Below are 142,824 nucleotides of genomic sequence, written 5' to 3' on the forward strand. Positions count from 1 at the left end.
TAATAAAGCATTAGGCCAGGTGCGGTGGCTCACAACTGTAATCCCAACACTTTGGGAGGCTGAGACGGGCAGATCACCTGAGGTCAGGAGTTCGAGACCAGTCTGACCAATATGATGAAACCCTGTCTCGACTAAAAATATGAAAAATTAGGCCGGGCGTGGTGGCAGGTGCCTGTAATTTCAGCTACTAGGGAGGCTGAGGTGGGAGAATCACTTGAACCCAGGAAGTGGAGGCTGCAGTGTGGTGAGATTGCACCATTGTGCTTCAGTCTGGGTGACAGAGACTGTCTAAAAAAAAAAAAAAAAATAGTAGGATGTCACACTTAGTAGGATGTTTCTAGGATCCACGAAAGATTCAAGGTGTCTCTCACTAGCTGGGTAATCTCTTCAATCTGGAAAACCTACTATGTCATGGGGTAGGAAAAGGGAATCTCTACTTAGGAGAAAACATAAAGATGGTTTTTGAGTGCATGAAGCCTGTTCACCTCCTTGTCCAGAGACTTTAGCTACCATTCAAATGTTCTTTGGGGCCTCAGCTCATGATTAATAAATCAAGTATTAGTTGAGCTTTCATCACATATCCGGGATCATGCCTTGTGTTGGGGCTGCAATGGAAAGCAAGAACTACAAGAGCAAGATCATGGTCATTAGGGCAGATCCAGGAAACCTTGTGGCTTTGACTCACCAGCATGCAATGGGACAAAAAAAAAAAAATCATCTCCTGCCCAATTTCATTAGCATTAAGTGGCCTCCTTTCTGAAGAGTGACAGCTGTTGGGAAACCCTTGGGGGGTAAGATATAAAATGCTCACCATCCACCAAGTCATTGCTTATTTACTTACTTAATATAATAAAATCAGGGAAAGATCCGTTAAGAAATAAACACTTCACGGCAGTGCTGTCAATGATGGTGAGATGATGGAAACAAGTTACTTGTCTAACAGTATGTGCTGAGAGCAAACGTGTATATATCTGCATTGACATGGTTTAGCTGTGTCCCCACCCAAATCCCATCTTGAATTGTACCTCCCATAATTCGCATGTGTCATGGGAGGGATGCAGTGGGAGGTAATTGAATCATGGGGTTGGGTTTTTCCTGCGCTGTTCTCATCATAGTGAATAAGTTTCCTGAGATCTGATGGTTTTATAAAGTGCAGTTCCCCTGCACATGCTCTCTTGCCTGTCACCATGTAAGATGTGCCTTTGCTCCTCCTTCAGCTTTCGCCATGATTATGAGGCCTCCCCACCGATATGGAACTGTGAGTCCATTAAACCTTCCATTAAACCTGTTTTTCTTTCTTTCTTTCTTTCTTTCTTTCTTTCTTTCTTTCTTTCTTTCTTTCTTTCTTTTTTTTTTTTTTTTTTTTTGAGATGACATCTCACTCTGTGGCCCAGGCTGGAGTGCAGTGGCACAATCTCTGCTCACTGCAACCTCTGCCTCCTTGGTTCAAGCGATTCTCCTGCCTCAGTCTCCTAAGTAGCTGAGATTACAGGTGTGTGCCACCATACCTGGCTGATTTTTGTGTTTTCAGTAGAAACAGAGTTTCGCCATTTTGGCCAGGCTGGTCTCGAACTCCTGACCTCAGGTGATCCACCCACCTCTGCCTCCCAAAGTGCTGGGATTACAGGTGTGAGCCACCACACCCAGTTTAAACTTCCTTTTCTTAATAAATTACCCAGTCTTAGGCATTTCTTCATAGCAGTATGAAAATGGACTAAAACACGCATACAGAATCTGAATACGTCCACATTTATAAGTACATTCTTAGTTGACCGGCAGAGATTCTAGTAACATCCTACTAAGTGCAATATCCTATTATTTCACCCTTATCCCTCCCAGGCTACAGCAGCCAGAGAGATCCTGTTCAAACCTATGTCTACTCCTGTCCCTCCTTGTTTCTTAGTTTACAGGCAGGGATCTATGTTCCCTCCATGTGCCCTCCCTCCCTCCTAGGGCAGGTTGCTGAGCTGAGTTCGATGTTGGTGTTTAATGATAAACAGGTTTCAGATAACACATCTGCACAGAGTGAACCGTAATTCAGGGCTCAGATGGACCACCTGAAATCTGATTCAGCTCTAGAGGAAAAATTGTCTGTGCTGGTTTTATGACATGACGTAGAGACAGACCCAAACAGGAAAGAAGGCACGTGACAATGGAGACAGATTGAAGCAGTGACGTGACAACACAGGCATTTTGTTCAACTTACCCTCATATCTTTGGCATCTAATATTTCCATACAGTAGGAACTCACCATGCTTTTTAATTTTTACTTATTATTATTTTTTTGAGACTGCGTCTCACTCTGTCTCCCAGGCTGAAGTGTAGTGGCATGATCTCAGCTCACTGCAACCTCCGCCTCCTGGGTTCAAGTGATCCTCATGCCTCAGCCTCCTGAGTAGCTGGGATTACAGGCATGCACCACCAGGCCCGGCTATTGTTTTGTGTTTTTAGTAGAGATGGAGTTTCACCATGCTGATCAGGCTGGTCTTGAACTGCTGACCTCAAGCGATCCTCCCACTTCAGCCTCCCAAAGTGCTGGGATTACAGGCATGAGTCCCCACTCCCGGCCTGTTCACCACGCTTTTGTCAAATGAATAAATACATGAGAAAATGAATTAGTGATGCATATAAAGGGTTCAATCTGAGTGCTTGACACACGGTGCTCAGTAAATGGTTCACATAATTATATGACCGGACCCTTGCCCAATTCTCCAGCACCATCTCTGCCAAGACTCCCTCGCTCTCCCAGGAAACTCAGCTGCAAATCCACCCTGGCACCTTGGAGGTGCTGGGTGAACTACCCTGGTTTTTCCTGGATCACTGTTCTCTCCATTCCTCTATGCCACACCCTTTGGAGGGTCCCTCGGTTCTTGGGAGGGCTTCTTGGGTTAGCTTTGCTGATGCTTCTCCATGTACCTCAGTTTACCCTACCATAGCTGATGTACACCGTCTCACTTAGTCCTGGCAATGACCTGTGTGAAAGGCATCGTTACCCCCAAATGAAGAAAAAGGCTTCCAGGAGCAGCCTTGCCCACAGCTTCCTGCCGCTAAGTGGGAGAGCTGGGAACTGAGCTTGGACCCTGGGACTCCAGAATCTACTTTGTAGATTCCCATCACATCCATGTTAACAACAAGCTTTAAAAAATCAAACAATCAGTGTTTGTGCTAGAATGCTGGGGTCACGGATTATTTTTTCTTCAAAATTGTAGAATTCTGTTAAAATAATCAATCTTGCCTTTAGAGTAGAAAAAAAAAAACATTTTTTGTAGGCTAAAGGAGATTGAAAGAATGCTTTTGTTCTCTGGGTGGTCTGGCAAAGAAGCAAAAACCTACATCACATGAAAATTGGTGAAAAATAAGAAATTCTTGGATGAGTGGGAAAAGGAAGGGTTTGTAAGGGTGACTGGATCAAGAAAAATGAAGGAGCATTAAATAATAATGACACCACTTCAACTCACTGATACTATGAACACATTGCAGCTAATGTATCATTTCACATGACTGAAGTCGCCACCACCTTCATCATCTCCATTGATCTCAGGGTCTACTCAACGAAGCATGCAGGACAAACAGCGCTTTCTTCCTTGTGTAGGAAACAAGTTACAGAAAATTAGCGATTTCTCCAAGGTCTTAGAGTGACTTGAGGGGACTGAATTAAGAATGAACCCAGGCCGGGCGCGGTGGCTCACGCCTGTAATCCCAGCACTTTGGGAGGCCGAGGCGGGCGGATCACAAGGTCAGGAGATCGAGACCATGGTGAAACCCCGTCTCTACTAAAAATACAAAAAATGAGCCGGGCGCGGTGGCGGGCGCCTGTAGTTCCAGCTACTCGGGAGGCTGAGGCAGGAGAATGGCGTGAACCCGGGAGGCGGAGCTTGCAGTGAGCCAGGATAGCGCCACTGCACTCCAGCTTGGGCGACAGAGCGAGACTCCGTCTCAAAAAAAAAAAAAAAAAAAAAAAGAATGAACCCAGGCCAGGCATAGTGACTCATGCCTGTAATCCCAGCACTTTGGGAGGCCTAGGTACGTGGATCACTTGAGCCCAGGAGTTCAAGACCAGCCTGGGCAACATAGGGAGACCCTGTCTCTACAAAAAGTAAACAAAATTAACTGGGTGTGGTTCTATGTGCCTGTAGTCCCAGCTACTCTGGAGGTTGAGGCATGAGAATTGCTTGAGCCCAGGAGGCGGAGATTGCAGTGAGCAGCTGAGATGGCACCATTTCACTCCAGCCTGGGTGACAGAGTGAGAACCTGTCCAAAAAAAAAAAGGAAGAATGGAATCTAGATCAAGAATGTGTGTTTTATTTTTTCTTACTCCCTTTCTTTAGCAGTTTTTTCTCCTGGCCAAAGTCTTTGAAGATGGCGGTGCCTAAATTTGGCAACTGTCTGGGGAGGGGCAGAGACAAGGGAAATGAGTATAATGTTTAAGTGAGGAACTGCATTATATACATCCTCACTTAAGAAGAGACGTCAGCTATGTGAGTTCTGCCACCAAAAATGAAAGAGTAACATAATTAGAAAAAAAAAAAAAAGGATGTTCTAGTCCATTCAACATGCCATCAACAAGCAAAGAGATCTGAGTGAGGTTCAGATGAAAGGCAGGGCTCTGTGCTCCCTCAACAGGTCCTCCCTCCCTCCTAGGGCAGATTGCTGAGCTGACTTCGATGCTGGTGTTTAACAATAAACAGATTTCAGATAACATGGCCTGCAGAGCAAGCTGTAATTCAGGGCTCCAGTGGACCACCTGAAATTTGATCCAGCTTTGGAGGAAAAATTGTCTGCGTTGGTTTTATTACATGACAGAGACAGAGCCAAACAGAAAAGAAGGCAGGTGATGACGGAGACAGAGATTGGAGCCATGGCGCTACCAGCTGAGGATCGTCAAGGGTGGCCGACTGCTCCAGAAGCTGGGACACAGGCCTGCAGCAGTGTCCTCCTCGGAACCTCCAGAGGGAGCGTGGCCCTGCCAACACCTGGGTTTTGGACTCTGACCTCCAGAGCTGTGAGAATACATTTGTGTTGCTTTAAGCCTTCCAGTTTGTGGTTGTTACAGCAGCCACAGGAAACAGCGACTAGGCTGGTTCTTTTCTGGGACATATGGGACTTCTCTTATGTGCAGTTGTGTCCCAAGGACTCCTGATGGCCTTGCTGAAACTTTTAGAAAACTGCCCTACAGTGAAAGCCTCTTCCTCCCAGCCCTCTGCCTTCCCGCTCTCCTCTGCAGGGGCCAGCCCCACAGCCTGCTAGACGATCTCCCATCTCTGCCCACCCCTCCTCTTTTCCACCTGGGCCTTTTCCTTCTTCCACCTCTTGGTCCCTGTTTCTCAAAGGACCAGGACTAACAAAGACATCCATATATCAGGTTTAACAGCTACCAAGATTTTGCAACGTTTGCTTCGTTGCTTCCTTTTTCCTTTCTGTTTTGTCCTCAGATATTTTAAAGCAAATCCCATACCTCATGTCATTTCATTCTCTACATATTTCAGTGCACGTCTCTTAAAACCAGGAGTATTTTCTTATATAAATCACAATTATCATGACCATACCTAACACATGTATTGGTAAATAGTTTCTTGGTATTTTCCAGGCCTCGTCTACGTACTCTAAATTGTCTCAAAAATGTCTTTTCATAGTACTTGATTTGACTCAGTTTTGAACTCTGTGTTTGGCAAATCCTTTCGATCCCAATCTTCCCCACTTATAAGTGACATGACATTAGGCAAGTCACTTGGCTTTTTTCCATTTTCCCCACCCTAAAACGGGGAAACCAATAGTATCTGCCTCACTGGGTTTTCCGAGAATTAAATGAGGTCATTCCTTCATTCATTCATTCAACAAATGTTTTGTGAGCAGCTGCCTAAAATGCCTGGAACTGTGCTAGGTCCTGTGAAAATATCAGAAAACAAGACCAAGTACCTGGCTTCATGGAGCTTATATTTTTTATTTTATTTTATTATTATCATTATTTTTTGAGACAGTTGCTCTGTTGCCCATACTGGAGTGGAGTGGTATGATCTTGGCTCATTGCAACCTCCACCCGCCAGGTTCAAGCAATCCTCCTGCCTCAGCCTCCTGACTAGCTGGGATTACAGGCACCTGCCACCACGTCCAGTGGATTTTTGTATTTTTTAGTAGAGACGGATGGTGTTTTGCCATGTTAACCAGGCTGGTCTCGAACTCCTGGGCTTAAGTGATCCATCTGCCTTAGCCTCCCCAAGTATTGGGATTACAGGCATGAGCCACCGCGCCTGGCCTGATGCTAGTGGAGGAGAAAGACAATAAACTCAAAAAATAAATATACCATAGAATGTCAGCTAGTTTCCCCAAATGTCAGCTACAAGTTTCCCCAAATTCTGATTTTTCTTTGAAAGAAAGTGTGTGAATGCTGTGGGAAAATAACCTGGATTGCAGGAGGGCACGGGGTGGGGCTCCCGTTATGGGCAAAGGAGTGAGGAGGGTCCTTTGGGAAGAGATGACCATGAACAGAAACCTGAGGGAGTGAAGGATTGAGCCTCCCTGGGGAAAAAATGTTCCGGGAAGACAGAGGGCACATTTAAAGTGGGTGCTTGCTGGCACGGGAGAGCTGGAGTTCTCAAATATCTTGGTCACTGATCTCTTTACATTCTTAAAAATTATTGTTGGCTGACCTCCTGTTGGCAAGGATAAAGAATTAAATGAAAAAAAAAAAAAAAAAAGGAGCCAGCGCAGTGATTCACGCCTGTCATTCCAGCACTTTGAGAGGCTGAGGTGGGAGGATCACTAGGTCAGGAGTTCAAGACCAGCCTGACCAACATGGTGAAACCTTGTCTCTACTAAAAATACAAAAATTAGCTGGGCGTGGTGGCACGCACCTGTAATCCCAGCTACTCAGGAGGCCGAGGCAGGAGAATAACTTGAACCCAGGAGGCGGAGGTTGCAGTGAGTCGAGACTGAGCCACTGCACTCCAGCCTGGGTGATAGAGTGAGACTCTGTCTCAAAAAAAAAAAAAAAGAAAAAATTATAGCTGTTTTTGTGAGTGAGTTGCATCTGTTGTGGTTGACCATATTAGAAGTAAAACTAAAACATCACAAAATAATAACAATTTATGTAAAATATAATACATTCATTAAATGTTGACATAAACAACATCATTTTAATGAAAAACAACTACACTCCAAAAAAAAAAAAAAACATTTTGGTGAGAGGAGTGGCATTATTTTGTATTTTTACAAATTTTTTAAAAGTCTGGGCCAGGAGCAGTGGCTCACACCTGTAATCCCAGCACTGTGGGAGACTGAGGGAAAAGGATTGCTTGAGCTCAGGAGTTTGAGACCAGCCTGGGATTACAAGCATTAGCCACTGTGCCTGGCCCCACTGTACTTGTACTTTGAATGGATCTTTTACTCATGTGCAATTTTATAACATCAGTCATTTGGAAAACATTGATTCACTGAGTTACACAGATCTTCCAAATGTTGAAGCATTCTATTCTTTTTTTTTTTTAATTACAGACATAAGGATGGCAACAATAGACACAAGGGACTACTAGAGGGGGAAGGGAGGGAGAGGGGCAAGGGTTGAACAACTAACAGTTGGGTACTATGCTCAGTACCTGGGTGGCGAGATCATTCCTACCCCAAACCTCAGCATCATGCAACATACCCAGGTAACAAATCTGCACATGTACCTCCTGAATCTAAAAGTTGACAAAAAGTTACATTTGTTACTATCACCACCAATCTGATCAGAAAAGTCTTTAAGAATTGGGTAGTGCCGGGCGCGATGGCTCATGCCTGTAATCCCAGCACTTTGTGAGGCCAAGGCGGGTGGATCACCTGAGGTCTGGAGTTTGAGACCAGCCTGGCCAACAGAGTAAAATGCTGTCTCTACTAAAAATAAAAAAATTAGCTGGGCATGGTGGAGCATGCCTGTAATCCCAGCTACTTGGGAGGCTGAGGCAGGAGAATCATTTGAACCCTGGAGGCGGAGGTTGCAGTGAGCTGATACCTTGCCACTGTACTCCAGCCTGGGCAACAGAGTGAAACTCTATCTCAAAAAAAAAATAAATAAAAATAAAAAAATAAAAGCATGAGGCAGCACACTCCAAGTGCTAGCTCCATTACTTCACCTCCTCCCAGCAACAGGCTTGTAGAACAAGTGGTGTTGCTTCCCCGACATAGTTTCCTATTGTTGCTGGAACAAATCACAAAATTTACTGGCTTAAATCAACACAAGTTTTTTGTTTTAAAGTTCTGTAGCTCAGAAGACTCACAGGGCTAAATCAAGGGGAAAGCAAGGCTATGTTCCTTCTGGAAGCTCTAGGAGAAAATGTTTGCCCTTTTCCAGCTCCTAGAGGCCACCCACATTCCTTGGCTCATGGCACCTCACTCCATTTTCAAAGTCAGCAGCGTGGTATCTTCAAATCTCTCCCTCTCTCTTTCTGCTTCTATTTTCACATCTCCTTGTGACCTGACTCTCTTGCCCCTCCTTCTTTCCCTCATAAGGACCCTGTGATTACATGGGACCCACCAGTCATGTCATAATTAGATTATTTCCCAGCATAATCCATCTCAAAGCCCGTAACATTATCACATCTGCAATGTTCCTTTTGCCATGCAAAGTAATATATTCACAGGTTCTGAGGTTGGAGCATGGACATCTTTGAGGGGAGGGGCATTATTCTGCCCATGACACCACCTCCTACAAAAGATTCACAGAAAATTTAGGTAACTTGCCCAGGTTCACACAGCCAGTGAGTGGGGAATTCCAGATTTGAACTTGGGCCTGTCTTGACTCCAGGTTTAGACCACTGTCCCTAGACTCATGGGAGATACCAGGTGTATTAGTCTGTTGTCACACTGCTAATAAGGACATACCCAAACTGGGTAATTTATAAAACAAAGAGGTTTAATTGACTCACAGTTCCACATGGCAGGGGAGGCCTCACAATCATGGCAGAAGGTGAATGAGGAGCAAAGTCACGTCTAATATGGCAGCAAGCAAGAGAGCTTGTGCAGGGGAACTCTCATTTGTAAAATCATTAGAGTCTGGGTGCGGTGGCTCATGCCTGTAATCCCAGCACTTTGGGAGGTTGACATGGGCAGATCACTTGAGGTCAGGAGTTCAAGACCAGCCTGGCCATCATGGTGAAACCCCCATCTCTACTAAAACTACAAAAATTAGCTGGGCGTGGTGTCACATGCCTGTAGTCCCAGCTACTCCAGAGGCTGAGGCAGGAGAATCACTTGAACCCAGGAGGCGGAGGTTGTGGTGAGCTGAGATCCCGCCACTGCACTCCAGCCTGGGTGACAGAGCAAGACTGTCTCAAAAAAACAAAAAACAACCAAACAAAAAAACCAACCAAACAAAAAAACCATACAGACACACACACAAACATTAGATTTAGTGAGACTTACTCACTACCACGAGAACAGCATGGGGAAAACCACACCAATGATTTGGTTATCTCCACCTGGCCCCACTCTTGACATGTGGGGATTATGACAATTCAAGGTGAGATTTGGGTGGGGACACAGCCAAAGTACATCACCAAGGTCTGCTAAGCACTGTAGGCTATAGTGCTTGTTCATATCTTCCTTTTAACATCTATTTCCTTATACTGAAGATACATGTTAATATCTATGTGAATTATTTGAAAATGAAGACTGTGATCTTTTTTATTTTATTTTTATTTACTTATTTATTTATTTTTTTGAGAAGTCTCGCTTTTGTCTCCCAGGCTGGAGTGCAATGGCATGATCTTGGCTCACTGCAACCTTCGCCTCCCAGGTTCAAGCAATTCTCCTGCCTCCGTCCCCCAAGTAGCTGGGATTACAGGTGCCTGCCACCATGCCCGGCTAATTTTTGTATTTTTAGCAGAGACGGGGTTTCACCATGTTGGCCAGGCTGGTCTCGAACTCTTGAGCTCAGGTGATCCACCCGCCTCAGCCTCCCAAAGTGCTGGGACTATAGGCATGAGCCACCGCGCCTGGCCTGGGATCTTTTGTTTATTATCACTTTTATTTGTTATTCAAGCAACTGTATGATAAAAATCAGACAAACAACTATATATATAGATATATATAAGATATATATATATTTTTATTTATATATATATTTTTTTCTTAGACAGAATTTCACTCTTGTTGCCCAGGCTGGAGTGCAATGATGGTATCATCTCGGCTCCCTGCAACCTCTGCCTCCCGGGTTCAAGTGATTCTTCTGCCTCAGCCTCCTGAGTAGCTAGGATTACAAGCACCTGCCACAACGCCTGACTAATTTTTGTAATTTTAGTAGAGACGGGGTTTCACCGTGTTGATGAGGCTGGTCTTGAACTCCTGACCTCAGGCGATCCACCCATCTCAGCCTCCCAAAGTGCTGAGATTACAGGTGTGAGCCACCACCCCCAGCCAGAGAGACAACCATAAATCACCCGTGAGTTTTCACGTCCCCCAGTTTCTATCCATGTGCAGATATCGCTTTTCCATGGTTAAAATCATAGCATAGACACTATATTGTATTGTTTTCCTCAACTTTTTGTTATAAAAATTTTCAAACATAGAGAAAAGCTGAAATATATAGCACTACTTAGAGCCTACAATTGTAAACATTTTGCCATATTTGCTGTCTCTCCCTGAATGTTTATGTGTGTATATGATTTTATCTTTTGTTGAACCATTAAACAATAGTTGGCCGGGCGCGGTGGCTCACGCCTGTAATCCCAGCACTTTGGGAGGCCGAGGCGGGCGGATCACAAGGTCAGGAGATCGAGACCACGGTGAAACCCCGTCTCTACTAAAAATACAAAAAATTAGCCGGGCGCAGTTGTGGGCGCCTGTAGTCCCAGCTACTCGGGAGGCTGAGGCAGGAGAATGGCGTGAACCCGGGAGGCGGAGCTTGCAGTGAGCCGAGATCGCGCCACTGCACTCCAGCCTGGGCGACAGAGCGAGACTCCGTCTCAAAAAAAAAAAAAAACAATAGTTTACAGGCATTATGGCCTTCACTCCTAAATTATTCAGAATGCATCACCTCACAATAAGGACATTCTCTCAAGGAGTGCAGTATCAATATTACACTATAAAATTACCAATAATTCACAAAGATCACCTATATCCAATCCATATTAAAATGTCTTCAATTGTCAACAAATAAACAGTAAAATCAGCTTAAAAGACATATCAGGATCGAAGCCAGATTGATTGGATCAATCACTACATTGGATCACTACAACCCGCCAATTTCTATATTTTTAGTACAGACGGGGTTTCATCATATTGGCCAGACTGGTCTCCAACTCTTCACTGTGATCCGCCCGCCTCGGCCTCCCAATGTGTGGGATTCCAGGCGTGAGCCACCGCGCCTGGCCCACTTATATGTTTCATGGCATCCCACTTATGAAGAGATCAGGCTCCCTATTTTATGTAACGTGGGAATGGATCTTCCTGTTAATCTCCTCTGCTTAGCGTAAGGTCTAGCAAGAGCAGACTCTCTGTAGGTGTTTGTTGAACAAATGAAAGCAATGATAGTGGTTATTAGTAACAATCCCAGTAGCCAATTTTTATTGACTGTTCTCTTGGCCAGTGTGCTCACATTAATCTAATTTGAACTTCACAGAAATCTTACGCTTGACGACATATTTGTGTTATTCACAGGTGAGGAGACCAACGCTTAGTGAAGTGAAGTCGCTTGTCTGAAATCACAGCTAGAAAAGGGGCCAAAACCCGAGGGTGGGCCCACTGGCTGGAAAACGGTGCAGTCAGGCAGGGGCGCCTGCTTCTCAATAATGAATGGACCAACGACCCCCAAGGCTGGTTTGCCGTGCACACGCACGCACGTGTGCAACACGTAGCACTTGCTGAGTGCTTGCTACTTGCCAGGCCTCATGTCAAGCACTTTGCGCGTGCTTTTATGCCCTACGTTTTGTTTCTGTTTTCCTTTTTTCCCCTAATGCCTAGCAAAAGGCGTGGCCCAGGCGCCCAGGCAGGACTTGGGGAGTGAATGAAGAGTGAACGAATGAATGAATGGGCGGCAATGGGATCTTCATAAACCTGACCCTCCTCGGAGATCTAATGCGAACACTGCCGAGGCCCGGGCCCAGGGACGCCGAGGGCGGCTCGTGGGCCCCCGGCCGACCAAAGGCCGCGGCTCCCGAGCTCCGGGGGCCCAGGTGCCAGTAGGTGAGGAGCCGGGGCCCGCCGGCGCCTCGGCGTTGCCACCTCCACCTGCCTGCTGCCTCCCCTTCCGGCTTCGCAGGCAGGACCCGGCGGGCTCTTAGAATGCAGCCGCCGGGCATCTTCCGCCCGAGGGTCGCGGGGCTCAGAGTCCGGCCGGTTCCAGGCGGGGCAGGGAAGGTCCGCGGCCCGGCAGACGCACGCCCACCTGTCGGCCGCGCAGGCGCAGCAGCACGCCGGCCTCCCCGCGCCCCGCGGCGCGCGGCCAGTGCGCAGGCGCGGCGGCCGATGCGAGTGTGTATGTGCGGGCGAGAAGATGGCGGCGGCGGGGGAAGCAGCGTGAGCAGCCGGAGGAACGCCGAGTCCCATTGAAACGGGCAGCCATGGCCCTCCACAGCCCGCAGGTAGCCGCCGGTCCGCGCCTTCGGCCGGAAGGGGCCCCAGCCCGGGGCGGGCGGACGCCGCAGCGGGCGGGCGCCCGCGCCCTGCCCGGAGCGAGCGTGTGGGAGTGGGGGAGGGCGCCGGGACACGCTGCCCGGGCCTAGGCCGGAGCCACCCGCCGCCTCCGCGCCCGTCGCGCCTTCGTCCCCCTGAGCCACCCAGGCCCCCTAGTCCCGGAGAGGCAGAGGGACGGGGGCTCCGGTCCCCGCCTGGGGAGGGCGTGGGGGGCGCCGAAGGGGTTAACCTCCCTGGGGCTGGACCGCGGGGCGAGCCCGGGGTGTGGAGTGGGGCCCTCCCCGCCGCGCCGGCCCAGGGAGGCGGCCCGGGGGCTCCGGGAGTCCCCTGGAGCGGCAGGAGCCCCAGAGCAGCTCAGGTTGCTGCCTCTACCCAGAGCGAGCCTCAAAGATTTAGGGGTGCCCTGTTGCCCCTTTGCCCCCAAAGCTTCCTTTTTCAGCTTGATTGATGACGCGGGGGCTGCTGATTTTCTGGTTTTTAGATGGAAGTCGCTGAGTAGCGGCGTTAGGCTACTGTTGCAAAGAAAACTCGAAATAAGTCGCAAGGACCGTACTTTCACTTGCATTTGAGTGACATCCCTTGCACGAATCCATCCCAGCCAGGCTGACACTAACGCACCCTGCTTGAACAGTATCTAAAGCTTAGGGGCCCTTTACAATAATCCCGTAGTGGAAAGAAAGAGCTCTTTTTGGGAGATGTGCGTGTAGAGTTAAGCTCTTATTCACCTCTCCCACCCCTTCTCCCACCCCATGTCTCCCCTCCGCCATTGTAATTATTCTGGACAAAAATCGGCGTGATGTTATTATTTGTCAGTCTTGCTTTAGACTGCTAATTTGTTGACATCTGGTCCCTATAAATTGTTGCACACTTTTTAATCATCTCGTTGTGTATTTGTATTAAATATGGGGAAATGAAACAAAGTAGCCATTCGGAAAACTGGTGGCGGGTAAAATCATAACCCTTCATAAGCAGTTGGGTTTTGTTGCCGTTCTGCAGATGAAGTCAATCTGACTAGACCTCTTTTGAAACATGATTTTCGTAACTATTGTAATGAATGCGTGTTGTGGAATCTAAAATGCGAAAACTTTTTTAAAAATTAGATGTTTACTACAAGCTTCAATTGTGTTAAATTAGCTGTAGTTTAGTTTGCATCAGAACTTCCCCCTTTAACGTTTTGTTCCTTTGTACATTTACTTTTGTAAGTAGTATAGGTCTTTGCACGAAAGAAGGCATCAGCAGTTGAATAGTTTTTACAAATGTATAACACAAAGATTTTAAGAGATTTGGTGTATTTAGCTTTGTTTAGACCTTTCTATTTTAAACAAACAAAGATTTGATATTTGCTTTTCCTCAACTTAAATACTAATTAGCCTATTTAAATTGATATGAACAAGTATAAGTCTCATTATGAATTAATGTGTAATATTCCTTGTGATTTTGACATGAAGAAAGCATCTTTAGGCATAACTCACTTCCTTTATTTAATAAGCATCAATCACAATTAAAGGTTGATTGAAATGTTAATTAATGGGGATGGATAATATGTAAACTTAATTGTAAATTCGTTGTCCCAGTATTTACATTTTATACAACAGTCTAAATCGTCGTTATATACATCTTTAGAAAATTGGAGTAGCAAAAGTTGGCGAACAGAAATGTTAGCAACACTTTGGGTTTATTCTTTTAAAGTATGATTTAAATGCTTTTAAGTTCTAGCGTGGAGAAAGTAGCAAAGGAAATAGTTTGATTTCTCATAATTTTCTTTTCTTTTTTTTTTTTTGAGATGGAATTTTGCTCTTGTTGCCTAGGCTGGAGTGCAGGGGCGCCATCTTGGCCCACTGCAACCTCTGCCTCCGAGGTTCAAGCGATTCTTCTGCCTCAGCCTACCAAGTAGCTGGGGTTACAGGCGCCCGCCACCACGCCCGGCTAATTTTTTGTATTTTTATTAGAGACGCGTTTCACCATGTTGATCAGGCTGGTCTCAAACTCCTGACCTCAGGTGATCCACCCGCCTCGGCCTCCCAAAGTGCTGGGATTATAGGTGTGAGCCACTGCCCCTGGCCGATTTCTAATAATTTTCAATAAAAAAAAATAGTAATGGAAACAAGTAATGGAATCATGTATGACAGGATTTAGTTACTGGTTCCTGCTCGAGTCATTCTGAGCGTTTTAATAAATTTGTTTTATTTGTTTGCCTACTGTTCTAAGAGTCTTGCAGCCTTAATGGCCATTCATTCATTCAGCAAATACTGATTGTTTATCAGGTGTTAAGCGCCATGATATGCATATTACTTGTTTCTGTTGGGAATAACAACTGCAAATTAAAGGTCTTATTTTAAATTTGACTTGTCCAGGGCGGGGCGCGGTGGCTCACACCTGTAATTCCAGCACTTTGGGAGGCTGAGGCGGGTGAATCACCTGAGTCTGAGCTGGAGACCAGCCTGACCAACATGGAGAAATCCTGTCTCTACTAAAAATACAAAATTAGCGGGGCATGGTGGCATGTGCCTATAATCCCAGCTACTCGGAGGCTGAGGGAGGAGAATCGCTTGAACCCGGAAGGTGGAGGTTGTAGTGAGCTGAGATTGCGCCATTGCACTGCAGCTTGGGCAACAAGAGCAAAACTCTGTCTCAAAAAAAAAAAAAATTGACTTGTTAAAGTTAAATTTGTCACTGAGAATAATGGTACGTGGAAAAAGTTACAATTTAAAAATGTTTACAGGTCAGCGCCGTGGTTCGTGCGTGTAATCCCAGCACTTTGGGAGGCCCAGGCGGGTGGATCACTTGAGGTCGGGAGTTTGAGACCAGTCTGACCAACATGGTGAAACCCCGTCTCTATGAAAAATACAAAAATTAGCCGAGTGTGGTGAAGCTCGCCTATAGTCCCAGCTACTTGGGAGGCTGGGGCAGGAGAATCACTTGAACCCAGGTGGCGGAGGTTGCAGTGAGCCGAGATCATGCCGCTGCACTCCAACCTGGGTGACGGAGCAAGACTCTGTCTCAAAAAAAAAAAAAAAAAGCATGAAACCCCAACTCAAAATAAATAATAAATTAAAAAGTTTTTAGGTTCATAACCCTATTTCCAGTTATTAGAAGGTGTTGGTTGATCCCTGTTACCTGTATTGAAGTGTAATAGTGAAGAATTTGGAAACATTTTGAGACCAGTGACTGTCAACATTTTAGCAAATACAAATGAACTTCAGCAGTTGAAGTGTAAGTCCAAGTGAACTCTTTGTCACCAAGGGCACCAATTAAATGATTTGCGGTAATTAATTTGAAGCTGTTAGTTTTGCCTTACACCTAAAAAAATATTTGTGATTATTGATGTCATTTATAGTGAAATCTCCACGATAATGCTTCCTACACCCAATTCGAATGTCATGCAGTTGGGTTCTGTCCTTGTCTGCATAGACTCACCCCAGTCTCTTTTTTTTCTTTTTACCTTGTGATAACAGGGCCCCCAAATTTTACATGATGGAAACTCTTGGTTTCCACCTCTAGCGTATGGCTGAATGTTACTGTATTTCTGAATATCTGTTTCTAGCTGACAGCTGGATTAGTGTTAGTTCTTGAAAGAGATAGATTTTTATTAGAGTCTCACGTAATGAGCAGCTGAAGTAAATACAATTATTTGAAATGTTGACAGGGCATTTGGAGATAACAGTTTTCCTTTTCTTAGTGACAGCAAGCTATTTGAACATGTCCTAAGAGTAGATGTTTTAAGTTTGTGAGCCAGTGGTCGCCTGAATGGTTTGTACAGATGATCTGAGCAGCCGCCCTGTACCAGGACCTCACCTTCATGCTCTTGAGCCCATCTCGTTGAGAGGGCAGTGCACTGAAATTCCGGTGAATACTAAGCGGGCCTACCACATTCTAAATTCCTCACTAAAGCAAAAGTTAGGACATGTATTCTAGTGTTCTGTTACGTGGAACTGATAGGATTTAAGCAGTGATTCACATAGGAAAACTTAAAGGAGAAAAGGATTACTAAGCTTAATGATTGCTGTTTAATGCCAAGCCTAAGCGGCACATTCATTGCGCTGTGCTCAGAATATAACATTCAAGTAATTGAGAAAAGTGGTATCATCTCCAGTTGAATTAGTTACATCAGGGTTTTTGTTTCTGTTTGTTTGTTTGTTTGTTTTTAAAGATATAATTTCAGACATGTCGGTACTTCCTGTTAATGGTTGCTGGTATTCAAGTGACACATTAAACGTGGTTGCTGAGGGCACTTCTTACGGATGATATACCAAAATATGAAACATAGTGGGAAGAGCTTGCTTTTGAATTTGTAATTAGGCTGTTACTTATCTATTTACTGCCACATATGCAAGAATCACCATCGCACAAAACAGATAAATCTGTTTACAATGGAATTTGCTGGCCTTGGGCCATTGGATTACTGTCATTTGTCACTTTAGTGCCACTTCAGCAGTGTAGATGTTCATTTCCAAAGACTTACATGTGCTTGGACTGCAGTTTTCCTGTTTATTGAAGTGTTCTCCCAAAAGGTCTTTCTGTGACCATTTCTGTCAATACAGGCTGGATGAAGAGTTAGTGTAGGAAAATAAAGGTAGCCCATGGGATTTGTGTATAGTATTTGTTTCAAGGACCAGAAAATGTAGAATTTATCGTAAACCTTGATATAGAATCTTCAGATCGTAGACTTTTTCTGAACTGGCTATTTTCTGGCTATTTGAAAGCTCCTGGGCCATGATCCCATTTTCATCAGATGACTTGAGAACCCGGAAGCTCTACCAGCACTGCCATTCTGCCCTGTCTTGAAACATCATGCCCTGGTTGCCCTCTCCTGGAATAGGGCGGGTAAGGTGTTGAGATAGAACTGTGGTTTGGGGCTATTAAAGCCTGAATTCCTCGACTTTCCCTTTTGGGCTCACATGAAAATTGTTAGGAGAGTGTACATGTGGAGTACGGGCCCAGCACCTGCCACCGTCTGCACTGTAATGATGGCTACTCCTAAGAGTCCTCAGTCTCCTCCAGGTTGGGCTTGTGTCTACAGCCTTATCGGTTGTCATTCTTCAGATCCATTCTCAGTTTATTTTTCTGGCATCAGCTGGAGGAACATCTCCTTAAGCCTGTACTGTATGGCTCAGGAGTCTCAAAACCAGTCCCTTTTGAAGTGAGAGCATCTGTGGTAACAAACTGAGGGTCCCCACTCTTGTGCCTTTTTTTTTTCTTTTTCTTTTTTTTTTTTGAGATGGAGTCTCACTCTCGCCCAGGCTGGAGTGCAGTGGCGTGATCTCATCTCACTGCAACCTCTGCCTCCCGTGTTCAAGCGATTCTCCTGCCTCAGCCTCCCGAGTAGCTGGGACTACAGGGGCCCGCCACCACGCCCAGCTAATTTTTTGTATTTTTAGTAGAGATGGGGTTTCACTGTGTTAGCCAGGATGGTCTCGATCTCCTGACCTCATGATCCGCCCGCCTCCCAAAGTGCTGGGATTAAAGGTGTGAGCCACCACGCCCAGCCACTCCTGTGCCTTTTGTACCTGGTTTTTACTTCTAGCTGACTCCTCCCTCCTTCCTTCCCTTTCTCTCTCTTCGTGATCTGATGGTGCTAGATTTTTGTTTCCCATTTGTCTTTGTTTTATGAAGATGGGCTCCTTTTCATTTGTGTGTATTGAGTACAGACATGTTATGCCCTTGGTTTTTTTTTTTTTGAGACAGTCTCACTCTCTTGCCCAGTCTGGAGTACAATGGTACGATCTCGGTTCACTACAACCTCTACCTCCCAGATTCAAGCGATTCTCCTGCCTCAGCCTCTTGAGTAGCTGGGATTACAGGCGCCTGCCACCGTGCCCAGCTAATTTTTTTGTATTTTTAGTAGAGATGGGGTTTCACCATGTTAGGCTGATCTCGAACTCCTGACCTCAGGTGATCCAGCTACCTCAGCCTCCCAAAGTGCTGGGATTACAGGCATGAGCTACCGCACCTGGCCCAGTTTTTGTATTTTTAGTAGACACAGGTTTCAACATGTTGGTCAGGCTGGTCTTGATCTCCTAACCTAGGGTGATCTGCCCCCCTTGGCCTCTCAAAGTGCTGGGATTACAGGTGTGAGCCACCTTGCCCAGCTAATTTTTTTTGTATTTTTAGTAGAGACGGGGTTTCACCATGGTGGTCAGGCTGGTGTTGAACTCCTGACCTCAGGTGATCCACCTACCTTGGCCTCCCAAGGTGCTGGGATTACAGGCGGGAGCCACTGCACCCAGCCTCCCTACTCATTCTTTGAAAAAACAATTTGTTGTTGTTTTGTAGAGACAGGGATTCCTGTGTTTCCCAGACTGGTCTCGAGCTCCTGGCCTCAAGGGATCCTCCTGCCTCAATTTACTAAAGTACTGGGATTATAGGTGTGAGCTACCACGCCCAGCCTCCCTGTTCATTCTGAAAGTATCAGTCTTTTTACTTTTGATAGGACATGTTGAAGTTTTGGTTAAAAGTAGAAGAGAATTTCAAAATGAAGTTCAATTCTAGAGGTTTTTGAGATTCCTGCCCAATATAAAAAACTTCTGGTACATTGAAACAATTTTTTAATACTTATTTTTTAGAGCAGTTTTAGGTTCACAGCAAAATTGAGAAGAAAGTACGGAGAGTTCCTATATACCCCTTCTCTTGATATCTTAAGTAATAATTTCCCTTAGATAGCTGCAAAGACTATATATATATTTATTTAAGACCTCACATAGGCCTTCTGGGTAGATGTGAGCATTGGACAAGGAGGAACATATTTATTACAAAATACTAAGTATTGCAGGAGTCATCACTTGAAGCCTATAAACTCTATGAACTGCATAGTTTAAAAAGTGCCGTAGCTTGTTTGAGCCTTTACAGCAACTCTGTCCTGTATTATTATAACCATTTTACAGATGAGTAAGATAAGACCCAGAGAGGTTGTGACTTGAGGTCACATGGCTGCTGGCCCTCAGGACCTTTTGAAAGCAGGTGTTTTGACTCCTGAATCCTTTGCTTTTTCTACTTTGCCAAACTGGTTTTCTGGAAGAGACTGATGAAGGCATAATCTTTCACATTGTGACTTCCCCTTAGTAGTTCCTCCATAAGCATTTACAGAATGAATGAATGAAATGTGTGTTTAAAAACTTTAATGTTACTAATTACAAAATCTGTTACTATAATGTGTTACTATCCACTAAATATTGTGTGTGGTACAATGAAGTTCTTTATTTTATTTTCTATTACAATGACATGCTATTTTTAAGACACGAAAACAGCACAGAAGTATTTAAAGTGAAAAGTAGAAGTCATTCCCTTCCTCTCTGATCCTTCATCGTCAGTTTGGTGTGTGTCTTCTATGCTTTTTTCCATTGGAGTATTTCTGTTCTGTCTAGTCACTGAACTGAGCTTTATTGAGCAAACCTTGTTTTCAAAATTATTGAAAACATCTACTGAAGTCAGTTTTCTTATTTTTACCTAATTTTGCCAGGGAATGAAGCAGATATTCAGGAGATTAAAGTGGCTTATCAGGATCCAGTATGCGGGGGATTGTGGAAGTGCTGTCAAAACTTATAACATGTTGTCCAAACAATTTTTTTTTTCTTAAGAAATATTTTAGGCCAGGTGCAGTGACTCACGCCTGTAATTCCAGCACTTTGGGAGGCTGAGGCAGGTGAATCACTCAAGCTCAGGAGTTTGGGACCAGCCTGGGCAACACAGCAAAACTCTTTCTCTACAAAAAATACAAAAATTAGCTGGGCATGGTGGTGCTCTTCTGTAGTCCCAGCTACTTGGGAGGTTGAGGTGGGAGGATCGCTTGAACCTGGGAGGTGCAGATTGTAGTGAGTTGAGATTGTGCCACTGCACTTCAGCTTGGGTGACAGAGCGAGACTCATGTCAAGAAAGAAAAGAAAAGAAATATTTTGAAGACTTCCACCCCCTTAATAGCAGTCATGCTGTCCGGTGTTCATATTGTAAAAAGAAGCCTGGGCTGGGCATGGTGGCTCACGCCTATAATCCCAGCACTTTGGGAGGCCGAGGCGGGTGGATCACCTGAGGTCAGGAGTTTGAGACCATCCTGGCCTACATGGTGAAACCCCATCTCTGCTAAAAATAAAAAAATTTAGTCAGGCATAGTGGTGGGCACCTATATTCCCAGCTGCTTGGGAGTCTGAGGCAGGAGAATAGCTTGAACCCGTAGGGGCAGAGGTTGCTGTGAGCTGAAATCACGCCACTTCACTCCAGCCTGGGTGAAAGAGTGAAACTCCATCTCAAAAAACAATAAAGGAGGTCTGATTCACATTCAGATTCTTGTCCATCCATTGCCTTTGCACTAGATTTATGAGGACAAACTTTTTATTAGTTGGAGATTGGTAAGTCACCTGCCCTAGGGAATAATGAGAAACCGGGTAATTAACCTGAATTTTTCTCCATCTTCTTCAAAATCATATTTTTGTCTTCTGTCACTTTGTTTCATCAGAGCACTGCAATGGCAAAAAACAAAACACTCCCCAGCTCAGGCCCACTCCTGAGAGAGAACCACATCGAACTACTTCTGACTTGTAATAAAATGCAAAATCAGGGCTTCCAAGTGTGGTTTACTGTTTTGTTTAGAATGAATTTGCAGAATATTAGACACTTTTTTTCAGAACCACATATGAAGGACTTTATATCTTTTGTGATTATTCAGAGATGTTGGTGGCCGGATGTTAGGAGTGTAGAGCTGAAGAGAGAATTCCTGTGCTTTACAGGTTCAGCGGGTAGCGAGGGAGAGAAGCAGGCTGATGACTGGGTGCATCCAGTTTTAGGGTGGTAATTCTTGTAACACAAATGTGAACAACATAGTCAAGAACATTCATTCATTCGTTTCTTCATTCATTCAGCAAATAGTTACTGAGTGGCCGCTGTGTACCAGGCACTGAGGAGGGAGTAATGAGCAAAAACAGGCATTGTTTCTCCCACCGAGGAGTTTATGGGTCCAGTGAGGAAGACAGTTTGTTAATCAGATAATCACAGTTAAATACATGACACTCCAAACTGAGAGATGTTTCCCAAAGGATGGGAACACGATCTGAAGTCAGAGAATGGTTCCCGTGGAAGTGATGCGTTAATAGCATGAGGCAGTGGGGACAGCATGTGCGGTGGACCTTCAGCTGGAGGGAATTTGGAGCACTGCAGAGAACTCAGCAAGAACCTATGTGTCTTGGGCACAGAGCTGGAGGGGAAGGACAGACGCACCATCCAGTTTTGCAGTCTTTGTTAGATGTTACTGTCTTTATCCTGAGAAAAGTGTGGAAGAGGGGATGGTACAACATTTTTTTTTGGAGACGGAGTCTCGCTCTGTCACCCAGGCTGGAGTGCGGTGGCGCGATCTTGGCTCACTGCAAGCTCCGCCTCCTGGGTTCACGCCATTCTCCTGCCTCAGCCTCCTGAGCAGCTGGGACTACAGTTGCCTGCCAACGTGCCGATAATTTTTTGTATTTTTAGTAGAGATGGGGTTTCACTGTGTTAGCCAGGATGGTCTCGATCTCCTGACCTCGTGATCCACCCGCCTCGGCCTTCCAAAGTGCTGGGATTACAGGTGTGAGCCACCGCGCCCGGCTGGGATGGTACAACATTTGACCATGGAACCTCATAATCAGATTGCCGTTTGGGATCATACTCTGCCCAGTGAAGAATGGACTCACGGGGTTGCAGTGGCAGTGAGGAGATCATTTAGAGCAGGGTCCTTGGACTTTTGACTCAGAACGTGCAATGGAGGTGGAGAGAAGTTGCATGACTCAGGAATTAGGTATAAGGTGTTTCGAAAAAGGAGGAGAGTGGGACTGAATGTCAGGCAAAGCTGGGAAGACGTCTCTTCTAGAATGGTGACATTTGAGCTGGAGTTTTCCAGGCAGAGAAGCACACGGACAAGGGCATGTGGAGGAGAATGTGCAGAGGAACAGGCTCAAAGCCTGCAGCCTGTTTGGGAAACAGAGAAATTTGTGGCTGAAGTGGTGTGTAGGGTGGAGTGGTTAGCCGGGAGTCTGGAGAGGAGAAGTAAAGAATTTGATAATCCAAGCTCAGGACTGAGTTAAGTTGGTAGCAACGCTCTGTGTTAAGATTGCTGGTTGAGGCCGGGTGCAAGGCTCACGCTTGTAATCCCAGCACTTTGGGAGACTGAAGTAGGTGGATCACTTGAGGTCAGGAGTTTGAGACCAGTCTGGCCAACATGGTGAAACCCCATCTCTACTAAAAATACAAAAACTAGCTGGGCATGGTGGCACATGTCTGTAATCCCAGCTACTGGAGAGGCTGAGGCAGGAGAATCACTTGAAGCCGGGAGGCAGAGGTTTCAGGGAGCCAGATTGTGCCACTGCACTATGTCCCGTGCAACAGAGCAAGACTCCATCTCAAAAAAAAAAAAAGAGTTTGCTGGGTTGAGATGATTGTGCAGGGGTCTTCCTGAGATGCTTTGAGAGTTGTCAGGGATTTGATTCTTTAGGCTCTCCTGCATAACTGGGACTCGACTCTCTGCTCACCTTGGCATCTTAAGCCTCATAACTTTGAGGGGAAAGAAGTAGGGCATTTCTTTTGGGGACTTCTGAGACAGATGAATGTAAGGCAGGTAGCCCTTCGGTGTCGTCAGTGATAATTGGATAGAGTAGGTAGGGAAGGTCGTTTAGGGGCGTATTCCGTTTATTTTGAGGGGGAGGCACCTTTAAACACAAACATCTGTCCCGATGATGTTTGTAGAAACTAAAGAAGATATTAAGAAAAACTTAGCTGACTTCTGTTACCTTATTTTAAATGTTTCCTTTAGTACTTTTGGCAGTAAACTTGAGAAATTTGGAATCATTGGGTTTAACAGTGTTTTTAGGTTTGTGATCCTTGAATGCCCTCTTCTAACACCAGAATCACCTGGCACCCTGGGTGCCACTCAAAGACACTGAGTAAGGATCCCTGTGAGCAGGTCCCCAGGCTGTCCCAGCCAGGCTCAGGTTGCAGATCCTCTGCATGGGTTTGTGTACAGCTTTTTTCGTTTTAACTTGTTGAGCACTTTCCCATGAATAGCAATAACGAAATCATATTTCGGACAAAGTGTTACATCTCCAGTCTAGGTTAGATGTGAACAACAACGAAGATACGGATTGTGCCTCTCACTCTGAGTGTGATACTAACTTATTTTAGTGCTGAGTGGAATTGTGGAACAATTCTGAGCAGATGAGAAACCTGACATTTTGCCACTTTGAAGATCTGTCATGTTGTGTCTTCAGAATGAGATTTCAGTTTGATTTGGCATTCGTTAAGTAAATAATTAATGCCTTTTAAACAAGCGTTTGCCCAGCACTTGCTCTGTGCCAGGGCCCGTGTTGGGATTTGTAAGTTGCAAAAAACATATGTTTTTAAAAATGTAAGTACAGATGTGTTCCCCAAAGCCTTAAGAGCTGCTCTGGCTGGTGCTCTGCACCCCACATCTTGAAATAGGACCCCTGTGGACAGCATGGGATCAGCACACTCCCCCACAGCTCAGTGTAACTGTGAGCACCTGATGTCCCAGAGAATTGGAACTGTCTAATTCATCCTGAAGCCTGTTGTCAGCGTCTCCGAGGATGTGTGCGTAGCAGTAAGCCAATTCGCCATCAGGAATTCCTGCTCTCTTTTGCTGTTGTTGGTCATGGATTTGTCAGGTGAGGAAATTCTAGTCTCTGGTTTTTCCCAAACTGGTGCTGAAATAATTACGCTTGGTTCTCTCTAGCTTCTTACCTCTTTGTTCTTCTGTGCCATAACGATGTAAGTTAGGTGCCAGCAGCACAAACTTTTCTTCCACCTGTAACTAGAGTTTTAGGCGGTGAGAAAGGGCTAGCTTTTTTTTTTTGTCTTAGATGGAGTCTTGTTCTGTCACCCAGGCAGTGGCAAGATCTCAGCTGACTGCAGTGTCTGCCTCCTGGGCTCAAGCGATTCTCTGCCTCAGCCTCCCGAGTAGCTGGGATTACAGGTGCACGTCACATGCCTGGCTGATTTTTGTATTTTTAGCAGAAGTGGAGTTTCACCGTGTTGGCCAGGCTGGTCTTGAACTCCTGACCTCAAGTGATCCACCTGCCACCGCATCCCGTGGCTTTTGCTTTTTAAGGTGGACAGAAACACCTTGCAGCTGTGCTTCTTTGCCCTTGCTGCTTTTGGGTGGAAACATAGACTTAAGTTAGCATATTCATCAGATGATCTCTTCTCTATGAGAAGGGAAACAAATTGCAGTATTGTGTGTGCACGGCAGGCTTTGAGGGCCCTTATACTTTGATTTTGTAGATGCCCTGTCCTTCCTCTGAAGGTGGTCAGCTGTGTAGAGAGGCCTGTGTGGGCCCTGTCCTGAGAGTAGCAGAAGGAAGGCATGGCTGTGTCTGTGGAGATTGTGCCTTATGCAGAGGCGAACACCACATGGATGAGCCGGAAGCAGCCGCCGGCCTGGCTGCTCTGTCGGTCAGGAAGGCTTTTTTGAGTCTGGTGTGGTCTGGCTCCCCCAGTGTCCCCACTGCCTAGCACAATGGGCACTCAGGTATTTGTCCAATTAATAGGTTAATTGACAGGGACCAGATGAAGAAAACAGAGAACAGCTGGTTGTCATTCACTGTTTTCAGGACTGCTTCTGGTTGTTTTGGGTGTTTCTGTAATAGTTCTAGGCATGAAGTTCAGGACCACAGCCTGCAAGACCACGAGGGACAGATTTGCCTTCTGTAGAAATAGTAATGAGAGCTGAAGAAGTGGTGGCTGCTTCCCGAAGTATCAGATTGATTGTCATTTCTGCATTTAGAATGCATGTGTGACCCCTAAGCTTCTCTTCAGGTTCTTCGGTGCTCTCTTTACCTCTATTGTGATCGTTTCTTGAATCCAGGTGACTGACTCGCACGTCACATATAAGTTATTTTGTTTTATTCCTTGGTCTCTTTCTCAACAAGTGTAGTCTGGAGATCATAGGACACTTAGCAATGCAGAGAGAATGCCTTCACCAGCGTTACTGGCAAGCGCTTGGCTGCGGGGGCTCTTTGGGCATGCTGGTGATCCTCGCAGGCCTGCTTAGAGCCAATGCAGCTGTCGCCCAAATCCAAGACCCGTGGAGCCGCCGAACTTTCCAGTACAGGGCCCAGTTATGTGTCACCGGTAAACATGGGAAGAGCTTTTCAGTTGGTTTGCTGCAGTTAGCTGATCTTTTCCCCCACCTTTGTGACTGTAGGTGTCTCAGCCAAAGCCATCGTTCACCCGCTAGTTATTGAGCTCAGCTGTGTGGCAGGCATTGTCTGTACAGAAATGGAGGGGAACACGTTGTCTCTCCCCGAGACCCTCTGTCTGTAGACAGGCTCGCCCCCTCTGTCCCTGTGGCTTGCTCCCCCACTTTCAGTGAGTCTCTGTGCCTGTGCCATCGTCTTAGGCCCACTTTACCCACCTGTAAAATCGCGCCCTCCTTCACACTTGTCCCCCTGTCTCCTTGCTCCCTCTCCAGAGCACTTCACACCTAATACCTCCATATCCGGTATCCTGACATACGTGTCTCAGGGTCACTCTCTTGTCCTCCCCCAGTGTAAGCTCCGTGAGGGCAGGGGTTTTTGTTTGCTTTGTTCACTGCTAGGGCCCCTAGTCCTAGAACGTGGTGAGTGCTTAGGAAATATTTATTAACAAACACATTCATGAAAGCATACCACATTGGACATATTCAGAAGCCCACGATCTAGTGTGGTCAAGAAGCTAGAGAATCAGCTGTTAGGTTCCAGAGTTAGAGAGGCGGTCACAGGAGAGTCCCCGGGGACACCTTGGCTCATGTTGGTGAGGAAAATAGTTCACAAAGATGAGCCTTTGGAACTGAGTTCTGTAATGTGCGCAGTCATCCAGGCCAGCAGGGGCCCAAGAGAACGGCGCCCAAAGCAGAAAGACGTGGTGTGTGCCTTGTCGCTGAAGTGCATTTGGGGTGTGGAGAGTTGTGGGGCTGCGGCGCTGGGGGTTGGCTGGGAAGGTGCATGGTGCGTCTTGTAGTCTCTGCTAGAGTCTTTTCGTCTGAAAAGTTCTGGGAGACTTGAAAGGCTTTTTCTGGGCACCAGAACAGTAAGGTTGAGTTGAGAGACAGCTCTGTGGTGGCCACATGCAGTTTGGAGGGTGAGGGGTGAGCACAGAGGCGGAGGTAGTTTGTTGCAGAGACCCAGTTGAGAAGTGTGGAAGGCCTGAATGGTGCCTAGAGGAGGGCAAGGCCTTAGGGTGGCCAGTGGCTGGCGGGAGGTGGGTGGCTGGCGGGAGCCAGCTCGTTGTGGGGTGTTCATGGTATAGTATTTTCCTTCTTAAAATGTGGAATGATACTTGTTTAGTAAGAAGTTTTTCCTACTTCTTCCTCTTTTTTAGAGATGGGGTCTGGGTCTATCATCCAGGCTGGAGTGAGTGGTCAGATCATAGCTCACCCACTGCAGCGTCCAACTCCCAGGCTCAGGCCATCCTCCCTCCTCAGCCACCCAAAACGCTGGGACTACAGACGTGAGCCACCATGCGTGGCTTTCCATTTCTTACATTGTGAATGTTTTTCCATTAAATATTTTCCTTTGCGATTGTTGCTTTATATCTCAAGAGCCTTAACTTAATTTTCAGCGTTGTTTTTTAAGGACTGCCGCGTATTCACAAGTTATAGTATATGCGTACTAAAAAATGGTAATGTTTGGCAGGTTTTTTTGGGTCCAGTTTTTAGTTGTTGTGAATTATCTTATTTTCTAGAGCAAATAAAGCACATTATTGTAACCTGAAATATGAACATCCCTAATTCATGGATTATTTTTGGGACAAAGGGAGAGGTATATTTTGCTAAGGGGTATTAAGGAGATATTTAAAACATGAATTTTTTTTAAATTTTAAAAGTAATATCAAAAACAAGTTCTACATATGAAATGTTTGAAAAATATTTTAAAAGATATGTTTATTATTGTTAGTGTTTTTTTTTTTTTTTTTTGAGACAGAGTCTTGCTCTGTCGCCCAGGCTGGAGTGCAGTGTGCAATCTTGGCTCACTGCAACCTCCACCTCTCGTGCTAAAGTGATTCTCTTGCCTCAACCTCCTGAGTAGCTGGGAGTACAGGCATGCACCACCACGCCCAGCTACTTTTTGTATTTTTTAGTAGAGATGGGGTTTCACCATATTGGTGAGTCTGGTCTCGATCTCCTGACCTCAAGTGATCCAGGATCGCCTGCCTCGGCCTCCCAAAGTGCTTGGATTACAGGCGTGAGCCACCACTCCCGGCCCATTTATAAAATATTTATCAATAAGCTGGCTTAAGTTTGGTGAAGGCCAACTATTTTAGCTACTGCTGTAGATATCCAGGAAGATAACCAAAGTATCCTTACCCTTGTGTATAATGGATAGCTAAGGCATAAGAAACAACTGGGCATATTACAAGATGTGTAATTAAGTGCTGAATTATGTGGTGCATGTGGCAGGTTCTTTTGTAGTAATTCAGAGAATGAAGATGGGTAATGAGCTAGTCTTGAGAAGGAATAGGGTCTCCGCCTCCCAAAGCACTGGGATTACAGGCATGAGCCAGTGAGCCCAGCTGGGTGATCTTACTGCTTTATATGAATTCTCTGGTCACTGCTGCCCAGCTATCCTTTTAGCTCCTTTTTTGCTTACCCTGTTCATGTGTTAGGGTGCCCTCCCTTTAAAAAAAAAAAAAAAAAAAAAAAAAAAAAAAAAAGTAGAGCTCAGCTTTCTAACTGGTTTACACCATAAACTAGAGATTTAGTGGCTCATATAACTAGAAATTCCAGAGGTAGATCAGGCTTCAAAGTTTAATTCAGCCATTCAGTTAGAGTTTTGAGGACCTGACTTCATTTTTTCACTTTGCATTTCTTCATCTTTTCATTCTGCATGTCAGTATTATCCCAGGGCTAGTTTCCCCCAAGATGGCGGAATGGCCACAGCAGTTGCAGGCTTCACATTTGGGCGCAGCCTCCGTCACACCAGCCTGACCAAGAGAGTGAGTGTGCATCCCAGAATTCTAGGCAGTGTCCTGAGCTTCATGCCCTTTGGGTCGTCCCTGAACCAGAGCACTGTGGCGAGGAGGGTGGCATGCCAGGCGGGGCTCCCATCTGGCCTGGGGGTGGGTGTGTGTTGATCTCTGAACTGGGTGACCACTCTCCCACAGGGTAGGAAGGGGAGCTGGCCAGTTCGCTTCTGTCCCACATGAGCGTAATGTCTCTCCCCCCTCTCCTTTTCCAGATATGCCAGTTCCTCCTGGACTCCTCAGACTGGAAGATTGTCTTTTCTCCCTGACAAATCATCTGTACTGTCTGATTGCATCTTACAGTCTTCTTTAAATATTATTGTTCCCTAACTGTTAATGTGTCTGTGCCGTGAGGTCAGCCCCAGGTTCCAATCCTGTTCCATTTTGTTTGTGAAATCTCAGGCAAGGTTGGTTTCTCTGAACTTTTAAAGTGTTTTTGTCTTCATCATTCAGCAAATCTTTATTAGGTTCTCAGTATTGTGCTTCAGTCGACGAAATACAGGCTGACACAAGGAGATAACAGTTCGTTCACAGAGACATAGGTAAATGAGAATTACTGTGAAATGTGAACAGTGCTTTGGCCAAAATAGGGTTTAGAAACACTTTTTGAGGAGGTGGATACCTGCGTTGAGCCTTGAAGGACAAGTAAGACTTCTTCCGCATAGGGGATGAGGGAGCTGCCTGCATGAAGGCTTACCAGCAGAGTAATGAATAAATGCAGAGTTACTGAGTTACTAGGATCTCAGGTGCACAACCTTCAGCAAGGTTGGTAGGCAGAGACACCCATTACACCAAGTTGAAGAGTTAAGATTCTACCTTTATATACACCTTACAATTAGAGGAGTGACCACATGTCCTGGTCTAAACTTATCCCAGCATAATTCATCATAATGATCCTTTCACTCTGAAATATGCCTCTAATTTGGATGATAAATGGTTACCCAACTTAAAATAGAAGTCCAGAGCCATAGCCATAGGGACAGTCACTGTGATAGCAGTGTGCTTGCTTCATAGTAGAGGCTTGGGATTACATAAGATAGAGCATAGCAGTGCTTCTCAAACTTGAAAGTCCATTGAAAATCAGCTGGCTTGTGAATATGCACATTTGGATTCAGTACACCTGGGGTGAGCCCTGAGCGCTGTCTGAGCTCCTGGGTAATTCCTAGGCTCCTGGCCTGGTGACCTCACTTTGAGTAGCAGGTAATATTGGGCTTTGGGAGCTTCAGAGGGTCTGTGAAGTTCTGAAATCATAGGCAGAAATGTGTGTACATGCATTCTTTAGGAGGTGGGCCTAATTCCCTTACATCAGTTTCTCAGGAGGTCTGCTGCCACCCAAAAAAGATTAGGAATCCCTTTTAGAAATTTTGTGCAGATTAAATGAAATATGTTGATTAAATAAATGTCTTTAACATTATCTGGAGCTCAATGAACATTAGTACACACTAGCTGTATGTCCTCCTTCCCTTCCCTGGCCCCAGTTCTTTGAAGGCAGGACACGTTGCTTAAACATCTTAAACTGCTTTTTAATGTCCTTTTTATGTCATTGGTGCTCAGTAAGTGTCGATTTAGCTTGGTGACCAGCTGTTCGATGACTGTGAGCCATTCTGTCAGCATTTGTGAGTCTCTTAGGTGCCAAGCATTTTACTAGGTAGATAGGAGGAGGCCACCACCTAGGTTATTGCAGATACCCAGGCATAGGTGGGGTCATCGGGGCCTGTGCTGGATAGTAACTGTAGAAATGAAGAGGAGATGAATCACTTAGTAATCTTCCTGAGTTGTGTGTGTTCAGGAAAGTGCTTCTACTGCTTTCGATTCATTGAGGTCCTGTTCTCTGGTTCTCAGTTGTATGTGATTTCAGTATGGATTAATTAATTGTAATGCTTAATTTAATACATTCAGTTGCTGTTCTTGCCAAATGCAGTTTTTCTGAACATTTTGATATTTTGTTGAGATGGTCCCAGAAATTTGGGATTCATGATCACCTTAGAGTATTTGTGATGGAAAGGGTATATAATTTCTGGTATTTTCAAAGTTTCTTACCTAAGAGATTGGGAGAACAATGATGAGAGAGAGAGTGGAAGATTAGTTGTCTTGTAGAGTTGTGGATGCTTCAGAGAACTTGACTACATTGAGAAGGGGAAATCTTGGATTGGAAGGTTATTTCTGAGAAAGTGGAGTGTTGGTAGTGAAAGTTAGATTTCAGAGAATTAAAAGAGCAAATGAGCGATGAGTTTAATTACAAAAGAAGCGTCTTTTGTTCAAAAGACATTTCTGAAGAGTTGCTTGTGAGTTTAATTTATTTTATTGAGACAGGATTGTACTCTGTGACCCAAGATAGAGTGCAGTGGTGCAATCATGGCTTACTGCAGCCTCAAAGTTATTGGCTCAAGGGATCCTCCCACCTCAGCCTCCTGAGGAGCTGGGACTGCAGGTGTGGGCCACTTTGTTTGGCAGGAGTTTAATTTTTTCTGTCATATTACTTCTACTTTAGTTGCATTATAGTTTTTCTTCTGGCTGGGTGCGGTGGCTCACGCCTGTAATCCCAGCACTTTGGGAGGCTGAGGCAGGTGGATTACCTGTCAGGAGTTCGAGACCAACCTGGCCAACATGGTGAAACCCCGTCTCTACTAAAAATACAAAAATTAGCCCAGGCATCGTGGCACATGCCTGTAATCCCAGCTACTCGGGAGGCTGAGGTAGGAGAATTGCTTGAATCTGGGAGGCAGAGGTTGCAGTGAACTGAGATTGCGCCACTGCACTCCAGCTTGGGCAACACAATGAGACTGTCTCACCAAAAAAAAAGAAAAAAAAGTTTTTCTTCTGACTTCTAGTTTTGTTGTTGTTGTTTTTGAGGAGTCTCTCTCTGTCACCCAGGCTGGAGTGCAGTGGCACAATCTTGGCTCACTGCAGCCTCCACCTCCTGGGTTCTAGTGATTTTCCTGCCTCAGCCTCCCAAGTACCTGAGATTATAGGCGCCCGCCACCACACCCGGCTAATTTTTGTATTTTAGTAGAGACAGGGTTTCGCTATGTAGGTCAAGCTGGTCTCAAACTCCTGATCTCAAATGATCCGCCCGCCTCGGCCTCCCAAAGTGCTGGGATTACAGGCATGAGCCACCGCGCCCAGCCAGTTTTGTTGTTGTTGTTGTTGTTGTTGTTGTTCTTTTTGCCTTTATTAAGTCGTTAATGATCACTAAACCCTTAAAAGCACTAAAAAAGTTCCCATTTTAAAGACATCTGTTCTGGATGTTGTTCATCAACTTTTTATAGTGAATAATTACCTCAAATTATTTTATAATTTCTTTTTTAATTGGGAGGCATGGCTGAATGGAGAAGTAGCTCTGCTCATCCTCCTGTTTTCTGCTTAGTGTCTCCCACCTTCTTAGTTGCCTGTAGTGATAGAGCTTTTTCTTGGATCACGGGAATGCACCTACACAGTGATTCTAAACTCCCGGCTGTAAAGTCGGAATCACACAGGAAGTGTTTAAAATGCTGAATGAGGCCTGGACTCCACCCTAGACCACTGAAACCAGAATTGTTGCAGGTATGGCCTGAGGATACTCTGAGTCTGAGGTGTGGCCAGGTTCGAGGACTGTTGTCTTAGGCCTTTGTCCAATGTGGTTTATGCTGCTCCCCTGCTAGGTGAGTACCACCACGGGTGGGTTATCTGCTTTTATGTGGAAAATAGAGTATAGGAAGCCGATTGGGTGGAAAACATTTCTTCCAGGGGATGCTGGTCTCATAAGGGGGACTTTGAAGTCTGGAGTTAACAGTTTTCTAATAAAAGATTTCAGACCATATCCATGAACTTAAATACATAATTAAAGAGTGGAATGCAAACTATTAGGATTTGTGCTGGTAAAGCAAGCTATACTTGCATAATTTAAATCTTTGGAGGGCATGTTTCGACAGATCATTAGGTGAAGGTTAAACTGAGAAAGTAAATAGTGGACTCCTTCCTTAGCTAGCATACCTCTTTTTGCGGTCTTTTATTTTCAGCAGATAGTAATTTTGCAGCTTTTTACTTCTTAAACCAAACCTTCTAAGTAACTTTGCTTTCCATTGACAACAAAGCAGCTCATTAAGGGGGGAGTTCTGTACTTTAATCTTAAAACTGGAAGGAGAGGAGTCTGTTTACCAGCTGATATAAGTACTTCTCATTAGGCAGTCCTCGATTTTCTAGGATATTTGAAGAGTCTGTTGACAGTGGCCAGCAAATCAGAGGAAAATCATTTCTGTAGTTAGGCTTCTTTTTTCATGGATGTCCTTTAAAACGAAGCTCTGCTGTAGCGATGTGCTTTCCTTCCTGGCAGGTGGCCTTCAGTAGCTGGCCTTTTGTTGGTCTGGTTCCAGCATATTTTATTAAGTGAAAAATCCTGTAGAACAGATGGCACTTACAAACTTCTGCCCATGTAGCATTCTGTTTAATGGAAACACTATAGATTTGCTTCATTGTTTTTGGCAGTAATTGTCTTTGTGTGGAGTTTGACTACATGGTCCGAGAAGCTCGGCAGTAATAAAGGTTGAGCCAGGCAAGAATAATCTGAAGTGATTGAGTAATAATGGGACAGAGGCTTCAGAGTGGAGCACAGTTACATTGAAAACAGATGCAGAATAAAAAGATGATGCACAATTTTTTTTTTTCTTTTTTTGAGACGGAGCCTTGCTCTGTCGCTGAGGCTGTAGTGCAGTGGCACGATCTCGGCTCACTGCAAGCTCCACCTCCCGGGTTCACGCCATTCTCCTGCCTCAACCTCAGTAGCTGGGACTACAGGGTTCTGCCACCACACTCAGCTAATTTTTTGTATTTTTTAATAGAAATGGGGTTTCACCGTGTTAGCCAGGATTGTCTCAATCTCCTGACCTCGTGATATACCCGCCTCGGCTTCCCAGAGTGCTGGGATTACAGGCTGATGATGGCCAATTTTTGTTTTTGTTTTTGTTTTTTGAGAAGGAATCTCGCTCTTTTGCCCAGGCTGGAGTGCAATGGCGCAGTCTTGGCTCACTGCAACCTCCGCCTCCTGCGTTCAAGCGATTCACCTGCCTCAGCTTCCCAAGTAGCTGGGATTACAGACACATGCCACCTTGCCCAGCTAATTTATTGTATTTTTAGTAGAGATGGAGTTTCACCGTGTTACCCAGGATGGTCTTGATCTCCTGACCTTGTGATCCTCCCACCTCGGCCTCCCAAAGTGCTGGGTTTACAGGTGTGAGCCACCACGCCCGGTGATGATGCACAGTTTTTAAGGTGGTGTTGTGTAGCACAGGGAAGTCTTTGGACCAAGGAATGTGAAACTAAAAATCCCAGCGTGTGGATGCCTACAAATTGAGTGTATTGAGGAATTCTTCTGTAAATGAGAGATTAACAAATAGAGTGTACTGAGGAATTCTTCTGTAAATGAAAGATTACAGCTGTGGCCCTTGGTCTTCAAGAGCTTTGATTATGGTACTGCTTCATCTTCCTTACATAGATTGTGCATAACAATTTTTAAAAAGTCAACCTTATTGAAGTGTAATTTAATACAATAAATGTATCCATTTTAAGTTTGCAGTTTGAGGTTTTTTGTATTTTTTTTAAGGCAAGGTTGGAGTGCAGTGGTGTGATCATAGCTCACTGCAGCCTTGACCTCCCAGGTTCAAGCCATCCTCCTGCGTCAGCCCTCCCAAGTAACTTGGGACTACAGGCATGTGCCACAAAGTCTGGCTGTTTTTTTTTTTTTTAAGAGATGGAGTCTTGCTCTGTTGCCAGGCTGGAGTGTAGTGGCGCGATCATGGCTCACTGCAACCTCTGCCTCCCAGGTTCAAGCAGTTCTGCTGCCTCAGCCTCCCGAGTAGCTGGAACTACAGGCACACACTGCCATGCCTGGCTAATTTTTTGTATTTTAGTAGAGACGGGGTTTCACCGTGTTGCCCAGGCTGGTCTCGAGCTCTTCTCAAGTGATCCTCTCACCTTGACCTCCCAAAATGCTGGAATTATGGGCGGGAGCCATCACGCCCAGCCCAGTTTGAGTTTTGGTAGACATATACAACAAAGTAGTAACTACCACGACAATCAAGATACAGAACATTTCCATTGCCCAGAAAGTTTCTTCATGCCCCTTTACCATGAATCCCCACCTTGTCCAGGCAACTAGTGGTCTGCTTCTGTCACTGTAGGCTAAGAAAGTTTGCCTTTTCTAGAATTATATTGATGCAAAATTACACAAACTGTCCTCTTTTGTTTGGTTTCTTTCACCTGACCCAACTTTTTAAATTTAGCCATGTTGAGTGTTGATTCCAGCCTTTTCAGTACTGGGTAGTATTCCTTTATGGATGTCCCACAGTGTGCTTGTCTCTTCACTTCTTGATAGACATTTTTGTTGTTCCCACTGTTTGAATCTGCTGTTCACATTCATGTAGAAGTGTCTGTGTGGACATAGGTTTTGATTTCTTGGGGGTAAAATGTGGTAAGCGTATATTCTATTTTATAAGAAACTGCAAGGCTTTTTCAAAGCAGCCATGCCATTTTCTATCTACACTAGCAGTGTGTGAGAACGCAGCTTCTCTGTCCTCACCAATATTTGACATTGTCAGTCTTCTTTTTTTAAGACAGAGTCTCACTCCGTCGCCCAGGCTGGAGTGCAGTGGTGTGATCTTGGCTCACTGAAACCTTTGCCTCCCAGGTTTAAGCAGTTCTGCCTCAGCCTCCCGAGTAACTGGGATTACAGGCGGACTCCATCATGCCCAGCTAATTTTTGTATTTTTAGTAGAGATGGAGTTTCACCATGTTGGCCAGTCTTGAATTCCCTACCTCAAGTGGTTCATCTGCCTTGGCCTCCCAAAATACTGGGATTACAGGCGTGAGCCACTGTGCCCGGCTCAGTCATCTTAACTTTATAGTACATCAATTTAAAAGATAATTTTTTGTCTGTAGGAACATGAGTTCCTGTCATTGACAGCAAAGTGAAACTGAGTACGAATACGTGGTTCTTATTGAAATGTACCTAGAAAGACAGTTTGAGCAGAAGGGAGGGGCCAAGAAATACAGGATGCATGCCTGCTTCACACTGGACGCAGGTGGTCTTATTTGAGGGTCAAAGACGGGGGATGGGGAATAAAAGTCAATTTTAAAAGGATTGACCTGCCCCAATACCTTCTGATCACATCCAAGGGTTTTTGTGGCCCTTTTTTCCCCCTTATAAACTTAAGATTATGAAAAGTGGTTTCTCTTTAGCTTGGGAAATGGATCACATGGTAGTTGTTAATGATTTTTCTCTAGGTCAAAATAGGTTTTCCTTTAAAGTGTTCTGTAAAGCTTAATTCACTTATCTTGAATACATGTTATATTTTAAAATATAAGTTTAAGTGTTATACTTTAAAAGTAAGTGTTATTTCTTGATTATATTTATTTGAAGATTATATTTGAGAATGAAAGATGTACTCCTCGCTGGAACATCTCTGGTGATAATAAAAACATGAGAATAAAAACCATTCAGAGTGGTCAAGTTAAGACTGTCAGCCCACTGACATCTGGGAAGTCGCAATGATTGCTATGTAGTATGGAGAAGTTATTCCTTGTCCTTAGAGCTTTTTATTTGTGTGGGTTTTTTCATCTTCCTCTTCCTGAATTCATTTGTTCAATAAAGCTGTTTGTGTACTGCATTAACTTCTGGCTAGACAAAGATGGAGCTAACTCGATTCTTGTACTTAAAAGAAATAAGCTTTATGGAGGTATAGCATATGTGCAGTGAATTTCACCCATTTAAAGTGTATATTTCCATGAGTTTTAACAGGCATATACATTTGTGTAATCACCTCCATAATCAAGATACCAGTTCTGTCATTCCCCAGAATGACATTGAGCCCCCTTGCAGCCTCTTCTTTTGTTCATCCTTGGCCCCAGCAAAGATAAAACTGCTGTTACAGTTTCTTTTTTGTTGGTTTCTTCTTCCATTTCTTTTTTTCTTAAGGTCGGCACCAAGGTGATTGTAATGAATATGAAAGTAGGTAGAATCTTGAACTTGTGCTAGGGCTATCCCAGATAAAGTTGACTGAATTTACTCCCTAATTTATCTGCTCTGTTTCATACAATAGCAATTTTACACAGCAGGTTATTCAATAATGAGGGCTGTCTATATTACCTTGGTGTTTAGTACTAGTTAAGAGCAAAGCGAGTTAAAATTTAACGGCCTTTTTGTAATACAGTTCTATTATAGACACAGGACTGGAAAGTTGGTAAAAGTGGGTTTCTGTTAAGTGAATCATGTTTTCTAATTTGGCGATTCCATCTGAATTCAATCTAAAATTTCTGAATGAAATTTTAGCTCGGAATCTCCATGAAAACACTTAATATACAGCCAACCTGTTGAAAACCATACTTTGAAAGGTAAAATGATTACTTTTTGATAGCACTTTAATAGTAGAAATAGAATATACAGACAGGCAGAGAAGTAGACACTCAGTTGCAGTACTTTGACGTTTGAATTTCAAGGAAAGAGGTTGCCTGTGAGGGTGACTTTCTGATAGTTTGTCTGCTCTGTTCCCTTCTCAGGACCTCTCTGCCCCGAGAAAGTAAAGCAGAATTTTGCTGTAGCCCTGTTAGTGGGGGAACAAAACTTCTCTTCCTCCCTCTTCCTTTGTCGGCTTCTGCCATTTGTGGCACTTAGTGCAGCTTGCAGTTGGCTTGCACTGTAATAAAACTGTAAATGTCACCCTGCCCAGACCCCTGTGTGTGTTGTATTCAAAGTTTTACTCTCATAGTCTTGCATAGTTCCCGTGTGGATAGTTGATGCTCAGTGCATGTTGTTAAATCAGTGAAATTCCTGCTGTGCATTCACTATTTGATGACAGTGTCATCTCCAGATGTCCTCAGAACCACCCACACCACCTTCTGAAGTTGAAAGTACACAGTGATTGTTCAGTAGATATCAGCTAGCACCCATTACTTACTGGGCTTTGATTCGTAAAGCCTAGTAAAGAAATGAAAATTTTTCTTTTGATACAAGTACTGACCTTTCTTTAAAACTTTATTTTATTGAGATATAATTCACATGCTGTGGAATTTCTGTATTTCAGTATGCATATCAGTGGTTTTTAGTATATTCACAGAGTTGTGTACGCAGCTCACACCGTAGTCAATTTTAGCACGTTTCATCATCCCTAAAAGAAAGCTCATGTTCATTAGCAACCCCGCCTCCCGCTCCCCCATTCTCTTCTCCCAGCCCTTGGCAACCATGATCTTTCTGTGTCTGGTAATTTGCCTATTCTGGGCATTTCATATGAATGGAAGAAACAATTTATGGCTCTTTGTGTCTGGCTTTAACTTAATATAATGTTTTCAAAGTCATCCTGTTGTAGCATGCATTATTAGTCTGATGACTTTTTCTTTTTTTTGAGATAGAGTTTTGCTCTTTACCCAGGCTGGTGTGCAAATGGCACGATTTCCACTCACTGCAACCTCTGCCTCCTGGGTTCAAGCAATTCTCCTGCCTCAGCCTCCCGAGTAGCTGAGATTAGAGGTGCCTGCCACCACGCCCAGCTAATTTTTTTTTGTATTTTTAGTAGAGACAGGGTTTCACCATGTTGGCCAGTCTGTTCTCTAACTCCTGACCTCAGGTGATCCAGCTGCCTCAGCCCCGCAAAGTGCTGGGATTACAGGTGTGAGCCACCGTGCTGATGACATTTTCTTTTTTTTTTTTTTTTTTTTTTTTTTTTTTTTTTGAGACGGAGTCTGGCAGTCTGGCTCTGTCGCCCAGGCTGGAGTGCAGTGGCCGGATCTCAGCTCACTGCAAGCCCCGCCCCCCGGGTTCATGCCATTCTCCTGCCTCAGCCTCCCGAGTAGCTGGGAGTACAGGCGCCCGCCACCTCGCCCGGCTAATTTTTTTTTTTTTGTATTTTAGTAGAGACGGGGTTTCACCGTGTTAGCCAGGATGGTCTCGACTCGATCTCCTGACCTCGTGATCCGCCCGTCTCGGCCTCCCAAAGTGCTGGGATTACAGGCTTGAGCCACCGCGCCTGGCCGCTGATGACATTTTCAAACCTGTGTTTCTTAATCCTTTTTAGATCCAAGAGATCCTTTTGGGGATGGGAAGAGTTTTAGAGGTTGTCTGGTCCAACATGCCTTCATTTTATAGTTGAGATTAAGGCTTTAATCACTCAAAACAGTCCATTGCTCTTTTCATGTTTCCCCAAAATCAGCTTATTTGGATGAGGAGAAGAGAGAGAAGACTTTATACTTCTCAGCTTCTTGTGTATTTTACTGTGACCTGGTTATACCGTTTGCCCCTGTGAGGCTTAGCTGTGCATCTGTGAATGGGAGATTGTTCTTGGAGATTGGTCATAGTTGTCCACCTGCCTCGGAAACTGCAAAGTACAAATGCAGCAGCAAAGTATTTATGTTCTTACCTCAGGGCTGATCTCCTATTTCCATCAGTCCTTTTGAAGGCAGAGAATGTTAATGTGGAGTAACCTACATATTTATTCAAATTTCCAGAGATGAGACTTTCAGAATACTGTGCTGCAGCGCCCCCTAGTGCCATGCTGTGCTGATAGTCCCCAGTGTCTCCCGAAGCCGAAAGTGGTGTTTCCGGCAGTTCCCACAGGAGAGCTGTAGCCTGAAGGTTGTGCAAGTGAACATTAGATGTCTTTCCTCCTTCTCACCTTCCTTGGGCTGAGATAGAGGAATGTATCTTTATTTCTGAGGGCAAGGTCTTTGTTTTTCCTTTAGCGGGAACACTGGATTTTCCCACTTTGTCTAAACCTTTGCCCAGGGTTTCTAAACTCAGGCCCTCTGAGGGCCGTGGTGGCCTCCACACCCCTCCAGAAGGTAAACTGAACCAACTCAGCCAACAGGCTGTGCTCCAGGAAGTAAGGTGTCTTTTGTTCCCATCCCTACTGTGCTGTGGGCTTGCACCCCTTTTCTTGAAGTGTTTCTTGTATATTTTTTTCCCACATCCTCTTGAGAAAGGATCAGAAAGTAAAGATGTGAACAGCGAGAGTTTTGAAAGCCTGGGATGGAGGCCGGGTGGGATATGAGGGGAAACGGTGGAGGGGAATAGCTGCTAGAGCTCACAGTCTTACTTCCCCTAAAAAGGGGAAGAAATGCCTAAAGCCCTTGTAGTTTGCTCCCCCGAATCGCAGGCATTTCTGTACCGTCCTGCCCCTGGTCATTTCCTATGCAACCTCAGGACGCGGTGGTTACTGCTTTCTGGTTCCTCCTTTTGACCCCAGTGTTGTGACTCTGGCGGGGTTGCTGAAACCTTAGGTGACTTTGCAGTCTTTCCTTAATGTATTTGGTGTAGCTGTGGGAAGGGCAGAGTTAGTTGCTGCAGTGTCACATTTTCTGTAGTGTGGCATGGCTGACAGGGCCTCCAGTTACCTGCTTTTATTTTAGTTTTATGACAGCTACCAATATGTCCCAGGCTCTGCACTTTCTTTGAAATTACAAGAAAGAATAACTTATTCCTGCTTTTTAGTCTCCCATGTGAACTGAATTGTTCTGTATTTTATATGCCTCTCTTATGGGCAAAACTAATTCATGTCATCAGTGGCATTTCCTTCTCCACTAGATTGTAAACCCTGTGAAGTCAGACACTGAGTTATTTTCATCTTTATTTTACCCAAACACCTACAGTTTTTCCCGCTCATGTAACAGCCTTTGAAATAAGTTAATCTTCCGGAGGAGAGAAAACACTAAACAGTCAAACATAAGGAGAGGGTAAAGGTTTTCCTCATAACCTCACAATTTTCAGTGTTAGCTTTAAAAAAAAAAAACAACTCTTTATTTGGAAAGTTTCAAACTTGAAGAGTTGTGGGAAGAAAAGTAGTACAAAGAACCCCCAGATAGTCCTTTACCCAGATCCACCTGTTGTTAAGATTAAACCCGTTTGCTTAATCATTTGTGTGTGCTCAAGTTCTCTGTCTCTGCACATACACACTCATACTGATACACAAGCTTGCAGACACACAGACATGGGCTAACACATGCAAATATACAGACATACAATCTTTTTCTGAACTCTTTGAGATTTGAGGGAAGATTACATACACCCTAGCCCCTTCCTCCTAAATTCTTGAATGTGTATTTCCTAAGAATAGGCATATTCTCTTAAATAACCACAGTAAAACGTGACCAGTTTCACAAATTTACATTGATGCAATACTTTTTTCTAACCTACTGTCCGTATTCTAATTTTGGGAGTTGACCATGTTAACGTCCTTTCTAGAATTTTCCCTTCTATCACAGGATACAGTCTAGGGTCCGGAAATTCATTTAGTTGTCGTGTCTCTAGCTTTTTGTAGTCTGGAAGTTTCCCACAACCTTTCAGGGTATTGACTTCTTTCATCAGCATTTCTTCTCCCCTCTTTTGGTAACATTCCTCATTTTACCAAACACCTAAAATAACTTTTGATTGGAAATTAGGAAGGCTTTTGGAGAAGGAGATGGTGAAACCAGAACATTTTCGTAGCAATTGGCTGTACTGAATTTCTGTAATAAACTTTTTGGTGTCACAAACATGCCTTGCTTCAACATTTAGTCAGATGTCATTTTAGTTAAATAATTGTCACTCACTGGTATTTGCTATAAATATATAGAATAAATTGCATAAATAATTGAAATATATTGAGTAAATATTTGGCCTTTTTTCCTTTTTTTTTTCTCGCTGTCGCCCAGGCTGGTGTGATCTTGGCTTACTGCAACCTGTGCCTCTTGGGTTCAAGCGATTCCCCTGCCTCAGCCTCCTGAGTAGCTGGGACTACAAGCATGTGCCACCACGGCTGGCTAATTTTTTGTATTTTTAGTAGAGAGGGGGTTTCACCGTGTTGGTCAGGATAGTCTCGATCTCCTGATCTCGTGATCTGCCCACCTCGGCCTCCCAAAGTGCTGGGATTACAGGCGTGAGCCACTGTGCCCGGCCTCCTTTTGTAGTTTTATCAAAATTATAATTTATGTCCACTCACTGGTATTTGCTATTGAATAAATATTTGGCCATTTTTCCTTTTGTAATTTTATCAGCATATCAAAAAATTAGCTTTTTTCCTCCCAATAAAGTTGTTATATTCTATTTTATAAGCAACACCTTTTTTCTTTTTTTTGAGACAGAGTCTTCCTCTGTCATTCAGGCTAGAGTGTAGTGGCACGATCTTGGCTCATTGCAACCTCCGCCTTCCAGGTTCATGTAATTCTTCTGCATCAGCCTCCCAAGTAGCTGGGATTACAGGTACCCGCCACCATGCCCGGCTAATTTTTGTATTTTTAGTAGAGGGGGGGTTTCACCATTTTGGCTAGGCTGGTCTTGAACTCCTCAAGTCAAGTGATCTGCTCGCCTCGGCTTCCGGAAGTGATGAGATTACAAGCGTGAGCCCCCGTGTCTGGCCAAGCAACACTTTGTCTTCTGGAATAGTGTTGACAATAAATGCTGCTTCCATTGTACGGCTTTGACTGATGCGTAAGATTTTGTTAAATACGAAAATGTCTTAACCTTCACATATATATGGATTATTTTATCATTCATAATCCGTGTTTGAATGGTTACCATGCCAGCTTACTTTGCTTAGAAAGAAATACTGATCATTTTTCAAAATGTGCATTGCAATTCTAAGAAATTCCGTTTTATTCTTAGGATTCCCCTAGCTTGTAATATCAATGACTTGTCTTTTACTGACATTTGATAGTTCACTCCCCAAGTAGGGGATTCCTTTATGTGTAGTTATTGGGTTGTATCAGAATTCCTGCTTGAGTATAAGTTATATATGTATTGGCACATAGGAAAAAGATACATGTCGTTTATCTGCTATGAGCATATGGGGAATACTCATTGTACAGGAGATGGAAATTCTAACCAAGGTTCCCCGGGATGCTGAAGGCCTTGCAGAGATGCTCTTAAACCCGTGGCACGGACTTCTTAGCAAGTTCCTTTGTTCTTTCAGTACCAAATCGAAAGGACAGGTTTTCAATATTGGTGTAGTGTAACTGCTCACTTTTAAGAGCTCATGCATTTAAGGATTAAAATAGGATTCACGTGTATTTTGATGGAGTCGTTTATTGAGCTGTGTGAGCCAGTGTTAAGGAAATCAAGCTGGAGTTCAGAACAGCTGTGGCTAGCCATTTGTCAGGTGTTAAATGATAGTTTAGGGTTGCATCATTGGTAGTCAGCAGTTACTTGCGGTGTAGTTTTTGGGTGACACATTTTCATCAAGTCCTAACCTGTTGTCAATGAGATCTTGAAACTAACATGCTTATGAAATTATGTCTGTGTAAAATGGGTGTGTTTGAAGAGTTGTAAGGTGCTGTTGTTTGTGTTTACTTTTTATGATTAATGTTTTGAATAAAGTATACAGTTCAAAAAAAAAACCTCCAAAAGACATGCTAGGAAATCCCCTCCACTCCTGTCTGCGTCCACTCAGCGCTCCTGCCCCGGAGGTGAAGGGTCCCATTTCTTCTTGTTGATCTTTCCAGTGTCTCTTGATGCAGACACAAATTCTATATTATTAACAAACACAAATATGTTATTAATAGCAATACAAATAAATATTCTATTTTCCTACCTTTTTTACACTGAGAGTGTTTTCTTCTTTTAATAGTATTTTGAAAATCTCTCGGTGTCTATACCTAAAGTTCTTCCTCATTTTCCCCCAGTTAATTTTGTAATTAGGTTGAAGGTACATATCTGTGGAGAAATTATTGACATGAAGTTATAATAAAAACACACTTAAAATCTGTAACAAATTTTCTCAGGGACTTTAAAAATAAAGACTTAAGTAAAACTAATACATTTGAAAATAATAGGAGAAAAAAAATTCACTGAACCCTTTCTGAGCATTCCAGCTCATGTCTTGAGGGTGTTTGCTGCTGACTCATGCTGAGCCGCTTGCTGTCTGCATTTGAAACAGGAAGTGTGTGTTAGTGGCTTGGAATCCTGTTTTCTCCTCCTCTCCTCCTTTGCTGCCAAGATTTTTATCAATTCATTTGGATTTTTAGTTTTCTTACTGGATTGACCAGATCTAAAGACTTTAGACTGTATATGAACTCAAATAAGAAAATGTCCTTAGAAGTATGATTTGAATAAACATGAAATGTTTATTATTTTCCATTGTCTAGGAAGAAAACCTTCGTAAAGAAAATACCTAATAATCCTGCAGAACATTCTGATTTCTTATCCTTAGGTATCTTCCCCACATTCTGAAGTAAAAAACCTTTTTTATTAGTCATAAGATAAAATGGATAACTTTTAAGATAGCATTTCTACTTTTTTTTTTTTTTTTTTTTTTTTTTTTGAGGCAGAGTTTCTGTCGCCAGGCTGGAGTGCAGTGGCTCGATCTTGGCTTGCTGTAACCTACGCCTCCTGGGTTCAAGTGATTCTCCTGCCTCAGCCTCCTGAGTAGCTGGGATTACAGGCTCACGCCACCATGCCTGGCTAATTTTTTGTATTTTTGCTGGAGACAGGGTTTCACCATGTTAGCCAGGACAGTCTTGAACTCCTGACCTCACCATCCACCTGCCTCGGCCTCCCAAAGTTCTGGTATTACAGGCGTGAGCCACCGCGCCTGGCCTCTACTTTTTTTGTTTTTTAACTGCTCGTTGCAGAGCAGGACTACCCCCCATAGGCAATGTACACTGAGTAGCCTCGTTTCTACTATTGATATTAAACAAAACAGCATGATTCTAGTTTATTTATTCTTAATATTTGCATTAAACTTCACAGCTGCCATATGTTTCTTGGATTTTACTTCTATTTCTCAAATTCATTTTCTGGAATTCTTAAGCAGTTTTCTTCCCTCCCCACAAGAAAAAGGTGTATGTGACAGAAAATGTTCTTTCTCTTCTGCACTTGAAAAGTAATTTATAGAATTCTATGAAAAAATACTTGGGCATTCTAGGAACAAAATCCTTTTTTCTCGGAACTTTCAAAATGTTGCCCCATTGCCTTATATAGATAGCCTTGTTAATTTTGCTATTAAGACATTCTGTCGAGTTTTTTAATTTAGTGATTTAAAATTAGTAATCTAATTTCCGTGAATACTTGCATGATCTCTGATAGCTCCTTTTTTTGTGTGATAGTCTGTGCTAATTTTTTCTGCTTCCTTTTAGCCTATAGAATTTTCCCTTCCATTGCTTTGAGGGTTTCTTAGTGAGATTCATATCGTCTTTTCCCAGTGTTGGTGACGAGAAGAAGGTGTAACCTTTGAGTGACAGTATTTCAGAAGATCATTTCTGAACCATTTTGAGGCTCTGTTTATTTTCACTACTACCGTCAGTAATTTCTTTGTAGACTTTTGCAAGTATGTGTAAATATTATATGAAAATTTTTTTGTTCTTAATGTATATTTATAGTTTTGGTAGATGTTGTCAAAGAGCTCTCCAGAAATGTTTCCCCTGTGCATTCTTACGAGTAGGGTATTGCATTTAGTGGCCATTTATTCACATTTACAATAATAATGAGTGTTACTCATTTATGTAATATTTAGTTACTGGTTATTTTTGAATCACTTGGCTTGTAAATTTCCCTGCAAGTTACTAGACTGTTTAGTTCCATTAGAACAGAGGAACCATACTCTGCTTACCATTTTTATACCCAGTACTGATAATACGTGGGCATTTAGTAGGTTCTAAATAATTATTGATTAAATGAATGAATCAGTGCTTCTCCATTGTGGAAATCTAGTCATGCTAAATCTTCTCAGTGACTTCTTTTTTTTTTTTTTGAGATGCGAGTCTGGCTCTGTCGCCCAGGCTGGAGTGCGGTGGCACGATCTCAGCTCACTGCAACCTCCGCCTTCCGAGTTCAAGCGATTCTCCTTTCTCAGCCTCTGGAGCAGCAGGGACTACAGGTGCATGCCACCATGCCCGGCTAATTTTTGTATTTTTAGTAAAGATGGGAGTTTCACCATGTTGACCAGGCTGGTCTCGAATTCCTGACCCTAAGTGATTCGCCCATGTCAGCCTCCCGGAGTGCTGGGATTACAGGCGTGAGCTCCTGCGCCAGGCCTCAATGATTTGTTTCTTGGAGCTCCATGGAGAATATGAACTGGTAGGCACTTGCCAGACTCACATCCATGCAGTTTAACCACTTCGTTTTCCAGAAAGTCACATTCTGAATTCTGTGACATCAGGGCTTGCAACAAGGGCTTTGTCTGTCTGATAATACGTGTATCTGTGTGTCCTGTGGAAATGCATTTTTAAACTAAAAAGTTATATAGATATTTTTAAAGATCATTAATCAGGATCATTAACATTTTCCTTTTTTGGATTTCCTTGTCTTCCCATTTGAACCACGTTTTCTGCTTTTCTTTAGTATGTTTGGCAGAGAAAACGGAAATGGAGGTAGTGGCATGAGTCAGCAGAAAGGTAAATGGAACAACTGGCAGTATTTGTGAACCAATAAAACTCTCCTGCAAGCAGGACTCGACAAGTTTGGCATACAAAATTGACTTGTTTCAAAATAAGCTTTTTCAGTTTCATAGTGTTCTTGGACAATTTGTAGGAAAGGTTCAGAAGTATTTCTTTCATATAAACAACCTAGAACTCTTGAGTTGCAGATCCTCTGTTTAATTGAGAAAGGATCTTGGGGGTTATGGCCCAAATATTGCATAGGATTGTTAAAATATGTAGCATTTTTTCTGAAAGTATATAATTTGTATATTTTATGTGATCAGTGACTCTCTTGTTTTTTTCAGTATATTTTTGGAGATTTTAGCCCTGATGAATTCAATCAGTTCTTTGTGACTCCTCGATCTTCAGTTGAGGTAAGACAAAACTGTGTTTCAGTGAGTACATGGGTAGAGACAATTAATAGTTATGTTTCTATTTTAATTTTTTAAATAACGAATTCCAATGTAGAGAAAAATATGGAGACTAATATGAGAAATACCTCAACCTACCAGCTAGATTTGGCTGACATTTGATTGGGCATTTTGCTGTATTTACTTTATTAGAGTTTGAAAAGCAAATAAAGCATGACAGATGCAATTGAAGCCTCCTTTGGACCTCTCTCCCATCGCTCCCCAGAAGTAACTACTCTGCTGAAGTTGGGAAATATTGGTCCTGACTGGTTTTCACCTTTTATCATATACGTGTATATCACCATAATCAATTGTAGTGTTTTATGTGCTTTAAAATGTTACATAAATGGTATACTGTGTTCATCATTTTGTCGTTTAGTTTAAGCTAACGTTGTATTCTTTATGCTGCGAAATGTGTTCTTGTTCTTTGATTTGCGTTGCTCAGTACCACTTATTGAACACACGGCAATTTGCTTACGTATTTTCCTGTCGAGGGCCATTTAGGTCTCTAGTTCAGCTGTTAAAGATATTGCAGTCAATGTATTTTACCATGTCTCCTTGTGCCCCTCTGTGGGCTCCTCCGGGACATAGACCTGGGAATGGAATTACTGGGTTTGTGGACTGAGCCTCTTTAGTTTTACTAGAGACTGTTAGTTTGCTATCTAGGATTTTAACAGTCTGCATTCCTATCATCAGTGCATGGGAGTTTTCTTGTTCGTATTAAAAAAAAAACTTGCTAACTCTTGGTGTTGGTATATTTAAAATTTTTGTGAATCTGATGTGTAGTAAATGGATTCTCATTGTTTTAATCTACATCTCCCAGATTACAGACAGCTGGGCACTATTTCATTATCTTCACATGTCTACTGGCAATACGGATGTCCTCTTCTGTGAATTACTTGATTTTATATCCCTTGTCCATATTTTTAAATCAAGTAGCTTGTCTTTTTCTTACTGATTTTAGGATTAATCTTTGGTTTTACAAGCATCTGTTCCTAGCATGAGGGCTTTAAGCTTCACATGTTAGGCACCTTTTTGGGGTTGGATTTTTTTGTTTTGTTTTGTTTTGGTTTTTTTGCTGGATAAGAGGAGTACACTTTTAACTTTAATGTCAACTGAATTGATTTTTTTCCCTTATAGTTTGTGGATTTTTAGTTTTAAAAATATCTTTAGGAAATTCTTCCCATCCTTGAGATAATGAAGACATTTGTCTGTTTTCTTCGAAAAGTTTTCAGGTTTTGTTTTCACGCTTCAGTGAGTATCGAGCACTGAACTCTGCATACATGTGAGGTGGCATCGAACTCCCTGTCCCTGTGGCCCTGGCAGGTGCCTCCGCACCATTCATTGGGAACTCAGCGCTTAGCTGTCCCGTCAGCCCTGTTGGGCAGCGCATCTCCCCTGGTTCCCAGTGTGCCGTTCTGTGGGCCTGTTGCTTATCTCTATATAAACACACATTTTATTTTATTTTTTTATTTCTATTTTTTTTCTTTCTTTCGAGACAGGGTCTCACTCTGCCCAGGCTGGAGTGCAGAGTGCTGGTGCAATCACAATTCAGTGCAGCCTTGACCCCCGCCCTGCCTCAGGGGGGTCCTCACACTTCGGTCCCTGAGTAGCTGGGACTACAGGTGTGTGCCACCAGACACGGGTCATTTGTGTGTGTGTGTGTGTGGTTTCGCATTTTTTCCCACATCACACTGATGTAACCATACATTTTAGTTGCTACTGGTTTTCTCAAGTGTGTGCGCATGTGGATGGGTGTGTGTCTCTTTGCAAGTGAGTAGACAAAACTTGAGTTTTCATGGGATAGGAGAGTGAAAAGTGCACCGTATTTCAGGTCTGGAGGCCTGGGGTCGCTTCAGCTCTGCCACTTCCACAGGCTTGGAGGGCTTGGGCACGTTCTTTCCTTTCAGGCCTCCCGTTTTTTTCTCTCTCTTTTGTTTTTTAAATTGAAAAAATGCAGAATGCTTATTCACATCACGGAAATGTTGGGAAATCAGCTAATGTATGGTCCGATAGCTAGTGAGTAACAGATGTTAGTAGAAATGGATGAAAAGGGCACAGATGGTAAGTTATGCCAAACCTTTTATTCGCAGTAGACATGACTGTGTCTCATGAAGATGAGTTTGAGCTTCAGAACTCGTAGTGTGTCTGGGCTTATTTGGACTTTTCTGTTTTTCTTATTTTTGAGCATACAGTGAAATTTGGAGGGGTATGAAAAGAGTTTATGAAAATCACAGTAACCTGAGAAAGGGAAATGCAGACTAACATAATTGGATTGAGTTACTTTTCCCAATCTTCAGGAGTCTGAATTATAATAGCACATAATTACACAGGAACTCACTTTCCTGGGGCTGCATGTGGTTGGGCCTGTGGGTATGTGAGTGGCGAGGGCGTGTCAGTTGGACCTGTGGGTTTGTGAGTGGCAAGGGCGTGTCACTTGGATCTGTGTGTGTGAGTGGCGAGGGCGTGTCACTTGGATCTGTGGGTGTGTGAGTGGCGAGGGCGTGTCACTTGGATCTGTGGGTGTGTGAGTGGCGAGGGCGTGTCACTTGGATCTGTGGGTGTGTGAGTGGCAAGGGCGTGTCACTTGGATCTGTGGGTGTGTGAGTGGCGAGGGCGTGTCACTTGGATCTGTGGGTGTGAGTGGCGAGGGCGTGTCACTTGGATCTGTGGGTGTGAGTGGCGAGGGCGTGTCACTTGGATCTGTGGGTGTGTGAGTGGTGAGGGCGTGTCACTTGGATCTGTGGGTGTGTGAGTGGCGAGGGCGTGTCACTTGGATCTGTGGGTGTGAGTGGTGAGGGCGTGTCACTTGGGCCTGTGGGTGTGTGAATGGTGAGGGCGTGTCACTTCCACAGCACGGTTTGGCCTTTTATCTCTCAGGTAACATAATTGCTGCCCAGACATGCAGTGTTACTACCATGTGGCCATGGCATAAGTTACAATCTAGCCGAATTCTTCATATGCTTTTTCTCGGCTATTAGGAGCTTGATCAAACATTGTTTTCTCTACGTGGGACCATGAATTGAAAAACCAAATTAAGCCGGGCGCGGTGGCTCAAGCCTGTAATCCCAGCACTTTGGGAGGCCGAGACGGGCGGATCACGAGGTCAGGAGATCGAGACCATCCTGGTTAACATAGGTGAAACCCCGTCTCTACTAAAAATACAAAAAACTAGCCGGGCGAAGTGGCGGGTGCCTGTAGTCCCAGCTACTCGGGAGGCTGAGGCAGGAGAATGGCGTGAACCCGAGAGGAGGAGCTTGCAGTGAGCTGAGATCCGGCCACTGCACTCCAGCCTGGGTGACAGAGCAAGACTCCGTCTCAAAAAAAAAAAAAAAAAAAAAAAAGAAAAAAGAAAAACCAAATTAAGAAATGTGGGGTGTTAAAATGAAAGTGCGTTCTGCCTTCCTGCAGAAGCGCCACTCCTGCCCACGGAGGGCTGCTTTGTCTTTTAGTTTGCTTGCTTGGCAGCTTGCCACCGACAAGATAAGGTGGCTAGTAATTCAGTGGAATCAGGAGAAGCAAATTCAGGTGAAAGGTAGCTGGTATCTTTTCTAGAGCTGGGCTCTAGTGATTTAAAAATGGTTTTCTCCAGTGGAAAAAATGCAGTCAACTTATTTAATAAGCATATTTAAACCTCAGTCATAATCCTGTTATTTATGTTCAGAAAGAGGACATGCTCACCGTTCTTTACAGTTTCCAGAATCTCAGTTTTGGAAGTAGCACACACCCCAACCACGGCTGAGTAAATAAGCTCGCGATGGCGTAGTGTTGGCAGTGGGCAGTGTGTGTGGTGTGGGCGTGTGTAGAGAGTAGAGACAGTTCTTAATTTGGTGTCTTAATGGGATTTTAAAGGAGGGCTTTGTGGTTCAGGAGAGTCTTTGGGACGGAAAGCAGAACACACAGGTAGCCCCAGAGGGAGACTTCAGAACATGACCTTCCTAGCCACAGGCCCAAGTATCCTTTTCACAAGGCTGCAGCGCTGTTTTCAGACTGCGTGTTAACATGACTATTCATAGATTTCAGACTGTGTTAACATAACTATTCATAGATGACAGGTTTTCCGCTTGCTCGTTTTGCATTTGTGTAGGGAATTTTATGTCTTTGCTTTGATTTTTGAACTTTGTATTCTTACAAATAGTTACATAGTTAACGAATGAACTTCGAACCATCCTTGCACTTTTCTTCTGTTGTGTATTTAGATATCCAGTTACCACAGACTAAGGGCATCTCATGTGTGAGGGAGGTTTGTTGAAAGAAAGGTGCTTTGTGCCTGTAGAGTAAAACACACACATTTCTACAGTGCCACAACCCACCTGGCATTCCTGCAGGTGCACTTTTTTATCAGCTTAGCAAATCAAAGTAAGTGTGTTGAGCACGCTTACAGAAGGTGGCAGTGTCATCCGGAGTTTGATGGTGGTCGTCTCACCGGATCCCTGTCATCCGGAGTTTGATGGTGGTCATCTCACCGGATCCCTGCAGTGCCTTTTACTAGCAGTGTCGCCCGACTTCCTCATCTGTCAGAGGGCCACAATAACAGGACCTCCTCCCCAGAGTTGTTGAGGAGGAGCAGGGTGTGTGCCACCTGGTGTCACTGGTACAGCGTCTCCGCCTCAGTCAGCGCCACCTGGCATCACTGGCCCCACCTCTCCACTTGCTTGTCCTCAACATCGTCTTTTTTTCCCGATTGCTGGGGTTTTCTTCTGCGTGTTGTGGGAGTGGCTGGGAGTTGAGTGAGTGTGCACACCCCGTGGTTGAATGTTGAGGAAGGGGCAGCCGGAAGATGGGTGAGCAGGGTTCCCACAGCTCTCTGCCTTGCACTGGCGTTTGAAGTGGATGGGTGAAGAGGTCCCTTCTCCAAATTGTGCGTCTTCCCGGCCTGCTGCACTTTCGGATCTGCAGGTTTTCTTCAGCATTCTGTCTTCCCTGAGCAGAACAGAATACCGTGAGTGTGAAGAGAACATTGATACGATAGTGATAGAACTGTTTTGACTCCGGCAAAGATGGTTTCTTGATGTTACCATGATTTTGTGTAGAGAGTGTGATTCAGAACACTTTTCATGCCTCAAAATAATACAGCTTTCTGTCACCAGGGGGCATCCTAATGTCATTAACAGAAAAAGAGGGCATTCTGTGTGTCATTTCCAAACTGTCTTTTGTGACCACAGAGGGTTTTGAACGAGATTGGAGGCTTCCTGAGACACACATGGCAGCTGTGTCCACTGCCCATATAGACCCACCTTTCTCCTCCAGGTGCCTGCCGGCATCAATGCTGGTGTGTGGAATGATCTTTACATTGCGGGTGCCAAGACTAGTGTAGCCCTCAGCACACAGAATGCTTTCTCCTCGGTGTCAATGTGATGAGTACTATGTTGCCCCCTGGTGGTGGAGATAAGTGCAGCTGCCAACTCCTGAAGGCTTCTTTGGAATTGCCCTGTGTTTTCCTGTTTGTCATAATTCTCTGGGAAGAGAACTTACTGGGTTACTTGCAGAGAGAAGCTTTTATTGCTGTGATTATTGAATTGGTGTGCTGAGATTTCATGGGAGAAATCGGCTGAGGAAGCCAATCAAGCAGCAGCTCTCATACGGTATTGGGCATGAGACTTACCCAGGAGCCTCTGAACTTTGTGGCCCTACGGCCATTCCTGCACTGGCCATTGTACTGCAGTGAACAGACTTTGGGAAGTGCTGCACCAGAATATCTTTTTGTCCTTTTGTTCTGCCCTCAGGTAGCAGTTTGTCTCTGCTTACCTTACCCCTTTTCTTCCTAAACTTTTTTTTTTTTTTTTTTTTGAGACAGAGTCTTGCTCTGTTGCCCAGGCTAGAGTGCAGTGGCGTGATCTCGGCTCCCTGCAACCTCCATCCCCCAGGTTCAAATGATTCTCCTGCCTTAACTTCCCAAGTAGCTGGGATTACAGGTGCCTGCCACCACGCCCAACTGATTTTTTGTATTTTTAGTAGAGATGGGGTTTTACCATATTGGCTAGACTGGTCTTGAACTCCTGACCTCAAGTGATTCACCCACCTTAGCCTCCCTAAGTGCTGGGATTACAGGCATGAGCCACCATGCCTGGCCCCTTCCTAAACTTTATTACACCCAGTGTGTCCATTGGAAGCATTTCCAACTCTTCAATAAATGTTATGGAATAGCTAGGAAGAAGAAAAATTTAAGTTGTTTTTGGGATACCTTTTCAGCTTTTTACAAAGAGATCAGACAGTTCCCATTCTGCTTTCTGTTTTCCAAACAAGGAATGTGACTTCTTGCTGTTAATTTCGTTAATTAAGGCACAGTGTTAAAAAGGGAGCCGCAGTCACCAGGCTTTTTGTTTTTAGTGGGCTTTCCACTGCTCTCCGACTGTGGACCTGGTCCCAGCCTCTGCTGACTGTGTTGCAATGTAGTGATCATGAATAAGAGGTGCAGTCAGGAAGACCCATCTTCACTAGTGCGTGAACAAGTGTCTGTGGTCTGAATGGTCAGTCATTAACATCCTGTGGAAAGAAGGATGTATCATAAGCATTTTATTGTAGCTGATTTACATGTCCATTGGAGTTCATTTTTATTCCCTTTGGCTTCATTTTTGGATCTGTTTAATGGTGATAAATATTTGAAAGTATTTCTGTTGCTTTTTTTTCCTTAAATGAAGATGATTTAGATTGCACTGACTCTTCATGTATGTTATTCTGCTAAAAGTAATGGCATGCAAAGTTGTATGGATAAAGAGTTTTAATGAATTGTTGCCTTAATTAAATGTTATGTGTTGGTTTTAACATTTTGTTGAATTAAAATTTGTTTTCTGATTCCTTGTGCAGCTTCCTCCGTACAGTGGAACAGTTCTTTGTGGCACACAGGCTGTGGATAAACTACCTGATGGTAAGCTAGTTCTCTCCTTATTTCCCTGAAGGGAATTTTGGCCATATGTGCTGGGTGGGCAGGCTACCTGTAAACATTGTTTTCCCATTTGAATAAACATTTCTTTGCAGCTTGAACTTTTTGCTGTAAACTGTAATGTATTTAATTGCTGAATCACTTTGACTAGTGAATTAGTTTTAAAGTGTATCCTGTGCTTCGGAGTGCCAGCCGTTTAGTTTAGGAAATGGTTGTTGAGTAATTTTTTTCCTAACAGTTCTGAGTGCAGCAGGGACGTTACTCTTCATCAGCACATGCCCGGGTTGAAGGAGCTTTGTTTAGGTCTTGTTGCTAAGCAGCCTGCTGGCTCCAGCGCCGGCTAGCTTCTGAGCCTGTGTTCTTTGTAAACTAAAGGGCAGCTTGCATCTATTGTTCTTGGAGTTTACATTCATGTCCTGGTCTGTTGCTGACTCTTGGGAACTCAGGTCACCTCTTTACCTCCTGGTCTGTTACATTTTTGGGTCTCCATCACAGACACTGAGCTGATTATCAGAGATGGTGCTTATGGAGATGCAGTGATTTTGTATTGCTTAAGTACCCAGTGTTTTAATACCAACAAGGTCATTTAATTATTGCAGGCTGCCCTTGCACAGTTCAAACCTGTCTGGATCGTTTTTCAATCTGAATCACTTTAAAGGCCCTTGCTGGCCTCCAGGAAACTGATGCCAAACTTTTTCTTTGAGAGTTAGGGGTTCGGATTCCCTGTTTAGTTAGCATGGTCAGACTTATGAAAGGGGTTTTAGTTACAGTTTAGGCCTCAGTATAAACCTTGAAAAGACTAACCAAATGTTTTATCTCTGGTAACATCAGGGAGTGATTATATCTAACATGTTAGATTTGTAAGAAATGTGAGAGACTGTAAGGGAAAGAGCAGATCTAACAATAGCTTAGCACAAGTAATAAAATAAATGAAGCTCAAGGGACCCGAAAGCCGGGCTGCTCAGCCTCCTGAGCCACCTTTTAATCGGCTGATGTCAGCCTCTCAGGCATCTGAGTCAGTGGGACTTCCTGTCACTGTGTGCTTTGAACGTAGTGAGCACGCTGCTTGTGTTGATCCAGTGCTTACAAATGCGCCATAATTTTCCCATGCACATCACTTCTTTGAGTTCACCCTCCTCCCTGTGCCGTAGGCACCACCAGCTCCCCCAGCCTCCGGAGTTCTGCTTCCCGCTCTCTCCTTCCAGCCTGCCTGCCCTTTTCGGTGACTGCTTCTTGGCCCTTTTTCTCCATTTTTTGCTCTCTCCCCTCTAAGTCCTGCTTTTTTTCTGCCAGAAGCATGACTGGAATCTTGCCACCAGCTTGCATAGTTAGTGACAGGCCTGCTTTTCTCTGCAGCCTTTTCTGGGTCTCTTGTGTTTCCATGACATTAGTTTCTCTTCCAGTGTCTATTCGACTGTACAGAGCCTGTGGGTACTGTCATGGACCTGCCTCCCTTTCCAGACTGCTCAGCTGCTGATGGCAGGGTCCATTTCTCTCTGTCTGTCACTGTGCCTGTAGTATCTGGAATGTTGTAAGCCCTCAGTACATTTGTTGGATGAATGGTTTGGGATACTTTATTCTGCTCCCTTCTGCCACCTCTAGCTGCAGCAAGCCCTTTGCAGAGGCACCTCATCGTGGTTTCCCTTTTACACCTCGGCCTTTTCTATTTTTGTGTTTTTAAATTTTTTTATATTTTAATTTTTGTAGGTACATAGTAGGTATGTATATGTATGAGATACATGAGATACTTTCATACAGGCATATGACAAGTATTAATTACATCAAGGTGAATGGGTGTCCTTCACCTTAAGCACTGCCTGTTTTAGATGTTCGTAAAGCCTGAGATACCACTCCTTCACCCCGCCCTTACCAATTCAGTGATCCATCAAGTTCCACTGACCTCTCTAGTTTCTGATGGAAGTTGATCACTGTTTCCTGCATCCAGAAGAATCCTTTTTCTAGAGCTATTCACAGCCTTCTCTCCCCTCCCTCCATGTTTTCATTCTCAGTTGTTTGTATTTGTCTCCCTAATAAATGTGAATTCTCTGAGAAGGGCCCTTGTGTTACTAATCTCTGTATATTTCCCTCCTTCACCCTCTGCCTTGTAGTCCAGACCACTCTACTGCAAGTAGTGCAGTGAGCAGCCTTGGAGAAACGCTGTGTTAGGATTCATGGTTTTATGACCCTCTGCTTGCATTACCTGAGTGTTGAGTTTCCATCTTCCTAATGTGTTGATTGGGTTGTTGAAGCCAAACATGCAGGCCTTCCTGCACTTCATCTGCCTGGCAGATTGGGCTCCGAACTCTCTGCCATGCGTCCATTGTGAGTGTTCCTTGATAAGAGGAACTGTGCTGGCTAGGAATCCGCCTTCTAGTGAGATGATCAAACATGGTATTGAGTAAATGTTTGATACTAACTGTAACATACTGAAATAGTTCTGTTCACATTACATCACGTTCCAGAATGTTTTATGTTCTGATAAGATTGAGAATTGAGATGTGGACAGCACATCTGTGTCTTAGAAACAATCAGTCTTGCGTAAGCAGAATGACAACACATTCTAGTTTCGAATGTGATTTCACAGCCTTCAAAGGGCAGGCTCCACGAGGAGTGTTCTTCCCCAGGCACACCTGTTTCAATCCAGGGAGTCTTGAGAGCCCCAGAACATCTGGGAGTAGGGGATGCCTGGAACCAAAATGGACAGTCAACCCCTAGGTATGATAGTAAATTCAGTTCCCCTGGATAATTCTTTTCAAAGTAAGGAAACAAAATTTAAATAGTAGCCAAAGGAATTAGATGGTCATGACTTTATACGTAAACTTGCTGTTAGGTGTAATCGTCATCAGTGTTCTTTTCCAGGAACTTGCTGTTGTTGGGGCAGGATTGTGCTGCCACCACCCCCACCCCCCACAGTGGGGGGCTGTGATTCCAAAGCATACAAAGATTCAGGAGACCTCAGGAGGCTGTTTCGCTCCAGCCTCCTGCCCACTCACTTGCACGTAACTGGCCCTTCTCAGGGTCTGTATTTTTTCTTCTACAAAAAGACTTCTAGGGGGTCCTTCCAAGGTAAAATAAATTCATTTCTCTGCAGTAGAACACCGTTCTTTGGGTATTAGTTTCTTTTCTTGAGATACATGCCTTGAAAAAAAAATTGGCCCCTTAATGCTAGCCTGGAAGAAATCTTTAGCTATGCATTAAAGATGAAATAGAAGGCATGTGTCCTTCCCTTAACTTCAAAATGTGTAACTTTTTATCAAATACAAGGTGACATCGATGCTTGATGTCTGTTGAAAGACAAAATTGATTCTAAAACTTAACCTAATTTCAGAGATGTAAACTGTAAAAATACATCTGTCTTAGCATGAGTGAAATATGTGGATTGTGGTTACCTGGGAAGGAAGTATTGAAGGCTTCCCAAGAGATATTGAAAAGTTCACAATTCTAACTTTTTCTTTTGGTATTTTCGGAAGGCTTTACCACCCATGGAGTTAATCCAGTGTGGCTTTATTTAGAGGACATTCGCGTGTGTTCGTGTCAGGGCCACTTTTCAGACTTAATGGAAGGTTACCAGTGGAGGAGACCAAGAGATGAAGAATTCAAAAGAGTGCTCTGAAGTGCGCCTTTATATATACGATTCTCTCCTGTTGTTGTTGTTGAATCTTTTTTTGGCATCTTTTTTTGTTTCTAAATTTATACTTTCTAATTTCTCCCATCCAGAATATATAGGGTTCTTTGCGTAGTTCATGTTTTTGGAATTAATCAAATCACGTTAACTAGAGAAGCTGATTTAACCATGTTTTAAGTCCTTAAGTTAGTTGTCATGATCCTTTAAAATTTAAATTGTCCAAAATACATATTCCTTTATCTTAGGCATAAGGCAGCTATAAGAAAGTCAGATTCCATTGAGGGATATTTTTAAACTGGCAGAATATTACTTGCTTTTTATTACAAATGTATTTTAATTTCTACTTTCTGAAAGCCTTCCTTAGCTAGGAAGATAAGTACAGGCTTCTGCTTTTCATATCCCCAAATTAAATAATTTTATGGTTTCATTTTCAGCAAATTGTTCCACATAAGTAAAGGACGTAATAGGTTTGTTGATTAGGAAGAGAATTTAAGGTTTTCATTTTCAAAGAGAAAGTGAGTGATTACTGGTACTTAGAGTTTGTAGAACTGTATTCTTAACTAATAGTTTGTTTTCTAAACAGGACAAGAATATCAGAGAATTGAGTTTGGTGTCAATGAAGTCATCGAACCCAGTGACACTTTGCCGAGAACCCCCAGCTACAGTATTTCAAGCACACTGAACCCTCAGGCCCCTGAATTTATTCTCGGTTGTACAACTTCCAAAACAACCCCTGATGGTATCACTAAAGAAGCAAACTATGGCTCCATCGACTGCCAGTACCCAGGCTCTGCCCTCGCTTTGGATGGAAGTTCTAATGTGGAGGCGGAAGTTTTGGAAAATGATGGTGTCTCAGGTGGTCTTGGACAAAGGGAGCGTAAAAAGAAGAAAAAGCGGCCACCTGGATATTACAGCTATTTGAAAGATGGCGGTGATGATAGTATTTCCACAGAAGCCCTGGTCAATGGCCATGCCAGTTCAGCAGTCCCGAACAGTGTCAGTGCAGAGGATGCAGAATTTATGGGTGACATGCCCCCGTCAGTTACGCCCAGGACTTGTAACAGCCCCCAGAACTCCACAGACTCTGTCAGTGACACTGTGCCTGACAGTCCTTTCCCCGGAGCACTCAGCAGTGACACCAGGACTGCAGGGCAGCCAGAGGGGAGCCCCGGGGCTGATTTTGGTCAGTCCTGCTTCCCTGCAGAGGCTGGCAGAGACACCCTGTCAAGGACAGCTGGGGCTCAGCCCTGCGTTGGTACCGATACTACTGAAAACCTTGGAGTTGCTAATGGACAAATACTTGAATCCTCGGGTGAGGGCACAGCTACCAATGGGGTGGAGTTGCACACCACGGAAAGCATAGACTTGGACCCAACCAAACCCGAGAATGCATCACCTCCGGCTGACGGCACAGGCTCTGCATCAGGCACCCTTCCTGTCAGCCAGCCCAAGTCCTGGGCCAGTCTCTTTCACGATTCTAAGCCCTCTTCCTCCTCGCCGATGGCCTATGTGGAAACTAAGTATTCCCCTCCCGCCATATCTCCCCTGGTTTCTGAAAAGCAGGTTGAAGTCAAAGAAGGGCTTGTTCCAGTTTCAGAGGATCCCGTAGCCATAAAGATTGCAGGTATAGTTGAAAAGATACAAATCTAGAGTGAAGATGGGAACAGACCTCATCAACTGGTCTTATAGACTGTGGTGTTAGAGTGTTACCCATAACAATGGTAGATTACCTGTGTGTTAATAGCAGTGTCTGAAGAATGCCAATGTCTTAAATGTTCTCTAGAAGTAAGACAATATAGAAACAAATGGGAGGAGAGGGTTGTCAAAACTTTAAGTTAAGTGAAAGATCCATGCCTGTTAGTTCTTTTCTGTTGACAAGTTACATTTCCATTTCTTGCCTTTTGTTCAAGTAATTCTGCTCCACGGTGTGAATGTATAATGGACTTTTTCTGTGATATACCTTTGGTGTGATAATCCTGATTTGTACTCACTGTGTGCTCCTTCCTTTTTATATTTCTTAAGATATAAGAAAGCATTTTGTGAAATAACATGTTTTTGTTTTTATGCCTATTTTGCATTGAGTAAATGGATTTTATTCAGAATTTTGATAAATCAACGTCAGCTCTTGAAAGGAAGAGAATAATGTTAAGAGTTCAGCCCAAAGTTAATATTTTATTTTGAAGTGCTAAGGCTCCAAGGTAGAAACAATTACGATAAAAATGGAAAGCTGCATAATTCACAGGTTGTTTTTAAAAAGTTACAGTAGGAAGTCAGAAATGCAGCACGGTATGAAAGAGGTATGTGTGCTCACACAGCCACATGTTGCGTAACGATGGATGTGTGCTCTGAGATGTGCATGTTAACATCAGAGAGTACTACACAAATACAGATGGTAGAGCCTTCGGCTAGTGGTGCAGCCTATTGCTCCGTGTCCAGCATGTCACTACTGAGTACTGTAGGCAGTTGTAACACAGTGCTAAGTATTTGTGTGCCTGAACACATTTAGACATAGAAAAGATACAGTACAGATAGGGTATAAAAGATGAAAAATGCTTCACCTGTACAGAGCACTCATCATGAATGGAGCTTGCAAGACTGGAGTGACTCTGGGTGAGTGAGTCGGTGATGAGTGCTGAGTGAATGTGAAGGCCTAGGACAGTACTGAACAAAGCCGAGCTTTATAAACACCGTACACTTAGGCTGTACTACGTTGATTTACACATTTTTCCTCAATAAGAAATAAACCTTAGCTTACTGTAACCTTTTTACTGTTTATTTTACTTTTAAATTAAAAATTCTAAACTTTTTGACTCATGAGAACACTTAGCTTGAAACACTGTACAGCTATACAAAAATATTTTCTTCCTTTTTATTCTTATTCTATAAGCTTTTTTCTATTAAAATTAGTTTTTAACTTTTTAAACTTAAAAACTAAGACACAAACATCAGCCTGGGCCTGAACAGGGTCAGGGGCATCAAGACGTCACTAGGCAACAGGGCATTTTCAGCTCCATTAGAATCTTGTGGGACCATCATCTGTGCAGTCCATCGTTGACCGAAACATTGTTACGCTGCCCATGGCTGTACCTGCCTAAGAAGCAGAAGCTCGGTCATCAGGTTGGATTCTACTAAGCTTGGTAGCCGGATCTTCAGATTCTTACCCTAGCAGCCAAGTTAAAATAAGCTGTTTCGTTTAGGCTCTCTGTAATACTTTCTGATGTGACCTTTTGGAACACTTGACAACCATTTTTTTTTTTTTTTTTTTTTGAGATGGAGTCTCGCTCTGTCACCCAGGCTGGAGTACAGTGGCCGGATCTCAGCTCACTGCAAGCTCCGCCTCCCGGGTTTACGCCATTCTCCTGCCTCAGCCTCCTGAGTAGCTGGGACTGCAGGTGCCCGCCACCTTGCCCAGCTAGTTTTTTTTGTATTTTTTAGTACAGACGGGGTTTCACCGTGTTAGCCAGGATGGTCTTGATCTCCTGACCTTGTGATCCGCCCATCTCGGCCTCCCAAAGTGCTGGGATTACAGGCTTGATCCACCGCGCCCGGCCTGACAACCTTCATTACCAGGATGTAGCAGCAAGCTGCCAAATGCACACCCTTCTGTGGAGGGTCAGAATTGTGTAAAAAATAAAACACATTCTTTGGATGGCAGTAGGATGATAGCAAGCAATGTATACATTTTTTTAAGAGTATTTTATTCCTTATACAAAATACGTTATCTCAGGTACTCTTGTTGCTCTGAAGTTCTCTTAAAATGAAGAAATAATAGGCCATACATCGTTATTTTGGGCTTTATATATGTTTTTTAAAGCCAGGTGATTTTTTTTTTTTTTTTTTTTTTGAGATGCGGCCTCTCTCTGTTGCTCAGGCTATAGTGCAAGAGGCTCAATCTTGGCTCACTACAACTCCGCCTCCTGGGTGCAAGTGATTCTCCTGCTTCGGCCTCCCAAGTAGCTGGGATTACAGGCACATGCCACAACGTCCAGCTATATTTTTTTTTTTGGATTTTTAGTAGAAATGGCGTTTCACCGTGCTGACCAGGCTGGCTTCAAACTCCTGACCTCAAATGATCTGCTTGCCTCAGCCTCCCAAAGTGTTGGGATTCCAGGCGTGAGCCACTGCACTCAGGCCAGGCAGTTTCTTTAACACAGCTTTCAGGATGTATTTATTGCAAGGACTGATATTGTAAGATAGATTGTGTAAGCCTTTTGTATAGATTACTAAGTTAAAAGTTTATTTTTAACCTATAATGAGAAATACACAGTGGGGTGCTCTTAAAAATGCATTCTAAGTTCTAAGTCATGAGCATTATTTTTTTTTTTGAGAGGGGGTCTCACTCGGTCACCCAGGCTGGAGTGCAGTGGTGTAATCTCAATTCACTGCAACCTTCTCTTCCTGAGTTCAGGCAATTCTTCTGCCTCAGCCTCCCAAGTAGCTGGGACTATAGGCGCCCGCCACCACGCCCAGCTAGCTTTTGTATTTTTAGTAGAGACGGGGTTTCACCACGTTGGCCAGGCTGGTCCCGAACTCCTGACCTCAAGTGATCCTTCCACCTCCGCCTCTCAAAGTGCTGAAATTTCAGACGTGAGCCACTGCGCCCAGCCGAGAACATTATAGTTTTGTTTCTAAAATAGCTCCACAAAGGAAAACCTCCCATCCTAGGGAGGTTTTCTCAATCTGTATTTAAAATAAGAAAGGAAAGCTTCATTTTAAATGTTTTAAAACATTCTGCTTAGTCATATGACTTTAAATATAGTTTGATAAATAGTTATGTTCTGTTTATGTTAAAGTCTAGTTGAAGTAGCTTTGTCAAACACTGAAGAGCCTCTTAATGACTAGTAGAGGAAAGCCTTGCCACACACAGTCCACGTAATTATTTTTGTATGGACATAGTGTAAACCCCTCCCCAACAGATTATTTTTTTAATCCTATTTTGGTTAGATCAGTTATGAAGATGTTTTAATTTTCTGAGTGAAAGTGGAGCTTCTTTAAAAGTACGTAATTCTTTTCAGCCTGTTTGTTGAGCCTTCGATATGCAGCATGTAATTGCTGACAGTTTCAGGATTCTCGTAAAATATAGAGCAGTAGAGTCACATTAAATAACTCTTGGGATCATATAGGGCTTAGGGAGAATGGCATTGTTTGAACTTTTTGTTGTTGTTTTATTCTCCTACTTAGGGATTTACTTTATAAAAGTACCAAAATATACTCAATTTGTTACAAGTCAGAGATCCACTACCACAAATTCCCTTTAGTGGGCATACTTTTTTTTTTTTTTTTTTGAGATGGAGTCTCGCTCTGTCCTCCAGGCTGGAGTGCAGTGGCACTATCTCGGCTCACTGCAAGCTCCGCCCCCCGGGTTCACACCATTCTCCTGTCTCAGCCTCCTGAGTGGCTGGGACTACAGGCGCCTGCCACCACGCCTGGCTAAATTTTTTTTTTTTTTTTTTTGTATTTTTAGTAGAGACGAGATTTCACCGAGTTAGCCAGGATGGTCTCCATCTCCTGACCTTGTGATCCGCCCGCTTTGGCTTCCCAAAGTGCTGGGATTACAGGCGTGAGCCACTGCGCCCGGCCTAGTGGGCATACTTTATTTAAGTGTAGGCCCACTTATTTTAAGCAGCGTTTAACTGAGTGAAAGTCTAGTTTCATTAAAAGATCTCTTGATGTTAGTTATAATAGAATTTGACTTGCATTAGTATCTGTTTCTACTGAGACAGTGGTATTTGTGTTACTAACTTTTGGGAAAGAGGGAGTGGGGAATGATTTAGACATTAAATGTATTCCTTTCTGCCAGGCATGATAGTGTGGAGATTGAGGCTTGAGGATTGCTTGAGCCTAGGAGTTTGAGGCCAGCCTGGGCAACATACTGAGACCCCCGTCTCTTAAAAAAAAAAAAAATTTTATACACAAAATGCTTAGAGTAATTTGTGTATTTTTTGTCTCAAGTTTGTTTCAAATACCCACATTTCTGGACTATTTCCCCTATTGTTAAGCCTGCTTAATAAATGCCAACTAGTTTTTATGCTATCAGAAGTGAAATTAAGAAGGCAGATCGACTAAAAGAAAAAGAATCACATGTAAGGCATTTGGAAGTGAAATACATTAAACTCTTGATTACTCTTAAACTATCCACTTCAATGGGTTCTACTTGGATCTTCTTGGTGGCAAGGCCATCTCCTGGGTGTAGGTTATGTGTCAACATTTTCTTCCATTGGCTGTTTTTTAAGTGTAAACTGTTCTTTAAGAGGAGAAGGACACGCCAGGGGAAAGCAAGTGAACTGAACACTCAGTGACTTCCTTTAGCCTCAAGGGAAGGATGAATCTAAACACAAAAGACCAGTCCTGCGGAGGGTTGGAGAGGGATCTGTGTTTCAGTGACTGGTGTGAAAGGAGATGATTGCCGTTTTTCAGTAGGAGTCAACAAAAGGAAACTTGAAAGTCTTAATACAGCCTGGCATAGTGGCTCACGCCTGTAATCCCAGCACTTTGGGGAGGCTGAGGTGGGCAGATCACTTGAGGCCGGGAGTTCAAGACCAGCCTGGCCAACATAGCGAAATCCCGTCTTTACTAAAAATATAAAAATTAGATGGTTGTGGTGGCTCGTGGCTGTAATCCCAGCTACTGAGGAGCCTGAGGAGGGAGAATAGCTTGAACCCGGGAGTTGGAGGTTGCAGTGAGCCGAGATTGTACCGCTGCACTCCAGCCTGGGCAACAGAGTGAGACTGTCTCAAGAAAACCCCAAAACCTAATAGCTTGTGTTTGAAAGTAGTTGCAAAACGTGACACCCTTGTTTTAAGAGTGAGTATGGCGGACACATGGGGAGCGCCTTTGCTGCTGCTTCCCTCATTAGCACAGATACTTTGGAATTGCCCGAACATGTGATGTTTGAAATTGAACATATGCTTTTAGTGAAGGTTGTACTTTTCCTGGGTCTTTACTAAGGAACATTCCTCATATACTAGACTGAATGGTATCAGATGCTTTCACATCACAAGTAGAGCAATTTTGTATTTGATGTTTTGCTTTCAAATATATGCAACAGTGTATTTCGTTTTAACAGAATATAAATAATGGTGGGTAAGGAGAGTGGCCAACTGCTCGATAAAATAAGTTAAAATTCCAGTGACAGAGAACTAGAAAAACTGAACTCTTGAACAGCTCTGAAAACATTGCGTTGAAGTATCTAGCAATGTCATTTATTATGAATTGTTAGTCAAAACCTGTTTATATGATTTTGCACAGTGGTTTTATACCTAAAAGGTATTGGATCAAGAAAGTAAGTTATTACAATTTGGGTCTTCTGGAATGAATTACCCTATCCGTGTTTATTTAAGTATAAATGAAAATACAGTTATGTGCTGCTTTAATGATGTTTCAGTCAACAACAGACCGCATGTACGACGGTGGTCCCATAAGATTATAATGGAGCTAAACAATTTCTAGTGACCAGTGAGTTGTGTTACAGTTGCCTACGATATTCAGTACACAACATCCTGTACGGGTTTGTAGCTTAGGAGCAATAGGCTCTAGCATATAGCCTAGGTGTGTAGTTGGCTATACCGTTTAGGCGTTTGATCCCACAATGATAAAATTGCCTAATGCCACATTTCTCAGAACATATTCCCATCATTAAGCATGGCTGTGTATCCTAAAACTGATCTTTATTTTGGCAGTTTATAAATCACGCATATACTTTCACCCCCTCCTTGGGGGAAATTGTTTCTCAGATATTTTGCATTCCTCTTCAAACTCGGAAGTACACAGGCAGGGGTCATGCGTCATGATCTAAGTTAAAAAGGCATGGCATCCGTTTACAGGGATCCACCCTTGTGGATTGAGAGTTTAGTCCACATCTGATTCGATGTTTGTATCCTCACATTTATTATACATCTTTCCACTTCAGAAACATAAGTTGATCTGCAGCCAATGGTTAGTGGTACATTTTGGTCACTTTGCTGCCCTCCATCTGGTTAGGTGACCAAGATAGTGTGTGTTCTTCCAAATTGATGAAGAAAAGCACTTGGAGAATGTTCTGGACAGTTAGGAAGATGACAGAAAAGCAGGTCAACAACACCAGAATGTCGATTATGGACCAGTTATTGAGCCCTAAGAATCAGAGTTCTGCACCTTGCGTTTTCATGGATTTTTTGATGGCAACATGACCTCCAAGTCCTAACTTTAGGAAAACAGAATTTGATGTATAAAATATGTGTAAAAATAATCATAGCTTATAATGACATAAAAGTTTACGATGCTGGTATTGCCTTTGAGTTGATAAACAATTTCAGTGGGCTGATTTGTGGCAGCCCTTGTGAGCTACCATCTACCATGTATGTCTTAAAATTAAAAAAAAAAAAAAAGACTGTTAAGCAACTCTGTTTTTCTGTATGTCAGCAGATTTCATAAGAGTGAAATTTCAGTTCAGCCTTTTAATGTGAGTTATTACAAAAGTGAACTACGGGTTTCAATTTCGTGTCTTCTATGAGTCATTCTAGCATTTTGTGCCTTTTCACACACACTGTTCTAGGCAGCCCCACTGACTGCTGTGACAAAGATGGGTTTGGGAGGCCATCTTCCTAAAGTTGCTGTCTGAACAGCTAAGTAGTAAATTATATCAACCATGATGAATTGAAAAGAAGGCTTCTGGGGAAAGTTTGTTATTACAGCCGACTTCTGATTATATGCCCTAAAAGAAGGTAAAATAGATACACCAATGGCAATGACTTGGGAATGCAGGTCAGACTTAAAGTTTCAACCTAGAAATTCCCTGCCCTCTATCCTTGGTGGCCCGCCTTCCTCGTTTTGATTCTTTTAGCCTCCATAATTAGAGTGTGTATTGGACTTTAGGCTAGGAATAAAATAGTAAATGAAAATGTTGATGTTGAAAGAGGAATTTAATTAAGTGGAGCGAAGAGTGATATTAGACATTTGAAAGTGGTATTAGTTCTGGCTTGTCCATAAGACCTGACGTTTGAATGATAACAGTAGGATTCATTCACTTGAACATAATTCAGCCCAGTCTTAGGAGGAATTAGAACTGCTTTTGCCCCCCTGTTCTTTCACTGCGAGGGAGAAGAGGAACTCGTGAACTTCGTAAAGCGTTAGTGTCTCCTCCAGTTTATGGTTATTGAAATGAGTCAGGATGGAAGGCTTGATGTACATGTGATATGTTACAAAACTGGACCTTAACTGTTTCTTGAGTGTTTGGATCTTAAGAGAATACCTTTGACAATAAGTATTTAATCTTCATTTCTTACAATCATTCCTCTTAAAATGGAGCTTTATTTAAATTTTTTTTTTTTTTTTTTCTGTCACTCAGGCTGGAGTGCTGTGGCGTGATCATAGCTCACTGCAGCCTTGAACTCCTGGGCACAGGTGGTCTTCCTGCCCCAGCTTCCTGAGTAGCTGGGACTACAGGCAGACACCACCATGTCCAGCTAATTAAAAAAATTTTTTTTGTAGCAACAGAGTCTCACTGTGTTGTCCAGGCTGGTCTTGGAATTCCTGGACTCAAGTGATCTTCCTGCCACAGCCTCCCAAAGTGTTGTGATTACAGGCATGAGCTGCCACACCAGGCCTGAAATAGAACTTTGTTAATACATCTTTAATATGTCAAAATGTTTAAAACTTGTCAAGATTTTAAGGAAGTTGGGCTAACATTTCCTCTTGAGATGCTGAAAGTTGTTGGTTTTCTCAAACGCTTACATAAATTAATTTGCTTTTCCCTTCTCCTTCCACCTCTATTAGCTCTTTATTTCCTAGGGGGGATTCTGACGTCTGTAATGAGCTGACCGTCATACCGGGAGTGGTCTGCTCATGTATTTACACGCGTGCTCGTCTTTGCCATAGCTGAGCACGGTGCAGCTCCTTATCTGTTCCGGGTGAGGAGTGATCTGCCGCAGGCTGCAAAATGAATGAAGTGGCAGAGGAGTGTGAACCCCGTCTTCCTGGTTTGTGTGCCTGGGCCCTTGCCCTTTACTGTGCGTCTTCTCAGGAGCTGTCATTTAGACTTTCTGGACCAGGAGCTAAATGACCTTTAAAGTCTGTTGAGTCATTTCTAACAAATATGAATGGAGTCATTTGCCATAACCAACAACTTTAATCTCCAGATGTTTAATTCATCCTGTATTACTGTCTAATGAGAACTTACTCTATGCCACGCACTGTCTAGTTGGAGTAATGATTGGCCTTGCCTTCAGGGTAGTCTGAGGCATAAGATCAGAAAGGAATAGATGGCAGCTGTTTGTAGAGAGAAGTGATTGTTGGCAGAGGGGTGTTGAGGGGAGAAAGCAAGGAGGGGAGGCCTCATGCAGCTAGTAGGGATGGCAGTAACAGGCTGAGGACACAGAAGGCCATCAAGTCTTGTTACCTTAGATGGGGCAGACTTTGTTGAGCAACACACCACTAATGTCAGGTAGGCGGTGATGAGGTCGGCTACCATGGAGACAGTGTGGAGAATCTTGAGTGCCTTCTGTCGGTCTTACTCTGAGATTAGGATGTAGGATCATTATAAGAGACCAATAACAGAATGATATGGTATTTTAGTTTATGAAAGACTTGCCACTAGATAAAATTTTTCTAGAATAACGGAATAATCATTAAGAAAAATCTAGGTTGTTCAGTGTGTCTTCTGTATTTTCCAAGTCTGTAAAAGTTTGTTCTACGTTTAACAACATTGTACCAGAATGGCCTTTCAAAGACTGTCAAAGGCTTGAAGAAAAGCTGGTGGAGAACATTCCCTAGTACATCTCCTGAGGGTCCATTTGTTCTGCTGTTTCGGAGATGGTGCTCATTGACTTTTGTAGGTGTGTGTCTGAAATGTTGCTCCTTGCAGTTACTGAACAAACCACTGGGTGATGCTAGAAGACTTGATTTTAATACTGTGGAAGAAAAACCGTGAAACTGCTTTTTAACCTGCCTGCGCCTCAAAATAAGCAAACTGGAAGCTGGCGTCGATTTAAGGGAATGGTTGAGGTAGAAACTAAAGGTTTCTGTCTGACCAGTTCACACTGTTTCACAAATAAATGCTGGAAAAAAGTCGGTTTATAGTTTATTTATATATCCTCTGATTGCATGGAGATTGAATGGTCAAGCTTCCATGCCATACAGATTATTCTGGGCACGTAACTCAGTTAAGAACATGAAAGGAGGCCAGGCACAGTGGCTCACACCTGTAATCCCACTACTTTGGGAGTCCAAGGCGGGCAGATTGCTTGAGGCCAGGAGTTCAAGACCAGTCTGGTCAACGTGGCAAAAACCCTGTCTCTCGACTTTGTCTCAAAAAAAAAAAAAAAAAGCTATGTTTTCAGACAGAGCTTAGTGCAGCCAGTTCTTGATTGCTCTGCACCTGCTTTCCTTTTAAGAGTGAAGTTAGCCTCCACTCTTAAAGCATGTTTTTGAGTCTGTTCGAACGGGTCAACAAGGAAGGGAAGTTTCAGGCAGATCTTGTATGCCTGGCCCTGGTGGCTTCCTTCATTTCCTTCCAGTATCAGTGCTAAACAGGAATGAATGTCTTCAAGCCCTGTCTCACCCACCTCTGGCATCTTCACCCTGACTCTGCCCTAGAAGACCTTTCCTCCCATATCGTCAAGAAAACCAAAGTTGCTGTTTCACTCATTCTCCTACCCAGAAACTTTGCTGCTGCATCTTCCTGGATCCCTAGCTCCTTGCGCCCCATGATCCTGTCTCCTTCCTCAGCCCAGCTTCTGACTGAGCAGCCTCCATTTGCTGTCTTCACTCCTACACGCTGCCCCTGCATGCTTCTCGCTTTTCTACCCTTCCAGCCCTGTACTCTGGGGACCTGTGCGTATGTTTGTGTAATTATCAATCTGTTGAACCAGGGAGATTGAGGCTGCAGTGAGCCATGATCTCGCCACTGCACGCCAGTCTGAGTAACAGAGCAAGATCCTGTCTCTAAAATAATAATTATGGTTGGGTGTGGTAGCACACATCTGTAGTCCCAGCTACTTGGGAGGCTGAGGCACAAGAATTGCTTGAGACCCAGAGGCGGAGGTTGGAGTGAGCCAGGATGGTGCCACTGCACTCCAGCCTGGGCGACAGAGTGAGACTGTTTCAAAAAAAAAAAAAAAAATCAGTCACTTGCTGGTCTTTGGATATAAATATACCATTTACTGGTGTCATCTGGGTACCTTTTACCAACATCTCTAAAACTGAACTCATCACTACATGAAACAAAAAATAACCTGCTCATCCTGTTGTATTCCTGCTCTAGCTGGATAGCACCGCTGCCCCAGCCAGTGAGAACCTTCTAGTATCTCTCTTCTTCCTCAGCTTCCATTTGGTGTCTTCAGCCCCTGACCTTTCTTTTTTTTTTTTTTTTTTTTTTTTGAGACGGAGTCTCGCTGTGTCTCCCAGGCTGGAGTGCAGTGGCGCGATCTCGGCTCACTGCAAGCTCCGCCCCCTGGGTTCACGCCATTCTCCTGCCTCAGCCTCCCAAGTAGCTGGGACTACAGGCGCCCGCTACCACGCCCGGCTAATTTTTTTGTATTTTTAGTAGAGACGGGGTTTCACCGTGTTAGCCAGGATAGTCTCGATCTCCTGACCTCGTGATCCACCCGCCTCGGCCTCCCAAAGTGCTGGGATTACAGGCTTGAGCCACCGCGCCCGGCCCGGCCCCTGACCTTTCTAGAGTTTCTGCAGCCCTTGGATTCGGCTAAGCATCCTTCCCCAATCCCCCAACACCCCTTCAGCTTAGCCTGTACAGTGTGTGTTTGGAGCCAGGGACATCACAGTTTGTCCCTTCACTGGTCTGCGAGCTCGCCTAGGGCAGGACCATCTCGCATTCATCTCTGTTCCTTGCTTACCTGGTGCCCACGCCATAGCTCACGCCTGTAATCCAAGCACTTTGGGAGGCCAAGGCAGGTGAATCACTTGAGCTCAGGAGTTCCAGGACCAGCCTGGCCAACATGGTGAAACCCTGTCTCTCCTAAAGATACAAAAATTAGCCGGGCGTAGTGGTGCACATCTGTAATCCCAGCTACACTGGAGGCTGAGGCAGGAGAATCACTTGAACCCAGGACACAGAGGTCGCAGTGAGCCGAGATCGCACCACTGCACTCCATCCTGGGTGACAGAGCAAGACTCGTCTCAAAAAAACAAAGGTTTCTATGTTAGAAAGATAGCAGGTTTTGAGTCTTAAGGTTAGGTTAAAAAAAAATGTCATTTGATAAAAAAATACTATGGCGAAGACTTGTTGGAATCATGCTGGAGTTTCTATTTGAGACACTATGCCTTTACGTCATTGATGGTTATTTGAAAATGCACATTTTTAACACTGCGATTATATTAGTAGCTGTTCTGTGGCACACACTAGAAATGATAGACTGTTATGATGATATGGTTTAAAGACAAATGTAAAAATCCACTGTAAATAGATTTTAAGCCTGTGGGGAAAAGTAAGTATCTGAAACCTTGGAATAAAAGGGATTGTTAAGTGAAGCCTCTTATATATTGAGGAAAGGGCTCAACCTCTTAAGTCAGGTAGACCCAGGTTCACAGGTCATTTCAGCTGTTATGTGACTTCAGTTTTCTCATGCGTAAAATGGGGGTGGTAGCTGTCTCTGATAGTAGGGTTGTTATGATAATTATGAATAATATACACAAAGCTTCTAGCACAGTGTCCCCCACATGACAGGCGCTGTCTCTGCTGGGTGTCATCACATGCAGGCTTGGGGTTCAGTTAGTAACTGATCCATTATTCATTTATTTCAAGGCCCAGTTCTGTATTCCATATTAAGAGAGAGAGGAGCTTTGCACACTTAGTCTAACTGAACACATTCCACAGAATCTGTAATGTTTTCCTTTCTACAGAAGAAGAGCTATGCAGAAATGATGCCCTACGCTTCTTCAGTTAGAAGGAAGAGGACATTTACTCTCATAGGAAGGAAGGAATGAGAGGGGGTGTGTGTGTGTGTGTGTGTGTGTGTGTGTGTGTGTGTGTGTGGAATTTTGCAAATTAATTTCTTCATTTGATCAGTGCTTGAAGTCTGGGATCTGCCAGTACAATGTAGTTTAGAAAAGAAAGCTTATTTTTGAGCCATGTCTTACGTGGATGCTAGTATCAAATGTATGCCATTTTGGTTTTTCTTTCCTATATACAATTCGTTTATTTATTGTACTTTATTTTTAAATGAATTTTTTATTTTTGTTGGTACATAGTAGGTATATCTATTTGTGGGTTCTATGATTAGTGTACAATTTAAAAGTAAAAGAGACAGTGTGGATTGGCTACAGATTATGGAGTTGAGGCCCTGGCTATGCTACCTGGCTCCTGTGTGATCACAGGTAAGTTAGTTAGTCTTTGGGAGCCTCAGTTTCTTTTTTGGTGAAAGGGGCAAGGTGGTGGTACTCCTAGATTACTAAGGATTAAGTCCAGCCAATTAACATTTGTAAATTGTAAAGAACGTGCTAAGTGTGGAAGGGTTTATAAATTGTAGCCATCACCATTAGAAGATTCATAGTGGGACAGGGGGAGACCTTGTTTTAAAGCATTTCTGATGGTTAATTCTATAAAGATGTCATTCGCAGCTGTTTTAATACAGAAAAAGAGTGATGTCCACTCAGGGTGAACCCGAGGCTAAGCAGCGTGTTTGTGAATGGAATAAGGGAATTACAGTGTATAAAACAGTTGCTAAATTGGATTTCTAGTGGACAGTTTAATTCGTAGGAGACTGTTGTCTCTGAAAGGAATATCTTGACTCCCTGAACAGCCAGTGAACATGCGCAGTGATGTGTAGGGTCAGCATTAGATGCTGGCGATGCAGAGAGGACCGAGACACGGGTTCTGCCCAGACATCTTTCTGTCTAGTGTCTGAGACACCTTGCTGCTAATGAGACACACCTGGCTAACAGTGTTTAAGGAAAAAAGGCTGTATCTCTCAAATCTATTCTCTAATAATGTTACTGTGTTCACATTTTTTTGTTTCTCATTAAAATAGGTAGTTCTTGTGTTCCCTAATTCTGTTCCCCCCAGGAAGATTAAATGTTGCTGTTTGAGGGAAAAGATTAATTTCAGAAAAGTTTTAATTAAATAGTGTACTTGATGTTGAACTGAATGAAGCCTTAACAGTATGCATTTTCTTTGGATGTGTGCTTTATTGAAGGGATTTTAAATGCTCTCCCAGAGTAGAGCATATGAAATGATTTGAATATTCTTCACTAGATGTTGTTGATTTCTGAAATATGCTTCTTCCCTCTTTCAGAGTTACTGGAGAATGTAACCCTAATCCATAAACCAGTGTCGTTGCAACCCCGCGGGCTGATCAATAAAGGGAACTGGTGCTACATTAATGCTGTATCCTTCCTGGACGCCGTCCGCAAGGCCAGCGTGTTGCAGCTCTCCCTCCTTTGGGTGCATGGGACTTAGTTCAGCCTCCGTGGGCCATCTAGCCCTACATTTGAATCCCCAAGCCTGGTTTATTATGACTCGGTCCGCCTACCTTGCTTATAAACAGCGTTATTCCTGGCCGCAGTCCGTCTCCCTCTAAAAGAGAGGATCTGTTGGCATATGAATGAGGGCTGCAGACAAGCTGACTCTCATTCGAGTGGTTACAGATCATAGGGCAGAGCAGCCACTTACAACTGGAAATTTGGTTTTAACTCATTGAACTATCTTGGATAAGTCAAGTTCTTGAATACAAACGATTGACTGCTTCGTAGATCCTCATATGGACATCACAGGAAAGTTACCCTAGTAATGATTTGGTTTATTCCTTTTTGTGGTGACGTGTCTAAGTAGTTCAATGTCCTTAGCTTACTTAGGTTTTCAGAGATGTTCTTGTGCTCAACGTGCCTTTAGGAAATGTGGTGTGTCTGTTTCATTCCTTTACGCTTCCTTACTGCCACTATGTAGACACTGCAGGCACTGGTTGCTTGCCCGCCGATGTACCACCTGATGAAGTTCATTCCTCTGTATTCCAAAGTGCAAAGGCCTTGTACGTCAACACCCATGATAGACAGCTTGTAAGTAAGGTGGTGAAAGATGTGTTATGTGGTGGGGTTTTTTCCCCTCTGATAATTAGAATTGAAATAGTTTAGTAAAGCTCTTGATGTCCTGCCAGTGAGTCCTATAATTCTGTCTTTTATAAAAATAGATTGTTCGTGATTTTATATGGAAGTTAACCAGAAATGGAATTGCAGCATTATTTGTGTTCTTTAGATTCAGTAGAAAATATTTTTAGTGTTTACCAGCATATATCACTTAAAATAGACCAAAAATGCATATAGAAAAGACTTGAGTTCACTAGCTATTACAGCATTGGTTACCTAAAATCTACTATACTCGTATAGCTGATATTCTACTTAGCCATCAAAGGTCTTTAGTGAAAGTATATATATACTGTTTAAAACTGCACTATTTAATGTTTTTTCCCCATGTTTAGTGTTCGGCTAATGAATGAGTTTACTAATATGCCAGTACCTCCAAAACCCCGACAAGGTTAGTAAAAATGAGTTTTGTTGATGCTCTTACATATTGGGAGTTATGGAGACAGATGACTTAAATTTGGTAAATTCATTCATGGTGGGAAGAAAATGTCTGTACACCTGTGCCATTCTCAGCATTCAGCCGGGTGGGGGGTGGGGGATTTTGATGATGTTGCTTTTTTCATCATTTGTGACTTCATTGTCGTTAGGAAAACCTGTGTCCTGTTTCCATTGCAGCTCTTGGAGATAAAATCGTGAGGGACATTCGCCCGGGAGCTGCCTTTGAGCCCACATATATTTACAGACTCCTGACAGTTAACAAGTCAAGCCTGTCTGAAAAGGTTTGAGACTTCCTCTCATGTCGCTAGGATCAAGTGTTACCTTTTTTTCCAGTATTTGTGTGGTAACTGTTGCTTATTCGATATTTGCCCTCTGTCTCCAGCGCTGTAAGTAGATGTAGGTTTATAATAGAGTCCATTGCTTGGATGAATTGAAGAGTGGCCTTGCTCATACTCTTCATCATCTGACCTTGCTCAGATAACTTTTATGGCGCACCAAGCACTGCTGTCAGTACTTTACGTATATTAACTTAGTTGACTCTGTGAATAAAGTATGATTATAGTCTCCTTGTTACAATTAAGAGAAGTGAATCCACTGTCTGAAGTCATATAGCTAATGTGCATGGCAGAACCCAGCTTTCAAGACAGCTCTCTTAACCACTGCACTATATGCCACTGGGGTAGAGTGGAGTGCATTGGGCCTGGAATGATGGCAGTATTCAGAAGAGCTTATGTCTTCATCATACTTATACGCTTTAGTAGCTCTTTGATGTACTTGATTCCTTTACCTAAATTTTTTTTTAAATCATGTATTTTGTTACTACAGGCATGGGACCAAGGGGCCAGGGCGCCCTTATAAAAGGCCCTGGGGCTGTTGAGAGTGAATTGAGCCACCCTTAGCACAGTTTACTGTAGCATTTCTTTCCTCCCAGACTGAGTTGGTGATGACTCAGTACAAGCAGTTGAAATGATGCTTAGAGAGATGTATTCAGAGAGAAAACGCCATTTAAGTCAAGTTTACTTGAAGCTTCCTTGCTTTGAAGAAGAGTAAATGTCGAGGGCATCGCAGCAGGATACCACCAGGGGCAGCATAGATTTTTAAGCTCTTTAAATGCTTATAATGCAGCTTTTGGTATTGGCTTGGAATTATTTCCCAAGTAATGGGAACATGGTATTAGGGATGCAGAAATGGAATAAAGTGTGCCCTCTGCCCTCAGTGAGGGAATGAGATAAATGAATAGTCAACAAGAGAAGTACAGAGATACAGAGGTGCCTTAGAATCCAGATGGGGCCACCTAGCTCAGGTGGAGGCAAAATAAAGTGGGTGCTCAGGAAGCCCTCTAGGATCATACACAGAGAGAATGCTGTGAACAAAAGCATCTTTTAAAGGTGACATTAATATGGGATGTGTTGGGCTCCCCAAGACCACCCTGAGGTTTGGGTGATTCACAGGAAGAACTCAGAAAATGCAGAAGCTGGTACACCTGTGGCTATGGTTTATGACAACAAAAGCATGCAAAGCAGAGTCAGGAAGGGAAAGGACAGATGAGGCAGGGCCTAAAGGAAACCTCCAGACTCCTCTCCCAGTGCAGCCAGAAGGCTGCGCCTAACTACTCCAGCACGAGGCTGTGAGCACACATGTGAAATGCCGCCTCCCAAGGAAGCTCATTACAGACTCCGGGTCCAGAGTTTTTACTGAGGGCTGGTCCCATAGGTACCATCTGCCTAGCTGGAACCAAAAGTCCAAACTCCCAAAACAAAAGCAAAAGTGTTAGCAGAAAGCACATTGCTTGCACAAACAGGTTTAGGCAGAATCCCATATCAGTTATTGGACTGATGGGGAGCTTGCTGAAAACCACGTTCCCAGACACCAGCCAACGTTGCAAGCAGGCCTTTCCAAGGGGAGCCACCCAGGCCTGCTGTGAAAAGTCTTCAGCACACTTTGGTTGTGCCAATTTTTGCCCTTTGCTGCACATGTGCAGAGCATGCACTCACGTGAACAGCTGCTGTCCACATCTACTATTTGGAGAGGGCAAGTAAACTTCAATGCAGTAGATGCTTCAGACAGAACAATTTGCAGGGCCTTGGAACAGGCAGTTGTGCTGTGAAGAATGAAATATGAACTGATGATAAGTAACAGAATCAAACACTCCTGATGTGGGATTATTAAACTCTTGGGTGACTCATCTGTGAATGATTTTGCTGATGTATGTGTAAAACAGCTAACGCTTTAAATCAGTGGAGTTTTTCCACATATAGTTTGAGTTCTTTCCCATGTAGTTGTTCATCATCAAAGACAGAAGCAGACATAGGGCTGCTTAGTTCACTGCTTGAGTGGTAACAGTAGTTGAACAGTGAACTGGCCCTAGACATCTAGTTCTTCGTCTTCTATTTTGTTTACCCAAGACAGAATTTTTTTTTTTTTAGTAACTTTTTTGTGATAAAGTCAATGTGGCAGGGTGTGGTGGCTCATGTCTGTAATCCCAGCACTTTGGGAGGCCAAGGCAGGCAGGTCGCCTGAGGTCAGGAGTTGGAGACTAGCCTGGCCGACATGACGAAACCCCGTCTCTACTAAAAATACGACGATTAGCCAGGTATGGTGGCACACACGTGTAGTCCCAGCTACTCGGGAGGCTGAGACAGGAGAATCGCTTGAACCCGGGAGCTGGAGGTTGCACTGAGCCAAGGTTGCACCACTGCACTCCAGCCTCGGTGACAGAGTGAGACTTTTTCTCCAAAAAAAAAAAAAAGTAATGTATATTTATTGAAGAAAATTTCGAAAATATAGAAAAGTATAAATAATAAAAATCCCCATTTAGAGATATGTGTTTAATCTGTTTCTCCTTTTCTTCCCACTCTTGGGATTTCAGCTATGCAAGGAAAACCCACGTCATCATGTCATTGTTTGGAAATACTTTACATCTTCCATTTCAGAGGAGGCATGATTGGACTTTGCAAGTACTGTATGTCCTGCAGGCCTTGGACAGTGATCGGTTCACACTAAAGTGATTATATTTGACCTTTTCAGGGTCGACAAGAAGATGCTGAGGAATACTTAGGCTTCATTCTAAATGGACTTCATGAGGAAATGTTGAACCTAAAGAAGCTTCTCTCACCAAATAATGAAAGTAGGTTATGGTCCACTTGCCCCGCAGAGTTGTGCAAGAGTTCGCTGTAAACAAGCGTTGCATGCTCATATGTTATGTTGCTTCCCTGCCCCTCAGTTGTTTTCCCTTCAAATAGCATTTATTCCTTACGAAAACTTACACTATCGAGAAGGTTATATTTAGGTAAATTACAGTTTATCCCGAACTTCTGCCATCTTCCTTCAACTTTTAATTAGGAAAATGATCAAGCATATAGAAAAGCTGAAAGAATCGTTTGATGAATACCTTTATAATTGCTGAGTGTAGTTTTAAGCATATTTTCTGATGCTGTACACACACTGTATATATATGTACTATATCTGTCCTATCTATCCGTCCATATATACATACATACGCATACATTTTCCCTGAATGATTCAAAGTTAAGTTGCAGCTAACAGTCTAGTTCATCCCAGGTGCTAAAGCATCCCCTGAGAATCCACTCCTGCATAACCACAGTCCCTTATCTAACTGAGAAAACCAACTGTAATGACATGGTAATATCGACTTTGCAGAGCATCTTCACATTTCTCCAGTCAATCCCAGGAGTGTCTTTTCTAGGAGTTTATGTAAGCAAGGATCCGGTGGTGGTGCACCTGTTGGCGATTGGTTGCTGTGGATCCAGCGGCGTTGTGCCTGTTGCGATTGGTTGCCGTGGATCCAGCGGCGTTGCGCCTGTTGCGATTGGTTGCCGTGGATCCAGCGGCGTTGCGCCTGTTGTGATTGGTTGCCGTGGATCCAGCGGCGTTGCGCCTGTTGTGATTGGTTGCCGTGGATCCAGCGGCGTTGCGCCTGTTGTGATTGGTTGCCGTGGATCCAGCGGCGTTGCGCCTGTATGATTGGTTGCCGTGGCTCTTAACGTAGAACACACCCTGATTTCATTTTCAAAGCTATAGTTGACAGATCTGTGCCTTTTTATTTTTTGCTATTCTTATTGTAAATAGTAGTCTAAGTAGATGCTCTCCTTTTCAGAACTTACGATTTCCAATGGCCCCAAAAACCACTCAGTCACTGAAGAAGAGCAGGAAGAACAAGGTGAAGGAAGCGAGGACGAGTGGGAGCAAGTGGGCCCCCGGAACAAGACTTCCGTCACCCGCCAGGCGGATTTTGTTCAGACTCCAATCACCGGCATTTTTGGTGGACACATCAGGTTTGTGCTTTTCTAGAATAACTTAATATTTGCCTTTTCCGGGGTTTCGCCACGTTAGTGAAGGGGGGAAGGTGTGAGGCTTGTCTTGAGACTTCTTGGACATGATGTTTTGCATCTTGCTCCCCTGCCTGCTCTTCTCTTGCACTTCCTGATGCCTCCCGAGTCAGCCCCCACGGCCCATTCTCTGCCTGCTGGCGCATGTCTGCAAAGGACAGGGAGCTCCTCACTTCTGCTCCGTCAAGTTCAGCTGCTCATTGCTAGGGAGTAAGAGAAAAGCCAGCTAATTGGCCTTACGCCGTGGCTCTTGCCTGTAATCCCAGCACTTTGGGAGGCCAAGGAGGGTGGATCACCTGAGGTCAGAAGTTCGAGGCAAGCTTGACCAACATGGTGAAACCCCGTCTCTACTAAAATACAAAAATCAACCAGGTATGGTGATGGGCACCTGTAATCCCAGCTACTCGGGAGGCTGAGGCAGGAGAATCGCTTGAACCCAGGAGACAGAGGTTGCAGTGAGCCCAGATTGTGCCATTGCACTCCAGCATGGGTGACACAGTGAGACTCTGTCTCAAGAAAAAAATAAAGATATAGGAGAATATCATCATGACTTGGGGGTAGGCAAAGGTTTCATAAGTTAGGTCATAAAAAAGTAATAACCATAAGAGAAAAAAATATATATATATTTATTAGACTTCATCAACATTTAAAACTTGCAACATTAAAACCGCCTCCAGTAGGCAGAGGTTGCAGTGAGCCAAGATTACACCACTGCACTCCAGCCTGGGTGACAAAGCGAGACTGTGTCAAAAAAAAAACAAAAACAAAAAAACCCAGCTAGTCAAACCATGTGTTTTGGTAAGAGCAGAAATTAATGTATCTGGAGGAATTTCATTTATTTATGTTAATAAATTGTGTATATTTAAAGTATACACAAGATATTACGAAATAGAGATAGTAAAATAGTTGCTAGAGTGAAGCAGATAAACATATTCCCCATCACAGTTACCCTTGTGTGTGTGTGCACATGGCAGGAGCAGCTGTTTACCCATTTCACAAAAGTCCCAAATACGGTGCACTATGAGGAGCTCTTGTCCGATGTTCCACATCAGATCTCTAGGCCTGTTCACCTGTGTCGCTACCACTTGGTGTCCTTCGACCTACATCTCCCATTCCCACTCCCCACCCCTAGGAACCACTGTTTTCCCTATCTCTGTAGTTTTGTCTTTTTTTTTTTTTTTTTTTTAAGATTCCATGTATAAGTGAGACCATGCAATATTTTTCTTTCTGTGTCTGGTTTATTTAACTTAGTATAACTTAGTATAACATTCCCCAGGTTCATTCGTGTTGGCGGCAAATGGCAGGGCCTTTTTTACAGCTGAATAGTATTCCCTTGTATATATAATAGTATTCCCTTGTATATATATACACCAGTTTCTTTATCCATTGGCCCATCCACAGACAGTTGTTTCCCTTTTCGGCTGTTGTGAACTGATTGGAACCGGGTGAGCTAGAGAGTGAAGGGAGTCTGAAGGGACCCCTTTCTATTCTGGTGCTCTGTGGGGTGTCCACGGCAGCTGTGTGGTCAGTTGTCGCCTGGGAAACGCCTAGCCCCGACCACTGCCTATGGTTCCTTGGGACATGTGGTGTTGGCAGGGAGGCACCAAGGTCCAGGTTAGTGTGCAGCAGTGAGGGGCGGCTGTGCCTTTTGCTCCTTCAGCCCAGCAGCCTGGTTTAGGATTGTGGGAACACCCCCTTGGGATGGGAGAGAAGGATGAAGGGACAGCTCAAATGGAGGCATCAGGAACATGGTTTTTGTGCAGAGGTCGGGTATCAGAATTTCAAGGCCGCAGAGGGTCAGCATACTCAAAGATCCCAAATTTGTCTAAGAGTAACCAGTGGAAAATACCAGCGTCCACTTTGGAGGACTTGCTGGCTCAGATCGAATGGCTCTGTCATGGCTGCTAGCTACATCCTCTGAGGGTTCTCTGTGTTGAAATTGGTTGTTGATGTTTCTTTTTGAAAAATAGTAAAGCAAAGATAAGGAATTCTTACAACATAGGAACTTCTTTTCAGCCATTATGAAGCATGATTCTTTATTCACACCAATTGAAAGATTTTCTTCTAAAACTCAGCCTCTTCGGATGTTTTTCAGCTTCCCCAGGAAGACCTTTCTTCCCCGGTGCCACCTTTGCTAAGACACAGGACCACTGAGTCAAGAGGGCTTCTTGTTGATTTCTCTACCAGCTCTCACGAGAGCTTTCCCCACTACTGTATCCCTCTCTGGAACCAGGGGAACTGTTGTCACTGAAGTCTTCATACTGTAAAGGAGCATGGAGATGCCTAATTAAACCCTGGACAGAAAAGCTTTTAGCGAGCTCTTCACCACATCTGTTCTGGAAAGCCTGAGTACCTGTCCACACCCATTTTATTCCGTTTAGAAACTAGGTCACTGAGACTGCAGAAATAGAAGCCCTTGTTGAACCCCTGGCATGTTCCCTTGCTGAGGCTAAATGAGAGATGGGCCGAACACACAATTTTTACTCAGAAAAACTTAGAAAAAGAAAAAAAAAATGAAGTGAAAAACCAGCTAAGAAAACAAGGTCAAATTGGCACCCTTCTTGGAAGGATGGCAGCCTTTTTTCCTGGAATGTTAACTTGTTTTTTATTCTACACACCCTACTCCCCTTCTTCTTTTTGTAAGACATTTTTATAGGAGGAAAATGCCATTAACAATCCTCTGTTTACCTTGGGATTTCCTCTGTTTTATTAGAACAGGCTATGATACTTGGAGAAAATGGAAAGCATCGGCATTTTGAGGCCGTGGCAGGGTAGCTGCGTTTGTGAACTGGTGCAGTAAATAACAGTGTGGAGAGGAGGTGAAAGAATTTGGAAAATGAAATATGTTTTCTTCCAGAGCACTGGCGCTGGGAACATTTATCAACTGGTAGATTTAGTTGTTAGAAATACTAAGGAGGTGCTATTCAGCAGAATTATTTTTAAATTGAGTATATTTTTGGCTTTTCTCTGTGGTCTTTTGAAAGTGATACTGAATAATCTTATTTTCAGTGTTTATTCCTCTTGGTTAATCTTAAGGGAAAGTGGCAAGGAGTGGTCTCTTAATTTTTTTGTTTTTGCTTTCAATTCTTAGGTCTGTGGTTTACCAGCAGAGTTCAAAAGAATCTGCCACTTTGCAGCCATTTTTCACGTTGCAGTTGGATATCCAGTCTGACAAGATACGCACAGTCCAGGATGCCCTGGAGAGCTTGGTGGCAAGAGAATCTGTCCAAGGTTATACCACAAAAACCAAACAAGAGGTATGTTCACACTTGATTTTGAACCTTTCTACTGAGGTGCTCTGGTTTGGTGGAAAGAACACAGCATTAGGAATGAGGGGAAATGGATCTGAGTTTCGCCTCTCAAATCAGTTGCTTAACCGTTTTGTACTGAAAGTTTTTATGCTTTTACAATGAAATGGTTGAAACATGATCCCAAGGGCCTCTTTTAGCTCCAAATCATATTACACAAGGTAATGATCTCCTTTTGGATTGTTTATCTTGAGCTACATTTAATTTTCTGGCAATCTAATCATATCACAACATCAATACTACCTCTGACAGAGGCCGAGTAGCTTATTTATGTTCATGATACCGTAGGGTACAACTTTCATTAGATTAGTTAGGATGTCAAAGAGATTCCAAACACATCTGTTTTGCATTTGATTGTAGATCTTCCAGGTCATTGTAAAAATAATATAGTCATTGTTCTGATGCTTGTTACTTTGATTTGATCTGGAAAAGGTAAGATCCTGAGTCTTTCAGTCTTCATGAATTTAAGACTATCAGATCATAGCTTGGTGGAGTCCTTGTCAACTCAGTCAGGCGAGACAGATAACATTCTGCCCTGTGAGAGCTGATTAGTTCCTGGCTATCTAGATGTGCCGGCTTATGACTGTTTTCTACTCTGCCGCAGAGAGTGTCTTCTCTGTTATGTATCTTAGGTTGTGGCAGTGAATTCATAAAAATGCACTGGGGAGATGAATGCAGGCTGATAATTATGGACAATCCATAGCATTCCTGCAAAGCGATATTTGAATAATGAGCAGTGGATGGCAGCTACAAGGTAAAATAAGATGCCTCAGCGTAGAAGACTTGTCATCACATTGTATGAATGGGATGGATCTATCCTTGGCTTATCTTGCGTGCTCTGAGTCAAAAAGAGCAAAGTAGGACATCGGGACCCTTAGCACCTCAGGGGTGTCCTGCTGTGGACTGGTCCACCCAGGCTCTGGGGGAGAACTGTAGAAGTTACGCTTAATCTTCTGCCGTATTTGCAGACTTGCATCTCGTGGGCGATTTTGTTTAAAAAATAGAAGCCGTAGGAGCCCGAGGCAGAAATTTGGTAGTTGACTTCAGTGAATGAGCTAAGAAGAGTCTGGCAGTGGACCTCGTGGAAGAGAGAGAGGGAAAAAGTGGTATTTGTGTTGGGGAGGTTGGTTGGGTGGTTCAGTTGTGCATTGAGTCTGGATGACTGTCGGCTAGGCTCTCTTCTGTGGCAGCTGCAACTCCAGAGATGGCTCCCTGGCCCTGGCTGCTGTTCCACTCTGCTTACGCTGTTTCTTGAGCCAACTATGGGAGTCTTTGGCCACCCACGCTGTTGGGGAGGTGGTCAGCCTTTCTGTGGGCTACCTAGGGAAGACCCTTTTGTAATGTGTCTATTTTTCTCTTTTGCTTCTGCTGCAATTACAGTTTGACTTTGCTGGGGTGGGCTGGTAGGGGTGGTGGTGTGAGGGCAGGGATTGAGGCATAGGCAGTTGTCAGCCTGTTGTTAGATGGTAGTGAAGAAAGAATGGTTTGTCCTAAATAGCAGGTTTGAAGAAAGGCTTCAAGAAAGACGGTGGGCCAGGTGTGGTGGCTCATGCCCATAGTCCTAGCACTTTAGGAGGCTGAGGCAGGAGGATTGCCTGAGCCCAGCAGTTTGAGGCTACGGTGAGCTATGATCGCACCACTGCAGTCTAGCCTGTGCGATAGTGAAACCTTGTCTCTAAAACTTAAAAATAAATAAAAATAAAGGAAAGCTGGCATTTTGGTGGACTCCTGAAGATAAAAAAAGAATGCTGCTAGCTGTTCTGGCTGCACGGTTGTTGTAGTGTGTCATCAGATGAGATCAGGACCACTCTGAACAACAGATGTTCGAGGAAGGTTTTGGACAGCCTGTATGGAAGTATCTGTAAGGAGCACATTACGTATTTTCTTGAATGTGATTTTTTTTTAAGTTTTTAAAATACCAACTTTATTATGTTTTAGATTAGAAGTGTTTTTCTGTGGGAACATGTGAAGGTTTTGGGGAAAATAGGATTATATGAAATATTTGCTGTATAGAAAATGTCTGCCTTTGTTGAGTGATTAGAAATTAAGCCTCAGTTTGTCTGGAAACCCAAAATACACATTTAATAATTTTGGATTAACCATTTAGTGAATCAACTGAGAGTGTTAACGTGAAAATCACAGATCAGTAAGCACTGAAAAGCATCCTAGAGATAATTCAGCCCTGCTCTCTTAATTCACAAGTGAGGAGACTAGGTCTTACAGTCCCCATCTCTGCTTATAACTGTTGAGCTGTGTTCACACCCTTCATTCACTCAGAAGTGCTTGTTGGCTATGGAGACACTAGAACATAAAGATGCATGGGAATGTGGAGCTGTGCGAGGTGGTTTTTGCTCCTATGACCTTAGTCTAGGTGGGAAGACAGGCATGGAAGGGTCTGGAAGGTTAATAAACCCAACCAGTGATGACTTATGAGCTTGCCTAATACCCTTGAAAATGCTTTCAACTAGATGTGAATCTAGTTCTCTGACAGTTTTTTAATTGTGTTATATATGCTGATATCTTTTGTATTGTTATTTTTAAATTACTCACACAAAAAGTATTCTCCAGGCCAGACACAGTGGCTCACGCCTGTAATCCCAGCACTTTGGGAGGCTGAGGCAGGCAGATCACGAAGTCAAGAGATCGAGACCATCCTGGCCAACATGTTGAAACCCCATCTCTACTAAAAATACAAAAAGTGACTGGGCATGGTGGTGTGCACCTGTAGTCCCAGCTACTCAGGAGGCTGAGGCAGGAGAATCACTTGAGCCTGGGAGATGGAGGTTGCAGTGAGCTGAGATCACACCACTGCACTCCAGCCTGGGTGACAGAGTGAGACTCCATCTCAAAAAAAAAAGTATTATCCAAATGAATATGGGAAGCATCAAAAAGTTTGTAAGTACAGAGAATGATAGATAAAGGGATTAAGTGTTATTTGTAAAGATGCATCTTAATAACAACCTGACTTTATTTAAAAGCAGCATTCATTAGACCTGTGAAAGTACTTCAGGAACAGATTAAATTAATAAAACTCATTATTAGAATAAATAGCTTTAAAGGTTATTTAAAACATCTGATTGGCCTGGAATCCCAGCACTTTGGGAGACTGAGGCGAGCAGATTGCTTAAGTCCAGGAGTTCAAGACCAGCTGGGCTCATGGCTGTAGTCCCAGCCAGTCGGGAGGCTGAGGTGGGAGAATCACCTGAGCCCAGGAAGTCAAGGCCGCAGTGAGTGGTCATCATGCCACTGCACTCTAGCATGGGCAACCAGAGTGAAATCCTGTCTCAAAAAACAAAAACAAAAACAAACCCGTCTAGTTGAAAAAACATACTGGTAGCAGTTTTATCAGTACTATCAGAGTTATTTTAAAATGGGTCAATACTAGGCCGAGCTTGGTGGCTCAGGCCTGTAATCTCAGCACTTTGGGAGGCTGAGGTGTGTGGATCACCTGAAGTCAGGAGTTCAAGACCAGCCTTGACAACATGGTGAAGCCCCTTCTTTACTAAAAATACAAAAATTAGCCAGATGTGGTGGTGGAAGCCTATAATCCCAGCTGCTCAGGAGGCTGAGGCAGGAGAATCGCTTGAACTCGGGAGACGGAGATTGCAGTGAGCCGAGATTGCACCACTGCACTCCAGCCTGGGTGATAGCGTGAGAACTCCCTCCCAAAACAAAAGGTGGAGGAGTCAGCACATAAATAAGGTGGTACTAAGTTAGCTTTTTAATTCTTATGCTAATTCGTCGGTAATGCCACAGAGTAAAGTTCTTAAGAGTTTACAGCTGGACTTCGGGGACCCAAGAGACTCTCTGCAGTTGTGCTTACAGGAATGTGTGCATTTCTCTTCCTTTTCTTTTTTCTTTTTTCTTTTTCTCTGAGACAAGGTCTCATGGTGTTGCCCAGGCTGGAGTACAGTGGCGCAAACTCAGCTCACTGCAACCTCCACTTCTCAAGCGATTCTCTTGCCTCTGCTACCCAAGTAGCTGGGGTTACAGGCGCCCACCACCACGCCTGGCTAATTTTGTATTTTTAGTAGAGACGGGGTTTCACCATGTTGACCAGGCTGGTCTCGAACTCCTGACCTCAGGTGATCTGCGTGTCTCAGCCTCCCAAAGTGCTGGGATTAATAGGCGTGAGCCACTGCACCTGGCCATGTGCATTTTCTTAAGAGGAGCATTGGTAGTCTCAGAGCTTCTGCGAGGCAGGAAGAGCCATGACGCCCTGCCAGAGAACTGTCAGGCCTCAGCCCTCAGAGGACATCTTTGAGCGGAAGGTGGATGTGTTGTCAGCTGTTGCAAGTAAGACAGGGACGGTGTGTCCTGGTGTGCTTTGTGTCTTAGGTTGAGATAAGTCGAAGAGTGACTCTGGAAAAACTCCCTCCTGTCCTCGTGCTACACCTGAAACGATTCGTTTATGAGAAGACTGGTGGGTGCCAGAAGCTTATCAAAAATATTGAATATCCTGTGGACTTGGAAATTAGTAAAGGTAATGCACACATGAGGTCGGGAGTGTTCGTGGTGATACACTCCTGCAAATCAGTAGCTCAACCCTGTAGCATTTCTTTATGATGCCAAGAGTGAGGACATTCTCTTGCTGGACTTGGACTTGTTTTAAGTTTCTTAACTTGTAATAGACCTTAATACTAAAATTCTCATTAAAATGGCCTGTTAAAAACAGAGGCAAAAATAACTAAACTTTATAATCTTACTAGATTAGAAAAATAGGAGCTTTTGTCTATCAAAAAGAACATCACTTTTCTGTGAACGTTTCAGGGATGAATGGTGCATAATTTGCCTTCCACTGAGTGTTAACAGCTGTGTTGACTAGCCCGGTTAGGTGGCTTTTTAGTGAAGTAAGAATGATTTCTCATAGGCGGTGAGAGTCCCTTCTAACCTCTAGTTGTGGCGCACAAGTAGGACATGTGGCACTTACCAGCCTCAAGTCTCTGTCAGGTCATGGGCTCAGCACTTTTTGGAAGCAGTTTTAAAGAGCCCCGGGTTAAAGGCATCTTGGTAAAAGCACAGCTTCAAGAAGACTTTTCTTGAAAGCTTCAGAATTTGTGAAAATGTATAGTACAACACTGAGGCTTGATTGGGACTGTGATTAGCTAGAGAGGATTCTCAGAATATCGAGGTATCTGGGAAGCAGAAAAGAGGACACTGGACCTCCCTCCTGGGTCTTGTAGAGGAACAAACCTGAACCGAGAAGCCCTCTTCCCCTTCCTCCCCCGGCACAGCAACCCCACCTCACACCTCCTTCCATGTAGATGATCCAGGAACTGTGGGCATGGCTGGTTTCTAGCCGGCTTCCTCTCTACCCGAGGGGAGCCCTATACCTTCCCTTGAAGACTCAGACACTGTCTCTCCCAGGCCTCTACACAAGAGCTGTGCTCCCTGCTGACGGGCTTGGCTGCTGTGCTGGGTTTAGTGTCCATTGCTCCTCTCACACTTCCAGCTGCTTTATCACTCATCAGCGGATTGCTTTGTAATCCCATTTGAGGACCAGCAAGAGGAAGAAAGATGCCAGTGAGAATCATGTAACAGATCCTCCTCCCCATTTTATTCTAGTCCATCTGGAAACCTAGAATGCTGGCTGAGTCAAAGAAGGCATCCTCGACCTCTGCTCCTGCATCTTCACTCGCCTCCAGATCAGCTGTCTGAGCTGACTTGGATATTTTTCTACAGTGATTTTACTTTTATATCTTTTCTTGCTTGCTGTATTTTTATATCAGCTGCTGCCTCTAATACGTTATCAAAGTATGACATAAATGGGTGCTGGGCGCAGTGGCTCACGCCTGTAATCTCAGCACTTTGGGAGGCCGAGGCAGGCGGATCACCTGAGGTCAGGAGTTCAAGACCAGCCTGACCAATGTGGTGAAACCCTGTCTCTTCTAGAAACACAAAAATTAGCCTGGCATGGTGGCGGGCGCCTGTAATCCCAGCTACTTGGGAGGCTGAGGCAGGAAAATCGCTTTAACCCGGGAAGCAGAGGTTGCAGTGAACTGAGATCATGCCACTGCACTCCAGCCTGAGCAGCAGAGCAAGATTCCATCTCAAAAAAAAAAAAAATTACAGAAATGGGGACAAGAGGATCTCACTTAGGTCATTGGGTAGGCAGTAGAGAAGGAACCACTGATGGCTGCCTCGAACAGCGCACCATCGATGGACTCTTTTGTCCATGTAAGTGGTACTTCTGCATGCAGTAAGAGCAGGGAGTTCGCACCTCGTAGTAGCTGGTAGACTGGTTCCTATTTGGAGAAATCGTGTTGCTGTTCTTTAATTGAAGTTTTTTTGTTTGTTTTTTGTTTTTCTTCAAGACGGAGTCTTGCTCTGTCACCCAGACTGGAGTGCAGTGGCGTGATCTCAGCTCGCTGCAGTGTCCGCCTCCCATGTTCAGGTGATTCTCCTGCCTCAGCCTCCTGAGTAGCTGAGACAACAGCCACGCGCCACCACACCTGGCTAATTTTTTTTGTATTTTTAGTAGAGATGGGGTTTCACTCTGTTAGCCAGGATGGCCTCGATCTCCTGACCTCGTGATCTGCCCGCCTCAGCCTCCCAAAGTGCTGGGATTACAGGCGTAAGCCACCGTGCCCAGCCTATAATTGAAGTTTTATGATCTGACTCATGTAAAATATTTTAATTATTGGATGTTTCATAACTGTTTTGTTTTTAAGTCAGCAGCGTTTTTCTTTTCCATTTTGTGGAGCACCTGCTTTTAAGGGGCCTCCTGCAGGAGCATCACAGCCTCGACCATTGCTCCTGTTTCTTCAGAGGCTGGCTGCGCATTTTGTGTCCTGCTGCATCACATGGCTCATCTTCCTCATGAGTCAATTTTTATGCAACTAAAGGGATGAAGTGTTGTTTTGTTCCTGGTCTGACAGGCGGTTTCCTTGCTGGGGAGAATGTTGTTAGCCATTTTTTGCTGCTGTTACCCTGAGCCTTTCTAAAAGTGCTTCAAGCCATTGATATTTTGTTTTCCAGAACTGCTTTCTCCAGGGGTTAAAAATAAGAATTTTAAATGCCACAGAACCTATCGGCTGTTTGCAGGTGAGTAAACTTGTACAACATTACTTCTTCAGTAAAACACTGATGAAAGGGATTATATGTGGGCACAATTTTGCTGAAACACAATTTAGCATAGCGACCAGATGCTCTACTTAGGTATCCTGTGGCCTTGTGAGTCAGGGAGTCGTATGAGAGTTTTACCTGAAACTCTGCGTAGATGACGGATTATCATCTTGGCCCTGAGGAGAGATAGCAGAAGACCTTGCTCAAAGTGAACATTTCTGTCTTTGAGTCAGAGGAGGGAGTTTCAGGCTCCCAGGCTGGCTGTTTGAGAATGTGACCTCTCCCTGCTGCGCTTGTGGCGCCTGTGGGTGGCAGTGCTGTGGAGTTTCCACGACACCTGGTCTCCCGGCCAGGTTAGGCGAGCGCGCCCCCAGCCAGTGATCCCTGCGTCCTCCTCCATAGATATTGTTAGGGCCGCTTGAGAGGGTGGGCCCAATTACACAAGCCCCTCGGCGGCCAGGCCCCCCAGTCGCTCATGAGAAATCTCCCAAGAGGGCGAATGGCACCCCCTGTTCCCTCATGGGTGGGCTTTGAGACCTCTTCTGTCTCCTGGCTTAGGCTCCCTGCAGTATCAGTTTTTCTTCCACACCTTCCCTTTCCATTCTGTCTTCCCTTCTATCCTCCTCTCTCTTTTATAGCCTCGTTTTTTATTTTATTTTTTATTTTTATTTTTATTTTTATTTTTTTTTGAGACGGAGTCTGGCTCTGTCGCCCGGGCTGGAGTGCAGTGGCCGGATCTCAGCTCACTGCAAGCTCCGCCCCCCGGGTTCACGCCATTCTCCTGCCTCAGCCTCCCGAGTAGCTGGGACTACAGGCGCCCGCCGCCTCGCCCGGCTAGTTTTTTGTATTTTTTAGTAGAGACGGGGTTTCACCGTGTTCGCCAGGATGGTCTCGATCTCCTGACCTAGTGATCCACCCGTCTCGGCCTCCCAAAGTGCTGGGATTACAGGCTTGAGCCACCGCGCCCGGCCTAGCCTTGTTTTTTATGCCTCTGAGTCTTTGCCTCTTTGGATCGTTGCTGTTTGCGCACTTCCGTTGGCTTCCCAGGCTGATTACATGTTTCTGGCTTCTGTGTCTTTCCTCCTCTGGTGTGGCCTTTGGTGAGCTGTTTGTATCGTAACATAACACTGCCATTTATTGACCTTCACACATGTATGGAACCTCTTCCCAAGCTATCATTCTTTTATTCCTTACATGTGTCCTCGAAGATGGAAGGTGGGATCCCCATTTTATAAAAAAATCAACCAGAACTCAAGGAAAAAACTCACCACTCTGGCCTGCAGTGGCAGAGCGGGCTTCAAGCTCCTTTCTGCCTCAGCTCACACCCAGTGTTTTAGGAAGTTCGGCCAGGGGTGAGGGCCCCAGGGGTGAGGGCCGGGGGTGAGGGGCCCAGGGGTGAGGGGCCCAGGGGTGGGGGGCCAGGGGTGGGGGGCCAGGGGTGAGGGCCGGGGGTGAGGGGCCCAGGGGTGAGGGGCCCAGGGGTGGGGGGCCAGGGGTGGGGGGCCAGGGGTGAGGGCCGGGGGTGAGGGGCCCAGGGGTGAGGGGCCCAGGGGTGAGGGCCCCAGGGGTGAGGGCCCCAGGGGTGAGGGCCCCAGGGGTGGGGGCCAGGGGTGAGGGCCCCAGGGGTGGGGGCCGGGGGTGAGGGCCCCAGGGGTGGGGGCCGGGGGTGAGGGCCCCAGGGGTGAGGGGCCCAGGGGTGAGGGCCCCAGGGGGTGAGGGGCCCATGGGTGAGGGCCCCAGGGGTAAGGGGCCTGGGGTCGGGGCCAGGGGTGAGGGCCCAGTGGGTGAGGGGGCCAGGGGTGAGGGCCGCAGGGGTGAGGGCCCAGTGGGTGAGGCTCAGAGCCACACTAGAAGGGGCCAGGCTTCTCTCTCTTTCTCTCACTATTCACTCTTCCTTTTGACTCTCTTTCCTTTTCTCCCCTGATCACAATTCCTCCTCAACTTGCTGGGTCTCAGACAGGATGGCCATGGGCACCACGCGCTCCTGGGTGTCTCCAGCCCTGTCCGTCCGCTGCCTGGAATGGAAAGTCTGAGTCCTCAGACTCTGCAGCCAGCCAGTATCCAGCCTGGCTCCCTCGAGTCTGGCACCCAGGTCCCAGTGGGTGGCCAGCAGTTTCTCTGCCTTCTCCCTGCACCTCTTCCCCTGGGGGCTCTTGTGGGGAACATCACTGGGCAGGGGCAGGGGCTAGGGATTGCTCGTCTCCTGGTCAGGGCCCCAGTGTGAGCACACACACCTTGCTCCCCCACTCTGCAACCTGCCATGCCCCAGGACCCCAGGACCTCAGGACCTGGGCCTGGGTTGCTCTCCCCTGCCATCCTGAATCCTCAACCCCAACCCATTCTTTTTTGAGATGCAGTTTCACTCCGCTGCCCAGGCTGGAATGCAGTGGCACAATCTCCATTCATTGTAACCTCCGCCTCCCGGATTCAAGTGATTCCTGTGCCTCAGCCTCCCCAGTAGCCGGATTACACCACATCCAAGCCAGTTTTTGTATTTTGAATAAAGACGGGGTTTTGCTGTTGGCCAGGCTGGAAGCATATTCTGATCTTGGAAATGAGGTCACTGGACTGGTTAGAATTACCTATAGAATGAGCAGAGGAACACTTTTTAAGAACTGCTATGATGGTGGCGCCCAGGAGAAGCAATCTCACACACAGACTTTTCAGCCGGTTCTCAGCGCTCCTGTCCGGCGGGCTTGCAGGTGTGAGTGACACATGGCTTAGCCCAGGCTAGTTATCTGGGCTGCTGCTTACGAAACTAGAATGGTGACATGCAGTCCCCCCTTGAAATTTTAGAATGGAGATGTCTTGTGGGAAAGACAAATTAGTAAAACCCCCAAGTCCTGCAAATTCTACTGACAGTTGCTTTGAAACAAAACTCTTAGCCCAGTCAGTTCGGTCTGTGAGGTGAAGATCCAGGACGGAAGTCTCAAAGTGAACTTGGGATCTGGGGGACGTGCTGCTGTCATGAGTGCTTCCTGCCCTTTCACAGGATGGCTGTGACTTGTGCAGTACGGGATGAAGCTGTGCCCTTGGATTGACTCTGTCGCTGGCTTTCCACTGTATAGGCCCCACAGTCTTGCTATCCCTGTGCTATTCCGTGTCTTCCGGGGTCCCTGCACAGAGGATTTCTTTGTGCAGAGCCCAGGAGTCTGACTGGTGGCCTCAGTCGTAAGCACTGTCCTCTAGCCAGCCAAGGTCCCTGGCCCAGAGAGGACTCAGGCCTCCTGCCGTCATTTAGCCCCTCCACGTGACAGCTGCAACTAGGACCTGGTGATGTTTGACCTTGTTTTAGTGCTGAAATTTCCTAGCAGCGAAGTCTTACGCCTCTCCTGGTTCCTGTTCTTTTGTGCCACTGATGGCGGACGCAGCTTAGCAGGCTTCCCTGTCATTCCTCCTGAAATGCCGCCGGACTGCCGCCTTCCCCAGGCTGATGTCTGCTGCTGGCCAGGCAGACCTCAGCCCCTCTGCTCCATAGAAGTGGAGGATGTGGCTGTCTTTTAATGTTTTCATGACATCTTCTAACGGATTTTTTTTTAGGCCTTTGACTAAGGCTTCTTGGTTATAGGATCTTTTTTTAAAGTAAATAGCAAGTTGTGTGTGTGTGTTCTGTTAAAACATTATTATAGAAAAATGGAAAAATTTTTTAAAGGTAAATGCGTAACTACCAGCACTATCTCCACAGTGCCCCACCACAGCTCCACGCCCAAGCGACCGTGATTAGCAGTCCCAGTGTCCCTCCTGCCGTGTGGGCCCGCACAGGGAGATTGTGTCTCATGTCGTTGGGATAAATGGGCCACGGAAGGCCTAAGGACCTTGTTTTCTCATTTAATATACCACAAGTATATTCCTGCATCACCATTCTTAATCTATTCCATGAAAAAATAAATCGTGTTATTTTAATATAATTTACTCCTCAGTCATTTCTTCTAGTGGCCATTAAGGTTTTCCATTTTTTCACTGTTATAAATGACATCATAATCTCTGTCCAAGATTCAGATAATCTCTTCGGGACAGTCTAGAATTAGATCAGCCGGATCCAAGGGCATGAACCAGGTCTCTAAGTCTGTACAGCTGATGGCTGTGTAGGAGTGTCTTTGTGAGGTGTGGGACATTTTAAATATGTCGTTAATACGTGTACGTGCACACATGTGTATCTGTCTGACTTACCCTTACCTTGCAGTTACAGAAAAGTTTTTCTGATGGATTGCTTGCATGTTTGAATTGAAATAGCATCGGTTTGTGTGATGACGTGTCTCTGTCCCACCTGCTTTGGAGAGGGGCTTCACACATAAGATGCATCCCTGGAGGGAAGTCGGCAGAGACCTGTGGTGATGTGTGTGCAGTGCTGTTCTCACTCTGCCGCCTGCTGGGCTCTCTTGCAGTGGTCTACCATCACGGCAACAGTGCGACGGGCGGCCATTACACTACAGACGTCTTCCAGATCGGTCTGAATGGCTGGCTGCGCATCGATGACCAGACAGTCAAGGTGATCAGCCAGTACCAGGTGGTGAAACCAACTGCTGAACGCACAGCCTACCTCCTGTATTACCGCCGAGTGGACCTGCTCTAAACCCTCTGTGCGCTGTGTGTGCGCCCAGTGCCCGCCTCGTAGGACGCCACCTCACACTCACTTCCCGCCTCTCTTTAGTGGCTCTTTAGAGAGAAACTCTGTCTCCCTTTGCAAAAGTGGGCTAGAATGAAAAGGAGATGCCTTGGGGTTCGTGCACAACATAGTTTCTGTTGACTCTAACTTCCAAATCAAAATCACTTGGTTGAAACAGACTGTCGCTTGATTTTAGAAAATCCACAAAAACCCATATTTCTGAAATAATGCTGATTCCTGAGATAAGAAAGCGGATTTGATCCCCAGTCTCATTGCTTAGTAGAATAAATCCTGCACCAGCAACAACACTTGTAAATTTGTGAAAATGAATTTTATCTTTCCTTAAAAAAGAAATTTTTTAATCCATCACACTTTTCTTCCCTACCCTTTAGTTTTTGATAAATGATAAAAATGAGCCAGTTATCAAAGAAGAACTAGTTCTTACTTCAAAAGAAAAATAAACATAAAAAATAAGTTGCTGGTTCCTAACAGGAAAAATTTTAATAATTGTGTGGAGAGAAACTGCTTACATACACATTGCAGATCAAATATTTGGAGTTAAAATGTTAGTCTACATAGATGGGTGATTGTAACTTTATTGCCATTAAAAGATTTCAAATCGCATTCATGCTTCTGTGTACACATAATGAAAACTGGGCAAATAATGAAGATCTCTCCTTCAGTCTGCTCTGTTTAATTCTGCTGTCTGCTCTTCTCTGATGCTGCGTCCCTAATTGTACACAGTTTAGTGATATCTAGGAGTATAAAGTTGTCGCCCATCAATAAAAATCACAAAGTTGGTTTAAAGGTGTGCGTGTTTCTTTGTATGCGAATGCCTTTTCGGGTAACTGGAATTCACGGGGGCACGAGTTTGCCTCCAGAATTAAAACCCACCCTTCAGTCAGCTCGACGTGTTTGTGGAAGCTGAACCACCACTCAGGTTATGTTTGTTTAGTGTTTTCAAATGGATTAAGTAGTGATTTGGGTAAATGAGTTTTGACTCTTCGATTGGCAGAAAGGAGGAGGTTTTTCCCCTTCCCCTCCTCATCCCTTGTATCTATAGCCCGGCATTTTCAGTATCACCGAAATAGTTGCTGTAGATGAAGGCTAAACCTTCTTCAATTGAGTGCCACTGGGGTGGCTTAGCGATGCCTCCAGACGCCACCCTCAGTAGTGGGAAGGAAGCCTGAGACGCAAGACATGGAGAGAGGGACGTCATGTGAGAGGGTGCCTGTGCTCCGGCTTCTGGCCCTGTGTGGGTGATTGATTGTAGTGTCCTGAGATCTACAGAGAAGGGGTTTTAATGTGGTCGGAGCCTTTCAAGTTCTTCCTCTTACCATCTGGTGTTTTTAATTGTAGCCTGGTGCCACCCTGGGTGCAGAGATTCCTAAACTTACTGTACAAGTGTCTGTCTAACCTACTTACACTTTGTAATTCTCTTTTGATTTGCTTGGCTGAATTATAAGTCATATTGAGAGGTGAAGCCAGCTGGACTTCTGGGTCCAGCGGGACTTGAAGAACTTTTCTGTCTTACAAGAGGATTATAAAACGCACCAATCAGCACTCTGTAGCTAGGATTGTAAAACGCACCAGTCAGCGCTCTGTAACTAGCAATAGGTTTGTAAAATGCACCAATCAGCACTCTAGCTAGCAAGAGATTTGTAAAATGCACCAATCGTGCTGTGTAAAACGTACCAATCAGCAGGAGTCTAAAAGTAGCCAATCGCGGGGAGGATTGAAAAAAGGGCACTCTGATAGGACAAAAACAGAACATGAGAGGGGACAAGGGAATAAAAGCTGGCCACCCCAGCAACCGTTTGGGTTCCCTTCCGTGCTGTGGAAGCTTCGTTCTTTTGCTCTTCACAATAAATCTTTAACTGCTGCTCACTCTTTGGGTCCGTGCCTTCTTTAAGAGCTGTAACACCACGAAGGTCTGCCGCTTCATTCTTGAAGTCAGAGCACGAACCCACCGGAAGGAACCAACTCTGGACCCAATATTGTAATTAGCTTCTCATTAAAATAATGTACAGTTCCCATGGAAGCCAGATTAACTTTGGGGCAACCACGCACACCAGCAGCAATAAGCCCGTGAAAAGATAAAACCCATCCTAAAGCACTTGGTTGAATGTGTACGTTGTGATGCTTGACCCAGCTCTGGCCCTCTGTCCTTGGTGGCTTATTCATCCTCACTCTGCCCCCAGCTTCCATGACTGGAGTTGATCATTCACCCTCCACAGTATAAAGTGACTTTGTCACTGCCGTGTCCCATGTGTGTGAGATTGAGTGTCCTCTCTGGAAAGGGGCCCTCCGATCTGGGAAAGCCTTTGCACGGGAAGCTGGAACGAGAGGCCAAACAAAGCATGTAGTTTTTAGGTCCACCAACCTGCTTGTAAGTCTTAAAAGCTGTTCGGTATATTCAGATAGAAGATTTCTCTCAGATGTCGTTCAGTGGTTTCTCCAGCATCTTTCATTTGCTAAGATACGTATTTTATCAGTCCCAAAATAAGTTGGAAATGATTGTGCTCTAAAATTCCCTTTGAAAGCTCCCAAGTCCCTTTGAAGAGTGATTAGAGATTGACTCCAATGGGACATTGCCGTATGCTGGTCTGCCGGTGAAAGCTGGCAATAATGCATCTGCTCTGAGGGGTGCTGCCCTGTCTGGTGTACCTGGCCTTTTAAATTCAACTCCCTGGTAGCCAGCAAAGGGCTCCTCTGTTAACCCATCTATGCTGATAGAAAAATGCAAGCTAGCGCTAGCGAGACAGCCTGCAAAACCCCTGTGTTGGTTTGGGCTGTTAGAACAAAAATACCGGCCGGGCGCGGTGGCTCAAACCTGTAATCCCAGCACTTTGGGAGGCCGAGACGGGCGGATCACGAGGTCAGGAGTTCGAGACCATCCTGGCTAACACGGTGAAACCCCGTCTCTACTAAAAAATACAAAAAACTAGCCGGGCGAGGTGGTGGGCGCCTGTAGTCCCGGCTACTCGGGAGGCTGAGGCAGGAGAATGGCGTAAAAACCCGGGAGGCGGAGCTTGCAGTGAGCTGAGATCCGGCCACTGCACTCCACCCTGGGCGACATAGCGAGACTCCGTCTCAAAAAAATAAAAATAAAAATAAAATAAAATAAAATAAAATTCCCTTTGAAAGCTCCCAAGTCCCTTTGAAGAGTGATTAGAGATTGACTCCAATGGGACATTGCCATATGCTGGTCTGCCGGTGAAAGCTGGCAATAACACATCTGCTCTGAGGGGTGCTGCCCTGTCTGGTATACCTGGCCTTTTAAATTCAACTCCCTGGTAGCCAGCAAAGGGCTCCTCTGTTAACCCATCTATGCTGATAGAAAAATGCAAGCTAGCGCTAGCGAGACAGCCTGCAAAACCCCTGTGTTGGTTTGGGCTGTTAGAACAAAAATACCATAGTCTGAGTGGCTTAGACAACAAACATTTATTTCTCACAGTTCTAGAGGCTAGAAGTCCAAGAACAGACGCCAGCAGACCTGTCTGGGGAAGGCCTGGAGACAGCCACTTTCTCACTGTGTCTGCACAGGGCAGAGTGAGCCCTCGTCTGTTTCTCTTACAAGGACACTCATCCCACCGTGGGCCTCCACCTTCACGATTTCATCTACACCTAAAAGGCCCCACGTCCTAGTATTCCACTGGGGGTTCGGGCTTCAGAGATGAATACCGGGGGGGACACAAACAGAGCTCATAACCTCATGCCGCCTGACTCCTGAGATTGTATTTGTGATGAACATGTGGCTGCCCACCACGTCTTTTTTTTTTTTTTTTTTTGCTCAGGCAGGATCAGCACACGCCCAGCCACAGACAGGGAAGCCCAGAGCAGGGCAGAATATGGTCCTTCAAGTGAATAATTGGCCCAGGGATACAGAATTAGGTGATTCTAGCAAATCCAGACATTTTCTAGGGTTCCAAGTGAATTGCGGGTCTGTCCCTGTTAGCTATTCTTGAGCTTTTGCACTCAACTTGTGATGGTTAATACTGAGTGTCAACTTGGTTGGACTGAAGGATGCAAAGTCTTGTTTCTGGGTATGTCTGTGAGGGTGTTGCCAAGGAGATGAACATTTGAGTCAGTGGGCTGGGGAAGGCAGACCCGCCCTCAATCTGGGTGGGTACCATCTAATAATCAGCTGCCAGCGTGGCCAGAATAAAAGCAGGCAGAAGAATGTGGAAAGACTAGACTAGTCTTCTGGCCTCCATCTTTCTCCTATGCTGGATGCTTCCTGCCCTTGAACATCGGACTCCACGTTCTTCAGCTGTGGGACTGGGACTGGCTTTCTTGCTCCTCAGCTTGCAGATGGCCTATTGTGGGACCTCATCTTGTGAGTCAATACTCCTTAATAAACTCCCCTTTATATATACATCTGTCCCTCTAGAGAACGATAACATACAACTTTTCTATTTTATGTTGCAACATTTAATGTTTTTGTAAGTTTCGTGGGACTGTTTCCTAACTTTAGGTTATTTACTTTGGGAACTTCGCTCATTAACCTTGGTGCTGAGGCTACAAACTTAGTGATTTTCCTTCATTATCATTTAACATGTCTTTGTAGGTGGCATTTAAATCAAAGTGAATGGTTACCTTTTTAGTATGTTATAGGGAGATTTTCCTTGCATTTGTCGGTTGTTGCCAACAAGACTTGGAAGTTCTCTTACAGGGAAGATGTCATGAAGTTTACCTGATTGGTGTGTTATTTGTCCACTAGCCAAGAAAGTGCAAGCCACGGTGGGTTTGAGGCAGGATGAAGACTGGAGGTCATTTCAGTCTCCATTGGTGTAACTATGATTCAGCTGCCCGAGTGGCTCACAGTGGCATTCTGCTTTCATTTCTCTCTCTCTTTTTTTTTTTTTTTTTTGAGATGGAGTTTTGCCTTCGTTGCCCAGGCTGGAGAGCAGCGGCGTAGTCTCAGCTCATTACAGTCTCCACCACCCAGGTTCAAGTGATTGTCCTGCATGCGCCACCACACCTGGCTAATTTTGTATTTTTAGTAGAGACGAGGTTTCACCATGTTGGTCAGGCTGGTCTTGAACTCCCAACCTCAGGTGATCCACCTGCCTCGGCCACCCACCGTGCTGGGATTACAGGCGTAAGCCCCCGCGCCCGGCCCCTGCTTTCATTGCTCGACGTCATTGGTCATCCCGTGCCCGTCTAATGTGCGGGCAATGTGAGCAGGAACTTTGCAGCCAGCAAAGGCATCATCTTAGAATGTCTTTTATTTGGTGACGTTTCTGATTATTGCTGTCATAGACTGCTTATACTTGACCAGGCCAACTGGTTACAAAGTGACAAGCACAGTCCAAGTCAGTGGCTTTTGAACTATGGGAAATAACCCAATAAACCAGTGAGCTGAGCTCGTATTGTACAGCCAACTCATGTTCATGAGTCAATGCGAATGAGTAAGTTGTGGCAGTGTGGACACAGCAGTCTGTTGGCTTCATTTCTCTTGGGAAGTGCTGAGTCCATCAAAAGAACCAAAAACAGCAAGAGAGACAGAAGATTCACAGTTTTTCTGGTACTTCTCTGGCTCAAGAAGGAAAAATATCTTGTTGACTGAGCCTAGTGAAGATAGTATCGTTATACCAATTTCCTGAGGGTCAGTGGACTTAAAAGAGATTAGACAAAAATGTTATTGTTTTTAAAATCCATGTCTAGCAAGACCATGTGGTAATAGCCAACTCTACACAAAGCGTTACGTTTTTCCTTATTGTATTTTATTTTATTTGTTTATTTATTTATTTTTTGAGACAGAGTCTTGCTCTTGTTGCCCAGGCTGGAGTGCAATGGCACAGTCTCGACTCACTGCAACCTCCGCCCTCTGGGTTCAAGCGATTCTCTTTCCTCAGCCTCCAAGTAGCTGGGATTACAGGCACCTGCCACCACACCCAGATAATTTTTACATTTTTAGTAGAGACGGGGTTTCGCCATGTTGGCCAGGTTGATCTTGAACTCCTGACCTCGTGATCCACCCACCTCAGCCTCCCAAAGTGCGGGGATTACGGGCGTGAGCCACTGAGGCCGGCATGTTTTTCTTTTAAAATCAGTCATAGCAAAAGTCACCGAGCAGACACTGATCTGCCCTCTTCAGACATTTTCTCTGCTTCCTAGGAATAGTTTTTTGTGTGTGTGTGTTTGTTTGTTTGTTTTAGTGTTACTCATCTTTTAGACTGGCTGTTCCCATCTTATTGACACCTTTTGGGGAAAAATTAACTTGCTCGAAAACGAAATGCACCCGATAGCATCTGCTGGCCTAACCTCATGGTGATGTTCCTTTAAAGAATACACAGATGAACAAGTGACCAAATGTTTCATTCTCTTTTCTGATTGTTTCTCTCCTTTTCCTCATCCCCCACCTCAACAAGACATGTTACATCATTTTAAGTAGCAAGTGTACATTTTTTCCAGTGGGATTTAAATTGTACGTTTGCTTCTTGGTCATACATGCGTTTTGTTTCACAGATTCAGTCGTGTCTCCTGTTGTACTGTGGTCAGGATAAGGGATCATTTGCTAGGCACTGATTTGCTGAACACAGTAGTATTTTGTCGAGTGGCCTTTCCTTGGAAACAACTGGCAAGTAAGCAGACCCGTAAATCACTGTACTGTATTTGCAGTAAAGGGAATTTACACAGTGCTTGCTGCTGTGGTATCTGCAAAGTATTTTATTTGACTCTAGGATTTCACACAGTGATATGCTTAAGATATTTTTATGTAAAAACTTTTCTTTTTTTTTTAAGACAGAGTCTCACTCTGTAGCCCAGGCTGGAGTGCGGTGGTGTGATCTTGGCTCACTGCAACCTCAGCCTCCCCAGTAGGTGGGATTAGAGGTGCATGCCACCACAGCCAGCTAATTTTTGTATTTTTAGTAGAGATGGGGTTTCACCATTTTGGCCAGGATGGTCTTGAACACCTGGCCTCAAGGAATCCGCGCACCTCGAACTCCCACAGTGCTGGGATTACAGGTGTGAGCCACCGCTGACGGCCTATAAAAACTTATCACTTTCGTTTTCTCGTAGACTCCCATTTAAGTCCTTGCTGTGTTTTGGGGAAAGTGGTTATTGTTTGGTTTCCTAATAACGAAAACATTAGGGTAGCTTCATTTATGCTGCCTGTTTCAAGCCAATACGCTGCTCAGTTGTGTTTGTGTATTTGAAAAGGCCCCTGATAGGAACTTTCTGAGGGGTGCCTGTGTTGTTGGCACATTTGAGAACTAGACAAAATCTAACTCTCTGTCTTTTTATTTTTTCTTTTTCTCCTATTCTTTGGTTTTGTTTTTTAACATCTTAACCCCTCTGGAGCGTGTTATGGTTTATGGGATCAGGCCACATGCCCAGGTTTTCAAGGTATAGCCTTGGGTTTCTTGGGTTGGGTCTAATAAACCTGACCTCAGACTTCCCACGTGTCCTTCAAAGAAAGCAATTATTTTTGCCTATTTTCTGAGTATGTAGTTCTTCTCTATTTGATTTAACAAAATAATTCTTCCTCTGCTTTTTTTTTTTTTTTTTTTTTTTTTTTGAGACAGAGTCTCACTTAGTCGCCCAGGCTGGAGTGCAGTGGCACGATCTCGGCTCACTGCAAGCTCCGCCTCCCGGGTTCACACCATTCTCCTGCCTCAGCCTCCCGAGTAGCTGGGACTACAGGCGCCCGCCGCCTCGCCCGGCTAATTTTTTGCATTTTTAGTAGAGATGGGGTTTCACAGTGTTAGCCAGGATGGTCTCGATCTCCTGACCTTGTGATCCGCCCGCCTCGGCCTCCCAAAGTGCTGGGATTACAGGCGTGAGCCACCGCGCCCGGCCTTCCTCTGCTTTAAAAGACTGAAAGCTGCCCCGTCAGGTGCCGATTGACTTCCAGATCTGAGGACCCCGTCTCCGCCTCATTCCTCCTGTTTCCATCAGAAGGCACGGGTCCAGGACTCAGCACCGCCGACCTGTCTATCCCTGTCTGCACAGGTAACCACTTATTTATTGCTGCTTAAAGTAGAGCTTCTGATACCCGTGGGGCTGGCAAGAGACCCTGACATTCTAGTCTTATTTTATCACACACGGTTTACTCCTGGGCTCTGCGGAGAGAAGTCAGCACCTCAATTTTCCATTGAAATATGCGCCCTTGGCATCCTGGAAGGTGAGCAGTGCCCCCTTAGGGCTAATACAGTGACATAAAATGTCATAGTTTTGGCCGTGCGATGGCTCATAGTTTTGGCCGTGTCATAGTTACAGGCCGTGCGATGGCTCACGCCTGTAATCCCCACACTTTGGGTGGCCAAGGCAGGCCGACTGCCTGAACTCAGGAGTTGGAGTCCAGCCTGGCCAACATGGTGAAACCCCGTCTCTACTAAAAGTACAAAAATTAGCCAGGCATGGTGGCATGCACCTGTAGTCCCAGCTACTCGGGAGACCGAGGCTGGAAAATCACTTGAACCCAGGAGGCGGAGGTTGCAGTGAGCTGAGATTGCACCATTACACCCCAGCCTGGGTGACAGAGTGACACTTGGTCTAAAAAAAAAAAAAAGAATTGTCGTATTTTTGAAAAAGTAGATTAGCTTTGCAATGAGTCAAGTTCACTCTCTAGGAAGATATACCTGTTTCCTGTGGTTTCAAACGCTCCCTGCCACAATGGGAGGACACGCCACACAGCGCCGGAGTGCGGTCTTCAGTGGGACCATCTGCTGTGACCAAAAGAAGGATGCAGCTGGGCCTGCTGCCAAGACTGGGGTCTCAGACCTGGAGTGTGTCCATGCATATAGATGTTGAGCCACAGGGGCCAGCAGCCCACAGCAGCACCCTCGGTGACCACCCTTAGGGTATTCCTGCGTGCTTCCCCCGCAGCACCTCCCTCCAGGTTTCCTGCCTCCATCCCCTCTCCAGCACACTCCCCCTCTGGCTCAAGGTTTGGCACCTTTCATTTGAGAGACATTAACAGCGAACACACAGGGCTTTCTGCAGGCCAGGCCTGCTTCTGAGCTCTTGCCAGGCATTTGGTCCTCTGCCAAGCACATGCATAGTTTCTGTCTACATTGTGCAGTTAGGGACTTGGCACCTGCCCAGCACCTGTGCTTGGGGCCCCTCCTCTGTGCTGTGGGCAGGTGTTCACACCCTTTCATACCCGGTTTCTGCTCCCTGCAGCCCACTCTGCTTGACGAGGTCATCGCGGGTGCTTAGGAGTAAACTAGAATGGCAGACAGAGCCCAGTGGATATTGCAGAGAAACAGAAGGAAGAAGATGTGTATGAACGCCTCAGTGCTTGTAGCATTAAAGCAAAAAAAAAAAAAAAAAATAGAGCAAAGTAGCACAATGATTATACAGTGGGGTGCCTGCATTCCAACCTCACCTGCTGCGAACCAGCCACATGACCTTGGACAGGTGGCCCGGTGCCTCCTCTGGGTAGCAGCTGGGAGTGGCACTGGCACCCAGGCCCAGGAATAGGAGTAAGCAAGGTAGCAGGTGTGATCCATTAGCACAGCTGATGCTCAGTCGCGGTGGCCCTGGCAATCCTCAGAGGGCCCCCGCCATGCCTGGGAGAGGAGGGGCTACAGTCCGTGCCCAGTGACTGCACCACCTGCCTGACACCACAGCGTCCACTCTGGCAGATGCGACACCATGCCCAGTGAGGTCTGAGCAGGGACCCTCAGCGGTGGGCCCACAGGTGCACATGAGTGACGACCACAGCTGCCCGCTGGTCATGCCCTCCTGGGCAGGAAGCACACCGGGAACCCTGGCAGAGCAGGCCTTAGGGAGCACCCAGGAGGGCCTGGGGCTGGGGCCTCGATTCTGGGCAGCCAGCCTTCGGGACCTTGGTCACGCACCTGCCTGGACCTGTGCCCCCACCTGCCCCATCCCTTGTTAGAATCCCAGCCCTCCTGGCTGTTCGGGTACTCTGATCAAGCCAGACAGTGCTAGTTCAGCATTGAGATAGTGTGTTGTGTCTGGTCAGGGACCACCAGGGTAGAGAGACGTTCACTCCTAAGTTCCCACTGAAAAATAGCACGAGGGTATTGAGCAACCGGGTAAAGACTGTTCCAGAACCAGTTAACCCAGAGGAGCTAGGAAGCCTTTCCCTCCGCTGTCTTCCTTTTACTCAGACACGTCCTCCAGAGCTGGCTGCATGCGCATTCCCTCTGCTTTCCTGGAAGTCCCCTCCTTTCCATCTTCAATGGGACTTTTAAAAAAACTCACAGTCACTAGTGCACAAGAAGAACCATTCAAAGCCGGCATCCAACCTCAGATTTGGAGCAACCTAAGATTTGTTTGCAAAGGAATAGAACGATAAAGCTTCAACCCTCCCACATTTGTAACGGAGAAGAAAACACACACTTCATTTGGTAAATACAGCAAACAACTGAAAGTATGCTCTGACTCCGTATTGAGGCCAGTTAGGGAATGGAAAGGGTGAGGCTAAGCAGGTAAAGGAAATGGAAGAGAAGGTCAGGAGAAGGAAAATGTGAGCTAGGCAGGCGACTCGCGCCTATAATCCCAGCACTCTGGAAGCCCAAGGCAGGAGGATCATTTGAGCCCAGGAGTTTGACACCAGCCTGGGTGACATAGAGAGACTTTGTCTCTACTAAAAAAAAAAAAAAATTAAAAACAGTAATAAAAGGAAAATGTAGAGGGGAGAAGCAACCGAGAAGAGAGGGGAGAGTGAGAAAGAATAGGGAGGTGGAGGAGGTGAGGGTGGCTTCGTTCTGGCCTCGTCTTCCCAGGGAGACAGCCCTGTGGCGATGCCGGGCCACGATGCTACGCTGTTCTTGGTCATTACCAGCCCCTGAAATCAACATCCTCACTCTAGCCCTCTTATCTCTGCTGGGAGTGGGTCTCTATTTCTTTTCTGCAATTTACATTTAAAGCAAAGTTTATCCTGGAATTCTGAAGGTTTCGGTGTTGAGATATGGTTTGCATTTTAGAAATGAATTTTGGAAACGTGAAGGTGTCTGCGGCTTGAAAGCCCGTTTGACGTTCACAAGCTGTATGGCTCAGGCCTTCTGTGCCTGAAGGTTACACAGAAAACCCACCTTGACTTTGACTTCGGAGTCTTTTCCTCCTTAAGCCAAATCTGTTTCAGCATTCTGGTCTCGTTAATTCTCATGGTGACAGTGTATAATATGAGTCAAACAGAAAAGAAAATTCACTGAAAGAAAATGAGAATAAGGCCGGGCCTCATTACGCCTGTAATCCCAGCACTTTGGGAGGCCGAGGCGGGCAGATCACCTGAGGTCAGGAGTTCGAGACCAGCCTGGCCAACGTGGTGAAACCCTGTCTCTATGAAAAATACAAAAATTAGCCAGGAGTGGTGGCACACGCCTGTAATCCCAGCTACTCTGGAGGCTGAGGCAGGAAAATCTCTTGAACCTGGGAGGCTGAGGTTGCAGTGAGCTAAGATTGTGCCACTGCACTCCAGCCTGGGCAACAGAGCAGGACTCCATCTCAAAAAAAAAAAAAGAAAGAAAGAAAGAAAGAAAAAGAAAATGAGAATAAATACGCAGCCATTCCACCTCTTGGGTCAAAGCTTCCAAATTTGCTTTTTCTCCAAGGAGTGGCAGCCACAGCAAAACATCTTCTGCAGTGTCTGGCCAGGGCGTTACTCTCCAGCCTGGTTTTGCCCTGGACTAGACTGAGTCAGGTCGTGCTTGGAACGCAAGCACAAACCACGGTCAGCTCCTCGAGACTGACCCACTGGCCCACTGAGCAGATGAGCCCCTGGGTCTCTGGACGCTGCCCAGTTGTTGACATCCTGAGGCAGGTTTGCGGCTGATGGAGCAACAGGGACGGGCTGGGCCCGGCACCTTTTTCACGGAAATGATGAGCTCTCGATGGCAGTGATGCCAGAGCCCATAAAGCCTCGGGCGCCCGTCAATGCTGCTGCCTGCGTGTGCTCGCTCACCGCGACGGCGGCGGGCTGCAGGAAGTTGTGAAAGAGCCAAGTGTCTACCATGAGTCTGCATGTTCATATGGTTCAGATTTGCCTTGGAATCCCCGCGAGCCAAACCCTTTCATTTCACTTAGTAAAAGGGATGCATTGACTCAGATGTTCTGTCCTATTTAAATGAGAGGGGCGCGGGAGGTGATGGAACACAAAACCATGAGCCACGGCTTTGCTGGGGAATGCTCTGGATCTGGGGTGTGAGAGAGAGAGTGTGTGTGTGTGTAGCAAAGTGCACAAATCGCACGTGTACACCTCAGTGGCTTTTTACACATTTAGATGTGTGTGAGCGTATAGAGCATTTCCACACCCCAGAGGCCCCGAGCTCCCTCCCTCCCACTCTCCCCGTCCCTGATGCTAACCTGACCCCTGCTGTCATACATCAGCTTCTCAGCCCCGGCACTGTTGATTGACATTTGGGGCCAATAATTCTATGAGGTGGTGGCTGTCGTGTGCACTGTAGGATGTTTCCTGTGTCCCTGGCCCCGACCTACTAGATACTAGATGCACCCACCCCCTCCATCGTGACAACCGAACATGTCTCCAGACATTGCCAAATACACCCTGGGGACACAGTCACCCTGGCTGAGAACCACGGCGTGGATCACTGTGACTTCCGCACTTCCTCTCCGTGGCATCGCACGATACCATGTGTCCTGCCCTCCGTGTCCTTCTCTCTGCGCTGCTTCTCTGAAATCCCTCCAGCAGTGGCGGGTGCCAGGAGTTAGTTTTGCTTTCTCACTTCAGAGTAATGTTGCATTTTATGGACATGCCACGATGTACTTGTCTATTCCACTGCTGATGGCATCTGTTGTTTGCAGTTAGGGCTGTTAAGAGCGTTCTCAGTGTGCCTTGTGGAGGGCTTGTGTCCTCTTTCTCTTGGGTGCATCCTCCTGAGTGGAGCTGCGGGGTCCCAGGCAGGCGCCTGTTAGCAGGAGTGGCCACGATTGCACAGTGCTCCCACTTCCGCTCCCACACAGGCCCCCTGAGAGTCAGGGAGCTTCTGTCACGTTTTAAATGCTGCAGGATTAATGCAAACTTTCTGATGTGCTTCAAGTTGCTCTGTATTGAAATGGACTAGAGGGGATTTAAGCTCACAGACATATATCCAGATAATGCTATCTTCACTAATAAACTATTCTCAAAACAGCAGGTCCTTGCAGTTCTGAACTAGATAAAGGCCTTTCCTTTCCGGCTACTCATTGAGTCATCAGGTGCCTGGCTGACAGCTGATGCTAAGCCTTCACACTTAACAAAGTCTCTGGGTGCCCCTCAGGCTTTAACATGAGGGTCCATGGCAGAATTAATCACGAAACCCCACCTCTCATTTCAGCTGCCCTGAACGGCAATTCCCAAAATGCAGGGGGAAAAGAAGACTGGAAGGAAATGTCCTGGTCTAAAATATCACCAAAAGTTGTCTTTGTTTTATTTATCTATTTATTTTATTATTTATTTATTTTGTTTAAGACAGAGTCTGTCTCTCCCAGGCTGGAGTGCAATGGCCTGATCTCAGCTCACTGCAACCTCCGCTTCTCAGGTTCAAGCAATTCTCCTGCCTCAGCCTCCTGAGTAGCTGGGATTGCAGGCGCCCACCACCACACCCGCCTAATTTTTATAATTTTAGTAGAGATGGGGTTTCACCATATTGGCCAGGCTGGTCTCGAACTCGTGATCTCAAGTGATCTGCCTGCTTCGGCTTCCCAAAGTGCTGGGATTACAGGCATGAGCTCGGCCTCCAAGGGTTGTCTTTGTGGGATTGTCTGCCCTTCATCTGTTTGTCTGTGTATTGCCAGTTTTCTGCAATGGACAGCTTTTACGTTTTAAATGGGAGACTCTTTTTTCCTTCTGTGTCTCCATGCAAGCCCAGAGACGCCGGCGTCATGTCTCTCTCCCATCCTCCACTTCTCTGAAGACCAAAGGTCCCGGGTTCTCTGAGGCCTGTGCCTGGGCCTTGTTGCAACCCAGCAGGCTTATCTTGATTCCAGTAATTGAGAGGCACATTTGCCAAGTTTATATACCCTCTTGAAACTCAAGTACTGGTTTGCGGATTAATGTGAGATTCAGTTGCATGCACTTGAAATGCAAGCATCTAATTCCACGTGTAAAATACAGAGCCACAGACCTCTTGGGCATCACATGCCATTCCATTCAGATGAGCGCAGCAAAAGCAGACTGTAACCCCTAAGATTAAATTCTCCTTTCAATACTCACGGGTTTCCAGCTTCAGGGGAAAATATGTCTGGGAAAAATATCTTGGGGTTTCATCAAACTCTTGGAAAATAATCTGAAAACATTTTTCCAAACCCTCCACGGCTCCAGCCTGAATCCTAATTGATAGTTAATAACTACATCTACAGAAGCCTTCTCACTCTATCACGATTACTGTAAGGTTCAAGAGACATCCAGGTCTGGAGTACTGAGAGTGAAGCAAGGATCTCGGGATCACCAAGCATCTGGTCTGGCTGAGGTCTTTACCACAAAAACAAGCTTTTTTTCACCCGAAATACTTGCCCCAAGTCCACTGTTAACCATTACCAGAATCAGATCTTGTTCCAGTTGCAAGTTCATGTATTCGTTCATCAAACACTTATTGAGCCCCAACTCTGTGCCGGGCGTTGCCTGTAGTTGTAGGGAGATCAAAAATGAACAGAGGTGAGAATTTTGACAGCTCTTGTCTTAAAGAGTTTGCAGCCAGTGGGAGAAAGCAAGACGTTGGGAACTGGGATAAGGCAGGGGTGCTCCGAGTCACAGAACAGAGCCCTGGGCTGGCAGAGCCCAGAGAAGGGTCTGGCTGGGCAGAAAAATGAAAAATCATTTTTTCTAGTCTAGGTCCTTTGCCTTTCCACATTAATTTTTGCTATCTACAAAAAGTCATGCTGGAATTTTGACTAGAATTGTGTTAAACCTCTGCATCAATTTGGGGATAATTTATAGCATAGTTATATTTGAGCCCTCCAATCCATAAACACAGTGTATCTCTGTTTTCAGGCCTTTGATTTCTTTTGTCAGCATTTTGATAAAGCATACAGATCATCCTCGAGTTTCGTTAGATTTATACCTGAGTATTTCATTTTTGGAGAGCTATTGTAAATGGGGTTAACATTTTTATCATTTATCTATTTTTGATTGCTAGTATATAGAAATATGATTGATTTTTTTCGTCTGTTGGCCTTATGTCCTGAGATCTTGTTAAACTCATTATTTCAATAAGTTTTTGTTTGTTAATTTGGAGAGTGTCTTGAGCCTCGGAGTTTGAGGCCACAGTGAGTGGTGCCACTGCACCCCAGCCTGGGCAAGAGAGTGAGACTCTGTCTCTAAAAAAAAAAAAGTAAAAAATAAAATAAATTTATAAAAATTTTAAAAATCAATCAATGTAATCCATCATATTAACAGTCTGTCATCCAGACTGGAGTGCAGTGGTGTAATCACAGCTGGTTGTAGCCTCAACTTCCTGGGTTTAAGCAATCCTCCCACCTCAGCCTCCTGAGTAACTGAGACCACAGGCACACACCTCCATGCTCAGCTAATTTTTTTTTTTTGTAGAGATGGGCGTCTCACCATGTTGCCCAGGCTGGTCTCGAACTCCTGAGCTCTAGTGATCCGCCTGCCTCAGCCTCCCAAAGTGCTGAAATTACATGTGTGAGCCACTGCACCCAGCCCAGCCTAAGCTTTTAAATAGTTTCCTTAAGATTTTCTGCACAGAGAATTATGTTATATGCAAATAAGGACAGTTTTATTATTTCCTTTCAGGTCCATATGCCTTGGATTTCTTATTTCTTGTTACAGTTCATTGACTAGGCCTCCAGATAAGATGTGGACTGGGAATGGTAAGAGTTTATAAATTGTCTTTTCATTACCTCAAGGGAAGCATTCTCTTTGCCCATGAAGTCAGTCTGATGCTAGCCGTGGAGTTTTTGTGGATACCCTTTATAAGATTAGGGAAGCCGGGCACAGTGATACAGGCCTGTAATCCCAGCACTTTGGGAGGCCAAGGCAGGTGGATCACCTGAGGTCAGGAGTTCAAGACCAGCCTGGCCAACATGGTGAAACCCCATCACTACTAAATTACAAAAAATTAGCCGGATGTGGTGGCAGGCACCTGTAATCCCAGCTACTCAGGAGGCTGAGGCAGGAGAATTGCTGGACCCAGGAGGAGAAGTTGTAGTGAGCTGAGATCATGCCACTGCACTCTAGCCTGGGTGACAAGAGTGAAACTCTGTCTCAAAAAAAAAAAAAAAAAAAAGATTAAGGAAATGGCCTTCTGCTCTTGTTCTACCCTGGTTTTCTGAGAGTTTTTATCATGAATGGATGTTGAACTTTGTCAGATGTTTTTTCTGCATCAATTGGTATGATCATGTGGTTTTTCTTATTCAGTCTGTGAGTACGATGTATTACATTGATTTTTTTATTTTTATAAATTTATTTTATTTTTTAATTTTTGTTTAGAGACAGTCTCACTGTCGCCCAGACTGGAGTGCAGTGGCACCACTTACTGCAGCCTCGAGCACCTGGGCTCAAGGAATCCTCCAGCCTCAGCCCCCCAAGTACCTGGGACTACAGGTGCATGCCAAGCTCACTTTTAAAATTTTTTTGTAGAGATTGGGTCTTGCTGTATTGCCCAGGCTGGTCTCAAACTCCTGACCTCAAGTGATCCTCCCACATCAGCCTCCCAAAATGCTGGGATTACAGGCGTGAGCTACTGCACCCAACTTTGATTGATTTTTTAAAAATGTTCCACCAGCTTTGCCTTCCCTAAATAAACCCCACTTGGTCATGGGGTTGTATGACCTATGACCAAAATATTAGCAAATATATATATTATTGAATACAGCCAGCTAGCAGACTGGTGAAGATTTTCATGTCTATGTTCCTGATGGACATTGGTCTGCATGCATTTCTTTTCTTGGACTGTCTTTGTGTGGTTTTGGTATGGGGTGATGCTGTCCTCATAAGATGGATGGGGAAGTATCCTCTTCTCTTTTATTATCTGGGAGACATTGTGTAGATTTGGTTGTTTCTTCTTTAGATGTTTGGTGGAATTTGCCAGGGAAATATCTGGGCCTGAAGATACTCTTTGGGAAGGTTTCCAGCTGCCTTGGGGTGTAGGCTGGGAGGGAGGAGCCTGGGAGCTCCGAAGGCCGGCGGGTGCCCGAGTCCTGGTGCCTTCCCCAATCTGTCTGCTGCCTGTACTCTCCAGAGGCCCTCCATGGCAGCTTCCGCACTCTCTTCAGGGTTTTGTTTGCATTCAGTGGCAGATGCAGGCTGGGCAGGACAGGACAGGATGGGCTTATCCATTCTGTGGAGCCAAACGGCCACAGCTTTTATTTTCATAACACTAACCTGTGTGGAAGCCAGTGGCTGAGAGCAGTTGCAGAGCTCAGCGCATCCTGACATCACAGAGACCCGGGAAGGCAGCGGGTCTCCACACAAGAACTTCCTCCTTCACAGTGTCATAGGAGTCCCCTCCAAGGCCTCAGCTCTCCGGGGCACATGTGTGCTCCTCACCTTCGTTTTCCATTTTGCGTGTTTTGCTGGCGTCAGTGCTGCGTTCCGTTGGAAATGCAGAGCCGCCCCCGGCCATGTTACATGTGGAGAAGCTGCGGTGCCAGGAGGAAGAGGGAGGCGTTAAGGGGGCAGAGCTGAGAGTCACTCCTGGACTCCTGCCGCTTGGGGCACCACGCACTGATCTGAGTGGAACCGCAGCCAGCCCGAACAATGCTGGAGGGCACTGGGGCTCTCGGTCAACTGGGCGCCACTCATCCAGGGAGTCAAAGTGTTTGGGTGAAGCGCGCACAGGCAAGAATCTGTATTTTAAATATTAACATTTAATATTAATAATAACAATAACAAGAACTCCTATGGATTAAACGCTTGCACACCGACCATTAAGCACTTAGCATTTAGGAGGCACTTCCTACCACCTCTCCTTTATCTCGCTGTGGCCCTGCGAGGCCGATAGTGTTTATTATTCTCATTTACAGAGGAAGGAAGTGAGTCCTGGAGGTGGGAACAGACTCCCGGGGACACCAGCAAGGATTCCAACCTGGGCCCGTTTTGATAGCGCTTCCTCACGGTCACAGATCCAGCCACTGTGCCAGCAGACACCCTTCACGGAAACCTCACGTAAAGGCTGAGTTAGTGCTGTCTCAGACGACTGCGACGTCGTGGTGGGAAATGTCACTAAAGAACGGTTTCCTTGAAAAGTCTGCACATTTATAGTGTGCTGTTTTGATTAGGAATTCTGGGAAGGCACAGACGTCTTCCTGCGTGGACAGCTGCCATCTCTCCCGCTCCGCAAGGCTGGCTCCTTCTGAAGATGGAGCAGGATTGCGTCACTCATGGGAACTTTCTAACCTTCTCTTCAGCTGACCTCGTCTGTGTCTTGGGAAGCCAGACTGACTCAGAGAGGTCCGAGTTCCCACCCCTTCCTTAGTGCTGGAAAGGAGGTGGAAACTCCCCAACTCCCTGTCACTAGGATTCATCTCAGAAACCGGCCCACACAGGGCAGCCCCGGGACCCTATCCAAGCGCCGCGATGCGTCAGAAGCACTTCACCCCTGCAGGTGCAGGCACGCTTACTCTTTTATTGGAGACGTTGTCTTGCCTTGTCCCCCAGGCTGGAGTGCAGTGGCACTATCAGGGCTCATTGCAGCCTTGATCTCCCAGGTTCAAGTGATCCTCCCACCTCAGCCTCCCGAGTAGCTGGGATTACAGGTGTGCACCACCACACCCAGCTAATTTTTGTATTTTTGGTAGAGACAGGGTTTCACCATGTTGGCCAGGCTGGTCTCGAACTCCTGACCTCAAGTGATCTGCCCACTTTGGCCTCCCAAAGTGCTGGGATTGCAGGTGTGAGCCCCCACACATGGCCAATTTCTGTACCCATTAAAAACTCAAGAAATCTTTGCCTAACCCAAACTCACAAATGTTCTTCTGTGTTTTCTACTAGAAGTTTTATAGTGTTAGTCTTTACATTTAGGTCTCTGATTTGACTGAGTTAACTTTTGCGTGGGAGGAGGTAGAGATTGAAGGTAACTTTTTGCATATGAATGATATCCGTTCTTCTACATGTTGAAAATACTCTCCTGTCCCCATTGAATTTGCCTCTGCCCCTTGCGAAAAAATTGACCATGTGAGTCTATTTCTAGACTCTGTATTCTTTTTGTTTTGTTTTGTTTTTGAGACAGTCTTAATCCGTCACCCAGGCTGGAGTGCAATGGTGCGATCTCAGCTCACTGCAACATCTGCCTCCTGAGTTCAAGAAATTCTCCTGCCTCAGCCTCCCAAATAGCTGGGATTACAGGTGCCTGCCACCATGCCCAGCTAATTTGTGTGTGTGTGTGTGTGTATTTTTAGTAGAGACGACATTTTGCCATGTTGGCCGGCCTGGTCATGAACTCCTGACCTCAGGTGATCCACTCACCTCGGCCTTCCAAAGTGCTGGGATTACAGTCATGAGCCACTGTGCACTGTGCCCAGCCTCTTTCTTTCTTTCTTTCTTTTTTGTTTTTTGAGACGGAGCTCGCTGTGTCGCCCCAGCTGGAGTGCAGTGGTGCGATCATGGCTCACTGCAACCTCTGCCTCCCAGGTTCATGCAATTCTTCTGCCTCAGCCTCCAGAGTAGCTGGTACTACAGGCTTGTGCCACCACGCCCAGATAATATTTGTATTTTTAGTAGAGACAGGGTTTCACCATGTTGGCCAGACTGGTCTCAACTCCTGACCTCAGGTGATCCGCCTGCCTTGGCCCCCCACAGTGCTGGGATTACAGGTGTGAACCACCGTGCCTGGCCAGCATTCTATATTATTGATCTATTTATTGACCTCGATACAAGTACCATACTGTGTCACTTACTAAGTTTTATAACAACTTTGAAGAGGACTGTAAATCTTCTAACTTCAGTCATTCTTCAAAGTTGTTTCAACTGTTTTTTATTTTTTCATGTTTCCATATGTATTTTAAAATTCACTTAATTTCTACCAAAAAAAAAAAAGCTTGCTGGGATTTTGATTGGGATTGCACTTTGGGGAGACCCTCAAATTCTGGCTTGTTGAATACAGTGTATTTATCCATTTATTTGGGTCTTTCCTTTCATTCAGGTATGTTTGTAGTTTTCAGTGTACAGGTCTTACACTGATTCATCAGATTTGAGCCCAAGGATTTCATATTTTTATACTATTGTAAATGGTATTGTTAAAATCCTATTTTACAATTGTTATTTTTTGGCATATGGAAACACAATTGATTATTGTGTATTGATCTTTTATCTGGCAAGCTTAGTACACTCACTTTTTAAAACATTTTTAAATTAAAAAAGTAGAGATGGGGTCTTGCTATGTTGGCAAGTGTAGTCTCGAACTCCTGGCCTCAAGCAGTCCTCCCACCTTGCCTTCCCAAAATGCTGGGATTACAGATGTGAGCCACCATGCCCAGCCTACACTCACTTCTTAGTTCAAGGAGCTTTTTTGTAGATTCCACAAGATTTTCTATCCAGGTTTTCATGTTGCCTGCAAATAAGGAGAGTCCTACTTCTCTCTTTCCCATCCGAATGCCTTTTATTTCTTTTGCTTGCGTATTACACTAGCTGGAGGCTCCATTACAGCATTGAGTAGTAGTGGTGAAGTGGACATCCTTACCTTGCTCCAGACGTGGGTGGGAGCGTGCAGTCTCTCACCATCAATTAGGATGTTAGCTGTGGATTTTTTATAAATGTCCTTTGTTAGGTTGAGGCAGTTTCCTTCCCTCTCTAGTTTGTGGTGAGTTTATCTCATGAATGGATGCTCAATTTTGTCAAAAGCTGAATCTATTGAAATGATTACATGGCTCTTCTTTAGTCTGTTTATATCATGACTTATGTTGACTGATTTTGTAAACTTTTAAACCTGGAATAATTTTAGGTTTTACAGAAAAGTTACAAAGCTAGCTAAGAGAGTTCCTGAATCCTCCTAGAGTTATAATATAATTATTTTTATTATTATTATTATTTTTTAGACAGAGTCTTGCTCTGTTGTCCAGGCTGGAGTGCAGTGGTGTGGTCTTGGCTCACTGCAACCTCTGCCTCCTGGGTTCAAGAGATTCTCCTGCCTCAGCCTCCCAAGTATCTGGGACTACAGGTGCCTACCACCCTGCCTGGCTAATTTTTGTATTTTTAGTAGAGATGGGGTTTCACCATGTTGGCCAGGCTGTTCTCAAACACCCACCCTCAGGTGATCCTCCTTCCCCAGCCTCCCAAAGTGCTGGGATTCCACGTGTGAGCAATTCTCCTGCCTCAGCCTCCCTAGTAGCTGGGATTACAGGCACCTGACAGAATGCCCAGCTAATTTTTGTATTTTTAGTAGAGATGGGATTTCACCATGTTGGCCAGGCTGATCTCAAACTCCTGACCTCAGGTGACCCACCAGCCTTGGCTTCCCAAAGTGCTGGGATTAAGGCATGAGCCACTGCACCTGGCCAAGAAAATATTCTAAAATATTTTGATCTTTTAAAATTTGTTGAGATACAGTTTTTTGTTCAGATTATGGTCTAAGTGAATATCTTATGCGTTTGCAAAGAATGTATATTCTAGAATACTGGGTGGAGTATTCTATAAATATTAATTGGGTCAGTTAGTTGGTAAGTTTGTTTAAGCTTTCGACAACCTTACTGGTTTTCTGTCTTCTTATCTCATCAATTAGTGAGAAAGGGGTGTTGAAATATCCAATTGTCATTTGGATTTGTCTATTTCTCCTATAAGTTCTATCAGTTTTTTCTTTATATACTGTAAAGCTGTGTTATTTGGCATATATACATTTAGGAATTTTATATGTCCTTGATGAGTTGGCCTTTTTGTAATTATGACAAACCCATCTTCATCCTTGGAAATATTCCTTTGTCTACTACTAATATCACCACTGCAGCTTTCATTTGGTGAGTATAAGCATGTTGCATGGTATACATTTTTCCATCTCTTTACTTTTAACCTATTTATATCTTTGTAGTTAAAGTTGGTTTCTTGTAGATAGCATATCGTTGGGCCTTGCTTTTTTGTAAAATCTGACCACCTTACATTATATTGGAATGTTTAGAACATTTACATTTAATATAAATCAATATAGTTGGGTTAAAACCTGCTATCATGCTATTTGTTTTTCAACTTGTCTTATCTCGTTTGTTACTTTCTCCCCCTTTTCTTGTCTTCTTTTAGATTAGTTACATTGCCTGTCTGGTTCCAATTCATCTATATTATTTGCTTGCAGATATTTAAAAAGTTGAAGTTTCATTAGGGATATACATAAAATAGATGATTTTTCTAAAATAATGAGGCCAATCATGAGACGACTGGTTAAGGAAAAGATCAATTAAAAAAATGCATGTTTGGACTTACCTTCAGTTACCATTAGGAAACAGAATAAAACCTAGACTAGAAGTTACGTATTTTTTTTCCTAAGCTCACAATTGTAGTTTCTATGATTTGAATCATCAAAGGACTAAACTTGGTAGTCCTGGAAATTTAGGAGACATGAGGTCATGGAAGGTCACGGAAGGTCCTGAAGGTGAGCGTTCCATCAGGAATGGTGTCTTCACCTGCCTTATCCTCGTGCTCAGCCCTCTCTCTAAAGCTGTGTATTCTGCTCCAAAACTTCCCTCGCCAGTGGATACTTTTCATTAATGAATGCTTTCCAGTTCTTGTCATTGCTAAGTACAGTTCTTGGGTTACTTTGCATGTCTCTCCAGTATCAATTTTATGGAGTATCTTTGAGGAATTGACAATGTGCCAAGCACTATATGCAGGGCTTTGCCTACATTTGTTCATTGAATCTTCCCAACAACATTGTGAGATCGACAAGATTCTTAGCTCCCCTCCATGGCTGATGAAGTGGCATCTCAGTGAACTGAACGAAGTTGCTGGAATTCCAACCTGTGCTGTCCAATTACCAGGCCTATGATCTTGGCCCCTAAGCTGTCTTTGGGAGGGCCTGCCAGTGCTTGGATTTCCTGTTTCTGTCTCTTTCCCTGCTGGCTGAAGTTAACAATCAGTATTTCACAGGGACCTCTGAAATTTCCTTCTTTTTCAAGTGTCAGCCTTGTGCTGGTACTGGGGATATCCAGGGAGTGGGACATGGTCTCCAGTTTATAGTTGCTTAAGTAAAAGTGGAGATGGAACAATTGTCACAGTTAGCTATTGCCATGGTGATGCTGAGTAACAAACCACCTGTAACTCTGTGGCTTTATTCTTGCTCTGTCTGCAAATCATCTGGGAAATGAGGGTGGGGTGGGGTCACCTGATCTATGCTGGGCTCAAGCCACAGGATGGATCCAATTCTACTCCACACTTTCTTCTGTGACCAGTGGATTGTCTGGGTCATTTTCTCCTTGTGGCAATGACAGAAGCCCATCAGTCAAAGCAAGTCACATGGCTAAGCTCAAAGTCAAGAGGTGGGAAGTCCTCTCTGCCCACCATGAGGCCGAGGTAAGCCCCAAGGCCATGGGGTTGTAGAACAGACAGCAGAGTGGAGAACTAGGACCGATCATTCAATTCACCTCATTTATTTTAACAGGTGAGCAAAGCCATTTGCATGACAGCAAGATGTTGCTAAGGAAGACGGAAGATAGAAGCAACTGCCTACCTTGCCAACCACATGCCTTCACAGAGAAGGTGACATCATTGCTGGCTCTTGAAAGGTGGGGTTTCCCAGGTGGAGAGAGAGCATGTGCAAAGGCCCAGTGGCACAAAAGGTCTCTGTGGGCTCAGACAGCAGGAGAAAGCTTAGTGCTGCTGATGCATAGAGGGGTGCATGTGCTTGCAGGTGGGTGGGGAGGGGATGGGGCAGGGAGTTGGGTGCAGTAGAGAGAGATGAACCCAGAAAGTTGCCAGTAATGAAGCTAACCAAGGTCATTAATGGGCAGGGAAGTGTCTGGTCAGGCTTGGGTTTTCAGATAATGATTCTGGCTGCAAACTGCAGAGAAGAGGAACAATGAAAATAATTAACATGTGTAGGTTTTTCTTTAAAAAAAAAAAAAAAAGCCAGGCATTTTACATGCCTAACTTGAATCTCACAGCACCCTAGTGAAATAGGCGTTATTAATTTTAGCATAAAAAGAAATATATTTGCATTCATTTAAAAAATCTTTCCTCATTGGTGAGACTTGACTAGCTGGGAGCTCATTGTGCTCACCCTCAGGAAATGCTGACTTTTTTTTTTTTGAGACAGAGTCTCGTTCTGTCACCCAGGCTGGAGTGCAGTGGTGCGACCTCAGCTCACTGCAACCTCCGCCTTCAGGGCTCAAGCGATTCTCCTGCCTCAGCCTCCCCAGTAGCTGGGATTACAGGCATACACCACCACACCCGGCTAATTTTTGTATTTTTAGTAGAGATGGGGTTTCACCATGTTGGCCAGGCTGGTTTTGAACTCCTGACCTCAGATGATCTGCCCGCCTTGGACTCCCAGAGTGCTAGGACTACAGGCATGAGCCACCGCGCCCAGCCAGAACAGCTGACTTTTAGTGTTGTTTGCTCCTGAAGCACAGAGGTTGATGTTCTCATCCCCATTCCCCAGATGAAGAAAACTGAGCCCTGGAGAGCCTGAGCCACATGCCCAGTGTCTCAAGTGAGAAAATGGTGGGCTGGAATCCAAACCTGGGAGGTGGGCAGCTGGCCACTGGGCCATGGTGCCTCCCCGTAGGGTGAGTCCAGAGCCCCCAACCAAATGGCAGATGGGCTGCAGGAGAAAGGAGGGACTGATGTGACTTCTGCCTGTGTCAAGTGGACAGGGTGCGGGACCAGTTTCAGGGGAGCAGGAGGGGAAGAGAGGAGTCAAGAGTCCTCGACCATGCCATATGCTTCTAGTTACAGAACAGTCTAGAACAGGCAAGCAAGTCTACAGCAAAGCAACAGAAAGCAGATCCATGGTTGCTGGGGGAGGTGGGACACAGATGGAAGGTGCAGACTAACTGGGGTGGGGCGTGAGCGTGTTGGGAACATTCTGTTTCATGGTGGTAGTTGGGCGGGTGTAGACATGTTTCTCATGCAGCTGTCCACTTAAATGGATACACGTTCTTGTGTATAAACCCCACCCCCTATAAGGTTGATGTTAAAAATGTTTCTGAGGCCTCCTGTTGGTGACATTGCTCAGGTCAGTGGACGTCGGGGGATCATATTTCTTTTTTTTTTTTTTTTTTTTTTTTTGAGACGGAGTCTCGCTCTGTCGCCCAGGCTGGAGTGCAGTGGCCGGATCTCAGCTCACTGCAAGCTCCGCCTCCCGGGTTTACGCCATTCTCCTGCCTCAGCCTCCCAAGTAGCTGGGACTACAGGCGCCTGCCACCTCGCCCGGCTAGTGTTTTATATTTTTTTTTTAGTAGAGACGGGGTTTCACCAGGTTAGCCAGGATGGTCTCGATCTCCTGACCTTGTGATCCGCCCATCTCGGCCTCCCAAAGTGCTGGGATTACAGGCTTGAGCCACCGCGCCTGGCCATATTTCTTAGAACACAGGATGTCTTTCCGTAGTTTGAATTTCCGGCTAGCTGACCTTTTACCTCCTCAGCTGGAGCCCCTACCTGCCTCAGGGGGACTAAGAAAGCTTAGCAGGACCTCAGCAAAAAAGCATCTTGTTTAACTTTTAGAGTTCTCAGTGAGACCAGAGCCCTGGGAAGGAATGGAGAGGGGAACGGGGTTGCCCACATACTTTGCACCCCTTTTGCATCAAGAGTCAGGGCAGTGGTCCTCAGCAAACTAACACAGGAACTGAAAACCAAATACTGCACATTCTCAACGATAAGTGGGAGCTAAATGATGAGAACACATGGATGCATAGAAGGGAACACCACCCACTGGGGCCTGTCGGAGGGTGGAGGGTGGGAGCGGGGAGGGGATCAGGAAACAGAACTCATGGATACTGGGCTTAATACCTGAGTGATGAAATAGTCTGTACAACAAACCCTCATGACACATGTTTACCTATGTAGCAAACCTGCGCATGTACCCCTGAACTTAAAAGTTAAAAAAAAACCATTCTTGGCCGGGCACGGTGGCTCAAGCCTGTAATCCCAGCACTTTGAGAGGCCGAGACGGGCGGATCATGAGGTCAGGAGATCGAGAGCATCCTGGCTAACACGGTGAAACCCCGTCTCTACTAAAAAATACAAAAAACTAGCCGGGCGAGGTGGCGGGCGTAAACCTGGGAGGCGGAGCTTGCAGTGAGCTGAGATCCGGTCACTGCACTCCAGTCTGGGTGACAGAGCGAGACTTCATCTCAAAAAAAAAAAAAAAAAAAAAGCCCAATTCTTTTAAAAAGTCAGTGAAAAATTAAAAAAAAAAAAAAAAAAAAAAAAAAAAGGCCTATTGAACTTCAAACTTATTATCAGCCAGAGGGGATGTAAAACCCAGTGCCTCATGGAAGGAACACCCCAAACATGAGAAGGTGGAAAATCCTCCCTCCCAGCTCCAGCAAGGTGAAGGCACAGGTGAAAAAGAGCTTCTGCCCTGGTCAGGACCCTGGAGTCACGGGAGGAGGCGGATTAAGGAGGAGGCTGACAGCGAAAGTGTTAAGAGGCAACCCCATCCAGTGCAAGATGGAGGAGAACCCATGTGCACAGTGGAGCAGCACCAGCCTGGGCGGTGCCCCAAGCCCTGTGGGCCGGTGTGGCCTGGTATGTCCAAGCTTGCTGGAGGGGGTTAAATGGTGGTCCCCAAAATGATATATCCAAGCCCTAATGCCCAGAACCCGTGAATGTGACCTTATTTGGAAAAAGAATCTGGCTGGGCGCGGTGGTTCCTGCCTGTAATCCCAGCATTTTGAGAGGCTGAGACAGGTGGATCATCTGAGGTCAAGAGTTCGAGATCAGCCTGGCCAACATGGTGAAACCCCATCTCTACTAAAAATACAAAAGTTAGCTGGACTTGATGGTACACACATATAATCCCAGCTACTCACGAGGCTGAGGCACAAGAATCACTTGAACCCAGGAGGTGAAAGTTGCAGTGACCCGAGATCACACCACTGCACTCCAGCCTGGGTGATGGAGCGAGACTCCATCTCAAAAAATATAAATATAAATATAAATAAACAAATAAAGAGGCTGGGTGCGATGGCTCACACCTGTAATCCCAGCACTTTGGGAGGTTGAGGCGAGTGGACCACAAGGTCAAGAGATAGAGATCATACTGGCCAACATGGCCAGTATGTACTACATACCAAAAATACAAAAATTAGCTGGGTGTGGTGGCGCACACCTGTAGTCCCAGCTATTCAGGAGGCTGAGGCAGGAGAATCACTTGAACCTGGGAGGTAGAGGTTGCAGTGAGCCAAGATCGTGCCACTGCACCCCAGCCTGGCGACAGAGTGAGACTCTGTCTCAAAAAAAAAAAAGAAAGAAAAAGAAAAAGTATCTTTGCTGTGATCAGCAGAAGGTCTTGAGATGAGGCCATCTGGGATGACCATGTGTGCCCTAAGTACAACCATGAATGGCCTTAAGAGAAGAAGGCTATGCAAGGACAGAGGCAGCGATGGGAGTGATGCGGCCACAAGCCAAGGAACACCTGGGCCTCCTAGAAGCTGGACGAGGCAGGAAGGATCTTCCCTCTCTCAGCTCTGCAGACGCTTTGGTTTCAGACCTCTGGCCTCCAGAACTGGGAGAGAACACGTCTCTGTTATTGGCCACCCAGTTTGCAGCGGTTTTTTTTAGGGCAACCCTAGGAAATTAATCACGGCTCCAGTCATGTAAAAAGATTGGTGGGTGGGCTCCCCATTTGCCTCCCTGCAAAAGCATGAAGACTCTAAACTTCCTTCCCACTCACCTAGGGGGAGAGGAGAGGAAGGAGGGAAAGAGAGACGGCCCTGAGTGGCTCCGAGTACACATGGGTGGACTAGTTGCTGCAGAAACCACTGCAAATGACCAGAGATGATATAGAGAGACTGAGGCTGGGCACGGTGGCTCACGCTTGTAATCAGCACTTTGGGAGGCAGAGGCAGGCGGATCACTTGAGGTCAGGAGTTTGAAACCAGCCTGGCCAACATGGTGAAACCCCATCTCTACTAAAAATACAAAAAATAGCCGGGCATGGTGGTGCAGGCCTGTAATCCCCGTACTTTGGGAGTCTGAGGCAGGCAGATCGCTTGACATCAGGGATTTGAAACCAGCCTGGCCAACATGGGGAAACCCCGCCTCTACTAAAAATACAAAAGTTAGCCGGGCGTGGTGGCACACGCCTGTAATCCCAGCTACTGGGGAGGCTGAGGCAGGAGAATCACTTGAGCCCCAGAGGCGGAGGTTGCAGTGAGCTGAGATTGCACCACTGCACTCCAGCCTGGGCAACAGAGCGAGACTCCAACTCAAAAAAAAAAAGAAAAAAAGAAACCGAGAGATGTCCTGTTGTCAAGGTTAAGTACCACCCCACTCCTCAACTGTCCTGTTAGGGAAAATAAGGAAGTTGCATTTTCAGATACCCAAGTGGGGCCCACCGAGATTATAAATGCAAGAACTTGTTCACGGGATGCTAAGGATGATTGGGCTTCCTGTCCATCACCTGGGCCTGGCCAGAGCTTCTGCAGGCACTTCGGGCTCCCCTGATGGTGGCGGTGATGCCGTGAGTGCTCGGGGACAGCAGGAATGCAGTGACGCCCCAAGGAGGCTCTTGCACGGGTCTTCCCAGTCCATGCACAGCCTGGAACTGGCCGCTATCCAATTTTGCATCTGTTCATCGATTCCTAGAAAAATAATCAGGTCGAACACAGGCCATTTCCGGTAAAGAGGCTCTAAGGAAGCACCTTCAGGCCAGATGACTCAGGACTGCGGAGCGTGTGTGGTCTGGGAGCCGGCTGCCTGCTGGGCCCGGGTGCTCTGCAGGGAAACAGTCGGCTGCCTGCGGGGTCATTCATGGCCGTTCCCCTTGGAAGGGCAGCACAGGAGTCCAGTTCTGCAGCCCCGCCAACGCCCTGTCACAGACACAGCCCTTCATGGATCTGTCTGGTTTCCCATGGCTGCGTTAACAAGTGACCGCAAGGTTGGCAGCTGGGAACAGCATAAGTATCCCATCTTACGGTTCTGGAAGTCAGAAGTCTGAGAACAGCCTCACTGGGCTAAAGTCAAGGTGTGGGCGGGGCTGGTTCCTCCTGGAACCTCCACGGGAGAATTATCTCCTTGTCTTTTCCAGCTTCTAGAGGCTGCCTGTACTGCTGGACTCGAGTGGCCCCTGCATCCATCCTCAGAGTGCATCACTCCAAACTCAGCTTCCATCATCACAGCACCTTCTCCTCTGATGCTGACCATCCAGCCTCCCTCTTATAAGGGATGCTTGTGATTCCATGGGGCCCATAGGAGAATTCAAGCTGCTCTTCCCATGTTACCACCCTTAGCAGAATCACATCTGCAGAGGCCCTGTTAGAATGAGTGCTGGGTCGAATAGAATTTCCCAAAAGTCCATGTCCACCTGGGACCTCAGAATGGGACCTTATTTGGAACTAGGGTCTCTGCAGATGTAATCACATTTAAGATGATGTCACACTCAACTAAGATGGGCCCTAATCTAGTGCCTGATGGCACTAGATTAGTGCCATAAGAAGAGGAAAATTTGGACACAGATGCACCAGGAAGGTGGCCATGTGAAGAGGAAGTCAGAGATTGGAATGGCCACAGACGGGGACACCAGGCATTGCCGGCCACCAGAAGCTGAGACAGGTGCAGACGGATCCCCCCAGGGCCTTCGGGAAGAGCATGGCCCCTTCGACACGTTGATCTTGGACTCCTGGCCTCCAGGACGGTGGGAGAATGCATTTGTGTTGTTTGAAGCCCCCTGTTTCTGGTACTTAGTTACAGCAGCCCTAGGAGCCAAATGCACCGTGTAAGGGCACATTTGCAAGCTCCAGGAGTCAGGAACAGGCCTAGATGGGGTGCCATTATTCAGCCCTCCACAGACCCTTAGTAGGGCAGAGAAATGGGCCAAGCCCCCTGCCAAGGAATAGCTGGAGAGTGGAGAGGGCACCTGGAAGGGTGTCAGAGTGGCGTGGCTCTGCATAACGGGGCCTGTCACAGGGCAGGCGCTCAAGCCCTGTGGATAAGTGGATGCACAGGTGCAGGTGCGTGAGTTGAGACTGTCACATGCCAAGGTGGCCTCTACTGCCAGGCGAGCCATGAGACCTTTTTTTTTAGACAGGGTCTTGCTCTGTTACCCAGGCTGGAGTGCAGTGGTGTGATCTCAGCTCACTGCAATCTCTGCCTCCCGGGCTCAAGTGATTCTCCCACCTCACCTCAGCCTCCCAAGTAGCTGGGACTACAGGCGTGTACCACCATGCCCGGCTAATTTTTTATTTTTTGTAGAGATGAAGGTCTTGCTAGGTTGCTCAGACTGATCTTGAACTCCTGGCCTCAAGTGATCCTCTTGCCTTGGCCTCCCAAGGTGCTGGGATTATAGGCGTGCGCCACTGCACCCGGCCTGAGACCTTTTCGTTCGTTCGTTCTTCTTTTTTTTTTTTTTTTTTTTTTTAAATTGAGGCGGAGGTTCTCTCTTGTTGCCCAGGCTGGAGTGCAGTGGTGCAATCTCGGGTCACTGCAACCTCCACCTCCTGGATTCTCCTGCCTCAGCCTCCAAAGTAGCTGGAATACCACTCATGTGCCACCACACCCAGCTAATTTTTTGCATTTTTAGTAGCGACAGGTTTTTACCGTGTTGGCCAGGTGGGTCTCAAACTCCTGACCTCAAGTGATCTGCCCGCTTCGGCCTCCCAAAGTGCTGGGATTACAGGCGTGAGCCACCGCACCTGGCCTGAGACCATTTTTTAAAAGTGTACATAGACCCCACCTGGGCGAGCTAATGGAACCACCTCAGTGTACCAGAGCAAGACACAGAAGGAGCTGAGGGAGGGACTGGCCTTGGGACACTGGGATCCCAAATCCCTGGTCCTCTTGACTCCTGTCTTCAACACACCTGCCTCTCCTCATGTGAGCCACCCTGGCACCTGCCTGTTTCAGACACTTACTTCTTCCCTGTTCCTAGAGCCCTGGATGGCCACACCCTCCCACAGAGGCCAACCTTTCTGCTGGGCCACCCCTGCCCCAGGCTCCAACCCTGCACTCCACCCAGAGGGGATGCTGGGAGGGATAGCGCCTCCTCCGTGGGCCAGCCCTTAGCTCTGCTGGGGGCAGGTGCTGTGTGTCCTCCCTCCCCTGAGTGGACACATCCCTGGGGTTTTCTTTTTTTTTTTTTGAGACGGAGTCTCGCTCTGTCGCCCAGGCTGGAGTGCAGTGACGCGATCTCGGCTCACTGCAAGCTCTGCCTCCCGGGTTCACGCCATTCTCCTGCCTCAGCCTCCCGAGTAGCTGGGACTACAGGCGCCCGCCACCTCGCCCGGCTAGTTTTTTTTTTTTATTTGTAATTTTTAGTAGAGAAGGGGTTTCACCGTCTTAGCCAGGATGGTCTCGATCTCCTGACCTCGTGAACCGCCCGTCTCAGCCTCCCAAAGTGCTGGGATTACAGGCGTGAGCCACCGCGCCCGGCCAGCCCTGGGGATTTCATCTATCTCAATTCCTGCACCACCCCAAGTACCAAGTGCCAGCTCATGGTGGAGGTCACTGTAGGGCAGAGGCTGGGTGCCATGCCCCGTTATTGTCTATCCTGGCAATAAAAATCCTATTTTTGTTAATATCGGTGATAATTAATCTTTAGTTAAACCTTAATAATGATATTTACTATGTGCGCAAGCATTTGCCTATTTTATTTTAACTCGTTGTACTGGGTTGGATGTTGGCCACCCAAAATTCACATCCACTTGGATCCTCAGAAAATGGTTTTGGAAATAGGGTCCTTGTAGATATATTTAGTTAAGGTGAAGTCACGTTGGATTAAGGTGAAGTCACATTGGCCCTAATGACTGATATGTCTGTGAGAGAAGACACAGGCCAGGCACGGTAGCTCAAGCCTGTAATCCCAGCACTTTGGGAGGCCGAGGCGGGCGGATTGCCTGAGGTCAGGAGTTTGAGACCAGCCTGACTGACATGGAGAAACCCTATCTATACTAAAAATACAAAATTAGCTGGGTGTGGTGGCGCACGCCTGTAATCCCAGCTACTCGGGAGGCTGAGGCAGGAGAATTGCTTGAACCCAGGAGGTGGAGTTTGCGGTGAGCTGAGATCGTGCCATTGCACTCCAGCCTGGGCAACAAGAGTGAGACTCCATCTCAAAAAAAAAAAAAAAAAAAGAGAAGACACAGACATACACGGAGGAGAAAAATGCAGTGACCATGGGGGCAGAGACTGGAGTGGTACAGCCAGAAGCCAGGGACCTCCAGGGATCTCCAGGGACCTGCAGGGATCTCCAGGGATCTCCAGGGGTCTCCAGGGATCTCCAGGGGTCTCCAGGGGTCTCCAGGGAACTTCAGGGAACTCTAGGGGTCTGCAGTCGCCACCGAAGCTGGCAGAGGCAGGGAGGACCCTCCTCTAGAGCCTTCAGAGGAAGCACAGCCCTGCCAGCATCTTGACGTCACTTCTGGCCTTCGGAACTAGGAGCGAATACATTTCTGCTGGTTTAATTCACCTGGTTGGGGATAATTCATTATGGCAGTCCTAAGAAAGGAATGCTGTCATTTACCTGCTTATCAAGCTTTGACCAGAAACTCTACTTATTTGGATTTTTTTTCTGGGGTGGGGGTGTTTGGAGCAACCCATGGCAGGGTGATAGGAGTCATAGTGTTTATAGAGACCACAGTGTTGATGACTCAGAGAGCAAAGATGGAGGGGAGATTACTAACAACGAGAACTTCCAATAGTGAGCCCACCTGGCACACAGTGTTAGGAAGGGGTCTTATTATCATTCCCATTTTACAGATGCAACACTGAGGTGCAGAGATGCCAAGGCACGTCTCCAAGGTCTCAAGCCAGGAAGTGTTGGAGCTGGGGTTCACGCCCAACAGGCGACCTGGGGACCCAGCATGGGTACTGCCGAGTCCTCACCAGGAGCTTGACGGGAGAAGTTTCCATTCTGTCCCGGCCTGGTGCGCAGGGATCTGGGCTCACACAGTGGACCCAGTACACACCCTGAAGCCAGGGACACCATCTGCAGGACCTGCAGCATCCAGAGGCCTGCCTTCTTCCTGGCCTGACAGGTTTAGAATCTTCTGGAAACCGCACCCTGGATGTGAAGCCCAGGGCCCCGTCTCCTCTGGAGAAGCCTCCTGACTGTCCTCCAGGGGAGAAAGTGGTCACAGCCGCAGCATTTGCCAAAGGAGCCGCCCAGGGGCTGTTTTTCTGAGGAATTTCCACTCCCAGGTCATCACCCTGGTTCTCTGACTCCTAAGCTTGGATGACGAAGAAATGAGAGTGGCGGGAACTTGGGGGATGTTGGGAACCCAGGTGTGCTTCAGATATGAGCTTGGGCTGTCCAGGGGTAGTGGTTACAAAGCAGCCTGAGCAAAAAGTCTCTGACGACACCATGTAGTGGAGCCCCCAGCTTCTCGTAGAGATGCAATCATCCTTCCGTTCTGTGGTTTTTCCCCAAGGTTGAAGAGGTGCCAGGTGGAGGATTCAAAGGAAAGAAAGCCAAGACGCAATAACAAAAAAGAAACTCCCTTGTTCTAATGTGACGTCCATTTTCACTTTTCTTTTCCGCTCTGTTGCCCAGGCTGGAGTGCAGTGGATCACGACTCACTGCAGCATCGACCTCCCAGGCTCAAGCGATTCTCCCACCTCAGCCTTCCGAGTAGCTGGGAAGTCCGAAAGGAATGCTGTCGTTTACCTGGGAACAGGTGCATGTTACCACATCCAGTTAATTTCTTTTATTTTGTGTGGAGATGGGGTCTCGCTGTGTTGCCCAGGCTGTTCTTGAACTCCTGGCCTCAAGTGATTCTCCTGCCTCAGCCTCCCAAAGTCCTGGGATTCCAGGTGTGAGCCCCCATGCCTGGCCTATTTTCACTTTTAAACTAAAGGTGTTTCAGGTTTAGCCACTGTGGGTAACAAACACCATTCTCCTTCTCCCTCACCTAAATGGGGATAGAAATGTATCTCTCCTTTATGTAGAGGAAGTCTGACCTAGGCAGTGGAACTGGTATAGAAACCCATAGTGTCAGGGATTCAAGACCCACCATTTGTACTTTCTGTTCCCAAGGCACCTCATGGTCCAACGTGGCTGCTTTGCTCCAGTCATCATACCCTCATTCCAGGCAGGAAGGAGGAACGAGAACATGAAGGACACACCTCCTCCTGCCTTTAAAGAGATGTCCTAGAAGTCGTACACGACTGTCCCACTCACTTCTCTTTGGCTAAAACTTATTTCTATGGACAGGAGAAGCTGCAAGGAAGGCAGGGGAAGTATCATCTTTAGTGGAGTGACAGTGCACACATTTAGAAGTCAGGAATCTTCCTGTTATTAAGGAAGAAAGCAGATAAGATTTTGGGAGGTCACTTGAGCCATCTGTGCCACTGCTGGGGACTTTTGTGGTAGACGGGACCTGGCACTGAGATGGAGACTTGGGAAGCTGGCGTTAGAGTCCCAGGGCAGCCACCAACTGCCACCTGGGTGTTGATGATTTGGCAGCCTCGTCGCTTTTTATAGATCTTTCCTTGGCTTCAGAGGAAGGATTCATGAACATTCCAGGATAATTTTTTATACTATTAAAACCATAAAAGCTTTTCCATCCTAAGCCTTGTGGCTAAAGCCTCCATGAATATTCCAGTACTTTCTAACCAAAGAATTCAAGAGGACACCTCCCTCTGACCACCTCATTGCCTGAGCAGATGTCCATCTGTAGCAGAAAGCTCATAGTTGGAACTCAGGACATGAATAGATTCAGGAGGTGCTGGGAGAGAAAGGCCTGCACCTGGCCTACAGGTAATGAATGACCACATGACCGAATTGTGAAAAGGTGGGGGTTTGGAGCCTACTGGGTTCACTCCCTCGGTGACTCTTGCTGTGCCATCCTTGGCACTTGTTTGATGCATTGGAACCCCAGTTTTCTCCTCGACTAAATGGAGATCCTGCAGACCCCACCTCATAGCATTGACATGAGGATGGGATATAGGATTCCTGTAAAGCTTCCATAGGTGATGAACTTGGCATTCCCAGTTCCCTCCCGTGTGTTACTCAGGCAGTGAGCAGCACATGGATAGTGTAGGCTGTCCCGGTGTCCCCAAGACAGCCTCAGCAGGCCAGTGTCTCTGCCACTCCCTGAGCTGCACACCAAATGAAGCCTCTCTGGGTGAAGCCATTCTCCGGGCAGCCCAGGGCTTGCCAGGTGCCCGCAGAGGAAGCATGCTGTTCTGGGGGATGGGGATGTCATGCTCTTTGATGCCAGGAGCTCTTCCTCCAAGCCACCCTCCCCACAGATCCCCCAGGATCTGTCCAAAATGGAAGGCTCGCCTTTCTGGGTCCCTTCATTCTCTGTTCCCCGTGGGTTGGAGTCTAAATTCCTTTGCAGGCTTCACTCTAGTGAAGGTTCAAGTGTGAAATGCTTTATAGGCATCTACCTCTCCAGCCTTGCCTCCGTCCTGGGATTCTCACACGTGCGCTTTCCTGTCTCCAATCTGCACGCACCATCCTCTGCCCGGAGAGCCCTGAGCCTGTCTCCTGTGCATCCTTCTAGATTCATCTGTCTTGCCCATCTCTCTGCTGAGACCCCTTCCTTGGGGGAGCTGCTCCTCCCTCACTCGGATTATGTGACTCTGGCAGGGAGGCATGTCACCCAGGCCAGCCGGTCACAAGGTCCCATCCCCTGGCCATGGCCATGGGCTTGTTCCAATGGCTGGATGTCTCAAGCTGGGCTCCCTCCCAAACAGATTCTGAGACAGGATGTGGGTGCAAGTAGTTTACTTGAGAGATGATCCCAGGAAATACCAGGGGAGAGTGGGGATATGAGCTAGGAAAGGCAGCCAATCAAGGGTGGGCAATGGAGTCAGCCGCCAGTGCGGGCCCCTGGAGCTCAATCCCACGGGGGACTCCGGGAGCCACTGTGGAGCACACCTCAGGGACCCCCAGAGAGGTGAGGGAGCTGGGGCACGAGTGCCCCTGTACCTGTGAAATCATTGGTTGAGGCTGCTGCTGAGTGGTGTGACCCACGTTGATTCCAGCCTGCCACAGGTTCCTGTGCACAGAAAAAGCACTCATACCGAGGAACATGTGTACTGGCAGTGGGAAGTCAGGGTTCATCTGCCAGAGAGGTCATGTGACCCGAGCCAGCCAATCAGTGCCTTTCCCTGGGATTTTGTTTCTCGATTTGCAGCAAAGTTGAGTGTTGCCAGCCCTCCTGGTCACAGAGCTGCAGAGACTGAGTTGATAGCTGCCAGGGGCCATCCTCTCTGCCTCCCAGAGTAACAGGAGGGAATATGGCCATGGCTAGGTAGAACCAGGAGGAGAGGGTTGCTGAGGAGAGGGCAGGAGACAATGGCTGTTGTGTTTGAAGTCCTGGGCTGAGGCATGCCTGAAGCCCGTCCCTCCCCCTGGATCCTTCTGTGACTGCACTTAGCCCAGAGAACGGTGTCTGCCGGCCACCCAGGGCCCCTCCATCAAAATCTGTCTCACATCTGCCTTACTCATCTCTTTTCCCTCGAAAGGCCCGCTCCAAAGAAAGTCCTCCATAAAGGTCATCAAAAAGAAGAAAAAAATGAACTTGCATTTCACAGCCCTCATCATTAATTTATTTTTAAAAATCTATTTACATTTTCTGTCTGTATTACTTCTTGTGTGGTAACCCGAGTTGGATAAATTTGTTGTCGGCTGTTGGATGAAGAATTTCCTTTAATTTGCCCTAAATTACTTAAACAGTAAGGGGGTGCCCATCATATTCTGGAATTTGGTATTCACTTTTCCTACGTGACTCATAGTTTTTATGTAGTTAAATAATACTGACCAGGTGTGGTGGCTTATGCCTGTAATCCCAGCACTTTGGGAGGCCGAAGTGGGAAGATCGCTTGAGCCCAGGAGGTCGAGGCTGCAGTGAGCCATGATCATGCCACTGTATTCTGCTTGGGTGACAGAGGGAGACCCTGTCTCAAATAGTAATGAATAATAATAATACCACAGCTCAGCCTTTGGCTTCCCAAGCTCTCCTTGTAAAAAGTCCTCTCCTCTATTTTTGCATAGACTTCCTTGGTTCCTTCCTATTTCTCTCCCACATTTGTCAGTGAGTTACCGAGCATGCAGCAGACACTCAACACATATTCACTGGCTACACGGATGAATGCACGACAGCCTATGAGAACAGCAGTGACTCCTAAGTACCTCTTTGCAAACGTTGGGGTCCTTAACTTAGTTTGGGTTCCCAGAATCTAACCTTGAGCTGAGGATTTGAGGGCAGGTAGTCTATCTGAGAGGTGCAATAAACATAGGAAAGAGATGAATAAATGATCCAGGGAGGGGAAGAGAGCTGATACAGTGTAGGTTATTAAGCCAGCTACCACATGGCCAACTGGAAAATCCCTCTGGGAAACTCCAGGAAACAGCTCTGAATCATCCCAGCCAAGGACGAGAAATCTGGGGTATTTATATCCCCAACCCCATTTGCTGTTATTAGCCATTGTCCCAGGGGATGTTAAATCCTAGGCACTTATGGGCCACCATGCTCATGCGCTGTGTGGGTTCTCATAGCTCAGGGGCAGCCCTCCAGCAAAGACACAGGTGTGGCTGTTGGAAGTCAGGTCGGCCTTCACAGAGATGGCTGGGATCTGTGAGGACATGGGTGGAATGGGGACAGTCGGCTTCAGTCCTAGATGTAGATTATTTTCCCAAAGCTGTGTCCTACTAAATTTGGGGCTTTTTTCTGGCTGTGTCTACAGACACTGTACAGACTCTTTGCTGTGATCAACCACCCCAGCTCACAGCACTACTCCATCATGCTTATGCAGCCTGATAACATCCCTTGGTGTCACTCGGTTGAACTGCAGGTGGACATCTGCTCCCAACAGACAATTCGATTCTCTCTGTAGGAAGTTGAAGTGGGAGATGGTGAGGCACAGCCTGAGCTGGGCCCTGGGTCAGAGGAGATGCGACCCCCTAAGCTGATGGGATGACCATGTCCACAGGGAACAGGCGAGGCCTGGCTGCAGAGGGAGAAGGGAGCCATGTCCAGAAAAGGAGGAAATAGATGGAAGGTACTGCCAGAGGGCCTGATGCCTTTCCAGGACTTACTCTAGTTGTCTGAGAGTCTTACTTGCCTTAGGTTCCCAAATAACCCAGTAACCTCCCAAGCAGTCCGCTTCTCTGCTTCAGCTGACTTGAGTGGATTTCTGTTACTTGCAACTGTAATTGATCAAGACCTCGCCCCCAGAGCTCCCCATTGGTAGGGTCTCCACTGCCCCCGAAGAGTGGCCTGCCAGTGTAAGATGTCCAAGTCTTCTGGAAAAGCCTTAGAAAAATGGCACCACATCACACATTACCCATCACAAAATGGCACCTCTATGTCTCCTTGCTTCAAATTGTTAATGGGTTTTGTTTTGTTTTGTTTTTCCTTTGAGACAGGATCTGGCTTTGTTGCCCAGGCTGGAGTGCAGAGTGCAGTGGTGCAATCAGGGCTTACTGCAGCCTTGACCTCCTGAGCTTAAGCAGTCCTCCCACCTCAGCCTCCTGAGTAGCTGGGACTACAGGCACGCACCACCATGCCTGGATAATTTTTGTACTTTTTTGTAGAGATGGGGTTTCGCCATGTTGCCCAGGCTTGTTCGTGGTCTTTGATGCCAAATTGAGGGCTGGTGATATTCTGTGGCCGCTGAATGGGTGTGGCAGGAACAAAGGAAAAGCTGGGACTCCCCGGCCTTTGCTCTTGATGTCCAGTTCATAGAGCCTCCAATAAAAATAAATGGTGAATAAAAAATAGGTGTGAGGACCGGAGCCCTACAGCAATCACATCGAGAGGAAAGAAAAACCTTGATCTTTACATCACGTAATTAAACATTTATGACTGCCGGCTCCACCCACTGTTCTGCAGACATGCATGCGGTCCTTCCGTCAGCCCATCTTGATCCCAAGAGAGAGTGGGCAGAGGGCTGGGCTCTCCAGGGTGGCCCCACCAGGCTTTCCTGTTCGTTTTTCCAGGTTGGGCTTCATTGTGACCAGAAGGATGACTTTTTTCCTTTGTCTCAAATTGTCCATGACTTAACTCCCTGCCTGGGTAGCAAATAGGAGGCTTTGCTGGGATGTCCAAGGGTGAGCAGTCGCTTCCCAGGGGGCACTTGGGATGGGACTGGCCATCTTGCTCCTTTCCTTGGTACAACTTGGTGCTCTCCCATCCGGGACTTCCCAGGGGTCCCCCTTGCCTGTGAAACATCTGTTTTGGTTTTTTTTTTTTTTCAAATTCAAATGTTATTTTTTGGAAATTAGATTCTGAGATTGCAACATGATGGAAAGGTTGATCACCACTAAACTCCTCTCTCTCTGCTTTGCTGGCTCTAATAATAACGATATTAACTAACACTTTCTGTGCGTCAGGCCATATATTACTTCTCATCTATTAACCATTTGTGCCCCGAGAGAGAGAAGAGATGCCATTATTACCACATTCATTTCACAGATGGGGCATGGAACACAGAAACATTAAGTGACTTGCTCAAGGCCAACAACTTGGAAGCAGAGGAGCTGGGATTTTAATTGAGCCTGATGCCGGATGATGGCACAAACCAGCAAGCTAAGGACTCAATCTGCCCCATGGGTGATCCAGCCCGGACAGCAATTGTAGCTTGCAGAGCAGAGGTCTCTGGTTGCAGCTCTGCCAATGGTGTCCTTGGAGCGTCTGGGCTGGGATAGGTCTCCCCAGAGCCACCCTGGGCCAGTGAGGAGCCTACAGGGTTGCCATACAAAGGATCTGTAAGGAGATGAGGGTTGGATTAGCAAAGTGGCAAACATTTCACTATTGACAACTACCAACCACTCATCCACATGCTGGGCCTATGAAAAGGCTGATTCTGTGTAGCTTTCCTTCCCCTTTGCTGGAGTGGGGATGGAGTGGGGACCCAGTTTATTCCATTCCCCTGCACCCAAGGTTTCATGGTCACAGGCAATGGCAGCCGAGTGGGTGAGAGTATGAATTCAAATCCCAGCTCTTCTATTCAGAAGCTGGGTGGCCTCAGGGAAGTGACTTACACTCTCTGCGCTCAGTTCCCTCATTGGAAAAATGAGGCTAATAACAGTACCAGCCTGGAGGGTGGTTGGGGGTGGCAGGATTTCGCAGTATAATGCTTTGGGGTCAGGTACTCAGAAGCATCTGTTTTGTTGTTGTTTTTTGTTTGTTTTGTTTTGTTTTGAGATAGGGTCTTGCTCTGTCACCCAGGCTGGAATGCAGTGGCTCGATTTCAGCTCACTACAACCTCCGCCTCCCAGGCTCAGGCAATCCTCCCATCTCAGCCTCCCGAGTAGCTGGAACCACTGGCACATGCCACCATGCTGGCTAATTTTCATCGTGACTGGATTTCATCATGTTGCCCAGGCTGATCCTGAGCTCAAGCCACCTGCTTTGGCCTCCCAAAGTGCTGGGATTACAGGCCTGAGCCATTGTGCCGGGCCCCCAAAGGCATCTGCTAACACAGATCTCTTCTCCCCTTGGGTTTGTCCTTTGTCAGTCTAAGGACTGTTGTTCTGGAACAGTCTTATTCACCACTGAGCCCTCCAGTGCTTGAAACAGAGCCCAGAACATAGTAGGTGCTTAATTATTGGATGACTGCATGCCAATTGAGTGCATCTGAAGAACGATGCTTCAAAGACTGAGAAAAGTAAAACAAAAAGAGGAAAAAAGATAACAGAGAACATCTGCATTATTACTATCCTTTTGAGAGGGAGTTTTGTTTTTGTCTCCCAGGCTAGAGTGCAGTGGTGCGATCTCAGCTCACTGCAACCTCTGCCTCTCAGGTTCAAGCGGTTCTTCTGCCTCAGCCTCCCAAGTAGCTGGGACTACAGGCATGCACCTCCATGCCTGGCTAATTTTTGTGTTTTTAGTAGAGACAGTTTCACCATGTTGGCCAGGCTGGTTTCGAACCCCTGACCTCAGGTGATCTGCCCGCCTCAAACTCCCAAAGGGTTGGGATTGCAGGCGTTAGCCACCGCGCCCGGCCAATCTACATTATTCTGTATCTGCATTTGAGGCGCACCAAAATCTTAGGCAAGGTTTCCCCGTTTGAGTCCACATCATGCAGGCAGCCTTCCATAGTCCTTGTTCCACCCATTCCCCATCCTTGTTTCTCCCATGTGCCCTGGCTCATGGGGGCCCCAGACTCTGAGATCCCAGAGGTGTCTTGTTTGTGCCGGCTGCATAGCACAGGGCCCAGCACAGAGCGACTCGATGGGTATTTGGGGAATGAGTTAACACTGAAGGAGCTAATTCCGGTGTCTTGGTGTGGAGATGAGCAATGCGGACAGGCCTCCTACTGCCCTTGGGCTGCAGCAGCTCACCGCACAGTGCCTGCATACCCGTCCACATTCTGTGACTGAGGGGGGAGCACGGGGGAGTCCCTTAGCTCTTAAGGAACGTGGATTTACCTGTTTCAAAGGTGATTTCGTCTGGCTCGAAATTGATTTACCTATATACCTGCACAAGTTAAGAATGCTAAATGCCTTCGGGCAAAAGAGGTATGAACATGCTGCACTGCTCCTAGCTACGGCACTTCGGGCACGCTCTTCTCCAAGCCTCAGCTACTGGATCTGTGAAATGGGATGATTTCCACCTCCCTGGATTCCTGGGAACGCGTCCTGAGGTCGTTGAAGGTAAAGTGCGGAGCCTGGACCCCTGCGCTAGCGCCACCATCCGGTAACAAGTCTCCCTTTCTTCGTCTGCAAATTGGGAAGAGTGTGCCTAAGTTTTCTAAGCACGTGTAGAGGGTGGGAGTCAACTCAGTAACTGTGTACTCTGCACCGCGCCACAGTTCACAGCGCCCAGCCCTTGCGGATTTCATTTGCTAAAATCCTGGGAGGTCGCTTCCTTATTCCTATTTTCCAGTTGAGCTGCAGAGAGTTGGAGTTGGTAAATTTGCAAGCCCCTTGTGGAAAGCGCTTGGCCCCGCACCAGGCGCATAGTAAGCGCTCAATGAAAACTATACTTGTGTGGCCAGTGGCAAGGAAGCTGAGCGTCTCCTTGTCCCTAGCCGGCCCTGGAGGCCAGCGGCCCCGCCTTCCTCGCCCACCAGGCGCCCGCGCCTCAGCCCCCGCCTCCTTCAGCCAGCTGAGCCTGCGGGGCGGGGCCGGGGGCGGGGCCGGTGCTGATCGGTCCTACTAGCGCCGCCAGCCACCTGGGGGCGTGGCCTCCGGGCTCCTGGCAGCCTACAAGAGGCGGTGCGCTGAGCCCCGGCACCGATTCGCATCCCAGGGCGTCTCCAGCCGCCCCCTTTGAGCTGTCTGCTTGCTGTGCCCGCTGTGTCTGCCGTGCCTGCGCTGTCGCCGCTGCTACCGCTGCTCGACGCGGGAGACGCCAGCGAGCTGGTGATTGGAGCCCTGCGGAGGTAAGTGTGACTTCCATGCCTCTCCCTTTTGCAAACTGTTACCCTCCCGAGAAGCTGGAATAACTAGAATAGATGCCACCTCGCAGGGCTGACTGTGTGAGGGCACCACACTGAGTGCTCTGCTTGCATCGCGGAACATAGCTTTGCGACAGGTCCTTTTGCAGATGGAGAAACTGAGGCTCAGCGAAGACAACTCATTTGCCCAGGACCTCGCAGCCAGGACTCCAAAGAGCCGGGCTTCAACGCGATCTGAGTGCAGAATGCTGCTACTTGGGGGCTGTTTACTCTCTTGCCTTCCTTGTGCAGCGCTAGCATTTGTTGCATTCCTGTGTTCGTGGTGGGTGTCAATAACTGGGAAGCTGATGGCATGGCTGTGGCAGGCATTAGAATGTGTCCTACTCATGTCTGGAGGAACAGGGTGATCTAGTGGCATATGCATTCAGCTGCCGTTTGCTGCCACGCCCCTCTATGATTTCATTTGCAAGGTAGCCTTCTTCCCATATTTCAGATGAAGATGCTGAGGGTCAGAGAGGTGAAGTAAGTTGTCTAGGCAGAGCCAGGGCTGGCACCCAGCTCTGTCTGTCTCCAGAGCTTCAAATGGATGTGTAGAGACTTGGGGCCATGTCAGGGTTCTGCAGTTTGGGGGAACACGTTTCTGGGTTTCTTTAGCCAGAGCGGGCACCTGCATAACTCCTGCGTGGGGAGTTACCGTGGAAGCTGAGGGCTTGCTCTGGAGTGTGGGGGACATCAGTCATCCCATGTGGACAGAGCCAGGGTTAGTCTCTCATGTGCTGCAGACCCAGAGCCTCCCTTGCTAAGGCTGGACAAGCCAGGGAGGACTTCGCTGATGCCTGCTCATCGCAGTCCAACTGGAATTGGGCGTCTCTCAGTCAAAATGTGGTTGCTGCCCTGGCTGAGAGAAGCAGCCGGGAACCCATGCAAATGCCTGGCTTGCCTTGCAACTGAGAGTGGGGTTGTGAGTTTCCCCTTTGGGCCTTTGGACCCCTTGCCCTGGTAGAATGGGATGTTCCTGCTTTCCCCATCCAGGGTCTGGAGTCTGACAGTGAAGACAGCCTGCAGAACAGGACCGGGGCGTGGCCCTTTCCGGTAGACTGAGGCCATGAGCTGTGACTGTTGGCTGTCCCAGGGCTCCTTGGATTATATGCACCTGATTTTCTGCTTCTGCCCTGATCTGGCTGTTTCCACTCAGGAAAAGGAGCGGGTGTGGGACTGTGTTGCCCATGCGGCAGGCACGCGGTCTGTACCACGCACTTTACTTGTATTGGCATCGCTGCAAGACTCGTGGGCAGTAGCTCTCTCGATGCGCACTCCACAGCTGAGGAAACTGAGGCTCAGCAAGGTGAAGTGCTTGCCTAAGATCCCCCAGCTAGTATGGAATGCTATCACCCCCAGGTGGGTCCTATCTGCAGTCTTGACCCTGCTTTCTTTAAGACACTTCTCTGCCCACTGCCAGCTCCACCTGTGAACCTGACCTTCACACAGGTGATGTTTTGTCTTAGAGGGGCTCCAGGTAAAACCACTGGACAACGTACCCAGGGAGGAGAAACCAAGAGGGTGATTTTGATTTTTGCAGTCTCTTAAGGTGTAAGAATAGGAATAGTAATAATGCCATTTGTAATAATACAAGCAGCTGACATTTACATGATGTTTAGTACAGACCAGACATGCCCAGGGTTTCCATGGATGAGCTCACTGCCTGCTCTATGAGCTGGGCACTTTTTACAAGGAGTAAGTCGAGGCTCGGAATTATTAAGGTGTGTGCCCAACATGACACAGCCAGGGCGGGGTAGAGCTGCCGTCCAGGCTGGGCCCTGAGCCAGATTCTGGGGGAAGGTGCCCATCTAATGACCAGCCACATGACTGTCACGGCAGAGCTTGCTACTAGTTGAGGCTTTTCGTGCCATGTGGGAGTTTTTTTTAACGTTGGCAGGGATCTGGGTCCCTGGTCCTGGCTGGGGTGAGGCTGGAAGGGGATCAACTGCCCCTGGGCTTGGACTCAACACTGCTGACAAGTACTGAGAGCCCTGTCCCAGGACCCAGATCAGTGCTGGCTCTCAGAGTCTTGCCTCCAGCCTGGAGAGGAGAGTTGGCTGGACTGGGAAGGCCTGAGCTAGGGAAGAAGACTGTGAGGTCCCTTAAAACCTCTGTACTTCATCCCTCAAAAGACCCCAAGTTAAGTATGTGGCCCTTTGTAGGTTGCATTTGCAAGTTTTTGGAGGCAGGACCCTCTGACGTCTTTGGAGGTCAGAAAGTTTTTGGAGGCAGGGCACTGACTTCTTTGGCCTGTGGGAACTGGAACTTTTCTTTCCTCTGTCACCAGCGTCATTTGCTGTGTGTGGGAGTTGCCTGCATGTCTGCCTGCGCCTGACTCAGGAGGCTTTTTCTTTCTTTCTTTTCTTTTTTCTTTTTTTGCAAACGCGCTGGTTTTTGATCAGTCCCAGATGTGCAAACCCAGGATCTCTCAAAGGGGCCGATGGCTTGTCAAGAAAGGAAAATTCAATCTGGGTATAATTTATTTCACTTCGTCTTGAGTTCATTGAGTGGAACAGATGCTCAGACCTTCCTGGGACGGGGACCCAGAGTACCTTGTAAAGTCTTAAATAGAGCACGCTGAGTTCTGGGACAGGCAAGGGACAGTCCAATCTGGGTGGTGGTAATAGGATGGGCCATGTTCTGTTGTTCTTTTTCCTGAAAAAATGTTTTGTGGTAAAAATACACATAAACATAAAATTTACCATTTAACCCATTTTGAAGTGTACAATTCAGTGGCAGTTAGTACATTTGCAGTATTGTGCAGCCACCACCACTAATTCCAGGGCGTTTCATCATCCCATAAGGAAACCCCCTACCCATTAGGCATTATTCGCCATGCTCCTCCCTTCAGCCACTAATCTCCTTTCTGTCTCTATGAACTTGCTTATTCTGGACATTTCATGTGAATGGAATCACACAATGTGTGGCCTTTTGTGTCTGGCTGTTCTCACTCAGCATCATGTTTTTAAGGTTCATCCACACTGTCATGTGTCTGAGACCTTCATTCCTTTTTATGGCTGAGTAATATTCCATTGTATTAATAGAGCACGTTTTGTTTATCCATTCTTCCACTAAAGGAAATCTGGGCTGTTTCCACCTTTGGCTTTTACGAAGGCTTCTGCTGTGAACATTTGCGTACAAGGTTTTGTGTGGGCATATGTTTTCATATCTCTTGAGTGTTTACCTGGGAGGAATTGCTGGGTCGTATGGTAACTTTATGTTTAACTTATTGAGGAGACTGTGTCCTCTTTTTTGACTCTCTTCTTGAAGCATCAACTCAGGCCATGTCTTTCCAGAATGTGTTGCTGGCCTTCTCCATGGGTGCAGGGAAGCCCTGGCAGTTGGCATTGATGGGCAGTGTTAGCATGCCACCTGGGTCACAGCGGCAGCCGGCAGGGCATCCTGAGACATCACGCTGCCTTCTACCCCAGGCTGTGCAATGATGGGTACTCTTGGACAAAGACCCCTCTTGCAAGGCTGCGAGGACATCATGGTCCAGCCGAGGGAGATTTAGCTTTGATTGTCTTGAGCGCTGCGTCAGCTTAGACAAAAACCACAGAGTCAGAGGGGAAAAAAAAAACAAAACAAAAAACGTCCTGATGAGGATTGTGCAATTTCCGGTCCATCATTTTTTAAAACATTATAAATTATGAAATCCCACATTTTCAATCCCAATTTCTGGAACGTGTTCTATTTTGAGCACAGAATGGCAACATCCCCGGAAAAAAAGTCATGCTCCCATTTTGCTTGTAATCAAGGGAGCTGGAACTGACCCTACCCCCAATTTTTTTGAATAGGGAAAAGACTCCACTGGACCCCTCTAAGGATTGGGAGCTGGCATCTTCTGAGTCTGACTTGAGAAGAGTCTGATAACTCCTAGAGGAAACAGGCAGGGTTTTGCGAGCCGGGGAAGATGATAGTGGGTGGGTGGGGAGTTGGCGAGGGTGTGCCAGGCAGAGGCCCCGTGTGTGCGCAAAGGCCTGGAGGTGGAGAAGGGCCTGGGACTTTTGGAGAATGGCAGAATGTTTGGTGTGCCTGCAGTCTACGAGTCAGGCTCAGGGTAGCAAAGGTCTGCCCTGCAGGTGTTGTGATGAGCTGTACCACTTAGTGGGCACCATCAAGATGAACAGAAAGTAACACGGTGGCATTGCACTTGAGAACAGCTCACTCTAGATTGAACTGTGTCCCCCAAAGTGTGCAGAGCCCATACCTAGTGGTCCTCAAGGTGATTGAGCACGTGCACAGATCCAGCAGCAAATCCTCCCAATCCAAGAGCTGTTCTTTCCGTTCTCTGTTCTTTCGGTCCTTCTGTTTATGACAAGGTGAAAGTCACAGGTGGAGTTGTCCCTAACACCTCTCCCACACCCTGATCTCCTTTTACAACAAACAGCAAGCATCCTCTACAACAAAGCCTTTGGCTAGTATCAGCACCTGGCTGGGAGGAAATAACTGGGTTGTTTTTACTGTTTAACTTCACTCTTGCTGTCTGTTCACGGCACTAGTGATCAGGTTCTCTGCCAGTGGGAGTGATAGAAAGTTACTTTTTTAAAGTAAATTTCTTGGAGCCCAAAAAACAAGCCAAGTTAAATAAAAATTCAAAATATGGGGCCAGGCGCAGTGGCTCACACCTGTAATCCCAGCACTTTGGGAGGCTGAGGTGGGTGGATCACCTGAGGTCAGGAGTTTGAGACCAGCCTGACCAACACAGTGAAACCCCATCTCTACTAAAACTACAAAAATTAGCCAGGTGTGGTGGCAGGTGCCTGTAGTCCCAGCTACTCGGGAGGCAGAGACAGAAGTTGCTTGAACCTGGGAGGTGGAGGTTGCAGTGAGCCAAGATCGCACCACTGCACTCCAGCCTGGGTGACAGAGCGAGACGCCATCTCAAAACAAAAACAAAGTATGTACTAGTACTGGTACACGGTAGGAAGGTGGGCAGAACTTGGGAAGTGGGGGATTCAAAGGACGGGGTTTGGGAAATGCTGGATCAAGGTGGGGGAAGGAGGAGAACGGAGAGGTACTTTAGAGAAGTGCTTCTCAGAGTGGGGGCCTGCAACCAGGCGCCATGGCTCACGCCTGTAACCTTAACACTTTGGGAATTCGAGGCAGGTGGATTGCCTGAGCCCAGGAGTTCGAGTCCAGTTTGTGCAACATAGTGAGACGCTGTCTCTACAAAAAATTTTAAAATTAGCTGGTGTCCTCTCAATGTGTCTTGTCCTCCTCATGTTTCTAAAATAAAGGAAGAAAGGCCGAGCACAGTGGCACACACCTGTAATCCCAGCACTTTGGGAGGCCGAGGTGGGCAGATCACTTGAAGTCGGGAGTTCGAGACCAGCCTGTCCAACATGGCAAAACCTTGTTTCTACTGGAAATACAAAAATTAGCTAGGCCTGGTGGTGCACACCTGTAATCCCAGCTACTTGGGAGACTGAGGGAGGAGAACCACTTGAGCCTGGGAGGCAGAGGTTGCAGTGAGCTGAGATCATGACACTGCACTCCAGCCTGGGTGACAGAGCAAGACTCCATCTCAAATAAATAAATAAACAAATAAATATAAATAAATACATAAAAGAAGAAAAAAAAATGAGCCAGGCGTGGTAATGCACACCTGTAATTCCAGCTTCTTGGGAGGTGGGAGACTTGAGACCAGGAGGTTGAGGCTACAGGTGAGCAGTGTTCACGCCACCGCACCGCAGCCTGAACAACAGAGTGAGACCCTGTCTCAAAAAAAAAAAAAAAAGAAAAAGTGGGTTCCTGGCCTGGCAGCACCTGGGGACTCACAGAAATACAGGTTTTCAGGCTCCCCCGGAGACCTGGATCAGAAACTCTGGGGTGGGGCTGGCAGTCTGCTGTAACAAAGCCTCCAGCCCTTCCTGATGCAGCCTCAGTTGTGGGAACTGCTGCCCTAGAAAGCTAAAGAAGGCTTGCCCTGGGGCCCTGGCACAAATGTGGGGCATGGAGAGCTGGTTACTGGGGTCAACGTTGAGCCATGTGGACGGTTCTGATCATAGGGCCTGGTGTGACCAGAAAGAAGTCACGAGTGACCTGAGAGCTGAAAGACCACCTCCCTCCAGAATCGGGGAGACCCCTTGAGAACAAGTCATTGGCATATTTGGAAGCCTTTCTTCCAGAAGAACACTCAGCCCTTTGGCAGTCTGTGCTGAGGCTGTGACTCCCTGATGCTCCGGGGCCTGAGCCAGTGTCCTGAGGATGCCGGCACCTTCCTCAGAGCACGTTTCATGCCCCTGTGTGCCTGCGAAGAGCCAGCTACACACATTTATTTATAACCCCTGAAGGGGCGAACTGTGTCCTCAAGGGCATTGAAGACACCTCTAGGATGTGTGTCCATCTTCCCTGCCATCCCTCTCTCCTGCCCCAGGCCTGCTCCCCGCCCAGCCAGTCCGTTCTCCCCAGGAGGATAGACGCTGTTTATTCCCTGGGACCTGCGAGGCTGGGGCTGCCCTGGGACTGAGAAGGTATTTTCAGCTGGGCCTTGGCACTGCAGGACAAAGTACTCTGTCAGACTTGGGATGAACTGGGCCCTGTCTGGGAGAGTCGTGTGCGGGTCCAAGGGGGAGGCCCTACCGCCAGCTGGACTTTATCTGGGACCTGACACATCGCAGTTCACTTTGAAGGCTGCTGAGCCAGGGCCCCAGGCCTGTTTCAGCTCTGAGACTCCTGAGGGAAAGGCCCGGGATTTTCTCTTGAATAATGGCGCGCTCTCCTTGGACCACTCCCGCCCTCTTAATCCAGTCTTCAAACAGAGGTCAGAGCAACAGCAAATTTTTTGTTTTTATTTTTAAATTTCTTGTTGATGCTTAACATACCAGGGAAGAGGGCACAGCCATCCCTGTGCCGGCAGAGAGATTTTCACAAAGCGCCGTAGCCCCGGTCACAGCAGAGCCTGGCTGGCTCCCAGAAGCCCCTCAGGCCCCTCTCACGGTCCCGCACCCCCCAAGGGTAGTCATTTCCGGACTTCTAAGGGCACAGGCTGGGTTTGCCTGGCTTGGACTTGACCTAAATGAAACCATGCATGTTGAATCACTGGAGTCTGGCCCCTTTTGTTTGTTGAGCACCGTGTCTGCGGGGTTTGTCTGCGCTGTTGTGTGTTGCAAGGCTTTCGAGACTCAAATCAGACCCTGTCACCGCCCGACTTCCTTCCTTCGAGGGCCCTCTTTGCATTTAGAGCAAAACCAAGAGTCTTCACTGTGGCCTTCAAGGCCCCTCACCATGACCTGGCCCTGGCCGCCTCCTGACCCCGTTCCTCCCCAGCTTCACGGGCTTTTCGCCTGTCCTCAGTCACGCCTCGACTGTGACCCCCTCTGAGCCTTTGTCCTTGCATTTCCTGCTGCCTGCAGCGCCCTTTCTTTTTTCTTTTTTTCTTTTGTTTTTCGTTTTTCTTTTTTCTGAGACGGAGTCTCACTCTGTTGTCCAGGCTGGAGTGCAGTGGTGTGATCTCAGCTCGTTGCAACCTTCACCTCCTGGGTTCAAGCGATTCTCCTGCCTCAGCCTCCCAAGTAGCTGGGACTACAGGCATGTGCCACCACGCCCAGCTAATTTTTGTATTTTTAGTAGAGACAGGGTTTCACCATGTTGGCCAGACTGGTCTCAAACTCCTGACCTCAGGTGATCTGCCCGTCTCGGCCTCCCACAGTGCTGGGATTATAGGCGTGTACCACCGCACGGGGCCTACAGTGCCCTTTCTTTAAGAGCTCAGCAGGACCTTGCCTCCTCTACCCATCTTCACCAGCCGTTTCCCGGGCTGTCCTGCTCACACCTTCTGTATTTAC

General features: G+C 45.9%; 2 protein-coding genes and 2 long non-coding RNA genes across 5 annotated transcripts in view; 3 read left to right on the plus strand and 1 right to left on the minus strand.

Annotated features, from left to right (window-relative positions):
- The first annotated feature begins 12,398 nt into the window (after positions 1–12,398).
- On the plus strand, positions 12,399–93,486 carry LOC105496781 (ubiquitin specific peptidase 10). Of its 2 annotated transcripts, XM_011767380.2 has the most exons (14): positions 12,399–12,554; positions 46,230–46,298; positions 53,142–53,202; positions 57,426–58,466; positions 72,070–72,161; positions 72,720–72,829; positions 73,249–73,304; positions 73,529–73,632; positions 76,379–76,478; positions 77,469–77,646; positions 80,792–80,957; positions 85,347–85,491; positions 87,987–88,052; positions 92,459–93,486. In XM_011767380.2, exons 1-14 carry the CDS (start codon positions 12,534–12,536, stop codon positions 92,644–92,646), a joined length of 2,397 nt encoding a protein of 798 aa, XP_011765682.2. In that variant the 5' UTR covers positions 12,399–12,533; the 3' UTR covers positions 92,647–93,486. The 2 variants fall into 2 exon arrangements, with proteins under 2 accessions (XP_011765682.2, XP_011765683.2); XM_011767381.2 differs by lacking the exon at positions 85,347–85,491 and having other exon boundaries at positions 12,405–12,554.
- Positions 67,602–69,552, minus strand: LOC139359932 (uncharacterized). Its single transcript, XR_011616635.1, has 3 exons — positions 69,490–69,552; positions 69,052–69,167; positions 67,602–67,728 (listed from the first exon to the last, which is right to left on the minus strand). It is a non-coding gene; the product is annotated as an uncharacterized lncRNA (long non-coding RNA).
- A 22,359-nt stretch (positions 93,487–115,845) lies between the features above and the next one.
- On the plus strand, positions 115,846–126,341 carry LOC139359783 (uncharacterized). Its single transcript, XR_011616196.1, has 3 exons — positions 115,846–116,053; positions 116,142–116,265; positions 125,399–126,341. It is a non-coding gene; the product is annotated as an uncharacterized lncRNA (long non-coding RNA).
- An 8,485-nt stretch (positions 126,342–134,826) lies between these two features.
- LOC105496811 (cysteine rich secretory protein LCCL domain containing 2) overlaps positions 134,827–142,824 on the plus strand; it is a 90,194-nt gene continuing 82,196 nt past the window's right edge. The window contains exon 1 of the mRNA XM_071085031.1: positions 134,827–134,980. The gene's annotated coding sequence lies outside the window, so the exon portion shown is untranslated. The remainder of the gene's footprint in view (positions 134,981–142,824) is intronic.

Source organism: Macaca nemestrina, chromosome 18, assembly GCF_043159975.1.
Source record: "Macaca nemestrina isolate mMacNem1 chromosome 18, mMacNem.hap1, whole genome shotgun sequence".
Taxonomy (NCBI): domain Eukaryota; kingdom Metazoa; phylum Chordata; class Mammalia; order Primates; family Cercopithecidae; genus Macaca; species Macaca nemestrina.

Coding starts and splice junctions, on each gene's coding strand:
- LOC105496781 (XM_011767380.2), top strand. CDS start 12,534: ATGGCCCTCCACAGCCCGCAG. Junction 76,479..77,468: donor TCTCTCACCAAATAATGAAA/GTAGGTTATGGT, acceptor TCTCCTTTTCAG/AACTTACGATTTCCAATGGC. Junction 77,647..80,791: donor ATTTTTGGTGGACACATCAG/GTTTGTGCTTTT, acceptor TTCAATTCTTAG/GTCTGTGGTTTACCAGCAGA.